This window comes from Fringilla coelebs, assembly GCF_963513975.1.
Source record: "Fringilla coelebs genome assembly, chromosome: Z".
NCBI classification, from domain to species: domain Eukaryota; kingdom Metazoa; phylum Chordata; class Aves; order Passeriformes; family Fringillidae; genus Fringilla; species Fringilla coelebs.
In genome coordinates, this window is record NC_140031.1 from 37,848,206 (window position 1) to 37,992,384 (window position 144,179).

The 144,179-nt window shown below is 39.4% G+C and overlaps 4 protein-coding genes across 8 annotated transcripts; 1 reads left to right on the forward strand and 3 right to left on the reverse strand.

Annotated features, from left to right (window-relative positions):
• Positions 1-980: 980 nt before the first annotated feature.
• Positions 981-28,329, forward strand: NAA35 (N-alpha-acetyltransferase 35, NatC auxiliary subunit). The gene is made up of 23 exons (XM_084225710.1): positions 981-1,082; positions 2,336-2,479; positions 5,218-5,251; positions 6,704-6,818; positions 7,939-8,013; positions 9,162-9,329; positions 10,176-10,242; positions 10,956-10,999; positions 11,591-11,641; positions 12,372-12,455; positions 13,258-13,372; positions 13,860-14,038; positions 15,077-15,136; positions 16,342-16,448; positions 16,676-16,742; positions 17,977-18,075; positions 19,320-19,498; positions 21,151-21,287; positions 22,253-22,320; positions 22,560-22,700; positions 24,283-24,405; positions 25,478-25,558; positions 26,027-28,329. Exons 2-23 carry the CDS (start codon positions 2,356-2,358, stop codon positions 26,084-26,086), a joined length of 2,178 nt encoding a protein of 725 aa, XP_084081836.1. The 5' UTR covers positions 981-1,082; positions 2,336-2,355; the 3' UTR covers positions 26,087-28,329.
• Positions 28,330-28,446: 117 nt separating this feature from the next.
• Positions 28,447-63,230, reverse strand: GOLM1 (golgi membrane protein 1). 4 transcript variants are annotated; one of them, XM_084225713.1, is made up of 10 exons: positions 63,139-63,230; positions 56,676-56,849; positions 54,023-54,202; positions 44,694-44,748; positions 43,602-43,704; positions 38,016-38,142; positions 34,215-34,344; positions 32,878-32,985; positions 30,590-30,703; positions 28,447-30,255 (listed from the first exon to the last, which is right to left on the reverse strand). In XM_084225713.1, exons 2-10 carry the CDS (start codon positions 56,802-56,804, stop codon positions 30,191-30,193), a joined length of 1,011 nt encoding a protein of 336 aa, XP_084081839.1. In that variant the 5' UTR covers positions 56,805-56,849; positions 63,139-63,230; the 3' UTR covers positions 28,447-30,190. The 4 variants fall into 4 exon arrangements, with proteins under 4 accessions (XP_084081839.1, XP_084081837.1, XP_084081838.1 ...); XM_084225711.1 differs by having other exon boundaries at positions 32,698-32,985; XM_084225712.1 differs by lacking the exon at positions 63,139-63,230 and adding an exon at positions 56,956-57,003 and having other exon boundaries at positions 32,698-32,985.
• Positions 63,231-82,422: 19,192 nt separating this feature from the next.
• On the reverse strand, positions 82,423-88,378 carry ISCA1 (iron-sulfur cluster assembly 1). Its single transcript, XM_084224934.1, has 4 exons — positions 88,216-88,378; positions 86,053-86,106; positions 84,323-84,428; positions 82,423-83,839 (listed from the first exon to the last, which is right to left on the reverse strand). The coding sequence occupies exons 1-4, from the start codon at positions 88,294-88,296 to the stop codon at positions 83,691-83,693; spliced, it is 390 nt and encodes a 129-aa protein (XP_084081060.1). The 5' UTR covers positions 88,297-88,378; the 3' UTR covers positions 82,423-83,690.
• Positions 88,379-91,916: 3,538 nt separating this feature from the next.
• On the reverse strand, positions 91,917-127,039 carry TUT7 (terminal uridylyl transferase 7). 2 transcript variants are annotated; one of them, XR_014616949.1, is made up of 30 exons: positions 126,955-127,039; positions 124,564-125,090; positions 119,972-120,147; positions 119,312-119,428; positions 118,404-118,581; positions 117,986-118,074; positions 117,039-117,090; positions 115,311-115,380; positions 114,344-114,470; positions 113,513-113,632; positions 111,989-112,120; positions 111,079-111,259; positions 109,583-110,730; positions 109,307-109,457; positions 108,532-108,618; positions 106,038-106,138; positions 105,464-105,521; positions 104,653-104,756; positions 103,485-103,574; positions 103,282-103,395; positions 103,096-103,173; positions 101,697-101,874; positions 101,115-101,162; positions 100,905-100,996; positions 100,311-100,426; positions 97,267-97,586; positions 97,028-97,095; positions 94,706-94,782; positions 94,549-94,612; positions 92,826-92,896 (listed from the first exon to the last, which is right to left on the reverse strand). XR_014616949.1 is itself a non-coding variant. In XM_084225811.1 (29 exons), exons 2-29 carry the CDS (start codon positions 125,057-125,059, stop codon positions 92,829-92,831), a joined length of 4,632 nt encoding a protein of 1,543 aa, XP_084081937.1. In that variant the 5' UTR covers positions 125,060-125,090; positions 126,955-127,039; the 3' UTR covers positions 91,917-92,828. The 2 variants fall into 2 exon arrangements, 1 of the variants encoding a protein (XP_084081937.1); XM_084225811.1 differs by lacking the exon at positions 97,028-97,095 and having other exon boundaries at positions 91,917-92,896.
• Positions 127,040-144,179: the final 17,140 nt, after the last annotated feature.

Below are 144,179 nucleotides of genomic sequence, written 5' to 3' on the forward strand. Positions count from 1 at the left end.
ACGTCCATCTCACGTCACCTGGCTTCCCTCTCAGCAGAGATAATCAGCACATCTCCGTAGACCCTGTACAGAACACAGAGTTACGTACTCTCTAGCACATGACGTTCATTTAAACGGAGTGCGAAGGGAAGGGGACAAAAATAACCTGTTTCAAGGCTGCTTTCAGTTCAGCCGCCGCCCGCTCTGCCCACGGCGCCAGCGCCGCACCTGCACCGCGCCCCGGGCGGGCAGCGGCAGCCCCGGCGGGCGCGCTCGGCTGCGAGCACAGGGGCCGCGCCGGGAGCCCGCTGGCAGCGATTCAGAGTCACAGAATGGGTCAGGCTACAAGACAGGAGGTCATTTGGTCCAGCCTGTCTGCTCAAGCAGAATCACCCAAGAGCACGTGGAACAGGCTTGTGTCTATACAGTTCTTGAGTATCTCCCTTGAGGGAGACTCCACAACCTCTCCGGGCAATCTATTTCAGTGCCCGGTCACCTGCACTGAACTTTCTTCTTCGAGGAAGTTCTTCAGGTGGAACTTCCAGCGCATCAGTTTGCGCCCATTGCCTTTTGTCCTATTGCTGGGCGTCACTGAAAAAAACCTGGCTCCGTCCCGTCGACACACGCCTTTTAGATATTTACACAGGCTTCACAACAGACCCAGAGACAGGCTCTGTTCCTACTGTGCGGCAGCGCCGCCCGCGGCTCCCGCACCGTCCGCCAGCCCCTGCTCAGCGCTGTGCCCACCCACACACGGGAGCCTCATGGCGCCCGAGCCTGCACCGCGCCGGGCTGAGCGGCCGCAGCCCCGCCCGCCCCTCCCCGCATTCCTCGCGGGCGCAGCGGGTGCCGAGCGCCTCTGCCCTGGCCGCTCTAGCCCCTCCTCGCCGCTCACGGTGAGCGGCGGCCGCGCAGGGGCGGCTGCGGCGGCGGACGGGGTGGGGCGGGGCGGGGCGGGGCGGCGGAGCGTCCTGCGTGCGGCTGCGCCGGGGCGCTCAGGCCGGGGCCGCGGGCTGGTGGCGGCAGCAGCGGCAGTGGGTCTGCGCGTGTGCGGCGGCGGCCCAGCCAGGAGCGGCGGGCGGGCGGCGGCGTGGGACTTAGCGGTGAGGCCCGGGCAGGGTGCGGGGCGAGGGGCGTAGGCAGAGCCCGCAGGGTCACCGAGGGAGGGACGGAGGAAGGGGAAGCCCTCGGCGGTACTGCTGCCCCGCAGCGGGGCGGGCGGCGCGCTGGCCCCTCCTCTGCGGCGGGGCGGAGGAGCCGTGCGGGCAGGCGGCGGTGCCCGGCGTCCCCGGGAGGCTGCGCGGGGCCCGTTGAGCAGCGCCGGAGCTGGGGTGACCTGTGGGAAGAGGAGAGCCCGAAGGGCCTGATTGTCCCTGAATGCAAGGGGGAATTTAATTTATTTCGACTGATTTCCCACGTACTTCCTCACCATAGCCCCCTGAGCCTGGCAGTCCCTGCGGTCGCTTGAGGACTGGTGACAACCTGACGGCCCCCGATGGGAAATGAGCCTGGCTCGGCCGAGGGGACCCCAGGGCTGCTGTTCAAAACCCTTTTGATCGTCCCCTTTGTTTTTGTTAATTCCCGGTGCCCTGGAGGTCCTCTGCCGCTGGGGCCTTTGTTTGAAGCTTCCGTGGCGGCGGTGGTTAAGCTGCTCAGAGCTTGCGAGCTGGCAGCTGTCTCTTGCGGGAGCTCCGTCGGCAGAGGGGAGTTCAGCCTTGCTGATACCTCACGGGCAGGCTGACCGTGAAAGCGTGCAAGTCCTCAGGGGTGCCCGCGTGTCGGGAGGTTGCAAAAGAGCAGAACCTGTTCGAAGTAGCTGGTCGGTGGAGTTTAAAATTTATAATCCAGTCTGACTTGCTTAAGTTAAGTGCTGCAATCTTGATACTGCTTTCTGTTGAAGAAATCGTAGTAAGTAAGTCTTTTTTCAGTTTTACAGTACCATCTTTTTAATTCCTGTTGCAGAGCAGTAGGAGGATGTATAAGGATGTATAGTCTAACACTATAAAAGAACAAATAGAAAATTGTGATATCTGCATCTGTTGTTGTTACGCTTCTGATTTTATTTTTAATTTGACAATAGGCACTTTAACATGGGTCTGTACAGCTCATGTTCCGGTGTCCCTAGTTTTTGAGGTTTCACAGCATACGAGCTACTTATAAAGAAACAATGCATAAGAAAAGCTTTTTCTTAAAGAGTTTTTATTGATAAGGGTTTTTCTGTTGGTCTTGTCTAACAGTAGATGTGTAAATAAAATGTTAGTGCATTTTCCATTCTCACCTGATTATTGAAAAGAAAAAAATTTATTCCCACAAAGCACCTTCTCTAATTTGTGCAAATATATGGTGTCTCTGACAGGAATTTAAAGGTGCAGCATCATGGTTATGAAAGCTACACTAGAAGATGATGATTCAGGATGGGAACTCGGTATGCCTGACAAGATGGAAAAGAGTAATACCAGCTGGATAGATATAACCCAGGATTTTGAAGAAGCTTGTAGAGGTGAGTTGTAGTCCTTTCATTCTGAGAAATCTTGGAATCCTTTGGATGCCTGAGCATAGTTCTTTGAGCTCTTTTGAGCAATAGTTTGACCCAGGTTCAGGCTTCAGATGAACGAGCTACATTGATTCTGTGTTAACCTTGAGGTTGGAATTATCATGAACCACCTCACTTTGTTTCCTCTTCCAGATTACATAGATACCTCTTTAATGAAAGTTTTTTCATCTTATGCATTTTCACATTTGCTTTTTTTCCTTTGCTAAGATTTCTTAGTGTCTCTTCTACCTAATGGAAATGTCAGTCCTGCATGCAGAGTCAACACTCTTTCTTGCATATTTTTGGATCTTCAGGGTCCAGTAATTTATTTAATTGATCAGTGCATCATTTTTCATCTTTGAAACAAGTCTGAGTTTTTGAAGTGATGCAGTGCATCTCAGTAATAGGAAATCAGTTGCTTCCATTTAAACAGTACCTTTATTACTTTTAGGTGCTACTGCTAGTTTACAGTTTTTTCAACTGATTTTATGATGACACTAGGGAAAAATAAATATAAAACCTGCATCTTACCACTCAGAATATTACATAATGATAAACAGAATTTCTGTATATTATTTGTCTATATTAGTCTAAATTACTTATAAATAATTATTTCTCTATATTACTTATATCTGAAATAGATTACTTATATCTGTACCCATCAAATATATCTAAAAACTCCTTTAAAAGTTATGAGGGAAAGCAAGTCTTTCAGTAGTCTCCCCTGGAAAAGACTAAGACACCTGAATAAAGGAGCAGAGGAGCAGCTGTATTCCAGGCTATTCAGATGCTACTATTTCACAGAATAATCATCACAGAATGATTTGTGCTGGAAGGGACCTTAAAGACCCTCTCATTCCAACTCCCCTGCCATGGACAGGGACACCTTTCACCAGACTGTGTTGTTCAAAGCCTCATCCAGCCTGACCTTGAACAGTGACAGGGATGGGGGATCCACAGCTTTTCTGGGCAGCCTGTTCCAGTGACTCACCATCCTCACAGTTAAGAATTTCTCCCAGTATCTAATCTAAATCCCTCTTTCAGTTTAACAACATTTTCTCTTGTCCTGTCAGTACATGCTCTTGTAAAAAGTCAATCTCCAGCTGTTTTCTAGCCTTCCTTTATGAACTGGAAGGATGCTAGATGGTCTCCATCGACCTTTTTCTTCTCCAGGCTGAACAGCCCCAACTCTTTCAGCCTGTCTTCACAGGAAAGGTGCTTTAGCCTTCCATTCATTTTTGTTAGCCTCTTCTGAACTTGCGCCAACAGATCCATGTCCTTCCTGTGCTGGAACCCCAGACCTGGATGCAGTGTTCCAGGCGGGATCTTATTAGAGGAGAGGGGCAGAATCCCCTCCTTGACCTGCAGCCCAGTATATCAGTTTTTTGTGCTATGAGTGCACTGTGTGCTTAGTAATTCTAAAACTTCTTTAGTTCCTAGAATAACAGAGGGATGAGGGCACGCTATTAACCACTGGGTTTTTTTTAAGTCTCTCAGTCTTGAAAGTGCTTTGTAAGTAAAAGCAGTAGCATCACGGGTTGACCTGGGCCAGATGCTAGGCACGCACCAAAGGCACTCACTCCCCTCTGCAGCCGGGCAGAGGAGAGAAAATTTAACGAAGATTCATGGGTTGAGATGAGGGCTGGGAGGGGTCACTCACTGAATACCATCGGGGCAAAACAGGCTCAACTTAGAGATATGAAGGGAATTTATTACTGACAAAATCAGAGCAGGATAATGAGAAAGTAAAAAACTCCTTAGAAACAGCTTCCTGCCAACCCCTCCTTTCTTCCAGCTCTGCCTCCTACCCCAGCAGTGCAGGGAGACAGGGAATGGGGATTATGGCCAGCTCATCACCCCAGGCTTCTCCTGCTGCTCAGGGAAGGGAGGTGTTTCCCTAGGGTCCCTCCCACAGGAGACTGTTCTTCATTAACTTCTCCAGCATGGATCCATCTCATGAGCAGCAGCTCTCAGTGAACTGCTGCAATGTGAGTCCATCCCACAGAAAATGGCCTTCCCAAAACTGCTGCGGTGTGGGTCACTCTTTTACAGGATGCAGTCCTCCAAGGAGAGGGCCCCTCCTTCTGCCGGTCTCCCATAGGTTCACAACCCTTCCTCAGGTATCCACCTACTACAGTGTGTGTCTCCTCCATGGGCTACAGGTGGTTCTCTGCATTCCCATGGACCTCCATGGACTGCAGGGGCACAGCTTTCTTACCATGGTCTGTGCCATGGTCTGCAGAGGAATCTCAGGTCTGGCACCTGGCGCACCTCCTCCCTCTTCTTCACTGACCCTGGTGTCTGCAGTGCTCTTCTTCTCCCATGTTCTCACTCAGCTCTTCTCCATCTGCAGTTGAAACTGTGCAATTTGGGTTTTTTTGTTTTTCTTCTTAAATCTGTTGCCACAAGGTGTTATTGTTTCTAATTGGCCCAGCGGCACATAGGTCTCTGGAAGCACCAGGGATTGGCTCTGCTGGACATGGAAGAAGCTTCTAGCAGCTTCTCACAAAAGCCATCCCTGTACTCATCCCTCCACAAGCTATGAAACCCAAACCATGCAAACCCAGTGCAAGTAGAAATGCCTGATCTGCTTCCTGCAGCTTATTGTCTTGGCATAAGGCAGTGTGGTGCGTGACAAGACTACCCTGGAAAAGTTGTGCTAGTAGGATGATTGTAATTGTTTGTTTTGTCCTGTTCCTTTATAGAACTGAAGTTAGGAGAACTGCTTCATGACAAGCTGTAAGTATGTGTGTGGGATAGTTCTGGATTTTAGATAAGATTACTGTAAACATGTTGATGTTACCTAATAGCTAAGCTTTTTTAGACTTTTACATTAAATAAATCATTTGAAGTACATAGAATATCATACATTCTTAGTAGTGTCTATATGCTGCTCCTGTATGAATGCTGAACATATCTGATGCTCTAAGTATAACATTACATTTTTCAATGTGATTGAAATTGTATTTCAGAAGTTCATAGCACATCTTATGATCTGTGGTGATTACATTACTGCACTATCTTAGGGGACTTGTTTTTATGAAAAAAAGGCCAGAAAGACTTTAAACCTGGTTGCCCCAAATGTCACTATCAAGTATTTGATAAACAATCTGTATGCCTTAATGCAACATAAATAACATGCTAAAGCAGAAATTGAGAATTCTACACATTGAAAGTATGTTTCGAAGAAAAGCATGTGGTAAAGATTTGCTGAATTTATTAAAGAATGATAAACTTAAATAATTTAAATTTTTAAAATATTTAATTCTTCTTCTTAGTGAAGGTGTTTACTTGAGTAAAGAGAAAAATTATATTTTAAACTAATAGCTCAGAAAACAGAAGCGTGCTACTAAATGAAAACTAGCTTAAAAGTGTGTGCAAGGATGTCACCAGCTGGTTACTAAGTGGAATCAAAGCAAATTTTCATGTGTAGTTTTATACATAAGAGCATTTCAGAGCAAATACAGAATTTAAATTCTCAGAATTTAATTGCGCCACATGCAATAAACTTTTTGTATTATAAAGCCTGTCACAGGAGTTCTGACAAACATTGTGATAAAGTGAAGCATTGTCTCTCTTCATATGTAGGCAAGTCTTTTGGTGTGGCTCTTCTGCAAGTTTTTTTTCTTCTGCCCTGACCACAAGCGATATGTTGTCACATGCTGAGGGTTTGGTTTTTTTTTTACATCAGTTTTGTTAACATGCTCATTTTAAACAAAACTGGTATATTTAATATATATTAGTCTATGTTATGTATATTGTCATTAGTGTATGGGGGACATATCTTACTTGATTTTATGGATGTGGTGTACTAAGGAACAGCTTGTTCAATTAATGTCAGTTTATGATTTTACATGATGTTTAAGAAGATGCTGTGAAGTTTATAGAAACAAGTGTGCAAAGATATAGTAGTGGGATATTTCACTCTGGAGTGTTCTTCATCCTTAGAGAAAGGCTAATAGTTTTCTTTTACTTTTAGCCATCTCTTTTCCTAAGAATTTGTTGAGAGAGTCTCAACTTCCTGAAAACCATGACCTCTAAAGATCAGTACTAATGCTCACATGCCTTATTTTCTGTGGTCAGAATATAGTGTACTTGGTTTCTCATCCTATGTTCTTTTTCATTCGTTTGCAAAGACTATTTTATATAAAATAATTGCATTCAGCACATATATTTTATTTGTGTTCCTAGTTTTGGTCTTTTTGAAGCCATGTCTGCCATTGAAATGATGGATCCCAAGATGGATGCTGGTATGATTGGAAACCAAGTAAACAGAAAGGTTCTTAACTTTGAGCAAGCTATTAAGGTTTGTGTGAATTTTCTGAGTTTCCCTACGGTGTCTGTCGAAATACACATTTTTTGTCAAACTACAGCTAAACACAATACAGCATAAATAGTGTTTTCAATCTTCTCTTGAAATCTATGTGTTTCTTTTTTCATTCAGAAAATTAAGTAAAAATTAGCTTGTAATGTTTACCTTTCTTGTTACCTGCATTATTACAATTATGATTACAAGATTATTACTCTTCCAGTGAAAAGTAATATGAAATTATTGGTTATTGATACCTCAAGTAAATATATCTCCAACAGTGTTTTGCAAGTAACTCTGTGCTTCCCCAAAATGTGTCTTTTGTATGAAGATGTATTGGTTAGCTTCTGTTTAACCTGAATGGAAACCAGCTTCCTTAAAAAAGCTGGAAATTAACACTTTATCATTCTTTGAGTTTATCAGCATTGAACAGAAACCGGATTAATTTACCAACATTGACAGTAATGATTAACTTTTGATTTATGATCAAGGTAAATTGGAGGACAGAGGTTGAAAGACTTGCTGTTATTTCAGAAAAAAGTAATGCACTCAGAGGGAAAAGTATTTTTTTTATGGTGAACATTTGGAGTGGAGTCAGAGAACTCCATTAAACGCTAGCTAAGTCATGTAGAATGTGTCCAGAATTGCATACATTCGGCAAATCGAGTGATCATATTTGCAGCCTTTGTGGTGTTGACCTTTAAGGCAGTAAAATACTACAAGTATTTCCAGTTTAAAAAGCAGTCTTCAAAGAGTTCGTCCTGCATATTACTCCTTGTTCAATCTTTATTAGGATGATACAGCTTTGTGATTTTAGTGTTAGCAGTTAACTGGTTTTAAACTTTTCTTAGATAGTATTAAATAAGAATTCTTACTTTAGTCTTCTCTTTAGGTAGTTTCATGTTTGGTCAGTATTCACTGATGGGAATGGAAAGTATTTAAGAATTTGAGACGTGTTGTAAAGCTGGTTGGTAAAGCCAGTGGCATACAATTACTCTGTTATCTTAAATAAATTTTAATTTCTTTTTTGGCTTTGGTACAAATAAGTTGTATTTTGCCTGTATGCTTTCATAGTATTTAGGGTTTTGGTTGTTTGTTTTTTTGTTTGTTTTCTAAGGATGGCACCATTAAAATAAAGGATCTCACTTCACCTGAGCTGGTAGGAATAATGGACACATGTTTTTGTTGTTTGGTAAGCATTTTTCTCTTCTTTAGGTTAGATGGTTTTGCTTTCAAAATATAGTCCTTTAATCCATCTAAAAAAAAAAAAAAAAGGCAGCAGAACTCAAAAAATTTACCAACCAGAAAATACATACTTATATTTTAATTTCCTTCTGGTTATTTGCATTATCTGTAATGAAAGGCTTACTTTTGATTTTTAATTTTTTTTACTATAAGAAATGTGGACGATAGCTGGTAGCACCTTAAAAACTTTAAAAGGTCTTATAGTTTCTGGTTTTATAAATGCATGTTATCTGATAGCCTGCTCTCTATTGATGTTTGACTGTGTTGGAAGCTAAGTGTGCAGTAGCTGGTAGCACTCTGTTGCTCCTTTCTGTACAACCAGAATTGACTGAGCTTACAGAAGCATTTTGAACAAAGAAAATAAATCTATTTAGTAAAAATAAGTTGAATATCCGTTACTTATTAATTGCAATTTTTTTTCTGTGTATATGCTTTAATTTCCTCAGTGAATGATACTCATTATTTTCAGTTATTCTTTCAAATTACATCAAAAATACTGTTTTTAAAATAATTTCCAATCAGTTTAGTCAGAATGATTTGTAAAGATCGTAGTATATCTGATTCAGTGTAACATAATTTGTTTTCTACTCCTGTTCTCCAAAAGGGGACCATATTAAAAATATAGTTCTACTTAATTTTTTCGTATTTCATACAGAAATTTAGGTTACAGAATTTTTCCCTGTTGCTTAAAGAAACATGGAAGTAGAGAGAGGGGATTGTGACAAGAAGTTTTTATGTTGTAAAAGAGAGAGAACACGAAGAACATTAGTGACTTGTCTCGTAGTCATTTGCATTTTCCATTCCCTATTTATGTAGAGAAGGTTTATAAATGTGAAGTTCTCTTAACATAATTCCATGTCTAAATCACAGGGGTTAGACCTGAACTTCATAGAAGATATTTATCCAATGCCAGAATTCTAGGCTTGAAACACCTTCACTTGCTCTTATTTGGTACTTGGAAGTTTGCCTTGATAAGGCAACTTTAAGGTTTAGTTTCTTAGAGTCTTTGAAGCGCAGTAAAATGGAAAAAGAATGGATCTATAAAGATGAGGACTTGGCTGTCATGAGTTAAATATTTCATTTCCTTTTCCCTAGATAACATGGTTAGAAGGACATTCCTTGGCACAGACAGTGTTCACTTGCCTTTATATTCATAATCCAGACTTCATAGAAGATCCTGCTATGAAGGCTTTTGCTCTTGGAATCCTAAAAATCTGTGATATTGCCAGAGAAAAGGTTAACAAAGCAGCTGTTTTTGAGGAGGTATGTGTTTTCCATCTCCTGTGGGGTTAAATATGCAACATTATACCATAATGCAAGTCAAACAATGTATTAGTGACATTTGTTAGTGTTTGATTCGAGGATACTATAGGAATAGCAGTTCATCCTAAAAGTATCAGACTGGATACCTTTAAAGTGCAGTTTTCCCCAATGAAGGTGTTTCATGCTCTTTTCTGTATTTTCCTTGAGTACTGGAGCCACATAACTATTTTAATCAAGAAGTAGTGCAAGTGGTTAACCATTTGAAATGTGTTTCAGTTGTGAAACTGTTTAATTTTTTTTTATTTTTCTATGTTACATAGTAATGATTCTGTTTTGTCTAAAATGTCCATCTGGCAATGGGATCACAGTCCTGTTTCTGTGCTCAGAGCAATCTGTTTCCTCTGAGCTTGGACAAGTCACTCTCGCTGACTATATCTAAAATGGATCAAATACTACTTTGCAGCTATAGTTCTTGTAACATATTGCTAGGATGTCACTTGATGAAAATACGAAGGGCATATTGGTATTAAGGATTTATGCAGAACATAATTACCTGAAGCTAGATTTGGGTGAGAAAGTCATTCAGTGTATTCATTCTGAATGCATTCAGCTGTGTAGAGTAAGTCTGGACTTCTCTACTTGATGGAATTAAACAAAAGCAAACCCCGTGCACACCCCCAGTCACTCCTCCAGAAGAGAAAAAAGAGCAAAAAGACCCAAAACCTAATAAGAAAACAACTCCCAGAAAAACCTAAACCAAAAGGAAAACCTCAGACCCCAACCTGAAAATGTAAGTACAGCTTTTATATTTCACTACATATTGCTTCTTTGATTTTTCTTTTTTAGGAAGATTTTCAGTCAATGACTTACGGATTTAAAATGGCCAACAGTGTGACAGATCTTAGAGTTACAGGTACGGTTTGGACTTTCTTTGTATCTGTCCAGCAGCCTGTTACTCTTTTGAGCATGTGATTGCTTTCAGACACATCTGGTTAATTGCTAGGGGTCTCAGCTGGTAAGTTTTTTATTTGTATTGTGGAAATTGCTGACTTGGTAAAAAAAGAGATCAAAGTATTTTTCCTTGGAAAAAAGGTTCAGTTATCTTGTTAAGTCCCTGAGAAACAGAAGTAGTGCTTTTAGATGTGCTAGTGAAGTGGCTAGGCCTGAGCTCAACATGGTAAAGATACAGACCAATGGAAAGTGCATTGCTTGAATTCTGCTTTTTTGCCTCATAATTTGTTGTCCTCTAAATAGGCTGCTTTAGAAAGAAAGCAATCTAGCATTTTCACAGCTATGAATATATATGTTATTAAGTACATACATAAGTATTTACATTAATCTTTTGATGCACTATTTTTTAATGTGTATTTGAGCTTTCCACTGATTTATTTTTGAAAAGCTTGTGCACACTTTAGGTTTGCATCAGTTGGTCTATATTCTGATTTTGATTGTTCTAAGACATTCCCACCATTCCTCACAAGATTATTTTTTGTCTAGTCTTTGGCTAATGGATATGTAAAGCACTTTTAAGTTTGATTTCCCCCATAAAACTTCTTTTCCCCTTAGCGGTGTAGTGTGCCTAGAAATGCTTCTCAGCTTTTAATTGTGTTGTGATTTTTTTTCCAGGTATGCTGAAAGATGTAGAAGATGACATGCAAAGACGAGTGAAGGTATTGTATTCATATTTGTCTTGTCAATTATATTTCAGGTGTTCTTACATAGGTTTGGGGTAGGGAGTTGGATTATGTGGAATGAAGGAGGCTTGTGTCATTATGGTGGGGTTTTTGAAGGACTGCCGTAATGGTTTCTGTAACATGCTTTTAGTTTGCCTTCTAGCTAAATCTTCAGACTTTATTAGTGAACTCCTTAGTAGTTGCTTCAGTAGTAGTTGAAGCTGGAATTATGATGCAGAAGATAACACTGGGCTGAGACACAGAAAGTAGGTATTTAACTTTCAGGTTTTAGGCAGATATACTATGTAATGTTAAAGAAGTTACTTAATTTTCCTTTACCACAGCTTACAGTGTCAACAGTTCATGCATTTTTCTTGCTTATTTGCAGAATTTACTGAGATAATAGTTCCTATTACTATGTGACAGTCATTCAAGTTATCTGGATTATATTTAAAGAAATTTTGAATTTGAAAACTGATTTTTTGGGTTATTTAACAGGTGGATGTTTTAGAGAAGGCAAAGGGATTTTATTTAGTAGCTTCCCTTTGCAATTTTTAGTAAATTATTTTACATTTGTTTACCTTACAGAGCACCCGAAGTCGACAAGGAGAAGAGAGAGATCCAGAAGTTGAACTTGAAGTAATGAATTGTTTGCTTTTTTCCTGGATTTCATGGATGTAAATGGGAGATTTAAATATGGCATAACCACCACCATGCATATAAGAAGCAGCCAGGAAGTGTGATCACCCAGGAGCATGGGGAAGAGCTGGCAAACAGCAGGGCATGCCAAGGCTTTTGGTGTGGCAGTTTGTGCAGGGAGGGCAGGAGTCCTGTGGGAGCTCTGCACACCACAGTACAAGAAAGTCATTAAGGTATTAGAGAGTGTCCAAAGAAGGGCCATGAAGATGATGAACGGCCTTGAGGGAAAGCTGAATGAGGAGCAGCTGAGATCCCTTGCTCTGTTCAGCCTGGAGATGAAGAGACTGAGGAGAGACCTCTTGCAGTTAACAACTTCTTTGTGAGGAGAGGAGGAGGGGCAGGCACTGATCTCTTCTTTGGGGGTGACCAGTGACAGGACTTAAGGGGAAGGCCTGAGGTTGTGTCAGGTGAGGTTTAGGTTGGATATTAGAAACAGAGGAAACAGAGTTTTCACCCAGAACGTGGTTGGGCACTGCAGCAGGCTCCCCAGGGAGGTGGTCACTGCACAAAAACTCTTGAGTCCAGTAAAATTTGGACCACACTTAAGCACTTGGGGTGGGCCAGGAGTTGGGCTGGATGATCCTTCTGGGTCCCTTCCAACACAGGATATTCTGTGATTCTATAATGTAATACCTACTGCTTAGTAATTAGCAGTATTACTTTATTACAGCATCAGCAATGTTTAGCTGTCTTCAGCAGAGTCAAGTTTACCCGCGTCTTACTCACCGTCCTAATAGCTTTTACGAAAAAAGAGGTATGTTCATTTGGTGTTTCTGTGTTTGCATTGTGAAATGCTCATTTTTCATTCTTCAAGATCAGGTAATTACTATGTAGATTCAGGGGATTTGAATTGATGTGGATGGAGGTAAAGCTTTGACTAAAGCCTTACAGTGGCAAATACTCGGTTTTTGTTCAAAGTTGGAAACACAGGGAAGGCTAGTAGCTGGCATTATTATGGTCTTGCAGAAAGAGAGAATATTTATTAGAAAACATTTAAAATATTTATGAATTTCTAATTACTCTTTTCACACATGAGCAAAACTTCTTGTTTGAGTTCAGTTCCCTCCTGTGGAGTTACCTGATGCTGGGCAGTATTTTGTCAATATCAGAAGAACTGTATGCTTTTCTTTCCTTGTGATATGGAATTTATATCTAGATATCGGTGGTCTGAGAAGAGGAATTTAATAGCATTCCCTACAATTTACCTGTTTTTTGAATATAAGATTTCCTCATTGCTGAGGGGAAGGAACTTCATGTTTTAAGGCAAAGCGCTAGAACAATGTGCCCCCCCAAGCAGACTCTCATGCACAGTGTACAAGACTTTCAGTTGTAACTATTGTAAAGTCTTACACAGCAAAATATACAGCATTGAATTTATGTACAGATACATAAAATACGCTACCACACAAAAATGTTGGTTTGTTTTGGTTTTTTTCATAACTGGTTATGTAAGAATATCAGAATTTTAATGCCTTCCTTCTTTTTTTATACTAACATTAATTAGATAGTCAAGATGTATTGGTTTGTAATGATTATAATTGTTTCCTGCCTTTCAGACGAGTGCAGTTGCAGAAGCTCAGAAACTAATGACTCAGGCAGCTGACTTGCTGTCTGCCATACACAATTCACTGCATCATGGTATGCAGGCACAGAATGATACCACTAAAGGAGGTATGTATCAAATTACACGATTTTTTTCCTTTGCTGGATATGATCCCTTCATAAACATAAATACCTTTGTGTATTAAAACAAAAAAAAAAGTTGAAATCACTGTTTATTTTGAACTAAAACACTTGTTATGCAAGTTGTGACAGATTTGCATTGTTTGATTTTAATTTTATTTTACCAGGTGATGGTTCTCCTGAGAGCAACACTGTCATTTCAAAGCCAGAGATAATGTGAACTTTTGATTAAGTGCATTGCACTTGGAATCAGTGTACATGCCATTTTAAAATAGGCAACAGTACTTCATTGTTTGTACACGAGGACTCAGGTTTTTTAAAGAGTAATCATTGTTCTGGTTGGAGTCTCAGGAAGTTAACTGTCACTTAAAGAATTCATTTTTGCTAATTGAATAATTTGTATTATTGAAGGGGGTTCTGAAAACACAACTTATATGCAGCTTTTTTCTATCTCTCTCCCCTCCTCCTTCTTTAGATCATCCTATTATGATGGGGTTTGAGCCACTTGTTAATCAGAGATTGCTGCCACCAACTTTCCCTCGATATGCAAAAATTATTAAAAGGGAAGAAATGGTCAATTATTTTTCCAAACTAATAGACCGAATAAAAACTGTATGTGAAGTAGTCAACTTAAGTAACTTGCACTGTATACTGGTAAGCGTGAATATTTCTTATTTATTGCCGGAAATAAGATCTGAACATGTGACTTGCAAAAAAATCATTCCATATATGCATGCTCTTGCTCACTGGAGAGAAAACTGGACACTACGTTTGTATTTGGTGTTTTTAACTGTTGGGCCCAATTTCAAAATTTACTATCCTTCCTGATAGTTACTACTCTTCCTCTTTTGATAAAGATTTTTTTTCTCTCAAACATCTCACTTTTCTTGTAATTCATTAAATAGTTGTGTCTTACTGGCCAAGGCCAAGCAAGTTTCTTTGCTTGAACAGCTGTTTCTACAGCAACAGAACATAATTCTTTGCTATATGTCTGATTTTTTTTCAAACTCATTAAGCATTCTGCACATGTGCATATAACACAAGAGGGCGCTAAATAAGTGTTCCCTAAATAGGCATGAAGATGAGCACCTGCTTAGTTACTGCCTACATTTATTAGAAGACACTTAAATGCTTGAAATATTTTTTGGTATCCATGCATTCACTGATAAAAGAGATACAGTTTCAACAAACCTCACATCTTCCTATTTCCCTTTAATTAATGAAAGGAGTGTTTGCATGAAGCACCTGGTACCATTAAACCTTGCCTGGGTTTCAATCAATTTTTTAAAATCAATTCTCAGTTTTGTTCAATACCTAGTATAGTTACATCATGATCTTAACAATCTCACAGTACTTTTTTTTTCCTCTGTACTCTCATCTCTCCAGTTGTAGCATTTGAAAATTCAGAAAACTTTTTGTTAGGTAATGCAGAAAATCTTCTGCAATTACAAATCTGTTACAAATAATATATTTTGTTTTGTTCAAACTATTCATGTTCTGTTCTCAAGTTGTGTAAGCTATGCTGTTTGTGTATGCTTTTAAACAAAATATGGGCGTATCTACACAGCTGTATATGTTTGTTTAGGAAAGGTGCATGTGTGTGTGTAAAAATGATTGGGTGTATATTTATACAGATATGAATTGGCATATTAACCTGATTTTTCTTTTTTTCTTTTCCTACATATATGTTAGGACTTTTTCTGTGAGTTTAGTGAGCAGTCACCATGTGTTCTTTCAAGATCCCTGTTACAGGCAAGTCCTAATTATGTCTATTAATGAAATACTTCTGTATTCTTTATAAATTCCTGTTCTTTATGTATTTCAATAATTTGTATATAAGTTAATAATAGTTAAGTGGTAAAAAATGTTCTGGTGATATTTAAGTATTATGGAAGAAATGCTTTGCTATGAGGACAATGAGGCATTGAAAGAGGCTGCCCAGAGAAATTGTGGATGCTCCACCAAGCATTCAAGGCCAGGAAGGTGTCCCTGCCTATGGCTGGGAGTTTGGAACTAGATGATCTTTAGTGTCCATTCTACTGCAAACCATTCTGTGATTCTATATATGGAGGCTTATGTTTTGATCTATTTTTTTAAACTAATTTTTAAACACTGTTGCTTTGATCATTTTAGTACATCCTAATTAAAACAGAAGGCATTTAATTTTTTTTTCTCCACCAAAAAGCTGTGCCTGTACACACATTTTTATGCTGCTCTCCATGTGCTTTGCCATTTTGGGGCTGGTATTTGTATTCATCTCCCTTTTTGGACAGAACTTAATGTACAGACTGCTTCTATTGCTACAATAGTAAAACTGATGGTTGGTGCAGAATAATAGGGTGCCCCTAGATGCCAGAACTTCTTTACATTTGATCACTATTAAACCAATGTGTAGAGCCAATGGACTATAACTGTGGGCAAGTAAAATGTGTTCCTGATGTGTGTGTTCTCACCTTCCACTACATGTGTGATCCCTGTCGGTGCCTGACAGCAGAGTTTTCTCTTCTACTGCTGAAGAACTGTGTAAGAAAGGGACACAGCACTCATGGAGGGACGTTAAATGAGTATCAGACATGACTGATGTACGTAGTAGCATCCAGAGGGATTGAAAAACATCAACAGTAGTCTGGAGATACATCCTTATCTGTGTCCAGAGAAGGCACATATTTTTTGCTAATCTTCAGAAATGTCTGATTTATCATCCAAGAAATTAAACTATTTTGCATGCAATCTATTATGCAAGTAATAGAGCTGAGGTGTCCTGGGAATACCACAGCAGTGTCAGGTCTCAGTATTTCTGAGTCTTTAACCTTGGACCTAGTTCAACCATTTTAATTCTTAAAGTAATCTTACAATTTTATTATATAAAAAAGGTACTGCCGGAGCTTTCTATTAGTAATTCTAGAGCATTACTTTTAAGTTAAAACATGTTTCTAAAAACACATCTTTACTTTTAGACAACTTTCCTAGTAGATAACAAGAAAGTGTTTGGCACTCATCTCATGCAAGACATGGTAAAAGATGCCTTAAGATCTTTTGTCAGTCCTCCAGTACTTTCTCCAAAGTAAGTGGATCTTGAGTGTACTTGTATGTGTTTACATGTCTGATGAAAAGATATTTCTGCTTACAAGAGCAATGAAAATTGTACAAAAAACATACATTTTGCACATAGTGCTTCCATATGAAGGAATTAGTTGCTGTTGCTGCACTCGTGTTTCTTTTTTGTTTTGTGCTACATAGACTGGTGGCATTTATAAGAAATATGTATGTACATGGATATTTCCTTTTTAGGTGTTGTCTTTATAATAACCACCAGGCAAAAGACTATATTGATTCCTTTGTCACACATTGTGTTCGGGTAAGTGTTCTTTCCAATTATAACATGTATGTGTGTGAGAGAACTTGGCAGATTTGCATACATTTGAAAATGAGACAAGTTATTTTACCCACCTGACCTGAAGGCAAAATTGAAGAAGTTGGCCATCTTAAATTGGTAATGCCTTATAGAAATCTGGTGTAATTATTGTTGGTTTTCTTCTGCTTCCAGATTTTTATTTAGCATTTCACTTTACAAGAAATCTGCACCTATTTACAGAGTAGTTTCATGTCACAAATGCATATCACGAATAAAAACAAAATTATTTTAATATTCTGCTCAGTTTCAGTTTAAGATTTTGTGGCATGATGAAGATCTTAAGAAAATTAGAATTATTTAGGTTGGAAAATACCTCCAAGCTCATTGAGTCCAAACCAGCACTGCCAAGTCCATCACTAGACCACACCCTTAAGTGCCACCACTACACATCCTTTAAGTATCTCCAGAGATGGTGACTCAACCACTTTCCTGAGAAGCTGGTTCCAATCTTGACAAACTTCATTGTGAAGAAATTTTTCTTAATATTCAGCGCAAACCCCCCCGGCACAACTTGAGGCCATTTCCTCTTGCCCTGTCACTTGACAGAAGAAATGAGCCCCATCTGGCTGCACCCTCCTTTCAAGTGGTTGTAGAGAGTGATAAGGCCTCCCCTGAGCCTCCTTTTCTGCAGGGTAAAATAAAACACCCTCTGACTTCCTCAACCACTCCTCACAGGGCTTGTGACACAGACCCTTCACCAGCTCCATTGCTCTGCTGTGGACATGCTCCCTCAGTGTCTCTCTTGTTGTGTGGGGCCCAGAAATAAACGAGTTTTGAGGCAAGGCCTCACCCACCAGTACTGAGTACAGAGGGACAACCACTGCCTTGGTCCTGCTGGACGCAGTGTTTCTGATACAGACCAGGATGCCACCAGCCACCTTAACCACCTGGGCACATGGATTTAGGTGTAAGAAATACCTATTTAGCCCCAGGCATTTTGCTCTGGTGACCTTCCTAAAGGATGCTGACACATCAACTTGTGTGCAGAGAATTTGGCTCTTGCATCACTCCATAGAGTTTGCTTTCTTGCTAACTTGCACTTTGTAGGGAGTAGTAAGGAACCCGCCTCCTAATATAGATGTATAAACCAGGTGCCTAAATAAATAGTCATCATAGTACTTCTCCTGTAGTTTCAAAGTTGTATTGGTAATTTAAAATTACACTTTGCTTCTTTCAGCCATTCTGTAGTCTGATTCAAATCCATGGACACAACAGAGCTCGTCAGAGAGATAAACTAGGTCACATCCTTGAGGAATTTGCCACACTACAAGATGAGGTAATGTCCAAGGCAGCAGGCCAGCAAAGTTTCTTTCCAGGTATATTAATGCCAGAGTGAAGCAAGGTACTAAATTCTAAATGAATGATGAAAAATCCTTAAAACAAGGACTCCTAAAATTTAGCACTTTTAACAAGAAATTGTTAGGATTCATCCAAAAACTTTGTGCTAGATGAACAAAAACATACTGCAGTTTTTAAGATTAGCTTTGTCCAATAAGTAGACTTCAGAATGACCTGTTGTGATGTAATTTAATGGTAACTGGACAGCTTTTCGTCACTATCCTGCTGCAGACTGCATTATCAGTCTGCAAGATGCAACCAGGGGGAGATAGACAAGGTGTGCTTACAAGACGCCTTTGAAAATTCAGCCTTATACCTACATAAGATGTAAACTGCAAAATTTGATAATTATTAAAAAGAAAATTAAAAAATCTCTTAAAAATATGTGCTCTGACTGATTTTTGGACATTTCAAGATGGGGATAGATGAGAAGAAAAAATATATTCTCTTGCTGGAAGTAAGTTTCCTTAGCAGTGAGAGCCATATTATAATAAAGTATTTCCCAAGATGTATATGGCAAGGAGAACAATTGAGGAACTTGGAGTTGGAGAGAGATTTTGTGCGCTCCAGCTTTCTTCAAGATGGATAGAGTTTGTTGCGGTATTGTAGCTGAGACAGTGTTTTTTTTCATTTTGTAGCAGGTTATATGGATGGTTTAGGCTTACTCATGATATTCCAACTGAGAGAGACTGTCTTCCATACAACTTACTACTTAAGACAAAATTTGTCTTGGCAATATTTTAGTTACTCTGGTGGAACATAGTGTGATTCTTGCATATAAAGCTTACACATTTATTTTTTCAATGCAGCTAGATTTTTTTTTTCTTTCTTTTAAAAAGAAGTAATTATTGCCAGTATAGAACAATGAACACCAGCAATGTAATGGGTTCTGAGTTTGTGCTCATGTGACTGCCAATGATCTATATACAAATATATTTTAAAATTACAAATTTTACCTATCTGATGTTCTTGCTATATTACTGTGTCGAAAATTTTTGTTCTGTGCAGCAGAATTTACTGAGGTCAGTATTTTTCCAGTTTTCTCACAGTTGTAGACTTATTTCTGTCTTTCAATCCAGAGCATAAATTTACCTACCCAATTTGTTAAGATTTTATTTCTGGCTCCAGGTGCTGTTTCAGTCAAATATTTTTCCTCCTTTGTTTATTTGTTTTTTTCAACAGGCAGAGAAAGTAGATGCAGCGCTTCATAGCATGTTACTGAAGCAGGAACCACAAAGGCAACATTTGGCTTGCTTGGGCACCTGGGTCCTATATCACAACCTTCGTATTATGATACAGTATCTTCTCAGTGGCTTTGAGTTAGAACTTTACAGTATGCATGAATATTACTACATCTACTGGTAAGAAGATGCTTTATTGACAACTCTTTGAGGAGGGATGCTCCCAGAGAGCTATAATTAGATATATTTGAAGGAGGGACTTCAAATATGATTTATAGTCTCAAGCTTATCAACACTGTGTTTGGTTCACCTATTTATAATATTACAAGTGGAGAAAAAAAATCTGTTGGTCTCTAGCTTTTTAAACTTACTAAATAGTGTACCTTTTTTCCCTGAAATAGTAATTCTCACTCTGTTTAGCGTTTTGGCAGAGGGTCTTTTATTGACAATGAATGAAATGTGTGCTGATTTTGGTAGACAAGAAGCATGCAGGAGAAAAGCAATTTCCTTTATTCTTTTCTGCCTTTGTAGTATCAGGATCACTAGTCTTATTGACCTCTAGTATTCTGGAAAAGTTCTGCAAAGTTTAAAGTCATAACTTTAATCTGAAAGTTGACTAGCTAAAATTAAGTTCTTATCTGGGGTATATTTGAAGAGACATCCTCCACCTTTAGTGAAAATGATCACATTATGTAGAAACAGAATACTTTCATTTTTACACTTCCATTCACATTAATTACTTTTCATAGTTAATGGCTTGTGCCAAAAGAGAATTTTAAATTTTTTTTGAACTACCTAGAGACTCCTATGTAAGCTATAAGCCTTTTTACTGAAAGATAAAAACAGTGCAAATGACACAAACTTCAATGTATTCCCTTTCTACGTTGTTTCAGCAGTGGAATAAGTATTAAGTGAAAAAAGTAATATTTCAGAAGTTACCAGAAGATGACAATCTTTTTCAATTAGTAACTCAATAAGTAATACCAACTTTTGTAAGAGACAGTATTTTTTCTACCTGCCCATATTTCCCTCTACCAATTTATAAAACCACTCTTAGTTGGAATTGTCATGTCAACTGCTTTCTTACTTGAGGAGGAAAAAGGAGAAGTGGTTTCTGAGAGGTAATGTGCAAATGAAACTCGAATTTCTCCATAATTTTTCTTCTGATTACAACATTTTTATAACTATTACTACATTTTTATTGTGCTCCAAATTGGTAATTTTTTTTTCTCTTCTTTTTCCCCTATTCCTTTTGATTTGAAGTCAAGTAAGATACTTACTGGACTTGCTTCCACTTTCTAAAAAATGTTCTAAAGTTGTCTCTTTAACTCTGAAAGAACTGCATATGGATGTTGTGTGTCTGTGGGCTTGGCCCCTTTATGTAATAATTCACAGCTTTATAATGCTTGAAAAAGTCAGTAGTTATATTGTTTCTCAGAATAACAAGTCATAACAAAAGTAGAAAAGGTATTAACATAGTATCTTCAAAAAAAACCCACTTGATTTGGTGGGGAAATTTCTAGAAAAATTTGGCCTTACAGGAGTTTTGAAATAAGAGGCTTAGACTTCACACAGTAAATGTGTAAGAAGCTTGCATACCTTGAGTGAGCTGTTTGTGGTTGAATCTGAACCAGAACACAAATGTAGAGAAACATGTTGATTCCAGCCATGCAAAACAAAAACAAAGAGTTTTCATGGCCCATAGGAATTGTCCTTTGCTAGGATATGTCCTTTACCTCTTGGAGCAAGTGCCTTGGTACTTGGCGGGACGCACGCAGCACGAGTGCGCGGTGCGCTGCAGCCCGTAACAGCTCTGTACGGCTTCTGTGCAGGTACCTCTCCGAGTTCCTCTATGCCTGGCTGATGTCAACGCTGAGCCGCGCCGACAGCTCTCAAATGGCAGAGGAGAGGATAATGGAGGAACAACAGAAAGGCCGTAGTAGTAAGAAAACGAAGAAAAAGAAGAAAGGTACCTAGGTGTAGAGTGTTAACACGTCTGTTTTTCACCTTTCAAGCAACCATGTAGAATTAAAATTCAAAATTTAAACAGCCAACACTGATATGGGTAGGAAAAATATCCTTATTATGAAGGCTGAATGTCAAACTTTTTAAGAATTTCCTATTTATTTAGTTAGTTTTTTTACTTTCAAATAGATCTTTCAGAAAAACACAAACTCATTTATATTCACCATATATAGTTTCATCTGTTGTGTTATGTCTTGGACCTTCTCAGAGTTTATAATTCCTACAGAATTATGCTTTTAGTGACTGTAACTAGATTCAAACACTAGACTTTCGGCCTACTTCTGTAATTTCTATTTGGCTTTAGAGGTTCTTAAAGCATGTCTCTTAATTATACAATGGTGAGTTTCCCTTTCTTTTCCTTGCCACCTTGGATATGAACAGCTCAGGATCATATCAACTGAATTCCCTTGTCTCTAGAAGTTCAGAAAATTACTAATGTAATTGAGATGCCAAGTGTTGGGCAGTTTGGCACTAATTAAACAACGGAAACTAAAGGGAAATGTAAAAGAATGCTGTCAGGATTATTAGGATAAAAAGTGCTTTAACGTCTTAGCCCTAGAAGTCAAAAAGATCTCTGAACTAGGTCTCTTGCATACAGACTGTAAGTTTGAGGCTGTTGTTCAGTGTTTTAGAATGTCATGGGAATACCACTGACCAGTTTATTCCATTGAGAGTACAATTGTGTTCATCTCACTAATTGGTGTACTAATAGGTGTGTCCTGAAGTTTTTTATGTAACCAAGAGTCAGGTGAGCAGAAATATATGTCTAGGCTTTATATACTTAAGTTACTTTAAAATATAATTAACAGTTATATGACTCTGGAAATTTGGAAGATCTCCTCTGATCTGAAATAAGTACGTGTACTTAACACTGAAGTAAGAAAATGTATTTTTATGTAAAATTTGCAGTTCGCCCTCTGAGCAGAGAGATCACTATGAGTCAAGCATACCAAAATATGTGTGCTGGGATGTACAAGGTAACTCATTTGTGTTCTATTTGTTTACATTTTTCTGTAATAGGGATCCTGCATCCATTGCATGCCTTCTTTTTTTGTAGTGCTGCTGGAAATTAAGTTCAGATTTATAATTTTCTATGGTAAATTCTCTACAGTTTTTCTGTCCTTCCAGTTATACCTACATCATAATTTTGATCTTCCTCACAGCAAAATATGACATAAAGCTAATACTTTTCCCTATATTTATCCTTTTCTTTTAGACAATGATTGCCTTTGACATGGATGGCAAAGTAAGAAAACCTAAGTTTGAACTGGATAGTGAACAAGTTCGATATGAGCACAGATTTGCTCCATTCAACAGTGTTATAACACCACCTCCAGTGCACTACCTACAATTTAAAGTGAGTAATCTTCAAACGTGATGCTGCCCATGCTTTAGGAGAAGTCATTTACTCACCTGCTTAAATATCACTGTCATGGTAAAAAGAACCTGAAAGTTCACATTGAAGCTATGTCACAATGGCAAGGACTTCTAGCTTTAGTTTTGTGCAAGATATGTTGCATTGAAGTCTTTATAAACTTAGATGATTAGCAATTGGTCTGATATGGCAATTTAAGATGGTTCTGTTGAGTTGCATGAAAATAAAATCTCTTGGAAGTCTATTAACAGATTTCTTGGCTGTGGTCAATTATAGCAGCATGCTTTTATTAGTGCAGCAAGCAAATGGAAAAATAAAAAAATTAGTTTTGAGTAGTATTTAGAAGGGACCAGTGAAGGCTTGTCTTGTCTAGCCTCCTTCTTGAAGTAGCATTATAAATCTCATTACCTGTGTCTTTGTCTAGCCAAATCTTAAAAAAGTCAAGGCTGGAGATTTTCCAACCTCTTTGGTTAAATGTGATCCAGTTACTTTTTTCTAGTCCTTTAAGTCACAGGATAACTGAGGGCTGCACTATTTTTTTTTCTTAATGCCCAGTCTGAATTACCAAGCCACAATTACTGTGGCCTCTCACTGTTTGCCATTATAAACAAGGAATCTTTATCTTTTTGCAACTGCCTTTCAAGTAGTTGTAGGCTGCTATTAAAATTACCCATTAGCATCCTTCCTATGAAACTGAAAAAGTCTAGGTCCACTGACCTCTGCTTGTGGCTTACATGCTCTAGGCCCCAACCATCTCCACGTCTTAAAATCTTTCTTGAACTGAGTGGATCCAGCCCTGGATGCAGTATTTCAGATAACAGAACACAAATACTGAGTGAAGGATGATAACCTTCCTTGATATGCTGACCATACTTCTGCTTGTATAATCCTATATGAGGCTTGTCTGATTTGTAGTAAGACCACCTTGTGGCTCATATTGAACTAGGTGTTTGCAGTACTCCTGGCTGCTCACCCAGCTGGTTATTAGTCTCACTTGTGGGGTTAGTCTGTACTAAAACAATGCTATTTTCTATTCCAGTTAATCTCCCCAGTTTAATGTTATGAACTGTTGTAATGGAAATTAAGAAATTATCATGGTCTTGTCATTAAAGGTTTTTTTTTTAATCTGTAATCAAGAACAAAAAAAAATTGAAGAATCAAAATCATATAAAACAAAGTTTTGTACAGTTTCAGCATCTGACATGCTATAGCTTTGCATAAACAATATACTTTATCTACTTTTTTCCTGTAATATCATAGCCTGTTGCGTGCCACTGTTAAAGCAAATGAATGGCAACTTGTTCAAGAAAGAGGCTGTTTTATAAAGATTATGAGAATTTCATCATGTTTTGTGGCATTGTAATAGTTGAGAATTGTGTTCTGGCTCGGGTTTTGCCATTTTAAGTAAATATTTTCAACCTCAGTTTTGATTTTTTAAGTAGTATTTAGTTGACATAACTCTTCTCTTGAATACAGTAATGTGATGAAAAAAAATCTCCTGGCAATTTTAACTTTCAATTTTATATGTTTTAACATGTATTTATGTATTTCTGTAACACACTAGGAAATGTCTGATTTAAATAAGTATAGCCCACCTCCTCAGTCATCAGATCTCTACATGGCAGCTAGCAAGCACTACCAGCAAGCTAAAATGATTCTTGAGAATATTCCGAATCCAGACAATGAGGTAAGACTGAAATACTAGGAAAATGAGTACTTGCTCAAAATAGAGTAAGTGGGTTTTTCAGCTGGATCTCCTTGAGATGCAAAATGCACTTCATCAAAATGGTGAGCAAAGTTGAGTGCTTTGATTAAGGGGTAGACAGCGGTCTGTTTCAGTACATGAGCTAGCATAAAGTTGTGCTCGCTGTTAAAAAATAGCTCTCTGCTGAGGACCTGAGATGCTGGATAGCAGCTTATTTCCTTGCATGTTGCCTTCTAGCCCCTTTCTAAAAGCACAGCACTTTTAGCCAGTGATAACATGCTTATCGTGCTTAGTTGGAATCTAGTAATTCAGGTGGACTCCTGAGAGGTGGGGAAAATAGGTTTGAATATCATTAGGATGAAAAGAGTATTGTGTTTGGCACTTGTTCCCTGGAGCAGTTTTCTCAGCACTGAGCTGTAAACGTGGGTAGGAATTTCTCCCTCTTTGTCCACAGCCTAAAATCTTAAGTGTCTGTGACTGTATTTTGGAGCAAGGAGGATGCTTTTTCTGTCACATCTAAGAAGATTAAGAATAGTTACAGGATTAGGTCCTTCTTAGAATTTAGGACTCACTTTCTCCTCTCTGGATCATGGTGGTACTCACACATGAACTATGTATTTGAGGCCAAGATAGTTAAGAGGTTGTTTTGAGCACAGCCAGAGCACTTCCCTGAAAAAAGCCACCAGTTTCATACATGAGTTTCTATCAATGTTGAGGATTTGATGCCTAGAGTTTATCTATACCATTATCTGTGAGTGGCATAGAACTCGCTGTAGTTCCCATGTTTTTGTTCAAGAATTGTTAAATCTGTGGTTTCTGTGGGCTGTTGAATTTTTTAAAAAGTGACTATTAAAATAAATGCACCCTTAATTAAATTAATTCAGCTATTGTATTTAAAAACAAATCCAAAACACTCTGTTAAACTGATTCTGTAAGAGAACCTCCTGTATTGATAATGGAATATCAACATAACAGTATTACCAACATATCAACATTACAGTATTATCTTGTGAGGTCAAATGCTTTGACTTGAAGACTTCTGTTTTATGTTTAGGTCAATCGAATTCTAAAAGTTGCAAAACCCAATATTGTGGTCATGAAGCTGCTGGCGGGAGGCCACAAGAAAGACTCAAAGGTAAGGAAATGCCCGCTCAATTTAACATTAAATGTATTAATACATACATTAAGGTTGGATTCAGTGACCTGGAGATTTCCCAACATGAACAGATCTCTTAAGAGCCAAATGAGAACATTCAAGCTATAGTTACTCTAAGAACAGAGAAAGTAACTTATTTTTCCCCTGGAAATAGTTTGTTGTAGTTAACTAAATATGGAAAATTCTAACCTAAAAATGTTTTCCAAGAAAAAACTGGGAAAAGCATGTTGGACAACATAGACTATAAGGGTATTCTTCAATAGTAGGAACAAGCAAGTTTAACAGCAGCTTGTGTGAACAGTCATGAGAATGCTGGCTGTCACATCGATTTTTTTTCAATCTGCTGCTGTTTAATTTTTTTTTTCTGTCTGCAGGTTGTTCTCATAATAAGTATTAAATGCAGTAGTACTGCTGTCTAATGTCTAATCTTAAATCTTTTCTTTATAGGTTCCTCCAGAATTTGACTTCTCTCCTCACAAATACTTCCCAGTCGTGAAGCTTGTTTGAAGTACGACATTTTTTTTGAATACCTGAAGAATATCTGTGTAGCAGATACCAGCTCTAGGAGAGGGAATAACTAGTGCTGCACTCAGACTACAAGGGACGTCCAGGATAAAACTGCTGTCCCGCGAAATATCTGTAGTCTGCTGCCTTTATGTGATTTGAATGACAACTGCTGTTTTAAAGTGGTTTGTATAAAGTTTATTGGATTTTATGTGTGAAGCTGATTTTAATCAACTGTATTATTAAAAAAGTGTATCTTAGTTGATATTATTATAGATTTTGATCATAAATAATTTTTATTACTGTGTTCTGACAAAGTGGTGCATTGGGAAGTGAATAAAAATCATGCAATAGAGCTTCATGTCTGATGTGCACAGCTAAGCTACTGCAATTCTGCATTTGTGAAGTCACTTGGAGAAATTTTGAGTTTCTGTATTTTTGTTTAATTGTATCAGAATTGCTCACTTTGCAAGTAAAGAAATGTTGGGATTTTTTTCTCACCACATCCTCCAAGCTAAAAAGATCTCTATAGAGATCAAGATCAGATGAAAATTAGTCATTGAGCCACTGAGTGAGTGATTCCTAGTTGGAATTTGTTCCTTTGTCTTTGTTCTCCAAGTGCTGGAGAATCTGCACAGCAGACACTCCAGTAGTCACTAGCAATAGCACCAGACACTGAAGACTCTATTTTACTAACTCTGCAACTTTGTTACAATCCTAGTATTTGCTCGTGCAAACAAGGGATTGCTACATTTGCATGATCTTTATTCTCCATTTTTCACTAATGGGGCTGCTGCATCCTATTGTCTTCTGTAGTAATTTTCAGGTAGATTTCCAAAACAGGAGAAGCCCCAAACCTATCCCTGCCTTCCTGGAATAGTTATGCCCTCCAAGCTTTCAGATGTGAAATAATAGAGGGTAAGCTGTTGTGTTGTAGCAAAAGAGCAACCAAGGAAAAATGTTTTTCCTTTGCTACAAGCAAGGAAAAAATGCGGACCTTGCCCTGGCCAAGTCATACCTAGGCTATACAAACAAATCCCTTGTTGGACATGACAATTCTTCATTTTGGTGTACAGTGACTTCCACTGTAGGGATGAGCTTGTAACTCCATACTTCCCATATAGGACAGTTTTTGGTGTTAATCCTATCACCTGATTTTACTGTGGATTAATATCACTTCAGCTTCATCCCCTGAGCAGCAGCACTGCCAAGCTAGAGCTTGAAAAGAATGAGTAACCTCTGAAGTGGAACACCCACTTGTCTTCCAGCAATTTGCAGCTTCCTGAAATAAGCAGAAATACTGTCCTGAAGACATGTTTTCTCCAAATTCTCTGCTAAAGAGATGGCATATCATATTATATGTTTGCATATCATCATGATTAATATACTTGAATGCTTCCATATAGCTGCCAAAGGAATAAAAAGCCTGGAATATGCAGAGGTAAAATGGCACAGAACATTCATCTGGCTTCTTGTAAATAGCAAAGATTTTGTGACTATCTTCAAGATCCTGAACTACATGACAGTAGCTCAAGGACAGCCTTTGTTATTTCTCCAAAGCAAGCAGAAAGGAATAGAAAAAGCAAATTACATGTGATTTGTGGAACCAATAAAATAGCAATAATAATATTTCCCCTTTTCATTACAATTAGAACTGGATGAGTTGTACAAAATTGCATCAGTATACCAGAGAAGTTTATTTTTAAATGTTTACCTAAATGAGTCAAGTTCAGTTGTAAAGAAAACCAAACCAAAGTGCTAATATAACACCAAGGTGATTAGAGAAAAGTAGTAAGGCCTCACACAACTAAAAACATTAGTGAGAGACAACACTATGTACACCACAGTTCCAAATTAATCTCTTGTTCAACTAAAGGTCTTTTAAGTCTAAAATTCTGTACTGTAGACATACAGGCCTCTTGCCTACTAGAAATCTACCACCCGAGTTAGATTGAAGCACTTGAAGTCATTGTGAATAAAACTGTAGTCCTTCAGTTTGAACACTGCTCTTATGCATGTTTTCAGACCCTTTGCCATCAGCATTTTACGAGTGTGCTTTGTACAGAGGTGGTTGTATTTATGGAGGACAACATCCAGTTGGCTAGGAGAAGCCCAGGAGTGTACAGAAGCACAGCCAAAACAATTAGTTTTAAAATAATCCTCTGGCAATATATTAATTACCCTTAAGTGTTTGATTCTTTGGAATTTTTAACTTGATACTGGTAAAGCTATTCATTCAACTTGATTATAGTGTTTCACTGTCTATTTTTTACTGTTAGAATATATGCTTTTTAACAATCAATATTAAATTCCTGATGAACTTAAAATCTCAGCTGCATAATTGTTTACAGATTAAGTCCTAGGAAAATGTTCAGAAGATGAGTAAATATTTTTTATCTAAATTATGGGTAAACACTTTGATGTTCAAACATGTCATTATTTGCAAAAATCCCAGTAACTCGAGTTTCCTAGTACTTGTCAGAACAGATGCTCATTCCTCTTCTCTCCTGTTTACAGGCATGTTTTCCTTGCTGTGTTGACTGTAGTAGCAAAGACCAGTTAGGTCTTACTTAAATGGTGAAAAACTGTTAGTGAACTTTTCTATGTTTAGGCTTAACAGGCATCTTCTGACTTAAACTCTGACCTTCACTTGATGACAACTAATACTCTCTTCATACTCAAAAGAGCCAGCCTCATCTTAAGGTACAGGAGCTATAAGCTAGTACACTGAAGAATGACACACCACAAAAGTTACAAAGTGAAGTGCTTTAACGGAAAGCAAAGAAAAATTTGTGTTTTCTTAAATGGAATGAGGGTTGGCAACTTAGTCACAGCTGTCTGGCAGCTGTGCTGTCTCACAGAGGTTGGTTCATACTCAAACCATGCTCCAAACACAGGAGTCGGTCTTGGGAGCAGGCACAAATATAAACATTTCTTCAAACCAGCTGGCTATACATGGTGGTTAGACTGCAGTTAAGGGTGTAAAATAGGATTTAGTTTACATTTTAGTTTACATTTAACAAGTTACAGAAAAGACTGCAGAACATTAACAAGATGATACATTGTGATTAACATACAACTTCAAAACTACTAAAGCTTCACCTGTGGAAGACACTGCCTTGTCTTCTGAATGCATAGTCTGGTTACCTCCATCAGAAGTCCAGCAGAGAAGACTAGTCACATTGAACAGCTGAGATTGCTGTTTTACAAGGCAAGCATTTGCATTCCTCTGTTTTCACAATAGACAGTGGCTGGGTGGAATAAAGGGTAGTTGTAGTAAACATTTCAGAGGGCTTCTGTCATGAAAAGGTTATGAGTCTGAATTTTTACACTAAACTTGTGCCCAGTAGCGGTAACCAAACCAAACTCTAGTACTGGCCTTGTGAAATCCAACAAAGCTTTCAGAAAAATCTTCCCGGCTAATCTCTTAGCAAGAAGCTTCTATTGTCAGAATCCTTTTGGGTTTTTTTTTTAAATTTTAAAGCTAAGAACACATCCTGACAGTGTACTCTAAGATGTTAATTTAGAGGCCCAGGTACATATATCATTCTGCATAGTATCTGAGGACTACAGTTGTGCTTTCTTAGTCTGTGTTGCAGCAAAAAAGTGCCAGAACAGACACAAGGGTAGATTGCAGCATGGACTGGTTTTCGTCCTTCCTGTGTTTTGTTACAGTAACACAGCCCCTTCTTAAATTCTTAAAACTAAGCTGGGGATTTCTATACTGTGCATTGCTCAACTGAGATCCATCCTTGGCAGAGGACTGCTCATTATCTACCACCAATCCGCACATACGCTTACCGCAGTATGAATATACAAGGTAGCCAACTTCAAAGTTACTAACTTTATTGCTACCTGATTGCAATTTTATAATTGATAGGAAGGAGAAAGTCATTGCAGAGGCCAAACTGCCTTGAAACAAGTGTCCAGAGATTTGCGCCTCTTCCTCACTGCAACAGTACTAAAACTTCACAAGAAAATACTACTTCATTTGGGCCCTTAGTCAAGCCTTAAGAAGATAATCAAAACCGTCTAAGATCACTTTGCTTGGATCATTGCTGCATTTGGAGGAAGAGGTGACTCAGTTGTATCATGAACTTCCTTTGTTCACAACTTCTGTTGTCCTTCACCATTGTCAGGTAAGTAGTTCTTCATATCTTCATGGTTTTGAACTAATGGGGAAGAAAAAAAGAAAAGGTACAGAAATCTCTTTTAGGAGGCAGAAGTTCTTCATATAGAAATTTCTATCTAGAAAACAAGAAGAAATTTTGTAAGGACTGTTAAATACTACGCAGTACAGTAAAGTTATAGATACCACACCCCCCATTAACGAGTAGGTTCAGTGGTGCTAAACAGAATAGGTGACACTGTAAACATGAGGGAAAGTTCAAAAAACAAACAGAAATTAGCTAGGTACAGCTTGCTGCAGGATACCAATGCAAAATATGATCTTAACATTTTAAGCATGCAATATTTATGTCAAAACCGGGTTTTTTTCTTTTTTACCATTTTCAATCCCAGCAAGTGCTGCTTGCTTGTCAGTTTCTGATTCAGCTTCATTCACCTCTAAATTGTAATTGACATCCTTGTCCTGGTTCACTTCTTCATGTTTCTGTTTGTCTGGAAGATTAAAATTAAGTCATTTTATGCTATACCATCTGCGCACTAGAAGACTGACTGTAAACATCTTCCACAGAATTACATTGCTGCTGAATCAATTGCTGTTCTGAGTAGGTTTTAATATTATTTTTTCTTTGAGGTGTTAATTTTCAGAGCAACTTTGGCTGTAAATCCTGTCAAAAGAAGTAGATAAAAGACAATCTTTTGGGATTTGGAAAGCATAGCAAAATTAGATTGCACTCCGATGAACATAAAGAAAGATTATTTTATATAAAGAAAAGACACAATTTCAGAATACATTAAATTACATCCTAAGGAAGGGCAAACTCTAAAGTAATTGCTGAAAACCCCTTCTTGTTTTAGCTTGTCCAGCAAGCTGAATGCTATAACTAGAGCGTGAAGTGTTATATGATGTGCCAAGTTGTCACAAAAGTACTTTTCTCCCAGAAGATCTTCTTCACCCAGTCATGAACTCCTCTCAAGCAACATTTACTGACTATCAGATTTCTTTAGATAGAGGACTCAGACATAAATGGAAACATTTCTAATTGCCAAACTACTATCCTTATTTTTCAAATAATCAACTAGGAAAAAAGGTAACAGCAGAGAGGTGTAAGCAAACATCACCTAGGATGGATCACAGCCTGTCTTCTTAATATTCTTAAGACAAACCTTCAAGTTAGTAAGTGGCTAAGAAAGAGGTTTGAAAATTTTAAGCCTTACGTCATTCATGTTCAGACCACCACATCCAATAAATTTTTATAGTTATGGACCTAAAGGTCTAAAAATTTCAGAAGCAGCTCTTCTTGAAAGAGAATGCCCATAGACTACTGAAGAAGTCTTTCTACCTTAAGCTCCTTTGGTTACAAGGAACCTGTGCAGTAAGGTTGAACAATAAAGCCTGAAGAACATCCTCCTAGCCTTTTTTAGCTCACAGAAATGCAGACCTTTGAAACTGACTTTTCATGGGCCGCATGGCAGAGATTTTTCCTTGCACTTATTGTTGGATGATTTTTTAAAATCTAATCTTTTTGCTATTTACTTCCATGAAAATGAAAACAGTTTAGGTTACTTGTAATTACATCTCTCTGGGGTATAGCCTACTCTGGCCAGCATTTTTTGGACCAGTTGGAAAAATACTGCTTTAGCAATGCAGATGATTATTTATCTCTGCCAAGTTAGCAACAATATTAACACTGAAACTTAAAATTCTAAGGATGTGTTTACTAGATAAGCATAAACAGCATTTTTTGTGGGCATCAATTCCTGCTCTGAGTGCCATAACACTGCCTTTTGATTACTTTGGGCTACTGAAACCAAGTCCCTCAAGACAGAGGAATGTCTAGATAGTGGCCAGGTTTAGCCACAGCATCAATACTCTGCTGCTTGGTGCTGTTGAGATGTGTAGCTCAGGGTCACTTCATAGATGCCAGAAACTAGCACTTTTACAATATCTGATCCATGTTTTTGAAGACTCAGAACAGTCAACTGTAGATACCTGAAGTCTGAGTTACCAATTTTACTCATGGTAGCTTATTTTGAAATAGGAATAGCTAGCATTTACACACTGACATTGTAAAAAGACTAACTGCAAAACATTCATGCATAAGTGCTCTACTCATCAGTACTTTGGATGATTACCATTTTATTCTTTTCAGATGCATCATACTGTTTTAAAGCCCCAATACCAAAAGTTTTGGGTGAATTTCCCTAAACACTTTGTAGAACCACTGGAGAGACAGTAGGGCTGTTATAGTGATGCAGAGGAACTCAGCCTGGCAGCTTTGTTTTGCACAATCAGAAGCCTCAATCTTTAACTCATGGATTGTAGGTGACTGCTCAGGACTGACACCTTCCACATCACATGGACCTTTGTGAAAACTTGTACTAAGTCTGGCCAGCTTCCACCAGTGTCAAAGAAATCATGCCCTACTCCACACTTTCTTTGTTTTTCATTTTGTTACTGTTTTAACAATACATGACATGCTACAAACCAGCCTTTCCTGTGAGCAAGTCATCCTGCTTATCATCGTAATTTAGGAATTGTTCCCTCTCAACTTCCTCACTGGCAGCCTGCTCTGCTGCTGGCTCTAACATATCTTGCCCAGCTACATGGTTCTCATCCTCAGGTGGATTTGGCTCCTTCTCTGACACAGGCAGCATCTCCTTGTGACCTGCAGCAGCCTTGACCGACACTTGAGGTTCTTCCAACTGACTGGAAAGCTGCTCCTCTTCTGCCTTAGGCTCCTGTTTTCTCATGCCAGTTAGACTGTCTGTTCTTTCTGAAAACAACAAAAATTATTCTGAGTTTAAAAAAAAATGCCTTCCAGCGTGGCACAAGTTAAAAACCTTTAATAAAGGATGCTTTATATTTCTCACTAAATTACTGGTTTTCCTCTGAAAGAATATCGTCCAATCACACCAGTACCAGAGATAAGAGGAGGACAATTTGTGTTTTTCCTACTGGAAACAGCTAAATAAGGAAATTTTATTTACTGTCAACAGATTCATGCTTCTATATTCTTAAAATTTTGGTATATGTGGCTAATAAATTTGGCAAGTGAAACAGAACAGTTTAAATAGAAATTGTGGTGTCCTATATAAGCATTAGGTTTCTCTGTGTTACATCTTATTACCAACAATAAAACTTATTTAGTGTTCAAAAGTAGCTCAGGACAAAGCATAACATAAGCAGATTTGCAAGTCTCCAAGCCTGTTCTTGTTTAAATGCAGGAGTGCTGTAATTTTTAGTTGACAGTAACATATATCTTTTCTCACGTATCTGCATTTTTAATTAAAAAAAAACATTAAATTTCTCAATTAAGCTATATGTAGACACTGTCTTCAGCTGCTAGCTCTCTAAAATGAGAGTTGCATGCTCACAAGATTGTACTTTAAGATAGCATGTAAGAGTAATTAAATTGAAGAACTGAATTTCTATCACACACACTACTATGCAAAACAGACACACAAGGATACGTCCATTCAAATTAATAGTTTCTGAAGTTTAGTGCCAAAAGGAACCATTCAGCTAACCAACCTAAACCCATGTGTATCATTTCTCTTACTTGCACTGTGCTCAGTGACAACACATGGGAGTTTGTTGTAAGCCTAACTTTCAGCTATTCCACAAGGAGGAGTGGTACCAGGCTGAATACACCTGAACATGAAACTTACTAAGAAAGCAATTTTTAAGTATGCTTGAAAAATTATTTAAAATTTGAAAATTATTCCTTCCAAAGTTGGGTATTTTCTCCATATTAAATGAGGAAGATGACTCCAGAATTATAAATATTTCTACTTTCTGTTATGTGCAACATACCATACTACAACAAAACTGGACCAACAAATCTGAGCAAGTTTTCCTTCAGCTGGAAATCTGACTGATGTTCAGACTGTTGATGTCACTTTTTTCATCCTTATCTGCTGTACAAAAACTTTCCTGAATGTTCATTTGAAAAACAACTGTTCTCAACAACAGTTGTCAGTGAGACAATGATTTCCATCTCACCTTTAACCTGCATCAGGTCTGTCTTTCTTACTGTAGGTACTGCTTTAGGAACATCTTCATTGGTTTTCTGGTGTTCCAAGTCAGCCTGCTTGAACCCTGCTTCCTTCAAGGCTGGCAGTTGAGTATCAACCTGTAAAGTGAATGCAGCAGATAAGCACTGGTCTATATAATTGCACCTGGATTTGGAAAGGGAAGTAGAATTTAGGTAAGAATTTTGCATGGAGAAAAAAATTCCGACACACATGGAAATATTTGGACTGAAATTTTTATTGGTAATAGATGTACTGTACAATTCTGAATATGCCGTAGTGTTTCTATGTAACAGCACAGCACATCAGGAGAATTTTAACATACCTTATTTAACTGCAGCTAATAATGGAATTACTGTCCTTGGTTATTCTCAGAGTGTTACAGAACAGTAACACCACACATTTATCCACTGTTGTTCTGCTACTGTGTCAGGGTCAGCAAAGCACATAAACAGATTCCATTTACTATTAACAGTCTATAGGGCAAGAAAACTGAATTTGGTCATCATTAGACTTCAGCTGAGTAAGGTTTGTACATAACTGGTCTGAAACTATATGAAATGCAGGATTAACAAAAGTGTAAATTAACCAACTAGAAAATAATACCTGTTTAATATGATGGAGCTTGCTTAAGAATATACTACATTCTGGTGCTAGACTGCTATAAGCATCTGACTCAGATATGAAGCCTAAGATGCACACCATCTTGAAGATCTGCCATCTGGGCAATTAAAATTTTATGTATGACTTTTACTTCCTTGGCTCCCTCACATGGCCCTTATGACAGAATTAGCATGCTTGCCTACCTGAGGCCCCCTTCCATCTCCTCCCCATCTCTGGATCTAGTGGCTGGCAGTCCTGCACTTGGTGCTGTCCCTGTCAGTGAATCCCCTTATCTATAGCATAGGGAACAGGGTGCCATGTCACCACTTCTCCATAAATTATTCCCAGACCACAGTGTTTGGGGGTGTAGGTTTGTATTATACCTCTTGAGAGACACAGAACTCAACTTATGATTCACCATTAATTCCAGGTGAAAATGAAAAATGGTCAGTGAACTGAGGGATGTACCCAGGGGCTTTCACACAGGTGAAATTAAGAACATTCATACTCTAGGAGAGGAATCTGGAACTGCCTGTAGAGAATGGAAATTCTCCAGCTACAGCATGTTTCCGGAGATCAGTGGAGGTAGAAGAGGTCTGAAAAGATGGGATGGCCATGCTTCCCCTAACGTAGCCCTATGGTTCATATGGTACCCCTTGTAGCACTCACGCTGTTCTCTTCATGGTCACTGCTCAAGCAGTCAAGATCCTGCGTGCCCTGATACAGGGAGTTAATCTTTCCCCACTGTCTTCTTAGAAACACTACATAAGGGTGTAAAGCCCAGAGGTGAAACAGCACAGCTGAGCTGTTTTTGGATCAATTTATGAGAACAAGCAGACAAGAAAGACTTGACAGGAAAAAGACAGAAAAGAAAACAAAAAGATAAACTCAGACATGGGATTACCTGCCTGGCAGCCCTGCATCAGGGACTTCAATGGGACAAAGAAGCTACAGTTGATGACTCCAAATAAATGCTTCCATGGTCATTGGAAACCAGAACGTACTCCCAGTCATCATCAACTCACTGCATTACCATCACTGCTCTCCAGAACCACCCCAAAGGAGGTAGTTGTATCGAGCTGGGAGTATGCTTCTTCCAGGTAACAAAAGACAGGACAATGGAAAATGGCCCCAAGTTGCACCAGAAGAGGTTTAGATTGGATCTCAGGAGAATTTTCTTCACTAAAAGTGAGGTCAGGCATTGAAAAAGGTTGTCCAAGCAGAGGAACACTATTCCTGCAAGTTTTCCAATGGTGTGCCACAAAAATTTTGCACTTTGAGACATAGCTGCGTGGTGAACACAGCGTTGCTGGGTTAATGGTTGGACTTAGAAGAGGATCTTACAGGTCTGTTCTGACCTTAATGATGTTATGATTCTATAACTGGCAGAGAACTATGTCAATTCAATTCACACAAACATTTAACATTGAACATGTCTCGTGAAAAAAACCCAGAGTGTTACAAACCCATTTGTTCTACGGGGGTTTTTTGCTGCATTTTTGGTTTTGTTCCATTAAAAAAGCCAAAAGCAGAGAAAGAACAAGCATATGCACATTCAGAGATACAAACCTCTTTGTGTCTGGTACCATACAAATGAATGGGCAATCTCATGGTATAGGGAGTCTCACAGCTGACAGAATTGTTTTCTGTTACCAATTGTCATGGGTACTGTCAAGACTGTAGCTTCCCATTTATCTAACGAGGCACACTATGTTGTCAAATGTTCATTCAGTCACTTGGAGAAATGCCCACAGAAAGAAGTTGCTAAGTCACCAAGAAGACAGAGTTGCAGCATGACTACTTGGCTGTTTTGAAAAGCATTTAATTTCCATCAAAGCCAGACAGAACAAGATCTTTTTGTGTCAACACCATGAAGCCCAGTATCAGCAAATAACCTAACATTAACTCTGACCAATGCTTGATAAGCAAATGTTACGGCAGAATATTTGGTTATTGCAGTAAAGAAGAATCCCATCTTCCTTCAATCAGTAAAACAAAAATGCTGTATTTAAACATTATTCTGTTCTATAAATAATTCAGCTCCTTAAGATCACTTTCTATAGCAGAAGTCATCAGAAACTGAACATAAAGACCATTTTTCACTTTTTGTTGGGCATGAATTCTTCTGCAAAAATAGTGAGCCTGGACTTAACAGCAAGAGGTCATCTCTTCATTACACATACAAAATCCCTTTACTTACAATAAATTTCTAGCTAAGCAAATCTTAATGTCAAATAGATTCAAAGGGTATATGCTAATTTTTTTAAAAATTTAAGTAGTTGGATAAAAAGATAGTAATTGAACATGTTGTATTTTCTTCAGCCAAGAAGTATACATCATTCCTCAAATTACAGAGCTCTAAATAAAGCTGTTTAGTTATTAACCAACCAACACTCCATTTTATTTCTGTTTTAAGACAGACTTTTCTTATTACATAAGCAAATACATCTTAAAAATAGGAATTACTCCAGCTTAAAACACTGGACAAAAGCATACAAAGATTTGTCAGGGTCACCTTGCACTAGCTATAACTAAGTATACTTTTATAAAAGCAAAAAGGTTGAAATTCTTGCACAAGCAAACAACTGAGAAAGTTACAGGTTGGGTAAAGAAACACTGCACACATACTAGGGAACACAAACAGACAAATTATTTAGGCAGTAGCTATATTATCCATTAGCTCATTTGAGACCATCCCAGTAATACATATAAAGAGGATAAGAGAATCTGCCCTGCCTCAGAGATAATCTGCTTTGAGTAAAAATTGCCTCCAACTATGCACTTTTGTGCAGGAGACTGAAATTGTCCTGCAGAGGGGCTTTAGTAAAACTTCTCAAGTTTTACTTGACTTTACCTTCTCAGATAATTTATCTTCCAAACTGGAAACTTCAGTTGTGTAAATATTCATTAATGGAACCCACACCACTTCTGGCATCACCTCTCAAATTCTGCCCATCTTAGAGACACAGTGATTTGGAATCTCCTGCAGGACATCTCCTTGTTCTGTCTTTGAAATCACCCCATTTCCCACAGATCAGAAACATTCAACAAATGCTGAAGTGGTGAAAAATTTAATGAGATGGGATAATCCTAAAAGGAGACAGCAGAAAGTGAAGAAACACTTAACAATTACATAAAAAGTAATTTCAAGAAATTATCCAAACCATACCTGGCTATTTTCTCTGAAGTCTTTGTTTTCTTTGATTTGTGGTACATCACTACTCTTTTTTCTAAACTCATCTATCCTTTCTTCACATTGTTCTTTTAATTCTTTCATCTGGTTGATGCACTGTGAGCTGAAAAAAACCATGAACAAGATGATTAAGTCTCATCTAGATGCTTCTATAGTGTAATTTTCTAAAATTATCTAATTTTTCTTCTTCATATTTTTTTCTTAATGTTTTATTATTGCCTTAATTCTACTACCTAGTTTTACATTTGAGAAGTAAATTGAGGAAAAAATGAAGCATTGGTCTAAGTCCTAAGGACAAATTCATAGTGCAGGCAAGTTCTATTGGAAGAAATTAATTTAAACTACCTTTGTCTGACCAGCTCAACAAGCTACATGATTTTTCCATTGCGTCTTTGCTAACCAGTCAAGTGTAGGTAAGTTAAAATCAGTTTTGATCCTTGAAGCACTTCTAGTACGATGACAGAAATTTGTATTTCGATTTTAGCCAGAAAGACAAAACAGAAAAGTACCAGTTGAAATAGAAAACAGATGTAATCTACTGTTAGCAAACTGAACACACCTCCTCAATATTTCAGCAAAATGCAGTGCTGCAAGATGTAACAAAACATGTATTACAGAAATGGAGCTCACTAGTAGCTACTCTAAGTTCCAGAAGGAATATATTCTAAAGATGCAAGCACTGTATATCTTTTACAAACTTCTAATAGTTACACAGCACCATTAGGATCTCAACCTTTGTGACATCAGCCTTCTATCTGCATCCATGCAGCCTGCCTTTCCCTCACAGCTCCCTAACTCCTAGGTAAGGTCTGCTGTTTGCAGCAGTGTTTTTCCTAAAGCTGCCAGGGCAGTGTTGTCCCCTTCTGTGGATGTGCTGAGGATCCTGTGCAAAGCCCAGGATTTTGTCAACATGTTTCTCAAGACAAGTGGCTGCAGTCAGGGCAAGATCATCCTTTCTCTCCCACTCTCTTCATTAGCCGTTTTATAGCTTTCAGTTTATATCAGAGGAAGAACAAGACCTAGTGTATAACAAACCAAGACAAGCATTACCCCATAAAACACACACAGAAGTCTTAGAAACTAGTCATAATATGTCCCCAAGTATGAACAGGGACAGCAGTTTGTTTGAGTGGATCCCAATAACAAATGTGTCACACCAGGGGAAAATATGGTGAAAAATCACAGTCAATGTCAGTATCCACTGCCCCGGAGAGCCTGCCCAAGGAAGACCAGGCTTTTGGCTGGGGACCACATTTTCTTTTCCTTGCTGGTCTAGCAACAAAGAAGTTTGATGTGATTTTTAAACTTTTTCTCCTTTCTTTCTCTCCTTTGTTTTTCCACTCAAAGGTAACTTCCAGTTTTTACATATACAATCAGCTACAGACATTGCAAATACATCTTTCTGCATTCAAAATCTTTTCCAGCAACCTTTGTACAACAGCATGGTCAACATACTGCAAAATTTCTCATCCCCATCACCAAGACTAAGAAGAGGGGTGACTTTCTCCTTATTCTGGCTCTGACCAGTGTTATTCTGAGTGTCAATACCCTCTGCGCGACAGCAGCCATTACAGACGGGCATCTTGCAGTTTCTCAAGCTGAAAATTAACGACTATGGAATCCAAAGGAGTTTCCAGGCTACATGCACTCTACAACAGCAAGTGACTCATTTTTATTGCACTTTCACCCTTCTCCAGTCCTGCCTTTTGAAAGCAAAAAATCCCTTTTGTAGTTCACACCTAGAAAGGAAGCACAGTAGCAGACAGATACGCTAACTGACTTATTACCTTTATTATGTTTTCTTGTAGACCAGACATTATTCTAAAGTCTGATTTGACAGTGCTAATACATGGAAGCGTCACCAAATAAGCTGGGCTTTAAACTAGTGAACACCAAAGACAGTAAAACAGCATAGTCTTGAGTTAAACTCACATTCACTATTTTCTAAGAAATAAAAGGACATATTAATTGTGTAACCGTTTGCAAGTTTGAAAAAGATGCAGTACACTGACAACCTGAAGTCAGAGACAGAGCATTTAAGAAAGCTTGCACTTTGATCCCACAATGCACATGAAAATAAAGTTCATTTAACATCTGTGACAAACCCTCACCATTTTAAGCTTATTATCTGCAACAGAATTCTCTTTTTTTAAAGGAGATTTGAATACTCTACTCATGCTTACAACAACTTCTAGAGTACAGGGACGGCCTTAGTTTCTCCACCTCATCCCACCACTATGGCATTTCAAATGTGCAAAACTAATGTTCTTAAATTGAGTCTCTTTGGCATGATTTCTCCTTCACTACATAGTTGATTCTATGACACAGAGCTCACCTGTGCACTTACAAAGGAGCCCAAATAATACCCTCCCCAGCTGCTCCCAGACCAACCCTACAGCATGTTTTGCACTAGCAGACACTCGCTCTCAGGAGAGTGTTGTGTGCATTCATGCTTTATTTGTTCTGCATATCTGGCCATGTACAAATGTGGTCTGCATGTACAGGAACATATGTGCAGCCTCTCCCCACCTGGACTGGTGGACTTTGTTCTCCAGAAGCATCTACCATCTCCTCCTTTCAACCCTACCAAATGAGATTACTCCTCCACTCACACTCTTGCACTTGTCAGATCTGCAAGTACTATACACTAAATATCAGACTTTTTACATACAGTGAGATTTCTAAAGATGCAGTTATATAACAAACAAAGCTCTTAGGAACAAAACTGCATTTGAATATTGGAATGTATTCAGTAACAATTTCAAAAAGTGAGTCCAGAGGCTTCTGTTTCACTCTGGCTGCTGCAGGAGAGAAGGGTTGGTGTGCCAGTGAGCGTTTGCTGAAGAAGGTCTAACCATGACCAGACAGCACTGGGCACAGTGTGTACACCAAGGGTACATTGTGAAGTTGACTGCTGAGGAATGCACGCTCCTTTTGCGCACAACACCAGTAAGGCCAGATAGCTCCTGCTAACTTTTGCATGGAAAACACTAAGCCTATTCCAAAAATTGATAAGATAAAACTTCAAGACTCCGGTACAAGAAGAAACAATGATTTTTTTTTTTTTATTCTAAGTTCACAGATTTTGTTCCTATGTATTCCATATGCACAACTGCTTTTATCACTGTCTTCTACAGAATAGTAACTGAATGTTTAAAAAGAGTGATTTACAAAATGCCGTTTGAAAAAGACATTGACTTCTGTCATCTTTTTATAATATTTTCACTATTTTTATACAAATAATATGGTCTCTCTATTTTTGCACTGGGCATAATGTATTTGCTACCTAAGGTGCAAAACCTTCATCCATGCAAATCCAGGTAAAATGAAGAAGCACATAATCAGGTCTAATGCCACTTCCTGGCAAGGCAGATGAACAGAGAGGCAACACAGTAGTTTATTCTAATTGGGAGGGGAGGAAGGAAGACAGATTAAAAATAACATTCGGAGTCTTTCCAATAACTCTTATTTTTCTAAGCCCACAATCACATTGGGAAAAGACTGTTTGTAAGCATTTAAAGTGACAGTATTAAGTGAGCACATAGCAAAGAGGAACATATGTAGCCAAGCACCACCAAATATCCATTTCTGCAATTACCTAAACACAATGTAAAGTTAGTTGTGTAAATTAGTTTAGCAGAGAAATATTAACATTCCAACATCCTCCCTAAAGGTACACAACAAGCAATGTTTTAAAAATACATGTTCCTCCTAGAACTGTGTGAATACTGCACAGTACTGAAGCTACAAATTATTTTATGAAAATTTGAGTCCAAAGTTTGTTTTCCTCGCTCGAACTCTAAGGAAAAAAGTCTAGAAATAGAAAAAGAACATATAAGTATTTTGCAGTAAGGCTAGTCAAGATAGCATTGCTCCTTGGCTGAGATAACTGCCTTTACAGACTCTCATGAAGGATCTGCAGGGAATGGTGCACCTGCCTCAAGACCAAGCAGAAGCAGATCAACTAGCTGAGTCTCTGTTCAACTACCACATGGTTGATTTATCACACCTGTCTCTACACTTACCCTCATAAAAGCAAACCCATCTTGACCACTGTATCATGCTTAGCTCTTCACCTTGAGCCAGCCCGCACCTTGGAGCTATGCTGTCTAAACACAACCTTCCTCTGTTAAACAAAGAGGGATTCTTTATGGTACACAACCACAAGCAGGAGTACTGCGCCAGTGATTTCCTCAACACAGCCATGCTTGTAAACACTTCACCAGACAAACTACATTTACCATGTATCACTTCCCTGCACATGTATATCAATTCAGTGCTTAACAGGTGTACCTCTCATGTGGAGCATGACTGTCCAGCAGCTAGATATATCTGTGCTATATACAGATCTATTAGTTCCTGCTGATCTCAGAAGAAGACACTGGAAAACAGCTTCAGTGACTAGTGCAAAACTATCAACAGAGGTCCATGGGTCTCAGGCCTGCCATTTAATTAAACAGCCAACACACGGTGCTTAACAACCAGGGTACACAACAAACACAGAGGGGGAACAGGACCCTTAACACACATAAGCAACACAGCTTATTGAAAGGCAGGTACAAACGAAAATTTCCAACTTCCTTCTACTTTTCTGTTAGAAGTCTTAAATTCTCCACTAATGTAATTAATCTAGGTTATCTTTATTACATGAGTAATAATCAAAAAAAAGGTGACAACCAACTGGTAATCAGTAAGTATCACAGAAGCACTAACACTAATCTTTAATTCTAAGATGGAAGGAAAAATAAAAATAAGAAAATATTTACTTCAAGTGTAGTTTGCAGAATTCAAGTTCCTTGAGTGTCATGTTCCACTTTCAGTTATAATTTCTACAAAATCTGGTTAAACAATGGCTGTTGAAAAAATACCTATCACTACAACAATTACATTCTTGATGGAACATCATTATGAGAACACACAAACAGCAAATTCTATTGCTTTTTTATATCTATGCACAAGGGGGAAGGTACAGATTGTGAAGGCAGGTAGAAGAAACAAGAATATTACTGAGCAGAAAGAATTGAGGAGCAATTCCTAGAAAATACCAGAAATGTGTGTTTACTGTAAGGATACTGATAAGTACTTTCATTCAGTTATTGAAGCTTTAAAAATTCAGTGGGAAATCTCAAGAAAAAGCCATGACTAGGTATGTCATGTAAAGCAGAATACATGAGTCTGATGGTACCAAGAAATTCCCAAGAATACCTCTGTCAGCTCAATAAGGTACAGCTTCTCATCAGGTATTCCCCTATCTTAATTCAAACTTTTTTACATTTTAACCTCTTCATGTTTCAATTTTCCCACACAATTCTTAAGTGATAAAATTGCTACCTTTATCCTCTTGCAATAGAAGGAACATGAAGAAGTGTCTGGGCACAGAGATGAAAAACAATGGCAAGTTAATGCTGTTCTCCAAGATCAACTGGGAGCAATTTTAGATGAGTCAGATGTTACCATCTCTTTAAAAACCTGTATTTACTAACAGAGCTATAGCTAACACAGGAATACTCTGGGTTATAACCAAGTCATCTATAAGTCATCTTTCCTAAAGAACATACTTACAGGTCATATGAGAACTTCCTCTGAAGTTTAGTCTGGTTCTTCTGAAACCAGTAAACATCCATCTGTAGTTTTCCATATTCCGTCTGTAACTCTTTCAAGTGTTCTGGTCAAAGCAAGATTAAAATACACATTAAAATACACATATACATACAGATTCTAAACCAGAAACATCAAGAAATAAATTTGTAATAACAATGTTAAATTAATTCATCTGTCATGCAAACTGCATTTCATACACAAATGCATTGATAATTGTCGAATTTATTCAACAAGGGTGCATGGGATCTGGTAAGAATAATCTTCCAGCATAATATATTGGCAAAACAATATAATACATATTTTTACCTACTTTTCCTCTTAAGGAACACATAGAACTGATTTGTAAACCCTGCTAAGTTGCAGTCTGGAAAATATTTATGTCTGTGAAATCTTAATCAGAGCACAATATGAAACAGCATTCACATTTATCAGTCATATACAGACAAGCTTGCAATGCTTCCCTGAATAATATGCAATTTATACCCACGTTCCTTAGTAACAGAGGTATCTATGATTTAGAGTTTTCTTCCTGACAGACACCTCTCTGAGATGGCATCAGAGGACAATACCACGACATACTTACTTCTTTATAGGATTCATTCCCAAGTACCTCCAGCATAGATTGCTAGCAACAATTCTGAAGCACTACCGTGAACAGAAATTAATTTACTGACTTTTTTTTATTTAATATAGGATTTGTGAATTCCTCTGGTGCTAAAATGCATGATCCCACACCTCAGGGTAGAATGTAAGAATATGTTGCCAGGTAAAATGAAGAAAAAATGTAATAACTTGGTTCTACTCATATTATATCATAAGAATCAGGAGTACTACATCAAGCACTACATGGACAAATCCTCCTACTATTGAGGAAGATTAGACTGACACTTACTGGAGCTATGCAGATGAAGTATCTAAGTCATGGCAGCTCTTGTACTACCCCCATGACTTGAAGAAAGGCACCATTCTCAAAAAAACACAAAAATGCAAATCTTAAAAACAGGGGGCCTAAAATTCAATATGACAGAGAGTCACAGTGGTACTGCAACCTACCTCGTAGACTCTGAATCAATCGATCATTTACTGTGATGTTACTCATCAGAACTGCCTGAAAGAAGCAGAAAAAAGCCCAGTGTTTTAATTGCAAAGGAACCTGTATTGCCATTATAGACAACAACTACCAAAGCACTTGTAACAAGATCTACTTTTTGTGTGTCACAGTTGTGACAGTGTCACAGTTGAATAAAATCTTTCAGCTGCTTTAGAGATCTCCTACTGCAAAAACCAATCATTTTGCAGTATAGGGGATTTTCCAGTATAGGGGAGTGGGGGAAGATATAACTGCACAAATGAAAAAAGGAAGAATTTAAAGGAATTTATAGATACTAAAATTGCTTGTCACTTCATTCTAATTTCATCTCATGATTGGAGTCACAGTCAGACTTACTGTATTTATCTCTTGAGGCAAGAATACAACATCACAGCTCACTATCAATTACCCTCTCACTCAGGAGTCAATACACCTGCATTCAGGCATGGAAAGATAAGCTATGAAAGCAGTAATCATTCAGCATAAAGCAACTCTATTAAAGCAGTGTGAAGCCCTTGCATAGTATCCCTTTTCTACCTATCTTCTCGATTGCTTTCATGTTGGAGTGGCCTTCGTCCATTTCTTCACTTTGTTCTCCCTCTCATTCTGAAGAGGCAGTCAACATAGGAACACATTTCATCTATTCTTTTGTCAATCTCCATCTACCATTTCATACACACACATTCCCCAAAACACATGAAAACCGAATCAAGTCATGGCTAAGTGAAATTATTCCTGAGCCAGATGTCAGGATAACTCAGTCATATTCAACATTTAGGCAAGCCTGATGCAGAAGAGTTCTTAAGAATACAAAAAAAGAGATCCACTGACTCTTCAGAAACCACCCAGTCCAGTCTTAGGAAGATACTTCTCAAGCTTCATTGTGAGTTCCCCTAGCATCCTTGTCCTGGGAAACTTCAGGGTTCTTCAACGGTCCCAGAAAATCAACTCCCCTGTTTCCTGAAGTTTCTGCTCTAGTATTGATGTGTGTGTGTATGTCCACATCCAAAAAAAAGTTACAGCATCCACTCTGTCTGCCCAAGTCACCCTGAAACATTGACAGCATTGTTGATGCCTTTCTTCCAAGGCTACAGTAATAAGAGCCAGCTGATTGCGTGAGTGCAGCATTCAATAAATCTGAGTGGAATAGCACCCAGCAGAGTAGTAGATTTGTCTTTGAATGATCCTTTAAAGAGTCACACTTCAAAGAGGTGGTCATTCAGCTGTTGCTAAGTATTTCTACACCTTTCTACATGTACTGTTTTGTGAACACCAACTTGAAACCTCAAGAAAAAAACATCATACTCAAGCAAAAAGAAACTCAAAAAACAGTAAAGACTTATATGTATGATCATTGAACATCTCTCCCCCTCCTTTCTCATAGGATAGGTAAATAAGAAATTCATTTGTTTTCATTGGTTTATTGGGAAAAGGAAATTAATGTTTCACTGGAAATTCCAAGTTTTGCTATTGCATGACAATGTAGTCAGGTTGTTCCAGGATATCACCTTCAGGATAATACAGCATTGGCCACTACAAGAAACTGTCAGTGAACTAGAAAATTCAGGATGATTGAGCAATTTATAATTTTATGTTTTTACAGTTTTTTGTAGGGCTTTGTTGGCTTTATTGTGGGGGGAAGAGGGGAAAGAGTGTGAGCAAATGGGGTGTGGGAGTGTCCTTAAAATCAAACACCTAAATGGCAGGATCATTTATGTGACAGCAAAACATACAAGCGTTACATGTTTTGAACATTAGGACAATAATAACTGTGATTAGCTGATGTAAGAAAAATTACTTTCCACATTAAAAAAAGTCTCTGAATCACAACAGGGAAAAAAATAAGTCTGCCTTGGTCTTGCCTATAGATTGCATATAAAACTTTCTTTTGGCAATGCCACACCTATCTCCTTGAATGTGTGGGCAACAGTCCAGGCAAAAACCTGTTAAATCCTAGTTAGCTGTTTAACTTGAGCAGGAAATACTGTTTAATAATTTACAGCACAGTACTGCAACTACCACCTTCCCATGAGATTAAGTCAATAACATCAGGCCTTCCATTCTTCCTCCTATCATTCAAGTGTTAACTAATTTTCATCTTGTGGCTGTAAATTAAGCAAACATTACTTTTGGTGTTTTATGTTGGTCAAGAATAAAAACTGCTGGGAAATACTCAGCAGACACATGCCAATACTCAGTTCTAGAAAGAAACTCACATTTTAAACTTCATTTAGCCCACAAAACAATGGCTGTAATCCCCAGGAGCGAAAAAATCCAGCTTTTGGAAAATCCCCCTATCACCCTATCGCAATCTGATATTCTGTGATATAGAAAATCTGTAATATAGATTATTCTATTTGTAAACATGTTTGCACAGAAGTCTTTATGACTATGAAAGAGGAAAAAAACAAGTCTTTTGATTGGAGACAATGCTGTGGACAGCAGTGCTTCAGACATCAAAACTCAAAAGTCACACTTCCACCAGTAGTGTGGGAAAAAAATTGCTCCAGCTGTAAAACAAATTTTTTAATGATAGTAGCTGAGGACTTGTTTATTATTCACTACAGATGTCTACATAAGTATTATTCCACTTAAGAGACACAAAGCTAAAGTTACTGTTTAAAAATAATAAAGCATAATGCAGAAATACGGATGAGGAAGTTTTGAGATAAATTATTTGAAGTATTTGTTTTAAACATACTTTGGACTATGCAAATGCATTTGTTCTGAATAATGCCAAACAGTATTCTCCATACACATACTCCTTGGAGAAATTACTACAGTAACTCATCCAGCATTTGCTACTATCAAGAACCAAGCTAACCCAAGTACACTGAACTGACATATTCTAACATTGACTGTATGTGGTGGATGTAAAAGCATAATGAGCATGTATAAAAGCATAATTGCAACAGAAAAAAGCAAATCATTTGATAAGCATAAACACTAAAATTTAAGAAAAAAGGGGATTTGCATACACAAATATAGCACAAAGGAGACAAAGAAAAGCTACAGGATCCGCAATTCAACCGGTAAGGACAAAACCAACTGCAAATAAAGCAAGATGGGAAGGTAAGATTTACAAAAGTAGAAACAGACATTTATAATTAATCAGGGAAAAGCAGGGTACTTATTTCATGATTAACTCAAACTGATTTAAGTCCTTCCAGCAAAGAGAAAGAGCGGCTCTGTCTCACATGCTCCCACAACTCCCCACACTACTCTGGCATTAGCATGAGAACAATGCTGGCAATACACTGATATTTTAGTTACTGCTCAGCAGTGGTTACACTAAGGCAAGGATTTGCCATTTCCCATGCCCTGCCAGCCAGCAGATGCACAAGAAACCAGGAGGAAGCTTTGTCAGGCATTCCAAACTGGCCAAGGGACATTCCTTACCATAGAACATTGGGACAAAGTGGGGGAGCTGGCCAGAAGGCATCAATAGCTGCTGGGGGACAAGTTGGGCAGCACCATACAGCAGTTGCTGAGCAATTGTTTTGTGTCTGTCTTGTTTCTGTTGGGTTTTATTCTTCTCAGTTATAAAACTGCTCTTATCTCAACACAGAGTTTTCTTCAAAAATCCAGAGTGAGATGTGGAGAGTGAAGAAGTGTCTGCATGATATTTAGTTGTCAGCTGGAGTTAAAACATGAGAACTTGCCACAAAAAGACTTTTTGATTCCAGGCCAAGAGACTAACAGCTAAACTAAGTATTATTGTGTGGGGAAAAAGTTCATAAATAAGGTTTTTAAGGAAATATTACTCTTTAAGGTTGATCATTGTGTTGCAACACTCACTTATACTTCAGTTAAGGCACAACAATTAAGTAAGCCTTACAAGAAATTTTAAGCTCAAAATGGAAGAGATATTGTTCATTGAAATCTATTTCCCAATAAACAGAATTCCATTCAGAAATTGCACTTTTCCTCAATAAACTTAAAAAAACCCACCCAATCAACAAAAGAACCCCAAACAAACACCACACAACCAAACAAAAGAACAACCCAAACACCCAAGAAAACCCAAACCCCAAAAAAACCTCCTCTGTTTCTACAGAGTGGTTCTGCCAAAAATCTGACACTCAACCTTGTATCACAGCCTGTGCCAAAAGCAATCTAGGTTCTGTTTTGTCACAGAGGACACAAGGACATGCACACCATGACATGGTGCAGTTCTGCCTTCAAAACCACCAAAATTGCAAAGTTAGTTTCTTAAGGTTTAAGCATAAGAGGGTGGTATTTGACACCCATGAACACAAAATTACTATTACAGGTACTGGGCAACAGCAAGTAGATTGGAGAAAAAAAGCCCCATGAAACTACAGGACTTTCACTTCACTTTATTCACTTTCCCTCATTTTTCATTTAACTAAAACCCAAACAGTAGGCAATGTAAGCAAAGCAAAATCGTATGATATGAGAATATTAATATGAAACTTCCACAGGTATACCTAATGCATCTTCTGACTTTCTGTCCATTCATTTAGCTGTGAAGAGGTAGCAACATTCCAATAGTTAACTCCAAACTACATATGCTCTAAATTCCTCCTCTCTAGTTCAGCTAGCCTCAGACCATCCTTTTTTTTTTTCTTCCCACCATGTGAAGATATATTTTGAACAGAGGTAATCTTCTAGACTTCTGCTGTACCAGTTATGAGGAAGCATACTGATTTCCCTTGGTAATTTGGTAATCTTGTGCTATGGCAAATATGGGACAGGACGTAGTGCTTCCCTACCTCAAAGCTTTTCCAAAGCTAGGGGATGCAATACTGTTTGGGTTGAAAAAAAAAAAAAATCAAAAACCAAAATATATATAGCCTTCAGTGAAAAGGAAAAGGTACCTTTCTACTCTCTCCTACAGACCACTGTAATTCCTTCTGAGTGGAGTCGACTCCCTTCATACCAATAGGTGCTTTGTGTCAGAAGACTGTGCTGGGAATTGAAATTTTCCCAGAGGGAGAGGACCAGGGACCAGCTGTGGCCAGTGTTAAAAGATACTGAGCAACAGGACAGTGACATGTGTCACATAGAACATACAAATCTTGGCCCTTCTCAGTAAAACAAGATATGCATTGGAGAAGATTTATATAAATCCAAAGAAACTACCAACTGCAAAATCATACTCGTGCATTTCAGAGATATTAAACATATTATTCTCCTGTTATGCTCTTCAAAAAGACTTCTGTGGCTCTGTATATCCCAGAAACTACAAGTCCTGAATAACAACCACATAGAATATACAGATTAGAAACAGCCTTTTTGCACTCCTTAACTGCTGTTATCGAGTGTTCATGTAAGACTACTTGATCTCATTATTTTACTTCTGTATGGACTTCCAGAAGCCATTTACTAAATCTACACTAATCCTTAAAAATTCAAGGAGGTTTTTTAAAAATAGACTGGTGACAGTAGTGTTTCATACACACTCAGACCTAAGAAAATAATTACAACAGTAATTTTCCAGAGCTACACTGCCCCAGTGAACGGTTATAAACAGGCTCAGACTACTGACCTTCTATGCCCTCATCCTTCAAGTAGCACAGAGACAGTTCTACTACAAAAGAAGGGAGATTTAACTCAAAGTGATTACTGCACTGCTAGTGACAATGACTTTAGCTGGGCAAAACACCTTACTGGTGTTTTGGCTTGATAGGAAAGTAAATCAGTATTGTAATTATTCTGTATTTTATCAGCAGAGTAATAAGACACAGTGAGCAGAGATGAACTGCAATTACAATGGGTCTCAAATGCTACTTGTGACTTGCCCTTGGTTAGAAGTCCAGATTGTGTAAGTATGCTTCATATGTGAGTTTCTTCTACAGCCAAAAGAACCGTAATTTCTTCCTCAAAAAGCGGGAGGTTTGAGAGGAACCAATAATTACTACAGAACTACTGAAAGCATTTTAATTTTTCTTTAAGAACAGCAAGAACTAAGCAAAATCTTATTTATGACTTTGAAGATCTCTAGTTAGTTATAGAGTTTGTAATCTGCTTGTAAAATGGGTCAAGAGTCTCAGGATTTGGATTTGCATTCATTCTTCCTAAACAGGTAAATACTAGCCACTAATCCCCACAGAGTAAAAGTTCAGTTCAAGGAGCAAGCCTCCCACAATCAGAAAGGATGAATTCATTATTTGCCTCCTAGGAATCCCAGATTCCACTGCAATCCATGGAGCCAAAAAACAAGGATATGCATTTATATCCTGTATATACCTTCATATCTTATATACACAAGATATGAACATACAAAACACATTTACACATGGACAGATACACACAAACAAACAAGCACTTAGAAGCTGTCTTTTCTTATATTTCATATCCCTCTGTAGAATAACCTCTGATCCTAGACAGCTTCTTCCAATAAAGGTCATTAGTGAGGAGAATTAACCTTTCCCTTCTTCCCTGCCACTACATCAGAGGCATTCCTGAACTACAGCAGATGAATCCATAACAACTTGGCTGATGTCTTCTTTTGACAAATGCACAGCTTTCCAAAAAATCAGCTCTCCCTACTCTTAAACTAGAGGGGGAACACAAGCAGCATCTCTGCAAGATATTTGTGTGTCACAAGAAAAGCAAATTTTGAATTTGATGCAAAAAGGTGCACAGGCGCATACCTGCTCACCCTACCACTTCAGGCTCCTGAGTGAGACACATGCTTTTCTCCAGTCACAGAATGCAAAAGTCAGGAAATTAATCCAATGCACTACTTCCCTAGGGTATCACTTCCTGAGGTTTCAAAGCAAGCTTTATAGACTATTCCATTACTGAACAACTGTATTTTAGGGTGATAGAGGGAAAAGCACTTAGGAGGCAGGAATTTCTACTACATGGGCCCCAAAATCCACCTTTCCCAGCATCCCACCTCTAATACTGAAATGCCAAATGAATTCCAAGGCAGCCATAAAGCGCAGTATTTTCGAAGTAGCAGCTTCCTGTCTGAGGAACACTTTGAGACAGAACAAACATCTTGGAAGAGGGTTAGGTGTTTGTCCAAGTTCATCCAGCTGATCGTTACCTACACAGACCCATTGTAACAGGGTATTATGGATGCCACACACTTGCAGCTTCACCACCTATTGCATGAAGAGCGCTACCATCTGCTCAGTCTGAACTACAACTTGATGATGGCCTTTGAAGCACATCGGTGAATGCAGGACAACCTTGACTTCCCTCTCTCAGCCAGAAACATTTTCTGTACCATCTGGAATCCTGAAGATGACTGTGATGATTCTCCTCTGCTGACCCTTGTCCAGCCTGTAAACCACACTCTAGATTCCTGTAGAGAAACTACTGCACAGCTTTGGTGATCTTTGCTCTCCCCTCTATGCCTTTCACAGCGCTTCAAAACTCCACCAGCGACACTCCTCCCCCCGCCCCACCCCAGTACAACAATTAACCCAGTGTATTTCTAAGCTGCTTTGTAAATTCTGCCTTGTCATTCACCCTTGCAATACCACTGTCTGACCACACAGCTGCATAATATCTCTACAAGCCACTTCAACTCCAGGTGTGAATATGTTCACTTGCCTCCCTCACCTACATCATCAACTCTTTCAGGAGAAAGGCTTTCTTTTCCAGAAGCCACATTGACTCTCTTCCCCAGACACCACATTCTACCCCATGTCCAACAGCAGTTCTAGTTCTGTAAAATACCTACCACTACTTCTCCTGGCATGGATGCCACATTTTATGAACAGTTCCTGTATGTCCGCTGGGCTCAAAATACCACAAGGAAAGTGGATTGTGTGCTGCCACCTACCACTCATCTAATGCCAGAAATCTGAAGCAAAAAGATGGCACATCATGCTTGGCAGAAGCAACATTTCATTCGCTAAGCTTCCTGGAGGAGGTCCTGTCACCATCTCTCAATATCTGCCCCTTTTGCTAGCCTGTGCTGAAAACTCTCTGGCCTGCCCTTTCAGTGTCTTTTAGTAGGTCTGGTAATATCTGCTTATGGAAAGGAAGCATAATACTCCATTACATTTGTCCTTTTCTTACCTTTGAATTTTATTTTTTCCACTCATGCATGTGTTTTCAGTCCCTGTACGACTGAAGCAGAAAGCAAGAAAACACTGCAGCATTCAGTAGCATTCAATAACTGGAGGCAGAAGTGACAAGATTTGATTACTCACTTGAATCCTGTCTGAATATTCTGAGATACCTTTTTAAAAAATGCGCACATTGAAAAAATAAACAGACAAACTATACTTCACCTTTTTTTAAGTATATGCCAAGACTGAACACATAGAAAAGAGAGAAATTATCAAGGATACCTGCTTGCATCAAAAGAGATAAAAAGAATTGGTTTATTATTTCCTTGGAGACTTGGGGTAAAGATTATTTCAAAATAAACTAATGATATAAGACATTGATGTGCACATTCTACCTTAAATTTTTAATCAATTTTTGTTCCTCCAAGTTCTTAAAATATTAATCTGACGATATTACTCTCAGGCAACACATTCTGAGGAGCAAACCATTCCCTTACAGAGAACCTGCTACCTGAAGAGTACCTATTGCAATCACAAGATGTGACTGTTCAGCCTGCTGAACGTAATAGTCCTGGAAAGCTGATCTATAAACTTCAGTCAAGAGACTGTGGGAGAAGCAATTGAATACTCTCAACTAAATACTTCTGCTAATAGGGAGAAAAGTGATATTACTGACTAACAACTGCAACCAAAGTGGTATCATTAACATGAGGAAAATACACAGCAAACCAGTTTGCAAAATCCTACACAGCAGGAATCATAAACACTGTTATTTAAGTAGCTTTGTTCACATTCTTCACAAAGGAATACCATCCCTCTGCTGAACTGTCAGGAGCACTGCCATGAAAGTCTCACCTTCTCATATCTTCCCAGTACCAGGCAGAAAGCCAAGATGCCACAAAATTTATAATGCATTTAGAAAAAAACGTCAACCATTTATTCTTACAAATATATTTGGGAATATATTGGGTGCATCTTCCTCTTTTTCTTAATTTTTAAAACATTAGTATAGAGGAAAGAAAGTCAAGGGACAATCCAAGCATGGTAATGATTTACAGAGAGGATAAGAGTTTTGTTCAGAACTGCTCTTACTTGCAGCTTCTAGTATTTCAAAATTATACAGCAAATGCTAAAATGTCCATTCAAGGTCCATTTTCTCAATATCATACAATATAAAATGTTTTGCCACACCAACATTGACTGTAAGCTGCAACACATGAGCACTACTTCGCATTGCAGAGTGTGCCTTGGTAAACCACAGTCTCACAGAAAACTGCGGCTAGGAAAAGCCCTACCTTCTCTTCCTGATGTACTCTGTTGGCATTTTCCATCTGAAAGCTGTGCAAGGACTGGATTTTGTCTATCTGCTGTCGCTGCTTCTCTAGCTCCCCTTGGAATTCATTCTTTTTTTGCTCCACAGCACCCCTCTCCGCTGCTGCCCTGCGGACTTTGCCTTCCAGATCCATGACCCGACCCTGAGGAAGAGCAGATTAGTCAAAGCAAGCAGAAATGCTTCCCCCTTGCCAGAATCTTGTCCAATATATTCAAGGAATAGCAAATTTTACAGCAGTAACAATGTAGGTATGAAAGTCCTGTGTCAGCCAGGGATACTTGTCATACACAGACACACACCTCCCTAGTTTGCATATTTTGTAAAGACTGTAAAATTTCTGTTGAAGATGAGAAAAATTAAAAGCTCAGTACTTGAGCTTAAAAAAACCCCCATAAACATAAAAAATATTAGAGATTACAATCTTTCTGATGTACAAGGTCAAACAATTTTTAAAATTTAGCCCATACAATTCTGACAGCTCTACACTTCTCAGTGTTGTCCCCAAACTTACTCAGTGTGAAAACTCAGCTCTCAAACTAATCTGATTTCCTGGAAAAGCTAGAAAAGAGTAGAGGGAGGACAACACTGTCCAGCTTTTACATGAACAATTCACATATAGCTATTACACAAAGACATATATGAGAAAAATTCATTCATTCATTCATAAACAGAAAATCATCATTCTTCTTGACTGCTCAAAGAACAGCTACAGTCAGAAGAAAATTTAAAACCATCACATCTTGGTTGTCTGCTCATACAAAGACAGAGACATAAGCTGAGGAATCAAACCTGATGTTTTCACATTCTTTCTTCCTCCCTCCCTGCCCTTCTTTTTTGTAAGTACCAATTTAGTTTTGCAGGACGTTGTTTCTAAACATTTTGGATTAAAATTGTTCTTCAGCAGCAACTAGGAATACAAAAACATGCAGGGGGCTGAGGATATCAACAGAATGAAAAAAGACCTGCTGATTCCAGGTGCACTAAAAATTAGATACGATAAAAACTTTGCACGTTCCAAGACTCCAGGAAAATGTACCAAATCTTCTTACACCACAGTAGGTAGCATGTCATGTCCCACCTACCATGCCTCTCTGCCACAGAAAGAAAGAAAAGGGAGAGAAGCCAGAGGGAAAAAAAGGAAAATTACTTGCAGTTTAGCTGGAATAGCAAGGAAAAACACTCCTTCCATTTGTCATAACAGCTGCAAAGTCTTGCCAACAAACAAATGGGTCTACAGAGTGCTTTAGAAGCTCCATCCATGTTCAGCTATGCCTTTACTCCATTCAGAGTGTGTGACCATGCCAAAGTGAAGTAATTTTCAGGCTAACTTTAGGAGAAATGTATAAGATGGCATAGTACATCAGTAATATCAGAGGACATTGAGTCTCTAGGTTACTGAGACCAAGATAAATCTGGACAATGGCATATTTTTCTCACTATCAGCTGCTTCATGGCTGTGCAGCAACACTTCAGTAGTACTGACACAGTTACTACCCACTAGTAGCCACCATCCTGAGGCCACTGACTGAAGGGAAAAGCAAGGGATGACCAAGAACTAAGAAGTCATATGACATACCCTTAACCGCATGGCCAGACACAAGTTCCCTGTTTGAATGGTGTCTGCTCTGAGGTGAAACAGGAGTTCAACTCCTTCAACTCCTTTAGTCCACTCAGTACTAAAATTTGGCTCAGTTACAAAGAGCATGCAAATTCAATGGATAAACTAGGAAGGAACTCTGATGAGCCACATTTAATCAACATGTTCTTACTTTTTAGGTCAGCTTGTTAAAAACAATAACAAAAAAAAGAAAAAAAAAGAAAAAAAAGGAAGGGAAAAAGAACTGCCATGCAGATATTGTCACAAATCAGAAACTTGACACACATATTCTATATCAGAACAAATGGTCCAGAAAGGATTAAAACCTAAGCTCAACAGCCACAAAAAAATATAGTTATCATCAGACAAGGTAATTATTACATGTGACTTGTAATCCTTCTTCAAAAAGATCACGAACACAAATACAGATTTTTTTTCTGAACAACCCAGATTTCCTTATACAGTATGCATAAAATGTTATAGGCCATGTACAAAGACAAATCTAGGAATATCAGTGTGCTAGTTTCGACTGGGATAGAGTTAATTTTCTTCACAGTGACTGGTATGGGGCTCTGTTTTGGATTTGTCATGAACACAGAGTTGATAATATAAAGATGTTTTTGTTATTCTGAGCAGGGCTTGTAAAAGCCAAGGCCTTTTCTGCTTTGCATACTGCCATGATGGCAAGGAAGTTGGGGGTGCTTGGGAGGTTGGGAGGGGACAAAAGATGATGGCATTTGTCACATCTTTAATGTGAAACATCACAAGACAGCTGAATGTTTTGTGAGAGCAGAAGTAACAAGTATCACACATGCAGGTGTGTACAAGTTTTGGGCTCCTCTCATGTAGGCATTCATCCCATTCCCCCACGACTGATAAGCAACTGTAAATTTTGTGGAAGTTCCTACTACAAGCTGAAGTTCCTAACTTGCCACATGAAGGAGAGTCATTATTCTTGTGAACTATGTTTACTACTTGCAGAAGTACACAGTGACATGCAGAGCAAAAGGAACATTACCTGCAGATCCATGCTGCGAGAACTTGCAACCCAGTAATTGAAACCCAAAACAATAATGCACGCCACAAGCGCAGCCACGAGGAGTGGTGGAGACTTCATCCCACGACAGCTGTTTCCTAGTCCAACCATTTCAAGAAAAGAACAAATCCGAAGAATCACAGCAAGTATGGAAAGCTGCAAATTAAAAAGGGCACATTATACTGCATCCCCAACTATTTTATAATAACATATAATAAAACTTGCTTTGCATAATGCAGTAGCTGTCAGCTGACAGGCTTACACCCAGCAAGGATGGTAAATGTATTAGTGTTGACCCGTCTAGATATTTCCATCTGAAAGACAAAGAAAGGTCATTACACACCATTAGCTTGTACATAAAGCTTCACATGCTCTTGAGGGGGATGTCTTGAATACTCCTAACAATACAAGGAAAATCTGCAATAAACAGAATCAGCCATTCTTTTATCATACACCTACCCAGAAATCTATGCAGACAACAGTGGGCTAGAGAATAGATTGCTTTTTACCCAATTTACTCAGAAAATTAATTTAGTCTTGCTATTCGAGGAGTAATTCGCACTTCGCTTTCTCATATTGGACAGTTTCAACTTATTCCACCTGACACTACTATTCTAACTTCTTGTTCCCAAGCTTGTAAATAAATTCATAAATAAGACTGAACCAAATTATTTAAAGGAGAATCTAAAAATAACAATCAATATAAATATGAGCAGACACTCCACTGATTTCAAGGCTACATTGCATTAAGTGTTCTCCATTTTGATCCTCGGCTGCTTTCTCTGCTTCTACAGAAAATAAAAAATGAATTAGCAGTACCAGGGATACTAGTGGGTGTTATTGAGATTTGTTGTTATTTCTGTGAAACAGACCATCTTAAAAGATAGGCAGGGGCAAAGGGTAGCTGCAATTCTCTTTGAAATAAGCTACATTGATTTTATGGTGCAGTGAAATCTGGTCTTAATAAGCCTAATGGCACCTAGCTTAATGAATCCTCAAACTCCAGGGAATCTTGGCTGCCTTTGTAGAAGACTGCTCCCTTGTAAACTGAGATTAACTTTTTTTCTTTCTGCACTCCTGCAGATAAAAGACAGCAAAAATAAGCACTGAAGACCAGGCAGACAGCAAATATATATGTATCTCAAGACACTAGTTAAATCTAAAATGGGTACATTTACTAGTAATACATTGTACATGTTTTCAAGGTACAAGTTTTTAAGCAAAGCAACCTCTTCCCTACTGTTGCAACACACAGGTGGCAATGTTTTAAAAAATAATAAACAGTAGCAACTCTCAAAGGATTTACATGTGAACATACACTGTAAACACAGGGGGAGAATGTGATGCCAACACTTCACAAGCACCAGAAACGCAAATTCTACTGTACATCCAGCACTTAAGTCCTTCAACAGCTCACCTATACCTCAGTGTCCACATGCATTCTCTGCAAAATTCCCTCTCTGCAGTCAAGATATAATCTATCTTCTAATTTCTCAGCAAACACTGCACAATACCGCTAGATTCACAAAGGTTTCAAATCCATGTGTTCATTTGAAAAGTTTCCTAATTTGTATTTGACAGTGGAACATACAGAGGATATAAGAGCAAAATGTAGCTTCCTGAAAATGTTGCCTCTTCATAAACACACACACACACTACAAAACAATCCAAAGAAGTCTAACACCTGAGACTTGAGTTTCTTGCCTAAAGGAAACCTCAGCTAAGGTGCAAAGGGACACATGCAGCACAGCCCCAGCAGACACCCACAGGGCCATATACAGATGAAGTAAGGTGAACACTAAGAAGCAAAGGCAAGGAAAGGAACTATGTTGTGAGGTTTTTTTCCCTTGTAATGCAAAAAATTAACATGCAGTAGATTAAAACACACACATAGACGTGCACTAATTTCCAGTAGAAAGCTATGAACTGCAGAAACACATACATCTTGCACAGACTATTATCCTACTGTGTCATCCTAAAAGAAGCACCTGAGAAGTACAGAGCCACCATTTCTTACACATGATCCCTGAAAATCAAGAACCCCCGATCCCCACAGTAGCAAAAATGAGAGCACAAAGGGCATGATGGAGTTAGCACTGCCATCTCAGCAAAGAACAAGAGAACCTATTTACTTTTGCGTACCAGAATACAATATTGTATTTCAAACAAGGTGTGTCAGAACCTATTATGAAGTCATCTGTATCTTGCTGTAATAGTATGCACACTTGACACTGCAAGAGCAGTGCAAGATGCAGTGATTCATTCTAAGTGTGACTCGAATAAAATAACTGGTATTTTCCTCACAGCTGTCAGAAATAGAGAAAACACTTCACATTATCAACAGTAACAGCTTGCACTGTAATTTATCTACTAGATAAATATATGGAACTAGCTGTTTAGCTCAAAAATTTTCAGAGGTAAAGCCACTATATTGTTCAAAGAAAGAATGATTAGTTCATCATGCAGGTTAAAGCACAGGCACAAACCATGCTAAAAAATGCCAATACACCTAGACAGCAGACAAATCTGGCAGCATCAGCAGCTTTTCTGCTGTTTTCACCTGTTAAAAACAAACAGGCAAATAAGTGCTGATTTCACTAAAGCATGTTCGACTTCAGTACATTGCTCTTTCTAGAAAGGAGCAGTGTTGTTTACCCTTAAATAATTTATATTAATTAAGAATATATTTTTATACTGAACAGAAGGAAAAGCAAAAGGAAGACAAAAGGTATGAAAGACACAGAAGTCTCTTCTGTTTGTGCATGCAGACCCAAAACTTTACCTCAGCTGCAATATTGGTATTCCCTCCCTCGTTAGCTTAAAAAATAAAAACTTTTTAACTTTCTGCCATGGATGTACATACTCACATATTTTGGAGGAGAGATAAGCAGATCAGCTCAATAAGCACATTTACATGAAAATCTGTTTGCACATGCTGTTTTCCAGGAAACATCTGGTCTGGCATAGTTATTTGAGTTGGATTTAAAATAAGTTTCTGATTTTATGGGTAAGAAAGTAATTTTACTGAAAATGAAATTCAACAATGTCCATGGCAGATGTAAAAATAAGCATATTCATAAAATTCCTGACTTCTGAACAGAAGATTTCATCCTTCTGTTTTTCCAACCTAGTGGTGCTTCATTGAGAAGGAAATGTTTTAGACTGAGATATTCAAGCAAATTAACACACAGCATACTTTTACTTCCCACAGTAAGCAATTCTTTCTTTTTACTGTACTCAGCTGAAGTAGGGATATCTGGTATCCAGCAATCTTTCACTACAGATAGCAACAACGTTGCCAACCAAGCCTCAAGACCAACAGACTAGTTGTAAAGACAAAAAAATGGTGCGTTTCAGACTCCCAGAAGGAAAGCTAAGTCTCTCTGCTCATAGGGTTCAGTTCTGTGTACTTCCTTAAGACCTGCTGAGCAGAAAAAAAACAGAAAAGGTGAAAAATTCAATAGACACATAGCAGACAGTGTAAGAAAAATGTTCCCTTATCCCTCTCCAGCATACCTGCCTACCAACCACCTCCTCCATCACTCAGCCACTGCATGCTACAAAGCCAGCATAAGCCAGAGCAGCATCTAAAGACAGACCACAGCTGAAGCAGCCACTGGAAACTGAAGGCACAGTTTCTTGGAGATCTGAGTACTTGCACCTCTGAGTAAGGACAAAGCCTTACTAAAACCCCTACAAAAACCAGAGACAAGAGACAAAAAAAAAAAAAGAAAAATTTAAAAGTCCCAACAAGGACCCAAGGACCTAAGGGCTAACACACAGCCTAGAGGTCACATAATCCCATCTCAACCAACCTGGGCCAGAATGGTGAAACCTCCTCCACCAAAGGAGCCCCTCAGACAGTGGTGCTTTCCCCACCTATTGCAGATTCTTTTCCAGCCTCACAGTGAGCTTCTGGAAGAAATCACTGGGGTTTCTTTCAGATATTATAATGAAATTCCTACGTCTGACTGCTTGAATTAAAGCATAGTGTATTAACCAAACAAGTCAAAACTTCTTCCATTGACATGTTAGTTAGGTATACGCAGATACAGTTAAATCAGACTAAAAGGTATTAGAACTTGAGTTTTATTTAAAAAAATAGTTAAATGAAATTGGAAAAATAAATAATTTTTAAAGTAGTGAATCAGAGAGCACACATTTGTGTGCCTAGTCTTCCAAAAATAAAGGTGACCATTTTTTGGGTGGAAGGAAATGTAGTGCAGAAAAAAATGAGTCAAAATCCTTCAGTTTTCATTTTATAAATGGTTAATACACAGTAGTGATTATCTCTGAAAGATAAATCCAGTTGGTTCTTACTCACAGCAGGATCTTACTTACAAGTACCACTATTCACAGCTCCATAGTGAGAACCAGCTATAGCCAGCAGCAACCTTTATGCTTTCAAAGTTGCACAGACTGTACACAGGGCTCCAGGTACATTGTCACAAAACAGAGCATACAGATTTCTTATCATCCTCTGCAGCAACACTGTCTGAGGGTGGTTCTTCCTTTCAAATTTACAAGTCAAAAAAGGGCAAACAAACATTTTTCCATTGGAGATTTAAAGTTTGTGCACTGAACTCAAGCCTGCTGACCACAAACTTCCTATATGTCTTTCACAAGGATTTACAAACTGCAGGGAAAAAAGAAAAGAAAAAACACTCTGAAACATTCAGCAACAGTCACTACTCAAACTTCTATACTTTGGATGAATGTCACAGAGCCACTATTTACCAAAATTATCAAGCTACATTCTTTACAAGAAGGGAAGGGCATTTTCACCACAACACATTCAGTAACTCCATTCTCATCCTGTTCAGGAATAACCATTTATATAGCAGTCAATTCAGGTGTCAGGTCTTCCTTTTCTAATGCATTTTAAAATAGAAGTAACAGATCAGAAAACTATGAAAACCCTAAAAATGCACTACCTCTCCAAGAACAGGGTGGGTCACTGTCACCACTTGTTCACTAATAGCATTTCAGCTCAAGAAGTCTCTTGTCTTTCAAATTACTACTTTACAAGAAGCTAATAACCAAACACCCTCATGCCCTTTATCTGATTAAAGAGAATTCCCAAACAGGTATGTGGCAAAACAGAAGCTAGAGGTTTAAAGCAGGTATCTATCCCAACGACAGAAGTTGGCTAACTAAAAATAACTTGATAAAATGTTCTAGAACACCTGGACATGTTGTCCAGGTATACTTTTAGATAACAGTATCACCACTGAAAATAATGCATATGAAAACAAAATTAAACAAGCAAACTTATACACCTGAACTATCTCAAGAATTAGTCAGAGCACTCACTTATTTTTACACATATATTTTGTTGCTGGCATTTTTCCCATACAACATGAACCAGCTTCTTAAGATCACAATTAATAGGACATCCAGTTATCTTAAATGAAGATTATGAAATAGAGTTACAGTAAGTTTAGATATGTGATGAAAAACTCAGTAAATTGCTACCATTTCCCCAACGCTACAAAACTACATATAGTTTGACTGCAAAACATGCAGACTCCCCACTAGGAGCGAAAAAAAATTTCCACTATATAAAAAGTTCTTTAAAAGCAAAGCGCTGTTAAGATGTAAGATGAAAGGCCATTCAAAAAAAGTCAGTTCGAGACCAAGATTTTCTAAAACTCTGATCAACTCCTCCTATCTTCATGCTGACACGGGGATCCAATGAAGTAAACCAAATCAAACTTCCTGCGTGTAGGTGATAAACATAGCACCCACTATGTGCCCAACATCGGAACCAAAATTTCTAAGAGGTAGGGGTAACACTTTTCCAAGCAGAGGTGGAAAGGCCTCTGGAGGCACGAACTTTTGAAAAGCCATCAGTCCCCCGAGCAGCGGTAAGGCCTCCGCAGCTCTGCCCGGGGGGAAGGAAAGCGGGGATCAGGCTGCCGCAGGGCTAGCTCGGAAGGAAGAGCAGGATGGTCAACAATCTCAGGGCACCAGCCCGCCTGCGACAAACCAAGGGAGGCCACCTAGTCCGACCCTTCCCGGGAAAGGTAGCTGGGAGGAGGTATCTCACACCTGCACTGATTTCTAATATTATTATTTCTACCTCCGCTGCGAAAACTCAAAGATGTTTCCGGCTCAAGACCCTTAAGAGGGAAGGCTGGCTGAAAAAGCAAGGAAACGCTACCAGTGTCCGCCAAGCACGCCAGTTAAGCCCTGGCACGCCGGCCCGGTACCTCTGCGAGCACTGCCGGCGGCGAGCGGCAAGCGCCCGCGGGACGGAGCCCGCGCGGGGCCGCCCCTCACCGCCCTCACGGCCGGCTGCCGCCCCTCACCGCCCTCACGGCCGGCTGCCGCCCCTCACCGCCCTCACGGCCGGCTGCCGGCTGCCGCCCGCCGCTCACGCCCCGCGCCGGGGCCGCCGCTCGTCCCCCGCCGCTGCTGGCCGAGCCGAGCCCGGCGGCCTCACCTCACCGTGCCGCCGGCTGCGGCCCCGCCGAGCAGAAGGGCGAGAACCAGCGCGTCGCCTCTCGTTGTCCCCGTAGCCCGCGGCAAAGAAGAGCGGCGGCAGGAGGCGGGCAGGGCGGGGCGCAGGGGAGATCCCGCCTCTCGCCACCCAGCCCCTCGCCGTCCCGCTGGCGTCTCGGGCCGAGAAACGCCCTGGGCTGAGCGGAGTCCCGTGTGCCACCTTGACCCTCCGGCCGAGCCGCGCCGGCAGAGTTATTCCTTCACCAGCTCTTCTAATGAGTTGCAGATTTCCTGTCTTGACCACAGGCGCTTCAGTTTCTGGAAATCGGCACGTAGGCGAGGCTGAGTGTCCGAAATCAGAGACGGAGCGACAGAAAACTCAGGAAGGCAGTTTCAATACCTGTTTTTGACAGCCAAATGGATGATGCTGGTATTTTCATTTTAAAAGAAGAAAAGTTATTCAACCTGTTTATTCCATGGTTGTCATTAACTCAGCTGGAGTTTCCACCGTCTAGATGGAATCATAGAATTGTTTAGGAGCCTTAAAGACGATCTAGTTCTAGCCCGTGGGCCTAGAACATCTTCCATTAGGCCGGGGTGCGCGAAGCCATGTTCCAAAACAGGCTTGAACACTGACACTCAGCTTCTTTGGCAACCTGTTCCAGTGCCTCGCCACTCTCACAGTAAATAATTTCTTTCAGAATTTTATGATTTGTAGGGATCTCCTTTCCAAATTTCCCCTCTTTCAGTTGGAAGCCATTCCTCTTTGTCACATCAATGCAGTTTCTAATGAAGAGACCCTCTCCAGCTTCCCTGTAGGCCTCTATCAGATACTGGAAGGCTGCTATGACATCCCCCCAATCTTTTTTTTTTTTTTTTTTTGTAGGCTGAACAGCCCCTACTTTTTCAACCCAATCTGCCGGTTGTTTCTGCATTTTAGCTTTTGCAAGTGGAAATTTAAAAAACAGAATCAAAGCAGTATAGAAAATCTAGTGAAGCAGCAATTGTAGGCGTTAAAAAAAGCAAAATAATTTCTTTACATATATATATATATATGTAAATTTCTACACAAACTTAACAAAAGCAACCTTCTATATGTCAAAACGTAATGCTAAATATGAGGTTTTCTTCCCATCTTTATGGACTGTTTAAAAGTTGATCAGTGAAACACCAGCACTTCAACCTTTTCATGGGAGAGAACATATATTTGTTATTATATATTTATTTTTTAAAACAACTCATACAATAGCTTCATCTAGACCAGAACCAGAAAATTTTCCTACAAGTACACAATGGATCTCATCCCACTAATTAGGTAATTAATTGATTTCCAAGTGGGATCAGCAATATTAATAAAAAAAGTATCATTATCTTAAAAAAATAAATAGCCGTGCATTTTGACAAAGAACTAACAAAAACACAAAGGCACGTATGTTACCCTGCAGAAAAATTAAGGATCTTAGCACAATCTCTTGGAACCAGTACTTGAAGCAATGTACTACTGTGCCTGAAAACTCTAGAAGGAAAACAATTTACAGAAGTCTTCTGGAGGTGTATCTCCTGAGTAATTTATATCTGAAAGAGAAGGGGCAACTCTCAAAAGTTTGTGGAAAAAATAGATTACCTTGAACTATATTTTATTTAATAACATGTAGCCTTTTTTTTTTTTTTTGCCAAATGGTAAGCTAAACTAATCAAATTCTTATTACTCTTTCACTGAAAGGCATATCTAACTAGAAAATCCAATACTTCTTATTTTCCCTCAAAACTACTGACATCTTTCTGGTAGAATATAATTGTCAAAACACTTCACAGAACCACAGAATTGTGAGAGCTCTGGATATCATCCAATTCAACCCAAACTCTGCACAAGACAGGATAACCTAGAGGAGGTCACAAAAGAACTCATTCAAGTGGGTTTCGTGTGTCTCCAGAGAGGGAGAATCCATGACATCCCTCGGCAGCCTGTTCCAGTGCTCTGCCACACTCAATGTAAAAGAAATTGTTCCTCATGTTTAGGTGGAACTTCTTGTGTTTTAGTTTATGGCCATTACTTCTCCTCCTGTCTCTGGGCACCACTGAAAAGAGTCTGGCAGGCACCATCCTCTTGACATCTGTCTTTAAGATGTGGTGACTAGTCCCAATGACCTTATTGTCTACATGCCTGGGCGTGACCTCCAGAATGAGCTGTTCCGTTCCCTTTTCAGGCATGGAGGTGGGGCTGGCAGGACATATCTTCCCGGGTCCTCCTTCTTGTCCTTTTTGGAGTTGGCAGTAATGTTGACTGTGCTCCAGTCATTGGGCACCTCTGCTGTTCTCCATGCTTCTGCACAGATAATGGAGGTTGGCTTATCAACATCTGCCAGCTCCCTGGGCTCCCATGGGTGCATCCCATCAGAGCATGGGTTTATGGGTGTTAAGTCTCTCTAGCTGATCTCTAACCCCACACTCTGTGACCAGGGTGAAGTCTTCCTTTCTCCGGCCTTCCTCTCTTGCCTCTGAGGTCTGGGACTCCTCGGGGCTGGCCTCACCAGTAAAGACTGAGACATAAAAGGCATTCAGCAATTCTGCCTTCTCTGTGTCTTCCATCACCAGCACACCCATCTGATTCAGCAGTGGCCCCACATTTTCCCAATCTTCATTTTGCTGCTGATAATACTTGTGTCATCCATTTTAGCCTGTCCCTTAAATTTTATCCTTAAGCTCTCAAATAGTTTATATGTCTCTGAGTCAAGCTCAATACATTCCAGTTTCTCTCTCACACAAAGAACAACTCCACCACCTCATCTCACTGACCTCTCCTTTCTAAAAAGTACACAGGCATCCAAGCAACATTCCAGTCACATGAGCTATCCCACCATATCTCTGTAAATGCAATTATATAATGGCTCTGCATTGGTACATGCCTATCACCTCAGGCCCCCAGCCAGGTAATAATTAGCATTGACTCAATGATTCTCAGAAGGCTGGTCAATCACTTTATTTTACTACACTTATTAAGAAACCCATCACCCTTACAGACAGTCACAATACAATAGGTGGACCCTATTGATACTTCAATCTAAACAACATCACCATTGGCCAATTAAGAAACCACACTTTGGTAAACAAATCTCCATAACACATTCCACATGTTCACAACAACAGGTGCAGCAAGGGAAGATAAGAATTGTTTATAATTCTTTTCTCTGATCTTCTCACAGCCTTTCCCAGGACAATGCCTGGGAAAGTTGTGCATTGCTCTCTGTGGTCAGAGAACTGCTGCCACACATCCCCTGTGATTTCTAGTTCTTGCTTATTCCCCATGCTCTCTGCATTTGTGTACAGGCACATCAGGGAGATAATCTAGCACCTAGCTTCCCTAAAACATTCCCCATAACAATGCACATCCTTGATGTGGATAGCCCTATGATTCTCATTTGACAGGAGGCCGAAATCCAGACCAGCTGTAGGAATTACAGTTAGGCAGGCTGATCTTGCTAGGACAGAATCAACATCTACTGTAAGAGCAATAAAACACCACCTTAGAAAAGAACATGTTGACTTGGAGAGCTGGATCTTTAACAGATAACCTGTCAGCGTCACTGATTGGCTTCTTTTTCTTCTCTATATCTTTGGTATTCTAACTTGTCCTATTCTGGGAGATAGGCTTTTCATTCATAAGATGCCTCTGAATGTCACTTTAGGAGGTTTATTGATTGATGTTAATCTTCCATATTGGTTGATGCCATTTTCTTGGGAAAAGTATTACCTGCAAGCAATGGCTGTATTCACTCTCGGTGGTTCACTTTGAATGCCTATGGAGTCAGAATTAAGTGATCCTTTTCTCTTCAAAAATTATAAATAAAAGAGTAAGACCCTTATCTTCAAGCTCTTTTGGCTTCCATATGTGTAAGCCAGTAAGAGGAATGGAGCGCATTATTTTCTCTAGTTGTTATATTGATGGACAGCTTCTGTGATATCAGTTGCGTATGCAAAGAAAAATGCCAGATTTGCAAGCATTTGCTACAACCTTGTGTGTATGTGTACAGTCTCATGCGCAGGTTACAGGCTAAACCTGTTTTTCCTAGAACATGGGCTGATATTTATAAAACTTAGGACTATTTGACTGGAATTCATAAGGTGAAGGATATAGCCTGACCTCTGCTGCACAATTACAGAGCAAATCAGTCTTCTCTGTTCTTCAGTGAGTCAGAACAATAATGCTTTTTTTACCTAATGAGACCACTGAGAGGCTTAAATTATTAGGGATAGCACATAGCTAGTCCAATACATAAAATGGGGTTTAAAAGGGGTTGAAAAAATTCTCTCTGGGTCTTGAATGTCTATCCAGTAAACAGTGGTATTTTCTAGAAAAACTCTCAGTGATACAAAACTGTAATTCTGCAGCAAAGGGCAGTGTTAACTGACATGGTAACTGAACGCAGTTTTGGCTAACTTGCCTCACTTAGCTTATAGGAAGATAAAACATATAAGGATCATTTTTTCACTTCTTAGTACTAAAATTTGCATTATATAAGAGGATATGGTGATGTAATGATAGACTGTATGTCAAATTACCTGAGAGCCACAGTATTCTAGCTTCAGTGCACTTTGGTACAGGGTTCTGCTGTTGTTACGAACAAATGTTTCAGATCACTTAAAAAATCATTGGCAAGGGTATCATCAAAAGCCAGATTTAATATTAAGTGACATCATGACAAAGTTCATTGGCAAGATTCACTCTACTTACAGGACAGTTAAGGCACATCAAGGAAAAACAAGCAACAACAAAACCATACAAAATCCAAAATCAAAAGACAAATGGAGAACTGTCTAAGGGTGTGTATGTGGGCGGGGGGGTGGGTATGTGGGTGTGTGTGGGGGTGGGCATGTGGGTGTGTTTAGATCTGTGTGACAAAGGACAGTGAGGGCAAGGATAAAAAGGTACACAGCCAAAAACTTAACAGCATTCAAACTTAACAGTAATTTAACTTAACTTATACCTTAAACTTAATAATTTAACAAAGGAACAACACTTCCATTATACCTAACTTAAATAATACCTTAAATCTAATTTATAATGTAAACTTAAGAATTTAACAGAGGAATAGGTCTTAGCAGCATTTAACCTAATTTGTAACTTCAAAGTTATACTTAGCAACTTAGCAAAAGAACAACACTTAGCAGCATAAAATATGTATCATATATATGATAGCATATATATGATGCTAGATGATGCACATGTGCACATGCATGCAACACAGACAGAAAGAGTCAAGCAAGGTACCTGTGAAAAATTCCCCTTGGAGATCAGTGAAAAACTCACTTCACATGCTTCTGCATTTCCTGACAGGTGAAGGAGCAGGCCTCAAGGAGTGGCGGCATCAGACCCCACTGTTGCTGTTCGGCGATCCTCCAAGTATAGCAAACTTGAGAATATGCTGTCTCAGAAAGACTGCTGGTCACAGCCCACTGAGGTCCAGGAGAGCTCAAAGGGTTTCATTTGGACCGCTGTTTATAGAGTCTCGAGACAGTAGGCTTTGGTCATAATGTTTCATCCTGGCCACAGTTTGGATTGGCTCTATCTTTTAATGTGTGAGAACAGGAATGTTGTGCCATTGAGGCAAGAAAAATACTTTCCAAGGTTATTCATAAGGAAAGAAGGAGCTTCTTAGACAACAGTTCCTGGAGCAGACCATGTTTCTGATAAGCTCGGGAAGAGCTGAACCCAGATGCTGTTTCCAAGGCTGAGGCCTAACAAATATTTCTTAGACTGCAGTGCAGCCTGGAATGGGCAAGAGGAAGAATGCACCACTACTGATGTCTATAAAGCATAGGCTGATTTACACCTCTTTACCTGAATTCTGCACTACCTTGTACATGTGCCATAGATGCAGGTACAGGGCAAAAAGGAAAACAGTTATAAAGGTTATGTGGGAATTGCTAGAAGTACTTTGGAAATGCAGGTGGGAAATTGCAAAGTATCCAGCAAGGCAGTCTACCTATAAATTCAGTAGTAGTAAGAAAAAATGAGCATATTCTGTTGAATATACAGAGGCTCAAAGCATAAGTTTCATACAGTGGTATTTGTTTATGTGAAGGTAATGCTGTTTTCTGGGACTGGTGCCTGAGAGGCGCAAGTATCTGTGTGTGAAACAGATCTGTCACCTTACAGATCACAACAGGAAGGTAGTACAGAGTAACAGCCTTACCAGTGATTTAGCACCCAGATAAAGCAAAGTGTTTCCACTAGGGCTGCTAGCTAATTGTTCGCTCTTGGGCTGAGACTGCTGCCAGCATTAACTCCTGGTTACCCGTGTCAAATCTCCTTTTGTCAGCAGTTCAAAGATGGTATGTACAGGATGCCACTGAAATTGAACAAATGGTGTTTCTATACTTCCAATGTAGCAGCAGGAATAAGAATACATCACCTCTGAAATACATCACATCAACAGCATTTGTGCCTTTTGCACCCAAAAATATGGGTACCACAGCAAATCCTGAAGTTTCAGATTAAACACAGCCTTTGTGACAGTCTTTTGCTTCTGCAAACCTACAAGTATTACTGTACAACGGGCACATTAAAAATAAACTTTGTGGTACGGTTGCCTGAAGGGACAGAAATAATTAGCAAATAAAAATACAGTGTGTGGAGATAGCCACAAGATGGTAGCAAACACGTGGTGTAGATGTCTGTCAGATGTTTTAAATTATACTGAGAAATCAAAGAGAAAACACTAATGTACATGTTTAAACATTTGAGCTCAACAAGCTGATCTATAAAAATACAAGTGAAATTTTGAGCAACCATTCAAAATTTTCTACATGAAGCCCTACCATTTAGTTGTATACTTCATGGTTACTTTGCTACTGTTAACAGAACACATCCTTAGTGTTCCTTCTGACAAACCAGTGAGACAAAAGATGATTGGAATGTTCAGCAGAATGATTGACAGTAGTCTTCAGACAACTGGTTGTTGAATTGCCAAATTTTGTCCTCAGTAAAGTCAAGAAGATTCCAGTGCTTACTAAACTACCTAACAGCTTCTACATAAAGATCATAGAAGTGAATAGTGTACAGTGAAAATAACCTTTTCAGGATCTTCAAACACGACTCTATGCTAATACCATCTGTTCAGCACAGCAGCAGTGAGACCCTAGGCTCTAGACTGTTCTAGACAAATATAAAAAATTTACCCTTTCTCGTAGAAAAATTAACACTGATCTCCTAATCAAAAATGGTAGTTCATTACATTTCTCCTGACCCTGATTCACACAGCTACAGGGACTGCATGATACATCTGTGGTCATAATCTCCCTAGACATAAAGACAACATAACATTTAGGAAACAAGTCTTTCCAAAGCTGAGTGTATTTATAAGGTGAGACTGTATGAGGCCTTTTGCAACCCTCCTTTGCCTTTTGTTTCTGGGTCAAGTGCCAAAGCTTACATCTGCAGGGGTTATCACCACCAGATGTGAACAAACAAACATACAAGCAAACCAAAGCAAAAAAAAACAAACCAACAAACAAAAACCAAAACAAACAAGAAAACCCCACTCCAGTCTATGCTGTCACCACCACAAAATTACTACTATTTTGTTTGTAGAACTCTCCGATTCAAGAATTGAGATATTGACAGGAAAGAGGATGATAGCTTTTGGAGAACTTGCAATATCACTGTCACCTCTGCACAAAGGATGGTTATGTTACTTTGCTTTCCAGCTGTCTCAGGCCTCTAAAAAACTTTGTATCAGAACCATGGGATATGGTTTTGGGTCCTTTGCATTTAAAACATGTGAAAACAACAGTTTGGGGTTCTATATATATGGATAAATTGTTGCAAAATTACTATTGCCAAGTTCTTTTTTGGTCCTTATGCTCTTTTAGATGTCTTTTTTGTACCTCCCTTGATACTCCAGAGGTAGCCAGCAGAGCTGTTGGGTAAGTATGCATCCACCATGACAAGATCTCATCAAAGCCTCTACATTAAATAATGTTCTGTCTGGATTGCTTTGTTGTTTTCTGACAGCTGGAAAGATGTAACTTTATTATAGATAATCCAGTGCTCCTGCTTCTACCACCTTCCTTGTCATGACAGAAATTAACAGGTATCTGCACCTGTCCTCTTCACCAGTGGCTGCTGTTTTCCTTGAGAAGAGGTACTGTTTAGTACTATGTTCCATCATGTTTCTAGAAGATTAAATTATTTCATGGGGACTAATTATACAGACAGTAGAAGTAGTGGAAAGTGTCATGCTAGCAGTGCTAATCCCATTATTGAATTTGTATAGGAAACAGACAGCAAAAGACTATTTGGGGCAGCAGTGATAAATTTATCACCCATGGCACAGTGATGCAATCCTGCTGCTGTATATTGGAAGAGAAATCTGTGCAACTTTTGAAACACAACTATGTGTACACGATCTGTAAACTTTTGCCTGTTTATGACATGCCAAGGATAATTCCTGAAGTAAATTCACAGTCCTCTGGACAGCCATGGACTGCCTTAGGTCCAGCAATAAACAAGCACCTTTCATGAGCTAGCAGCTCTGCAGCACAGAAAAGCACAACTAGCCCAAAATAGACTAGAGCTGCATCAGATCTGCATGTCACCCACTGTGCTACCCTGAATAGCTCTTTGTGGATACCACTTTTAGAAGTGCAGTCAGACTTGGCTCTGAGACAACATCCATAGGCCTTTATAGACTTGAAGGGTCTAAAAATAATGTGTTTGGAATAATATACTTCAGCTAAGACTGTGACAACCCACTGGAGCATAGCTCAGTACAGACCATTTCTTTTGATGCCTGAGGAACAGTTGGAACAGTTAGCAGGAACTAATTGCCTTGATTGTTTCTCTTCCCTAATTGTGAATTTGATTTTTAAGACCCTGGTGTCAGCTGCATGTACAAGCAATTACAGACTTGAGAACCATTTCCCAGGCTGTTGCTGCCAACAGAATTTTGCCTATTCCAGTATACCCTGGGACAAAGGGAGAGGACAAACAGGTTCTCACTTTTTCCCCACTCCCCTCACAATGGCTGCTCAGCAGTACTCCAAGCCTTCAGCCTTACTGCTGAGCAGGATCTGTGTGCTTTTCATGCTGCTAATATTACACTGACATCACAGAAACAAGGATATTTTCACAATCTTCTCTTATAACAAAACCACCTTGTCAGGAAAAAAAAATATCCCAAACTTTAGAGAAAATAGGGATTTCCTAGACAGACTTGTAACATTTCTCTGTGCCTGCTGTCTGAGAGATTGCCATTTGACATGGGAAGGAAAATCCAGACTCTCTTGAGGTGTCTTGATTCAAATTTAGTCAGTCCCCTCTAGAGAAACCCCATGAAGCAATTTGAAGCGCTTGCCTAGCAGTTGTGCTTTGTCACATCTCAGTGTATCTGCTGTGGTTTATGCCACATCTCCAAGTCTTGACTTTTTCTTCATTCTTTTTTCAACAGGCTGCACCCTCTCAATCTGTTCTCTGCAGTACCTTGGGAAACCACAGTCAAGGTCTTGCCACCTACATTGCATAGAATTTACAACTGTGAATTCTGACAGTCATTTACATATAGTTCTGCTCTTGCTACTTTGGCAATGCACAGGGACTTCAGAATCAAAATACAAAAGAAGGAAAATTTGTGTTTCCTTTGGAACTGTGCATGATTTATTTACAAGGCACAAATAAAGAGACTAAAGCTAATAGCTCTTGAATGTTATTTCCAGCTGTGTTACTTCATCTATGTGACTTTAGGACAGCAGTATCTACATTTGAGCTTCCATGCATGTATTTGTTCCTTACAATGGCTCTAATCCTTTTAAACTGGTAATTGTCCAGTGTGTGTATGTACACTAAATATATGACACAACAGAAACATCAAGCTACATCATGGAAGAAACCCCAAATTTACAAGCTTAAAAGAACAGGACAGGAATGTTGACTCACACAGTGGGAAAATAAAAGCAACAACAACAACAATAACAACAACAACAACAAAATATTACCTTGTAAAAATTTTTGAAACTTTGTCTTACTCTGCCCTTTTCATGATCACAGCTTGAGTCACCAAGTGTCTGTTTTCAAGAGCTTGGGAACAGCCAGTGAACCACCCACTCAGATTTCTAATCCATGCATGAATGTATGGGAACACTGTCAGGCACTGCCACTGCCAAGCCTTACCTTAGAACCAGGCACACAAACTAACAAAAAGTAGAAATTTGTTATATGTTAGGATAAATTGTTGAATACTGTAACTTGATAGACATTGTAGCAAATTTGTACAAGTCAAATAATTGTTCCACTGCATAAAAATCACAGAATCGCAGAATCTTTTAAGCTGTAAAAGGCCTCTGAGGTCATCACAACTAACTTTTGACTGATCAGCTCCTTGTCAACTAGACCGTGGCACTAAATGCCATGAACAGTCATTTCTTGTACATGTCCAGGGATGGTAACTCCACCACCTCCCTCAGCAGCCCATTCCAATGCTTAACAATCTCATTTATAAAGGAATTCTTCTGATGTTCAGCCTGAACCTCTCCTGGTGCAGCCTGAGGCTATTTCCTCATGTCCTGCTACTTGCTGCTTGGAAGAAGAGGCCAATCCCCATTTGGCTATACCCTCCTTACAGATGGTTGTAAAAAGTCATAAAGTCATGCCTGTGCCTTCTTTTTTCCAGGCTAAACAACCACAGTTCCCCCACCTGCTCCTCATCAGACTTGTGCTCTAGACCCTTCACTGGCTCCATTGCTCTGCTCTGTGCAAAGTGAAACTCCAGCTGCATCACACCATTTCTATCTACACCTTACTCTTAAAACATAATGATGAAGAAAGACATCAGTGAGGATTATAAACTCCTAGTGGGAATGGACCACTTCTTTCCAATGTAAGAAATGCCCTTGGTTCTTTGTGTTTTATAAATAATTCACAAAAGAGCTGGTCTCTTCACTCCATGGTAATTGCGCAGTGAAGCTGTGCTTCAGGTGGGAGAAAAAACAACCCGCTGAAACCCAGCCATTTCTAGCAACTCAAGCTGTTACAGTACTGATCACAAAGCAAATAAAGCTGGTGTGACTGCATTGTTGGATTAGAGATAGTGGCAGCCATAAAAGGACAGAAACCACCTCTCCCCCACATACCCCTTTTTTTAACAGATTCTATTTGTTTCTTGAGACTCACACCCTTGTGAGTCCCTTGAAATTTTAGAGAGTGAAAGAAGCTGACTGGAGCTAGTTGTGGGAGGAGAGGGAACAGAGGGGAGAGGTTTAATATACCATCTTTAATCATCTTACTGCATAGCAGAATTCAGACTCACGTTAGACAGAAAGGTTTCTCTGCAGTGAACAGGCAGAGTGCATTCAGCCAGCTCCAGCACCCTCTGTGGAATAAAGCATTAAATGTTGAGCATCACAACCATCACTGAAAGTTGAAGTCTCACGTCTGTTACAAAGGTAGCTAAGGTGAGGAGTCATAGTTCTTATTGTTCCTCAATAAGTGTAGTAGATAGTGAAAATTTGAAAAAATAGACTATATTTCTCCTACAAAATTTTAATTCCTCAATTTCAGCAAAGATGCTATTATAATTTGTATTAAATTCCTTACTATAAGAACTACTACATGAATGAAAACATTCATACAAAACACAGTTAGAGTGCATTCCTAATTCTCATTTGTTTTGCCTCCAGGAGCTTCTCCAAAGGCTCTTATTTTGTTTAGCTTGTCTGTGAATTTTAAACATAATTAATAAAAACAATTTAAGCTGATCTCCTGGAAGTTACACAATCTCTGTTTTATACTAGGAAGTCTTTCCTACAAATTACAGACTGTAATCAAGTATGAGAGTGCTACCACTGAAACACAAGCACTGGTTTTCTTTTGTTTTATAAGCACTTGCTCAAAGATCTACACAAGATTTAATTTGTGTTACATATTTCAGTCCAGCAGTATGAACCCATCTAAAGAGATGTAAGATTAATATTTTGAGTGTGGCTTTATGTACAGAAGGAAACAGAGGTTTTTTGCTTTATAATTCACTAGATCTCTTTGCAAGTGAAGTACTCTCCAGTGTTACACCAATATCAGGGAGAGACATGAGTCCTCAGGAGCTAAGGAACAGCCTTTCCTTTGGGCAGCAATAAAACAGCCTCTGTGTGGAGATAGAATTAAAGTTAAGCGAAGTAGAACCAGCTGAGGTTTTCACTCTGCTTTGTACCACACCACTTATGCATCTGAGAAGAATGCTTTATAGCTTTGTAGTCATTCTCTGGAGAAGTTCCTACACAGCTCTCACTCAGTGGGATTTCTGAGAGAACAGCTAGTGATGGCAGCTAAGGCAGCTCCTGAGCTGAGCAGCAGGACCATGCTTGCTGAAATAACTGTTTTCATCACTGTGCTGAACAGTCTGCATATATGTCTCCTAGGAAAAATTTGTTTGCATGGTGTAGAGAGATAAAGAGCACAGGAAGCTCTTTACCAGAAAGCTCCCAGCAATGAATCAGCCTCCCAGTAGCCTGAAGTTGTTCCTGGGTACCTAGCAAGAGGAGACTCTCTGCTGAAGCAACACTACTGTACAAATTGATTAGCTGTGGCAACCAGGAAATCCAAAGGTGTTGCTAACACTTGGAGACATGTTGTGGATCAGGCAGAGAGACCTCCTTTGTAATTGGGACTGAGAGAATTCTGTCATCAACAGAAGAATCTGATGAGTTAAAGGAGAATTAAAGAGAAAGGAGGGGTACAACTGGGATATGTACTCCTGAAAAAAAGAAAAGGACTGTTTCCTGGGCATTGAACACAAGGACTTCTTCATGACCATTAAGAGTAGACTGAGAGAAAAAGTGATCAAAAAAAGACTAAGATGTTGTCTGTGAAGAGGGTAGAAGACAGTGGATAAATTCACAGAGGGAGCTGAATAAAAAAATGTAAGAAGAGAGAGAAATGAAAAGATGAGAGAAGTGGAAGGGCAGACTTGAGTTCCTTAGTCTGAGCAGGGCACAACCTGTTTAGTTAAGTGGGATGGTTGCTGTAGAACATGCCTACTCTCAGGACCACATCTGAGACAGCAGTGAACTGAGCTAGTCTCTCTAGACTAGGAATTACATTGAACAGAAAAATACATACGACATTTTATTTATACTATGTTCCTGCAGAGACAAAAAAATATAAGCATAATGTTTTTCTGAAGGCTTATGTTTCCCTCCAGCTGCTCCACACTGAGGAACACTAAAGCACTTGGGAGAGTATATTATTCTGCTGTGTTTGTGTAGCATGAAAAGGTCACGCTTCCCACTCAATTTCCAGCTACTACTACAGTCTGAAGAATAGTTAAAAATAATGGTAACTTTATAAATTGCCTACACCACTTCAGCTTTATTTGCTTTCTCTGCTGAACTGCAGTATTTTCCATTTAAATTTATGATGCAGAAAAGGATATGAAGGATAAACAGAAAAAATTATTGAATCTCCTGCAATCTCCTCAGACTGTGGAAGATCACATAGGTATTTCTTACATTGGCAAAAAAAATTATTATTTTAACACATACATATAGAACAACATTTTCCCTAGAATAAGCGGGAATACATTGTAACAAGGCAGAACACTGACCCCTGTATGTCAAAATTTAAGCCAGTGCTCAGGGCCCAACACTTTCAGTGAGATATCTACACTTGATAAATGCCTACATTGTTTGTTATTGTTATTTCTTAGAAGGAAAAAAACAAAGGAAAAAAAACAGCAGAAAAAAGAAAAAGCAGTCCTACTTCTGCTCTCACTGGGGTGAATGGAGTGATTTTTACTGATTATAAAGTCATGACATAAAATAATTAATACATGATCACTGCTTGGCACTCATCTTGCCAGTCTCAGTCACAAAGCCAATGGCTAGATGTCAGGACTTGACAACTGCATGCTCTTGTACGAGTGTGTTGCTGGCAGGTCCAAGAAGACAGATTTGAACTGATGCTGCCTATGTTGCATCTGCTATTTGAAGCAAAAAACAGATCTTATTTCAGCTTGTTTCAGTCTATCCCCATGTTAAAGCCTTCTTTGTCATCTGTGTATTGATTTTGTTGCTGTTGGCCTCTGAGGAACATCTAGGCAGAGTCGGTGTGAGAACCAAATGAACACAGCTGCATGAACAATTGTAAGCTCTTTGGGAGATGTAAGGAAGTGGATGCTATTGCAGTCTTCAAGTGATGACTCACCTACCCAAATGTATTGCAACAGTGGAAAATATACAGCCTCCACCAAATCATTCCTTGAACATTTGATGCTATATCTGAGAAGCCAAGAGCTAAAACAATTAGTTTAGTTTTTCCCAAGCTATGCAGGAAAGCCACTCAGAGCGATGGTGTTTTGCTTAGACATGCATGCACACAGGCATACAGACACAGAGAGAAGGTAATAGATGAAAAATTCATCTGCAACCCTGAAGTACTTTGTAGTAATGAAGGGGGAGAGGAGGGAAGATATATGGAAAGTATTGCTTTGGCTCAAATTCTCCCTTTGTTTTTCAAGTAGAATTAAAGATGCACTGGTATGGTAACCTCTTTGCACAAAATGGTCACAGTATATGCAATAATTAGCTATAGCAGATTCATAAAAAACAGCCTGTTAATACATTTTAGACTAGGTGTATTGTGTCATGATTTTAAGAGGAGAAAATTGTGTAGGTTAATCCAAATTGCACCAAAAACCAAGACAGGTTTCCCACTGAATTCAACATCAGGAGCAACTAACAAGCTTTTTTTGTAGAAATCACCTAGCACTATGCACATGGATCTGAAAGTGCTCCCAAATGCCTGTAGGGCTTGTTTATGTTTTTAATATTTGTCATGATTTTATGGAAAAAGTCTTGGTTTGCGTAAATAAATGTGATGGATTGCCTACTTCTGCTTTGACAAGTATCTTTGTTCACATCTCAGATATCCATGCTTCTATTATTACAAATTGTTTTAGAGTCTAATGTCTGAATTCCTATATCCAATAGTTGGATCTTGGAATTCAGACTTTTCCGTCTTTTAATTTTCATTCTGTGGTTCCTGAATAATTTGATTTGTAGTACTCTGAAACATCCATAAATAATTACCAGTACAGACTGCTCACCATCAGAATTGTGTAACGTAGACATGGATGAAGCCTTGAATGCTGACTGGAGCCTTTTCTCTTTCCTAAAGTGTTTTATTTTGTACAGCATTTCTTTCCTTTCTCCCCCTGAAATATTTGTCTTGGGTCAAAGAAACTGGCAATAACACATAAGGAAGTATAAGTTTTTGCAATGGCTCACAACCTCTCTGTGTCCTCCAGCAACAGGTAGTTTCCACTTTGATTTAGAGAACTGATTGATGTCTTCATATATGGAACTGTGTGAGATTCTTTTCCCTGCTCTTATTGATCTTATTGATTCAGCATTTTGCTCTTCAGCATATATTTGTGAACAGTTGCTAATAATAGGCTCATTAGAAGGCAAACTGTATTTGTTACACGCTGTAGCATTCCAATTGTTAGATTTTACTGCTAATAGCATAGCATAGAAGAGATATGTGTGCTTGCTCCAGAACACATGGGTACCTTGCTGCTGATTTTTGCCTTAGTATTTGTGAGGGACGACAATTCTTGAAAAACATATTGGAAAATCTTCACATTGGTGGTGCAGGACTGTAAAAATATGTTACTTGGATGACTCTGAATTTTTCTCTTGTTGCTTAAATTTTTTGAAGACTAAAAGTTTTATAAAAGTTGCACTTCAGTAGCAATTGATCATCATACAACACAAACAAATCATCTTTGGAAAAAAAAACTGTAAAAACTAAATGGAGTATAAAAAATAATCACAGGCTGAGTATGAAAATAAATCACAGAAGAGACAGAGAACCATGTTCCCAAACAGTCCACAATAATAAGTACATTTCCTTTGAACTCATATGTAATATGCATATCTTAAAATATTTGTAATAGACTGCAGATGTCAACTACTCTGTGAAAAAAAAAAAATATCTGCATTATGCCTTGGTTAATAAAATTGCCCAAAAGTAGTTTAAAAATGTAGTTTGCCTGGAACACTGTGTTACGGTACGTGTATAAAACAGATCACTAAGAAGAAGAAAGAAAGTGTGCTTTAGGAAGATGTAACAGTGTGTATATCTCTGCTGAGTTTATGTCCAGAAGCCAAAGCCAGCCAAATGCCAACCTATCTCTTAGAAGGAAGTTGTGAAAATGAGGATGAATGGTGCAAAAACCCAATGCTTCAAAACCTAAAGCTGGTCAGAAAGCTCATCTGCTTTTCTTTCCATCTTGGAAATGGTTTGGCAATTTGGATTTCTGTGATCATTTTCCAGGTGTCAGGAACAGATATAAAGTACAGAACAGAATGCAAGAAAGACAAACAGCAGAGCTGAGCAAGCTGATGCTTGCCACCTGAATAGGCAGAAGCACTCTGGTATTTGGGAAATCAAGTAGGAAACTTGGAACACAGACATGAGGAAAGAGGCGTTTGCCTTTTGAAACATGTGGCCTGGAAACTTGCTGCCACCCAGTGTCAGTAGGTATTTGTTCCCATGAACTAGCCCTTGGAATTCCACCCTGTCCCTAGACAGACAGGCTCTGGGACCCCGGGGTTCTCATGTGAGGAGCTTGGGGTGCACAGCTGCTGGCTAAGGCATGGACAGAATGAGGCATAGCCCACTGAAAGGGAGCATAAAAGGTGAGAGTAAAGACCCTGCTAAAATTGAGTGGTTAACCTTCCTTTGCTGTACCTCTCTTTAAGAAAAATGCCAGACATTGCATAGAAATTTTGCTATTCAAATGCTGTTCAAGCCCAAATGCATGCGGAATTGCACTAACTACATATATTTTCCTCACCATGTTGAAGCAGGATATCTCTTAGGTGTTAAAAGTGGCAGTAACATGCACAGAGCCCAAACTGCTCCCTATCTGGCAGATTACTTCACAGACAAAAAGCTCTATGGGTCATGAGAAAAAGTAATTTCAAAGTATGCTTTTATTTTGAAATTTAAGCACTCTTTTAAGGCTATTTTGGGTTGAAGACTGAGGTACACACTCTGACACATCAGACAAGTATGGAATTCTTCTGCAAGAAGAAACTGCAAAATTTTAGCATCATAAAAAATTTGAGTCATAAACAGCCAGGCAGCCAGTGTTAAGCACAATACTGGTATAGGAGGAGATTTCTTCCACCAGTGAAGGTACTGATCTAAAGAAACAGGGCTAATAATAATTACAATTATTTAAAAAAATCCTAAACAACAACAACAAAAAAAATCCTCAACAAAACCAATAGAAGCAACACACAGCATATAGTAATTAAGTTAAAAAAAGGAAGAAGTTTCTTTTGCATGAAAAAGTCAGTCCCTGAATCTTTTTTATTTTGTAGTTCCTATTAATTTTGTTCCATCACCTCATGTCCAGTTGACTTGCATATTGAGCTACTCAATTTTTCCTAAACAAATTCTTCCTGAGCCATCCAAAAAGAGCTATAAAACTTGATTGAACAGGGATACCAACCTGGTCAAGCAAGCAAATGATTTTTCACAAGTTCTGTAACAACTCCCAGAAGAAAAGACTTTCCAGGCCCCTGACTGTAGGAAGGATTTCCTCTCTCTTCTAGAATCATGACCTCTCACATTTTTCCAGAATTCATTACTTCATCTTCTATTGTTCAGAATCTTCACCTAACAGCAAAAGGAACCTTTGGAGGTGCAAAGACTGTATCTAAGAGAAAACCCCAAATGCGTCACGGACATAGCATGCTATAGAATATGAGTGCCATGATACAGCACTGAAGTGGAACAGTGAAGAATATCCTTTGACTCTCATCCTGGAAACACTGAGCCAGTTTTAAAAACCTTTTATGCCAGCAGTTACTTTAATCAAAATCATTATCGTGCATTGAAACATACCATAATGATTTTTGGTATGTGAAAGCCTTCAAGATATATTCATCTTCTCTGCTAGAAATTTTACCCTGAGAATAGCATGTAATGAATTTTAATAGAAGGCTATGCATTAACAGCACACTCTCCCTGATGCATAAATATCTTATGTACATAGTTAAATAATTTTTTTGCAATATTTCTATGCCATTTCAATGCTGTCAATCACTGGAAATGTTTAATATTTTGGGGAAATACTAAAGTCAGGTAACAATAGCATTGTATCTACTTTGTAACCCCAGCACACAAACCTGCTCCTTCGTCCAGTGCTTTTTTATTACTTTAAAAAATCATTCAAGAAAGGAGTATTTCATGGTTAGCAACAGGCTGTATTTATTATAATTGAGGACTCTACATACATTGTTGCACAAAATTATAATGGACCAATCAACAAAACCATATAGTTTGTACGCAACTGTAAATAGCACTTTAGCAGAAGTTTAACACATTGTGCATTAGTTGTTATAGTAAGGTGACAACTTCAGATGATTACTTCATGGGACTACAAAAGTGCAAACTTTCATTCAAGGCATACACAAACACACAAAAAGGATTACAATACATGCCACAGGTCTAAATAAACCTCAAGCCAATGCTCTCCACCCCCAAACAAGTTAAATGAGTAAGTACCAGCACTCTTAGCAACCACCAGTCTTACCACATTCAAAGTCTTATCTCTAGCAAGAAGCAGAGAAATGCAATCTGAAGAAAGGCCCTTAGCTTGGAGTTTTAGATGTAATTCAACTGTGTCACATGAACTCCATGTTTTTGTTAGGCAAGAGTGAAAAAGTTACTACAGAAGCACTTCACCAGTGTATTACCACTAATTCCTGAATCACTATATAAAGTAACTGTGTGCAACAGTCGACTGTTGAAGGAAATAGTGTCTTTACATCAAAAGGTGACACAACCAAAATTCAAGTATTTACTATTAGACTGTAAGTAATTCTGACCTTCGTTCCTGTGCACTACATAAAGCAGATGAAGTGTAACTTTTTATTTTTTTCATTTTTATTCTTCCCTTTGTCCTGGGAAAAGGAGCAGAGGGAAGAACCAAAATGTAGGTCCAATCCTACATCTACAGCAGTTGGTGACAGGTATGTGGAGTATAACTGTCCACATCAAGATAACCTCTGGATTTTCAACATGCAGGCTTAATGCTCTCCGATCATTCCCATCTCAATACCTACAAGACTCCTGCTGTCCCCCTACTTTTTATTTGCACCATTTTCACCAACTGTTGAAATCTGTTGCTCAAGCAGACATGTTACATTCTATTATGCACAATTGAGCACCTGAGCTGCACAATGTCATCTCTGGACAATGAGGAGATGAAAGGGTGGAACAGTTCCTCTTTCATACCAGGTTTTGGGAGGGTCTTGAGAGACATTTACACTTCTGTAACAGCACCAGTGAAGAACTGCTACAGACTGTATAAGCTTGAAAGACACTTGTTTACAAAACCAAAATTCTGATTAAGTAAATTTCAAAAAAAAAAATGGCCTCTTACAGTATTTTAATTACTGCCTAGACTAATTTAAAATTACTATGAAATACTAAGGGTTTTTTCTAATTAAAAATTATTTTTCTCCTGTTATCAAGTTAAATCCGAGACAGGAGTTAAACACAGGGGACCACAAACTTTGGGGAAAAAAATTCTACTACTTAAGAGTTATGAAAAAGAGTTCAAACTCTAACAAAATTAGTAGCATGCATGATTACAGAAAAAAAAGTAATGAGAAATCTGAGATTTGTCTCTCAATAAATTTTCATAGATTTTGGTGCAAACACAGCACATTCTGTGAACATGGGGAATAAGAACATGGAAGCTGTTTTACCACCTTTGCAAATTAATTGAGGCAAGATAAAAAACTAAAATGTGAAAAACAAGGCCTGTGTATCACTTTTTAGCCCTCCAGCACCCAGATACTTCATGTTTTGAAAATGACCAAGTACAGCAGGGACTATGCCTTCAACAAAGAAAGGAAAATAATTAAAATTAGGCTAGCCCTCTTCCAAGCATTTCTACAACAGGCACTACCATAGCCTATCACTATATTAATACATGAACATTTTTATTTCCCTGAATTTAAGGGAAAATAAACCACCAGCAAATGCATTTGTAAAAAGATGAAAGCATTGGAAAAAGTACAAAGTAAGCAAGTGCTTGTATATATAAATCTCAATAAATACTCACACAGAAATGGTTACGATTTTTTGTTAATTGGTTTGTTTGTTTTCCCCAAATCAAAACAGAACACAATGTATTGTTTCAAATGGGTTTTGAATGGGGAAGTATGAGTAGGATTGACAAAGAAAATGACAGAGGAAAAGAACAGTGAAATTTTATTTCATTGGCAAGTGGAAGTACAGAGATGTTACTGTAGCACTTACTGTTCTTACCTTTTAGATCCCAATTTATCAGAAATTACAGTGTAACTACATCAGGGTGGAATTTAACACACAGCTTATATTTTCAAATATGTAACTTTATTTTTCTTAATAGTATCCCCACTTTACGCAGCCTACAAACCTGAAGAAAATGCATCTGCTTCTGAAAGTCATAATAGTAAGTGTTTTGGGCTGCTCAAAGTCAAAGAAGTAATCCTGAGATTTCAGATGTTAAAGCTTTCTCCACAGCCACATGTTCCTTTGATGTTTGGATTATTGAAGACAAATTCACTGGACAGTTTGTCTTCTACATAGTCCATTTCAGTTCCTAGAAGTGTCAGCTGTGCCTTCTTTTCAATAAACACTCTAACCCCTTGAAAAGAACAGAAAACCAGAAATTACATACAGCAAAACCATCATTCACTTTGAAATTCTCTTTTGACCGGTAATGAAAAAAGAGGAAGCTGAGTGTAAAGACTACCAGTACAACTTGGTTTCCCCGGCCTAATGTGGGGCACTTCAGTCACAGTTTTCTTTCTACCAATAGAAGTCTGGCAGAAGTCTGGAACTGTTACTTATGTATGCACATGAATGTCTTTTTTTTTTTTTCTTTTTTTTTTTTTGTCAGGGGACAAAAAAAACGATGCTGAGGGAAATAAGCTGTAGAACTTGGCAACAAATCTCAGCTTGAGTACACAATTCCCATGCATAGCAGACGGCAACCCATTTCATACCCTTCTTAAAGTCTGTAAATCCAACAGGATACAAAACTTTGACAACATAGATTTTTCCTCTCAAAATGATGAGGTTTGATACCCCCCCAACAGAAGCTTGCGCTACTGCACCAGAAACTCACCATCTTGAACTACTTCTTCATCAGAGTCTCCTTTTGATTTTGTGTATTCTAATGTGTAAGAAAGTCCATTGCAACCCCTTGTACGAACGCCTACTTTCACACCTACCTAAAGGAAAAAGAAATAACAAAAAACATCACCACATGCACGACTTCCTTTTCAAAACCTATTCAGAACACCAAGTTAAAAAGTATGGAGAACAATGAAGCGCTGACATTTATTTTCCTCCACTGCCTAAATGCAAAAGTGCATTACTGTCACAGATAATAGGTAACTTTTTCTTTTTTCTTTTATAAATTTGACCGCCAAGATAAAAAATCCATCTGATCCTTGCTGGAGTGGATCATGCCCTACATATGTTAAATTTTTGAAGTAATAAACCATGGGCACTCCTATAGGAACCAGGTCTCAAAAAGACAGTCAAATTTCAAATTCAGATATTTTGTGACTTCAAATTACAGTTTACTCAGATGCTAATTCAGGTAGCATGACAGTAACATAATTATGAAGCTGCGAGGCCAAAATAAGGGCAGTTACTAGATTATCACAGAACTCTGGTAATGACACCATCAGAAAACTTACTTTAAACCAAAGTTCTGGAAAACATGCTTTTTCATTACCTTTATTGCCAAGAAGCAAACCCCTCCCTAAATCAAGTGTATGCGTACTGCTTTAACTGGCCTTAAAAGCCAACTTAGTCAATGTTTGTAACATTCACAGCATTCCACAAGTCTGACAAGAAGAGCATCCATGTAAGGAGAAAATTGAGAAGTTTTAACAACGTAGAAAACTATTTGTGTGTAAGAATCTTTAAGAAGTATCTATATTACCTTCTATGCACCAGTGCTTCACAACTGAAGAGCCAAATTTTATTATCTATGTCCATATGTTGTGATAAACATGTATCAAAATGTAACACTTCCCATCAAATGGACCCTCAAGACAAACTGCATCTGATCCTTTCAGACAAAATATATTTCTCTACAGGAACTTCTACAAATAATGGGTTGGAAAATGCAAACACCATTTAAAGCCAGGAAACGACTGACCATATAAAGTGTAGGCCCAGGGCCTTAGGATGGTTTAAAGTCTTAGAACAAATAAGTCTAGTTAGTTGCAGATATTCTTTTTGGAACAATACTTACTGTAAAAATAAAAGCTAATGCTTGTTTTTACAATGATTATAAAAGAAGCCTCTGTGTCTTTCCCTCAAGAACAAAAGATGACAAACTCATCATTTGGTGAAACACCGGTTACTTAAAAAAAACACATTGTCTGGCAAGTTTCCTAAGAATTAGATATTCTCCAATGCATATGAATATAACTTTATTACTGCATACTTTACAATGAGAGTTCCTACAAGAACTTAAATAGTAACAGCTGAAGTACTCTCTCCCTATCAGAAATCATTACTATGCCATACTAAAGGGTTTCATTAAAATGTAGCTCAAAAATATCTGAAGCTTCAAGTTTTTCCAACTTTATTAATCTCAACAGTAACTGTACAGTGAATTGTCATTACAGTCAGTTGTTTCCTGCACTTCATTTTATAACGAAACAAAGCTGGATATACAAATAAGCTTATGCGTTTTCTACCAAAAAAGTATGTCAACATCTCTAACAAACACCTTAGTGTTCAGTTCAAACTTCGAAGTTAGCCAGAAATGCTTTGCAATCATGAGCTGTGCTAATACCTCAGCATACTCTACAGACTGACCCTATCTACACTTACATGGTCAGGTTTATCTTTCAGAAGCTCTTTTATCTTCTGGACAGCAGAAGGGGTCTGAAAGACAAAAGAGCACATAAAAATTTGACTTTTTTTGTTTATTTGTATATCTGCAATGAATGCTTGCATGTATTAAAACTGATGCCTGTAACATACACACTGCTGTAAAACAGATGTCTCATCAACCTAATTGACACAGAGCACACCACCTCTTTGCTCCTCACCCGCACTGCCAGCAAACAGATACCTCAAAAATTCAATCTTTAATGCTTAACAGTGGGAGTTCTGGCTGTTAGAATATCAGAATGGCTTGGGTTGGAAGAGAACCTTAAAGATAATCTAGTTCCAACACCCCTGCCATAGCAGAGACAGTAGGCCAGGTTGGTCAAGGCCTTGGACATAGGCCAGGTAGGTTCAAGCCCAAACTGGGCTTGAACACATGCAGAACTTCCCTGGGCAACCCATTCCAATGTCACACCTGCCTCACAGTAACTAATTTCTTCCTAATACCTCATTTAAATCTCCCCCTTATCTTATCGCTACAATTCCTGATGAAAAGTCCCTCTCCAGCTTCCCTGTAGGCCTCCTGCAGATACTGGAAGGTTGCCGTGAGGTCTCCAGACAACCTTCTCTTCTTCAAGCTGGACAGACCCAACATTCTCAACCAGTCTTTATTAAGGAGGTGGCTTCAGTCCTCTTACCAACTTTGTGGCCTCCTGTGGACTTGCTCCATGTCCTCCCTGTGCTGGACCCCAGAGCTGGATGCAGGTTCCAGGTGGGCTCTGACCAGAGCAGAGCAGAGGGGCAGAATCCCCTCTCTGGACCTGCTGCCCACGCTGCTCTGGATGCAGCCCAGGACACGTTTGGCTTTCTGGGCTGGCAGTGCCCATGGCTGGGTCATGTCCAGCCTCTCACCCACCAGCACCCCCAAGTCCTTCTCACAGGGCTGCTCTCAACCCATTCCTCACCTAATCTGTTGGTGTGCCTGGGATTGCCCCAACCCAGGTGTAGGACCTTGCTGAACTTTATGAAGTTTGTATCAGTCCACTTCTCAAGCCTGTCAAGATCCATATTGTTTCTTTGCAACTTTTCCCTCCAAAATCTCTACCATAATTCAATGAAGTAGCTCTTTCTTGTAAAAATTTTGTAATGTAATACCCATTACAGACAAAAAATCAGTTAGATAGAGAGGACTTATAGCCTACTTCTCTCTTCCCATTAACCTTAAGGGAACCTGTGGCATAACAGCAGATAAAATTCGCCATTCATGCAGATCTAGTTGATGCAGATATGCAAGAACAAAATGCAAATGTCAAAATTTCCATTACATTCCCACAACTTTTTAAGACACTGATCAAAGCATTAGTTATGTTAGATTCCTACCATGAGCCGAATTAAACACACAAAGCAAATTTCAAGTAGATTTGCAGTAGAAAATCCTTTCTAATTACCACTACCACTCTTGTTGTTAGAGACCCACTACTAAGCAGGAATTACCTGCTTTGACAAACGACTGAGCTCTCTGCACTCGATCTGCCCCTGCTCCTGCGGCAACTGACTGTACTTTTCTCTGCAGTGGTCTCAGAATCAGAGGTTGGAAGAGACCTCTGAGATCTCCGAGTCCAACCTACGACCAAACACCATGTTTTCAAGTTTGGCCTCTCCAGCACGGCCGCTAGTACAGAATGCTAACGCAATTTATTACCAACAACAGGATGTAAAGCCTTCTTGGAAAGAACCTACGCATCAGCCTCGGTAGGTAACGCATTACCCTTCTTCAAAGAAATTTAATCAAATACTTGTTTTTGGGGTGTCTATGCGACAGGGCCCCCGCTCGCAGGGGCCGCACCGGCGCTGCCCCGGAACTCCGCGGTTCCGCCGACGGAGCGGCGGAGCGCGGGGCCTCCTCTCAGCGGGACTGGCGCGGAGTAGCAGCCGCCGCCTCTCAACTCGGCAGGGGGAAGAAGAGCCCCCTGCAGCCCGCCCGCCGCAGCCGCCCCGCTGGGGTTACCGGCGCTGCCCGGCCGAGCGGGCACAGCTCGGTGGGACGGCCCGTCCCCGTCCTTGCGCCCGCCCCGCTGTCGCCAGGGGCCGCCTCACTGCCCGTGGCGCAGCTCCCGCACCCGCGGGGTGCCGCGGTCCCCGCGTCCCGCCCGCGGCACTGACCAGCGTGAGGGCGGCGCGGGTCGCCTGGATCCTGCGCTTGCTGACGGCGCGCACCGTGGCGCGCACCACGGACGAAGCCATGGCCCGGCGCCCTCGGCCACGGACAGCGCCGCCGAGGGCACGCTGTGACGCCACCGCGCACGGGCCGCGGGCGGGGACGGGCGGCGGCGGCTCCACCCCCGGAGCGGCCCCCGCTCCTGCTCCGGCTCCGGCTGCGGCTGGGCGGGGCACCGCAGGCAGCGGGGCTGCGCGCCGAGATAAGCGGCAAAGACGGCCAGGACGGCCTGCCCTTCAGCTGCCCTGGCGGAGGCCGCGGCAAAACAGCCGCCCAGGTGTCACGTGGAAAGGGGAGGTTTTTCCTGAAATCCTTTAATGATTGATTAGTCTGTCAGCGCCGTTGAAGGTTCAAGTTAACAGGTTATGGAATAACAATCTTTATTACTTTAGAGTGCTTGGGGTTGTAATGGAGCTTAAAGATCATCTAGTCCCAACCCTTTTGCCGTGGGCAGGGACTCCTCCCACTAGACTCAGTTGGTCAAGGCCTTATCCAGACTTCCCTAGGCAACGCATGACCAGTTCTTCACCTGCCTCACAGTGATAAATTTCTTCTAATACATCATTTAAATCTCCCCCTTGTCTTATCACTACAGCTCCTGACAAAGAGCCTCCAGCCTCCCTGTAGGCCCCCTGCAGCTATGGGAAAGTTGCCATAAAGTCTCCAATTAACTTTCTCTTTAATCTGAATGCCCCAACCTCCTGAGCCTGTCTTCACAAGGGAGGTGGCTGCAGTCCTTTTATCAGCTTACTGCAGAGGAGGCCACACACTTGAACAGTTCCATATGCTTCTGAAGTTGGGGCCCCAGAGCTGGATGCAGTGTTGCAACTGGTGTCTCACAAGAGGGAGCAGGAAGGACAGAATTCCCCTCCCTGGTCCTGCTGTTTTGGATGCAGTCTAGAATTCTGACATGTTATGGTTCAAGGATTGCTGGTGACATTACCTGACCGCAAAAACGTATTCAGAGCAATATATTAATTCAAAGCAATGTACTAAAAAACTCTAATCCCTAACAAAAGTCAGCTTAAGACAATAATTTACCATTCACAGAACAGTTCTTACCTCATAGTTGTCCCCACAGGGACAAAGACAGGTTGAGCCTGTCAACTGATTCCAGGAGTTACAATGGAGTTTTCCTAACTTCTCACCCTTCTGAATTCACTTTTGTACTATTCTCTTATGTTTAGGCGGAGCTTGAGTGGCTGTAGTCATAGAGTTTACCCACTCCCAAAGTACAACCACCCCTCACAAGGTATCTCAGAATGTATAATGCATCAGCCTAAGGAGAGTGATTCCACCACAGTTGCGGATTTATCAACCAGGACATCTTCCTTTATTTCCCTTGGTTTTCAGCTGCTGTGAAGCTTATCAGCCAGAAAGGACCACTAAGTACAAGCCTCTGCAAGAGCATGGCTAGAGTGTACTCTACTCCCCCCTCCTTCAGCATGTATAGTGAGTGGGAAGTCAGGTATGCTGGCCACATTCCATCCAGGGAGTAGCAATCCCGTTTTCCTCTACAATTTCCATACCATTATCTTTTTACCCCCAGACATTTTACCGCACCAGAGAGCAATGAGTGCATAATTTCCCACCTACAAAATACAGGCACAGAATGTATTTATTGATTGTCATACCAACAAACATTTTAAAATAGTGCATATGGCTATTGAATAGGAAGCTTTGTCTCAGAAGGCAAAACCCATGTGTAGAGCAGTTCAGTTTGGACAAATCTATGAGTGAAGTGCAGAAGACCTGGAACCAGTGACTGCTATGATCCATCACAGACAACACATTGTGTCTGCTGTCCTGCTGAGCAGGATCCTGCCCTTTCCTCTGGGTTCATGCCAGTCTGGGGCCAAGTGAGAGGATGGCCTTGCAGTGGTCAGGGCCCAGCTGCCCTTCTTGATTCCTGCCTGGTGCAGAGGCTTTCTGGGAGGAGAGCATGAAAGCTGCTGGATGAACTGAGCTGCCATTCCCCAACTCTTGGTGGCTGCAGTGATTTGATTTTGAAGAAACCCCAATAGCCTTGGTACAGGGAGACTCATGCCATTACTTTAAATTGAATGATGGCTATGCCAGAATGTAAACAATTACTCATTTTTCATTTCCACATTCTGCATTCATCCATTTCATTTCCACATTCCTTAAATATGCTAGATAATACTTCAAATCCCTGTTAATGAAGTCCAAGCACAAGAAACACATTTCGATGTCATCACCTCACTTACTTCCCTGATTCCGGGCTTAGTAGATCTGAAGAGCTTGGTAGTATGTAAGATGTGTTACGTGTTTTTTGCATACATAATTATGCTCTTTACTGAGGCACAGTACTACTGCTTCAAATATAAAGATAGCAGGCATATAAAAAAGTTGTATTTTCTTTAGCTACAAAGAGTGTGTCTTTTCACACGTAATTCATGTACCTTGAGCATGCATCTCAGCTAAACTACTCCTACTTAGGGGCAGGGGGAGGTTAATGCACTAGTGGGCTGGAAAGCCGAAGTCTGTACACTTGAAGGGGGGAAGCTCGCGTACAAATGCAGCTAATACCTCCTTCATCATTTGCACTCAACCATGCAGGTACAACTTTCCTCAGGATGCTTCCAATCATCAATCCTTAGTCCCTTGCCTGCTGAATCAATCTCCACATGTAAGACTGAGCCTGGGCTAGAAAAATAGTCTTCTCTCAGAAAAGATAAATGCAAAAATCACTTTCAAATTTTAACTATTTCAAGTGAGTAAAAAGAAATATTGATAAGTTATCAGTGTGGAAGAAAAAGTCAACAACTTTCCATTCTAGAAAACTCCCATTCTAAGCAGCTATTTCAAGCCCTGGAAGCTGTAAGTAAAATTTTAACAGGTGGGGAAACAGTTTTAAATATAACTAGGAAACAAACCTTACCAGAACAATTACCCTAGGGAAAACAGATGTGTGTGATCTAGTAGTTAAACAGCTAAACGACATTGACTTATCTGTTTAAGACAGTTAACTGTGTAGCAAACCTGAAAAACTTTCATATTTCTAAATTTCTCAGCACTGATAACCTACTATTCACAGCATAAAACATATTCTAACTTTGGAAACTTAGACATAAAAAGCATGTGAAATTCCTGTGAAATATGATGACAGCATTTTTTTCCAATAAAAAAAGGCAGCATAAATAAACAACTGCCTGTTCCTCCATATCATTAAGAAGGACAGAGTATGCACCTAGTTTAGAAGAGGTTTATACACTTCAATCTCACCAGCAAAACTGGAAGTAGCTCTGAACAGAAAACTAAATAAAGCAAAAAAGTAATATGTTTGAATATATGTTTAGGAAAGAACACAGAAGAAATTATTTGTGGAAGCAACACATCTGGAAGTTCATAGATAGCTGGCTTCAGATGGGTGAAAACCAAAACAAGACTTAGGATGCTAATTCCCTAAGACCCCTTTGAAATTCTAGCTTTCAACTTCCATAAAAATAGACAGGGGAAAAAAATGAACATGATGTTCTAAATCTATATAATTATAGTAAATTAGCATTAATTCTACATTTATGTCAGATATATTGAAAACTACAACCTCAGGAAAAAAAAAACTTAAGTCTGATTTTCACATTTTTTTTTTAAATTTATTTCAGATTCATAAATTAACAGTGGTTTCAATTTTAACACATAACTAATTCTCTTCTGAACAAGATAAGATGGTACATTACCACCTCTGGAAGGACTTCAAGTAAAACTCAAGTTTGTACTACTAATGAATGTAAATTCTTGACTGGTACAAGGATCCTCTTCATATTCTATGAAAACGGACATGTATTTTTCCCCAGTTGCCAAATATAATACCTCTATTTCTTAAAGCATTTTTGTCTGTATCCCCAAGGCCTTTAAAAAGATTCTTAGCAGCAACAAAACAGGACTGACCTGTTACCTTGTTTTTCTTTCTTTCTTGAACACGAGCACAGCAGCAAATAAACTCCCATAAAATCACAGAACAGAAAACAACCCCACAAAATCTCAGTGGCACTGTTTGTCCAGAGATTGTTTAACATATGATGACTAGTGTCTATGTTTTTAGATCTCTGGAAAAATAAAAAAGAATATAGCAGTCTACAAACATCTCAAACACTTACACAAGGATTCAGTAAACAATCAACATTAATAAATATTATTTGCTCCTTCAAAAAATTCATTTTTGAAGAAAATATAATTTATTTGGCTAGCACATAGTTTTAGTGCAGTTTAAAATGCTCAGGTGGAACAACAAAACCCTAGAAACAGTTCATTTTTAGACCTGCCCTTTTCTAAATGCATTACCTGGTAAACAAATACAAAACATCATGGCTTTCTATTAAAATGCTCGAACAATCTATTATAAAGAGCAGGGGTCTGTATCAAAATCCACAGTTGCTTCTACTAGCAATCTAAAAGAAAACATCCATATTTTCATTGAACTTAAGCTGAAGGTTGTCTATGCTGCTGTCCTGTGAATTTAGAGGCTTTAGCCAAAGACATTTCTTTTAAAGTGATTGATGGGCCTGTGTTGCAATTTATCAGTGCTTAATATCCCTCATGATTCTTGCTGGGTCCTCTTCTGCGAAGCTTTTCCCTGAGTCATGTATTTATTGGAAAGGCTGCCTAAATTGGGAGGAAAAAAGCAGAATGATTTAAAGGTATTATTTATTGGTTTTTAAAAACCAAAACCAAACAAAAACAAACCCACAAAAAATCCAGAAAGACATAAATCAACTGAAGAAAAAGACAGGAGAAAATTATTGTCAAGTCAAACTACAATGAAAGGACACACAGATCAACTTAAGATCATTACCTGCTAAAGGACAGTAGGAAATAATTAGATACAAAATTGAGAACATTTTCTTGAACTAAACACCTAATGACAAACCACTTTGGGTTACAAAATCCCCAAACTCAGATTTGAAAAAGCCTTCCAGCAAAGACAAAAAAATCCAATGTCTTCCCAACAAAACCGATAATTTATTTTGAGATACTTAACAGCAGACAAGTCATCACAAACTTCAGAAAACTAATTAGGTCCCCCTCCAACTGCAAAGAGATTAGCGTATTATATACCCATGGTGCTGAAAGGCTGCAGAATTGTACTAAAAATTGTATTTAAAACAAAAGCAGCCCTTCTTAAAATCTTACTTGTACTTGCTACTAAGTGTGTGAAATTGTTGTAAGGAAGCTACATTGTTAATCATGCATTTAAAGCAAAACATTTCTGATTCAGAAAAAATACACAAAGGCCTTTATAATACAATCTTACTGCTACTTCTAAATGTAAGTTTAACTTGTTTGCATTTTGGCAGCTCATACCAAGGATGTGGCTTGATAATCTCTAAGTTAGCTTATCATGTATAATTCTAGACAATTACTGCAAGAAACCTTCACAGGAAAGCATTCCATGTTTTGTCCCGGAAGAATCAGAGAACCAACCCCATGTAAGCTGAAACAGGAGAGATTGATACAACTCCACCATACCCTGCTGCAAAATAAATCCACCAGAGTCAGTGTTATAAAAGAACAGAATTGTTATGCCCAAGTTTTGCTTCCAATACAAAACTCAAAATTTGTACACTTCTCCAGACTAAAAAATTAGGTGGCTTCAGCCTGTTCAAGCTGCCACTGTGTTCAGCAAACTAGCTAGAGTTTCTATAAGGACTGATGAAGAATCATACAATTATAGAACGACTTGGGTTAAAGGTCATTGAGTCCAACCCTCCTGCTGTGGGCAGGGACAGCTTCAACAATATCAAGTTGCTCAGAGCCCGATCCAATCTGACCTTGGATGTTTTCAGGGGTGAAGCGTCCACCATCTCTCTGGGCAATCTGTGTTTCACCATCCTGGTTGTAAAAATCTTCTTTCTTTGGTCTAATGTAAATTGACCCTCTTGTATTAACCATTACCCCTTACTATCGCAACAATCCCTGCTAAATACTTTGTTCCCACCTTTCTTAAAGGTCCCCTTTTACAACAGAAAGGCCACAATATGGCCTTCCCTGAAGCCTTCTTTTCTCTAGGCTGAACAACCCCAACCCTCTCAGCCTCTCCCTAGGAGAAGTGCTCTATCCCTCTGATCATCTTGGTGAGTCTCTTCTGGACTCACTCTCACAGTTCCATGTCCTTCCTGTGCTGGGAACCCCAGAGCTGGATGGAGGGCTCCAGGTGGGGTCTCACCAGAGCAGAACAGGGGGGCAGAATCCCCTCCCATACCCTCCTGGCCAGGCTTTTACACATAGTTTCTGAATTGAACTCAAGATACACAAACCTGACTGGGGACTCAAAAATACTTTTCCTTTTTGTTTCTTTTTTTCTTCAGGCATAAGCACTCCCTATAAAAAACAGATACATATCAATAAACCAACAATGGACTTTAAAACATATCAAAAGTAAAAGATGAAACCAAACTGGGACTTGGTGTTTACCTGATTTAATCTACCAGCATGTTTGACAGCAGTGGGTAAAGAAGGGGACCCACACAACACTTCTGGCTTTGAGCCATCTGAAAAAAAATCATAAAAAGGAGCTGCTAATAGGGAACAAGTTTCCATTTCAGTTATCATAAAACAGAAAAACACCAAAACATTTTCTATCTAGAATCAGAAAATGCAGAATGTAGGATATAGTTATTGTTATGAGTAAAAAAAAAAGGGTTACCCATTTTTTAAAGGTTGCAGATTTACAAGTTGAGCCAGTTGCTGGCAGAGGACAGTTCTTTGTTAGTATCATGTTGTAATCACCTGTTAATAGTCGGTCATTAACTCCCTATTGTTGAGAATTCCCTTTTTTATCAGTACCACCCTGCCTGCGGCCAGGTGGATGGCCCCCGAAGACAGTGAAAGGAGGGGACATCGGAGTTGGCATGCAAATGACGGAGCCAGCATGCCACGGGAAAGCCCCCCCACCAAAACTAGCAAAAAGACCCCTAAAACAACGAGCCAACACAGAATTAAGAGATCAAAGTGATGCCTGGACGTGAGGAACAGAACCCAGAGCCTGCTGAAATGCTGTGACCCTTTTTGCCCTTCACCCTAGCCAAGGGGGACGTCGGCTGGAAGGAGGACCCTGAAGGTCAAACCGAAAAATGGAATAAGGGGTATCCCAGGTGTTCTCGTGAGGATGGAACCTCCAGCTCTGCCTGTGGACTAGCAGACAAAGCTGTAATTTTCCTTTTCCTCCGAGCCCCTCCTGGGAGCAGCAGCGGTGTGAGTGAGGACCTGTCAGTTCTCCACACCTTAGCGGATCACCTTTAATAAAGGCATTAAAGAGGAGAAAGAACTCCTGCCCTGTTTTTTTCAATTTATTTCAATTTTATTTTCCTCAATTTTATCACATGGAAAACTTGCATAATGTAGGGACATACATTGAAGCTAGCAACCTATAATAAATTAATCTTTGTATCCTCCTCCAGAATCAGCAGGAGATAGGGAACTTAGAATGAATGAAGAAAAGGTGGTAAGTGAAGTGTCTGTAGTCTCACAAAATCCAGCAATGCAAAGAGTGAAGTCTGAACTCTTTGATCCATTTGTTCGTAGTACTTTATTCAACTAGAGAGAACACTTGAGGCACTAAGCTAGCAATAAAAGACAAAGCCCAACCTACAGCAATTCTTTTAAATTGAAATTCCCAAATTCCCAAAATACAGATAATAGATAAAAGCACCTCTTGCAGAACATACTATTTTAGTATATATACTGTACAGCCTAAGCATAGCTTTCATGTGATGAATGCTAAATATGATTGACTATGAAACAGTCAGATATATTACCCTCCACCTTAACAAACTCAGTATCACAGCAAACAGAATGGCTGGAAGAGAAGTTTAGTGAGACAAGGTCAAAGATGAACAAACCCAAAAGTTAAATTTAGACCTGACATACACCTTCAAAAGGTCAGAAGCTGAATGAAGCATGGCTTCAATTTTTAATCAGCTTTTCAGTCCCTCCAGTACTTCTAGTAGTCTATCAAAGTAAGACTACTAGACTACTAAATATTTCTAAATATATTCACAATTTTGAATATACTTGCACCATTCTCCTCCCTCTTCCAGTATTTTAACACAGTCTTATGCTCTCTTCCACTAAATGCATCTGACTATGAAGAATTTCCTGATCTAAGGCAGATGGATATTTTTGCAAGTAGAGAAAAGCTGGTTTGAAAAATATGTTTATATAAAAGACTCCAATCTGTTCCTTTAAGAGGTCAAGTAATGACTAATTTGTAAAACAAATTTTTTCCAGCCTGAACTTAAATGCACCCAGGTTTACCTACAGGGAAACAGTGATACTTTGTTCCTTTGGAAGCTAATTACAAATAACACCTACTGTCTTAAGTCTGTTTTATCTTAGAAAGATATTCCTTCACAACACAAATGATGTGTGTTGTACTCCATCTTGTTTGAAAGATGACTTAGATGATTATATACTTTTGCTATTTCATTCAGGTCTGTCAGTCAGGATCTATAAGAGGAACTTCTACATCCCTTCAACATCCCTTCAACTGCTGAGTTGTCAAAAACATTATTTTATTTTATTCACAAAACTCAATCTGAGCAAATCTCTACACTTTTCATATTGACTTCAGGGTCGTATTGAATCATTCTGGTTTAGGTAATGTGAAGAGCTGTAACACTAGCTTTTGTTGCAATTATGATGAACTGGAAGAGAAGCTTTGGTAATTTGAAATATTGGCAGGCTCATATATTGTGATGACAATGAAAGCAATTTCAACATATTTGACACTCATACCCTTTTTATTCCAAATATCTTATCTGCTAAGAGAATCCATGCCAAATCTCCCAGGATACAGCACAGTTCTGAAAGGAAGGTGAGGATGAAGGGAAAATGATTAAATGTAACTACATTAAATAAACCTCCCACATTTACATGATGCAAAAACCTTATCTGTTAGTCAATCATGTTAAAAATACAAAAAAAAAAAACCCTGTAAGTGCTATTTAAACTACTCAGCTTAATAAGCTTCATACCTGCAACTCCTTTGTATTGTGGGCATTCCTTTTTAATATGACCTTCTCTTCCACAGATAAAACAACGTTTTTCTCTTACATCTCTGTCTTCCAGGCGCTTCCATTTCTCTGCTGATTGCCTGGGAGTCTTCTCTCTCCCAGTTTCCACTATTACCCTTGCTAGTTTCCTCTTCTGAGGTGTACATAGGTGTGACTTGCCCTCCTTGATTAAATTCTCCTTTTCTGTCAGTTTATTCTGCATTTCTTTGTCCTCTTTGCTTTTCTTCTCCTTCATTTCTCCATACCTTTGTGTGCCTTCATAATCATGACGCCGTCTTAGTCTGTAGGAGCAGAGAAGTGATGCAGAATTCAGAGGCCTTACATTCACACAGAGTCAATAAAAAAACCAAACAGAAAACACATGTGCTGTCCTTAGACAAAATAATTCTTCAGCAGGATAAATAAAGTGAATTGCCATACTTTTCCTTTGACTCTTCTACCAAACAGTGCTCCACTTCATCACTCATGATGTTACATGTATTTAATAATTTAAATTATTAAATTTAAATAATTTACAATTAAAATTGTAAATTGAATTATTAAATGTACATTATTTACAATTAGATGATAATACAGTCCTAAATCCTAATAATGATAACTCAAAAAATATAAGAACAACTAAAAATCTGGCTGCTCAAGTTGCATACAATGGAAGAGAAGAAACAGCAATCAAAATGCTAAAGAAGTACAAAAAAAATAGGGCTACAGTTCTATTTTTTTTTCTGTTTGTACGACTAAACCAGAACTCAGTTCTTTTCTTCTGAAACTGCATAATTACTCTAAAAGTCTCTTCTGTTGAGAGAAGCTTCTAACATTCTATGCGACTTAAAGGTCTAGCAGTGAAGATACACTACCACTCTCAGACTTGTTTCATCCAACAACTTCATACATGACTAGAGAAGGAGACAGGAGTGAAATCTCCAAATCTGAAGATGATACCAGGCTTCTTTAGCAAGTTGGATGTATTGCTAATGGCTAGAAAATACTTCACAAAACTGAATGAAAGGCAAAAGAATGGCATGAGCCCAAGGTGAGCTTTTTTTTAAAAAAAAAAAGTCACAAAAGAAGGCCTGGGGAACTATAGGCTGGTCAGTCTCACCTCTGCCTGGTAAGATCATGGAGCAGATTCTCCTGAAAACTATGCTAAGGCATGTGGAAAACAGAGAGGCAACTGGCAACAGCCAAAACATGCCTTCGCTAAGAGCAAATCACGCCTCACAAATCTGGCAGCTTTCTACAAATAAGGGTTATTGAAATGGTGGGTAAAGAAAGTGACTGACATCATGTACCTGGACTTCTGCAAAGCATCTGACACTGTCTTACAAAATCCTTGTCTATAAAATGGAAAGACATGGATTTGATAGGTGGACCACTCAGTGGATATGGAATTTGCTGGATAGTTTCACTTCAAGCATTGTGGTCAATGTCTTGATGTCTGTGTCAACACCAGCGATGAGTGGTGTTCTTCAGGGGTCTGTATTGGGACCAATATTATTTAACATCTTTGTTAGGGACATAGGCAAATGGATTTAAGTGCACACTCAACAAGTTATTGGATGATTAAGATTAGCTTTAAACAGATACAGGAAAGCACTGTTTTACATATCAGTTAGAACACTTATGGAACTGGTTGCCATAGAAGACTACTAAGGAAACCTAGAGAATCAGGTTCAGAAAAAAGCCCAAAACTAAAAGAAAAAAATCATAAACAAGTCCAGTCCGCAAATGAGCATTAGCAAAGCAGGGCAAGTATGAGCTCTAACGTCTCTTACACAGCAACTGCAGATGCTGAAGGAATGCATGAGAAGAGACTACAAAAAACTAGTTTTCCCTTCACAGACAGCACTCCCTTTTGCAATAAATGGCTGAACAGAGGATTCAAATGTATCAGTGGTTTTACCCCACTGATTTTCATTCTTAGATGCACAATCCCATTTACTTTTCCTCTAATGTTGTATAAAATGTAGCTGAGTATATGCAACAAACTGGTTTTCCCTTCAGAATGCAAGATTAAAAATCCATAGATCTAAGACAGCAGTTTGGATGTTGAGGACACTTTCACATCACCTTCAGCATTCTTTAATTTCAAACTATCATCAGCTACTGTGCTTGCAATTGCTAAAGTGGAGTAAATTTCCAAATTAACAGCACCAACAATGTAAGTTCACAAATCTCTAAAATGTAGTGGAACAGCCACTTCATCCAACATGATGTTAGTAGCTTTTTTTTAAACTTAGTTACAGGAAAGTGCAAATGATTTCTAATAACAGCTTTTAACATAAATAGATTCTAAAAATGGTTAGATTTTTCCATCCACCTTGCCAGTGAGCATAAAGGTTTTTAAGATTTCACTGTTTTTTAGACATGAAGTCTTTAAAGAGCTTTATCTTAACTGAAATCAAAATTAAAGGGTGAGTTTTAAGTTTAGGCATTTCCCAAGAGGAAGAGTGGCAAAAGTCACATAGCCATTCATCTGATGCCAGAAGAGTCGCTGAATATTGGACTTGGCTAGTCAGGGACAGGAAGCATTCTCTTGGATGTAAAACAGGACATTGTTCTCATACATGTGTGCTTATGAAAAGTAATGCTGTGACATTCTTGCGTTGATTTTGAAGGAATTGCAGGGTTCTGTGAACTTGACAAAACCATGCCTTGCTAGGAGCAGCAGCAAAATTCTGGTAACAGAAGATATTAAATAAATAAAAATATAAATGTATACATGAGTACTTTTCACAGTACACAGTTATTCAGCTCTGCTGAATATTTAGATTCTCTTTGACTACTCCTTTCCGGTATAAGGAAGTGGAGAGTCAGTATTGATACTTTAACAATTCTGCAGCAACTCTATCCACCACTGCCAAAGGGGTACTGACACATTTTAAATTAAATTCAGGTTAAGGAAAAAATCTGCAGCATGTACAGGTTTTGTTCAGCATTACTATCCTAATCTTTCCTAAACAAACCTAAGGAAATAAGTTACACACAGATGCCAATACTATACTCACTTTCGTCTCATGGGACAATCCTTCATGAAATGGCCAATTTTACCACAAGTTCTGCAGCATCTATCATTTGGTGCCAATTCTCCTTCTGTTAGAACCTCAGGATCAAAAAAGTATTCCTGTAGAAGAAATAATATATTTTAAATGAAAATCCAAACACCTGGAAACCAAGACAGATAAAAAAGTGTTAAAACAGCAGTAAGAGTTACAGAAAGGAATACTCTTGGGGTCTGTAGCTGAACCCCGAAAGACCTAATGAATTAACTGGCCACTGATCTCTTCTTTGACAGGCAGCCTACTCACCACCAGGTCTGCACACTGTTATAAAACTGCAGTTTTAAGAAATGCTAAGGTGGTTTTGATTTGGATTAAAATACATAAAACTGTACAATGAAACTCTGACTTGACTAGTACCCTGCATACCAAAATATTTTACATGCAAGTAACTTCAAAACAGTATTCAGTGGTAAATCTCACGATTTTTAGAGTAGTATGGAAATTTAAGAGAAAGAGTTTACAGTGAGTGTAGCCATAGTCCTGCAAAGGCTAAGTTATATGCCAAAGAGCTCACACATACTCCTCTTAGAAATAACTCACCATTTTTGATGGGTATTCTTTGGGAAATATTTTTATAGGGGTACCAAATACCCTTCTGCCATTGATAAAAGCCTTCATTATAAAATTTGTCACTGTGGAAGGAAAAAAAACCCAAACCAAAATCATCATTTAAATATCAAACTAGAATGTCAAGTAATATTCAGGACAAGATCTTCACTTTGTAATTGAAATTGTTAAGAGAAGACTTACTTTTTCTTGATAATCCAGCTCCAAGATTGTGGTTCAAATCAAAGGGATCTGTAGAAAATAACATGACAGGCATTCCTCAAAGTGCAAACAAAAGAGTAGAAATTCTTTCCATGAAAATGAAATGGGCAGAAAACAGGTTACAGATTATTTCTAAAATATGCCACTGCATTTTCTCTATCAGAGATCACAGTGATAATAAACAGAGATAATAAAGAGTAATCATACAGAGTTCAATCATTGAAGTAAATATGGTCTCAGCTAAACCTAGTATTTTTGAGAACACCTCAACAGCATTATACGTAATTTCTTTGCCAACGGATTTTGTTAAATCTATTTTTCTGTCATTTACTTCATAATGGAAAGTGTGAAGTTTGCTTTGCAACTTCTTTTCAGCAGCCAAAAAAGCCCTTAAGAATAATGTTTAGCACTATTGAAACTCAATGGCAATTTGGAGACTCTTTCAAAACATGGGCATTAAACAATTTATAATTTAGTAACAGAAAAATAAATAAGCCTTGTGAAAAAAGCAAAATTTTCATGTTAAACAAGTCCTGTATATTCCTGTATTTTATATGGTTTTACCTTCAATTACAATATATTTGGAGGTCCACTGCTTCTTGAAAGTTGTAAGCAGATTTTTTCTCCTGATGCAGATGACGTGCTCTTTAAAATCAAATTCTTCAGTGTAGAATCGGAGAAGTCCCAGCCAGAGTTGCCCAGCAGATTCAGTGTTTTTCCCATAGTCTGGCCAAACAACTGACTAAAATGACAAAAATATTGTTACATTCAGTACTTACATTAAGCATTTTCATTATTTTCATTATATATTTTCATCATTTATCTTATACAGAAAAACAATGGAGTTACACTAGAACACTTCCTTTCATAATTTATATTGATAATCCAATATGGATTTTAACAGTATATTTTTTAGTCCATTAACAACCAAAGTGGACAATTAATAGAACTTCTGGTACTAGGTTTTACCTCTTAAAAAAATAATTTATCAATTCACTTTTAGAGTCTATATAAAACAAAATTATTCAAGGGAATTAACCAGATATGACCAGATATACAGGTGGTAGTAGTTATCTTCATCCAGAGAGACTAAGAACAATTAATCATCATTAACAGCTGAAAATAATTTTGTGATCTATTTTGTCAGATTTTGGAGTTTATTTTTCCACAGATTAATTACAATGAACCATATTCTAAAAGCTTTACAACATAGGAATGGGATTTTCAAAACAGGAGCTACTCCACTACCATTCCTGCATTTGTTCTGGATAGAATTAATTTTGTTCTCAATAGCTGATATAGTCTGTGTTGTGTATTTAGCATAAGAATAGTATTGATAACATTGATAACCCACAGATATTTTAGTTGCAGCTCAGTAGTACCTACCCTAAGTCAAGGACTTTCCAGTTTCCCATGCTCTGCCAGCCAGCAGGTGCACGAAGAGCCAAGAGGGAGCGCTACCAGGACAGCTGACCCAAACTGGCCACAGGGATATTCCATGCCATGTACATGGACTCAGGGGGAGTGGCCAGGAGGTACTTACTGCTGCTGAGGGATGGGCTGGGCATCAGTCAGCAGCTGCTGAGCGGTTGTATTGGGCATCTCTTGTTTCTCCTGCGTTTTAGTTGACTCTCTTTTAATCACTACCATTATTACTACTACTATTATTATTACCATCATTGTAACAATTAAAAGTATGAGGATTATTATTTTATTTTGTTTCAATTAATAAAGTGTTTTTATTCCAACCCACAAATTTTACTTTTTTTTTTTTTTTTTTAAATTAGCTTTCCCACCAGGGAGGGGGCTGGGGGAATGAGAGAGTGGCAGTGTGGTGCTTAATTGCCAGCTGGGGTTAAACCACAATATTCAACCTCTATATTTGGGAACACTGTCTTTAAAAGGAATTTCTATTCATTTGCCAAGCTACAGATAATATTTCCAATTAGCCTGATTTACTCACCAACTCCTCTAGCTTATCAAAGAAATATACATTCCAGCCATCAACCAAAATTTCAGGCTTTTTTGGTTCTTTGTAGATCTGAAAGAGTAGTATTAAAACTCATTAGAAGAGTCTTTCACATTCAGCACTGACATTCTTCTGATCAATACCATGTACAGTTACTCATTTCTTTCCGATATACCATACCTCTTGAAGAACAGGGATGACTGGTGGATTTCTCTGCTGAAGGAAATAAAGCACCATAAGAGTATATGCATAAGATGACAGGCTACCTCGAGATGCATCTCCAATGTCACAAATCTAGAAAAAGAAACATGATTTTTATCTTTCATGGTGATCATCCCTTGCTGAAGGAACTACTGCTTCTAGAATGCCTGAAACATACTTACCTTTGTAAAGACTTTCATCGTGTAACACAGATATTTTACTCTAGGATCGATAGCTGCGTATGATGACAGAAGTCTGGTGTTATGCAAGGCCTACAAAAATGAGAAATTCATGTAGAAAATAAAGAAGCTCTGAAGTCATGAAGAAAATAAGCTGAAAACATGAAAAAGAAAACTCTAAGTTGTGTCCTCAAGAAATACATATGTGAAGCCCTGTGTAGTAGGAATATATATTGAGAAAGGAAGCACTCAACAATGAGGTTATCACCTGCTCTTTTAAAAGCCAATCAGGTTCCTTAATCTGTATGGAAGTGGTACCCAGCAGCATTCACAAAACAATACTTCAAAACAAGAAGCATTAATCTCCTACCACAGTTTCAAAATATTTGGTAAAAGGTAACTACTTGAACCCAGAGATTTCAGTCTGGATCTGTAAGAGCCACCAATGGATACATAAGAAAGCATAACTTCAAGAATAACTTCAAGCATAACTTTCACACTTAGTGGTTGAGGTATCTTCCTCAAGACCCCTTGAGCTCATAAAAAAAACTTCAGAAAGCTTAAAAATTGTCTGTACAACTTAAATTTCCTTTGCTGTCTCAAGGAACAAGGTTTTGAATATTAGAGACATTAAAATAAACTAAAACTGTTTTTAAAAAGTTTAGCCAAGAACACATGGATTTTTCTGGGCTTTGTTGTTTTTGGGTGTTTTTTGGTTGTTTTTTTTTTTTGTTGTTGTTGTTGTTGTGGTTTTTTTTGTTTGTTTGTTTTTTTTACTTTCTAATATGTTACAGTTCAGGCAAGCTGGTTTCAAGCTGGTCTCAAGGCTAGGCAAGAGCCATGATGCTAAGAGGAGTCTAAAAAAACTGAAGTTACTTTATTTTGACTCTCATTTGAGGAAGACTTACAATACTTAAACCACTGTTTCTCACCATTACTGAAAAACTAATAGATTTTCTTAGGAAGGACAACTCGGAAGTCACAACTGTGCAGCTGACTCACTCATAGTCAAACAAACAAAACCAAAAAGGTTTCTTTGAAACATAAAACTGCAACAGGTAATTAGAAACAGTTACTTTTTGAACCTCATCTAAACAATCACTTCAGTCTCAAGAAACAGATTCTCAGTTTTTTGTTACACAACATAAAATAAAAAAGGAGATAACCTTACCAGAGTATTATATAAACTGATGTCTACTTCAAGACCACTTCTGACATGGAAAAATTTGACAATTGGGACTTTAGCAGTTGTTATAGGCAAGACATTTCTTAAACCTAGGATGAAATGTTTTATTACTGAATGGCTACAATACAGTCTTACACAGTATCACTTAACTTCCAACTGTAGCCAAAAGGCTACAAAAGAAAAGCTTAGTTGACACCAAATTTGTATTTCAGTTACATTTTAACACTGATTTTAGAAATTTGTCAAACATGATCAAACTGATAAACATAGTTTATATAAATGTATGTTTAGCCCCCTCAAAAAATAAATAGCAGTCTAAATAAGAGTATAGAATTTCTTTGTAGAGAAATAAGCTTAAGACATAAATGATAGCTCATTACAACTCATTGGAGATACACCAAAACGAGCACTATAAAATTCATGATTTCTTGTAAAAAAAACCCAGGATTCTCATTGCAGACTTGTATCAGAGTATCTTTTACTATCAACTTCATATACAAGTACATAATTATTGAACTGAAGCCTCAAGTCTTAAATCATTGTTTTTATGCATGTAAGTTATAAACATACTATCTGTCCAGATCAGATGTGGTCCAATAACATTATAACCTTGAATACCTATATATACAAACAAAAATAAATCCAGTCACAATATTCAACCCAATCTTACTATCATAAGCTCTTTTATGTTAATTGTATCTTAATAATTTTCACCTACAATGCCCCAGAACACTGTCACTACAGCAAATGAAGTAACAAAACCAGAAACACTTATTTTAATTTTCCAGAAAATTACCTGACTGTTTCTTGAGAACTTTTGCTAAATCTTCAATGATTCTGATGCAATCAAGTCCCTAAGACATTAAGAAAAAAAGCTGAAAGATGTATCCGGGGCAAGTATTTTATGCAAACCTTTATTATGTGCCCTTAAGCTTAAAGCCTTATAATCAAATGTTTCGTGTTATAAAGAATTATGTGAATACAGGAAATTTATCAAAATGGCATATGCAAAATCAACAGCTGGTAATGTAATAATGGAAACTTTTTAAAAGCTGATATTAGGCGTGAAAGGAGACAGATGTTCTTTTCCACTATTTCCCATTCCCAGTTGTTTACACAATCAAGAATGTTACTTATCTGCACAAATAGAGCTAGAAATGCAGAATTTGGGAGAAAACTGGCTACTTCATTCTTATACTCATCCCTAGGGCAACAATAAACACCCCCAAAATAATCTGCCTCAGTGGTACCTTAGTATTTCCTTCTAATATTAAAAGCTTTTCTAAAATAATTAATTTGTTATGCTAGATACACAATATAAGTAAATTCTGCATTTATTTAACCATAAAACCAAAATCTTCTCAACCTACCTCAGCAGTTTCCAGACCATCTATTGTCATACAGATATCAAGATCACTTTGTTTGAAGCCAAAGCCATTTTTTGAGGAGCCAAACAAATCCAGCTTCGTTCCTATAAGGCATGGGTTGTATTACAGCTATTTATCAACAAAAATTACCAAATTATATATAACACAGAATTTCAAATTGTATGTATCTGCAAACCATTGCATGTCTTCTAATACAGGCAGGAAAACATGACTGTATTTCTGTAGTGCATGAAACTTTCTGATCAACTGCTTACGAGAAAAAAATCTCTACTATTATTGATTCAAATAAGCAGACTGACAAATCCAGAAACGAGTTAGGTTTTCCAGCAATTACACAGAATCACAGAACAATGAGGTTGGAAGAAACCTCTAAGATCATCGAGTCCAACCTATGCCCCAACATCTCAACTAGACTACAGCACCAAGTTCCACGTCCAGTCTTTTTTTAAACACATCCAGAGATGTTGATTCTACCACCTCCCTACCACCACTGGAAGAGCATTCCAGTGCTTTATTATTCTTTTGGTGAAAAATTTCTTCCTAATATCAACCTCTACCTTCCCTCACGTAGCTTGGGGCTGTGTCCTCTGGTTCTGTCAGTTGCTGCCTGGTGGAAGAGACCAACCCCCACCTGTCTACAACCTCCTTTCAGGAAATCGTAGAGAGCAAAAAGGTCACCTCTCTAAGGCTCCTCTTCTCCAGGCTAAACAGCCCCAGCTCCTTCAAACATTCCTCATAGGGCTTGTGTTCCAAGACCCTCACCAGCCTCACTGCCCTCCTCTGGACGCACTCAAGCATGTCAACATCCCTCCTAAACTGAGAGGCCAGAACTGGACACAGCACTCAAGGTGTGGCCTCACCAGTGCCAAGTACAGGGGAAAAATGACCTCCTTGCTCCTGCTGGCCATACAATTCCTAATGCAGACAGGATGGCATTGGCCTTCTTGGCCACCAGGGCACATTGCTGGCTCATATTCAACCAGGTGTTGACCAGAACCCCCAGGTCCCTTTCTACCTCAGCACTGTCCAGCCACACTGTTCCCAGATAGTAATGTTGTAGGGGATTTTTGTGGCCAAAATGTAGAACTTGGCACTTGGAGTTATTAAACTTCATGCTATTGGACTCTGCCCATCCATCCAACCCATCTAAGTCTCTCTGCAGAGCCCTCCTTCCTTCCAATCAACACAAGCTCCCAGCTTTACTAATGAAGGACTCAATGCCCTCATCCATGTCACCAATAAAAATATTGAACAGAACTGGCCCCAGCACAGACCCCTGGGGGACACCACTGGTGACTGGCCACCAGCTGGATGCAGCACCATTCACCATCACTCTCTGGGCCCAGCCATCCAGCCAGTTCCTAACCCAGCAAGAAGTGCTCCTGTCCAAGCCGTGGGTTGCCAGCTTTCCCAGGAACGTGCTGTGGGAGACAGTGTCAAAGGCCTTGCTGAAATCTAAATAGACAACATCCACAGCCTTTCCTGTGTCCACCAGATGGGTCACCTGGTCACAGAAGGTGACCAGGTTGGTCAGACATGACCTACCCTTCGTAAACCCGTGCTGACTGGGTTTGATACCCTGGCCATTCTTGTAGATGCTGTGCGATAGCATGCAGTATGAACTACTCCATTATCTTACCTGCTACTGAGGTCAGGCTAACTGGCCTGTAATTACCAGGATCCTCCTTCCTACCTTTTTTGTGAATGGGTGTCACACTGGCCATTTTCCAATCATCTGAAAGCTCGCCAGTGAGCCACGACTCATGATGGAGAGCAGCTTTGCAAGCTCATCTGCAAGCTCCTTCATCACCTTAGGATGGATCCCATCCGGTCCCATGGATTTATAGATTTGATTTAATTAACATATCAGCATGTAGGTTCAAGCTGACATCTGACTGAAAAATGCTTTGTACAGAGATTCTCGGGCTAAGGAATATCCCTGGCTCCAGCCAAAAAAAATTTTCTAATTTTAAAAGACCATGAACTGAAGTCCAGCTATTACAGGTAAGAACTCCAGAAACAAAAAAGGAAAAAGAAAATCAAATGCCTCGGTTCTGTAAATAGGCCAGATCATGTGCCTATATTTTAAGATATTCTAAGCCCAGCAAGTTTCAGTAGGAAGTACTAAAAAACCCTTGTTATTTGTAAAGCAGTTACAAAAATAAGTCTGATTAATAAAGTTAAAATAACAAATGTGAAACTATTCCGCTTCTGCTTTGATTGTGTCTTCCTTAACTTGCCATTGTTCCTTCCTACTAATGTGTGCTATATATGAATAAATAAAAAATTCCAAATTTAAAAAAGCCTAAAAGACTTAGAACAAAAATTAATGTAATGAAGTATTCCGATGCTGAGCAACAATATGGGTTAAATATTCAAAACTAAAGTGTTTATGATACTGAAATTATGTTTTCTTGGAAAACACTCAAGTATGAACAATCAAAATATAAATATGAAGTTAGAATGGCCTAATTACCTGGGAAATCCTGTCTAATGAAGATTTCCAAGCTTTGTCTTATATGTTCCCGAGCGTGATCTTCTACTATATTTGGAGCAAAATCATCTTTAAAAAAAGAAGAAAAAAAGACAACAATTTAGGCAACTACTCTTTAGGAAGAGCAAAGATTCAAGTAAAAACAGAGAGGGGTTTACAGTGGGGCAGGGGAAGGGAAAGAGAAAGAGAAAATTCACATGTGAAGGAAAGAAAGCAAGGATGAAGTAGAAGAGAAATACCTGCTCAAAGAAAAACATTAATTAGACAAATAATGCATTTTGTCTGGTCAGAAATGGCGAGAGAGAAAGGAGGAAAGTTGGGTCACTCTGAAAAGAACAAAAGTGGAGAAATGTTACAAAACAACATTTTTTCACTATTTTTTCTAGAATACTGAAGTCTTTTTTTTAATAAAAACTAAAAGTTAAAGAAGAGTTAACTAATTCAAATCAGACAAATGCAAAAGCATCAGTCAAAAAACTCCACCCAATATCAGATTCTCAGAAAATGTATTTTCCTGTATGAGTAAACAACCAGCCATTTGGAAGAAAAATCTAAACACTTTCTAGCTCTCTAGATAAAAACTACTCAGCAGTTCTATAAGAGCCATTACCATTAAGCCAAATCGTAGAATTGTATCTAAGAGTTGGAGGCAATGTAGGAAATAAACTGTCACCTTACAACATCATTAGTCTGTGGGTATTATGGTATTTTTCAGATTCTTTTTCTATGGCACAATATTCAAAGGAAAAAAACTTACGGTAACACTGGACACAAACTTGATCTAGAATAACTGAAAACTTGGGTGGCAGTGGTGGCAGTGGGTCCAGCTCAATTTTCTTGAAGTCTTCTGGACAATCATTCTTTAAATGACCTTCCCGTTTGCACAAGCTACATACTACTGTAGGAGACTGCATGAACAAAAAGCAAGATTAGTTTTAAAAACTATAGTACTTTAATAAACTGGAGCAACACTTTAATCTAACTTCTAACACAACACAAGCAATATGTTTGTGCTTTGATACAGGTTGCTTACCTTGCCCTTTGTAAATGCTTGTTTACTGAATTCATAAAAAAGTTCAGATTCTAAGCACTGTTCTACTGCTGTGGTCTCTTCAGAATGGCTTCCCTTCTCTGTAAGATATTCTTGACTCAAATTGTACCTCAGAGGTCCACCTACACTTTCTTTGAATTGTTTCTTTTCATATTTATGGGGGATGGAAAAATCATCATCTTCCTCTGACAGTGCATCATCATCTCCAGATCCAGTGCATGTGTTATCTAGTTCACCTTCAGCTCTGATGGCAGCATTGCATTCTCTCTGATTTAGAAGAGTTGGTGCTTCCTCTTCTTCCTCTTCATCATCTGAGTTAATCATTTGGGATATCTGACTCTGTGCTGAACATAGGAATTTTTGTGGGGATTCATCCAATTCATCAGTACCTTCAGTGCTACTATACTCATCAATGTCGATTTTATCATCTGCTATACCACTGCACTCCAAGCCAAATTCATCACTCTCTGTAAGTGCAGTGTGTTGAAAACCTTCTAAGTCTGAAATCCTACATGCCTCTACTTCATGCTCATTCACCATAACAGGGAGTTCTCCACTGTCACTGTCTTCATCAATTGTCTGCTCAGCAGCCAAAACAGTATGCCATTGTCTTTGTTGTTGCTCATGTTCTTCTTCTTCCTCCTCTTCTTCATCTTCATTTTCACTCTCCGTCTCTTCACAACTAGGTTTAAAATCCTCATTATCTCCAGAAATAACTTCCTCAATTATGCAGTCTGAGTCTTCATGGGTAATTCCCAGATGACTTATATCATCAGCCAATTCTTCTTCTGTGAAACTTTCTGAGCCATCACACAATTTTGAAGGACCAATTTTATGTTCCTTGAGAATATGTGTATCCTCAGTTATGCTATCATCTACTATGGCTCTGTTTGTTCTACCATCCAAGTTTTGCAAGTCAGAATCTTCATGCTTTATACCATCTTTTCCATGGTCCAGCACTTGGGATTTCTCCTCATTTGCATTTGAAGAGGGCATTTTGCTCCATTTTGCACTTTTTTTGTGAGGCAAGGCAAAATACTTGTAAGTTGCTCTAAGACAGTGAAGAACATACACATACACTAGTTGGCTGTTCAGAGTTCTTGCCACATTCCTTTTGACTGAATATGGGTCTAGTAGAAAGAAGAAGTGAGCCAGCAGTGAAAGAGTTAATTTCTTTAAAAAAGAATACACTTACATCCTTACAGAGTCTAAATTGCTAGGAACTCTTAAATATTGAGTAGGGACAAGATCTACAAATTCTGCTGAAACCAATTTTTTAGTTCACCTAATTATTTCTGACAATGTTTACAATAATACCCAATAGAAATATCAAATTGATTTTTTAGAAAATATTCTACTATAACCAGTCCAATATTAAAAATTTCTAAGTTGTAACACTCAATATTAACAGCCAAGTCAGCACCTTATAAAAATTAAAGTTACAGTTCTTTGAAGTTTGTTGAGAGATATTTATATACCTTCCACAGCAATGCGCTTTTTAGGCCAGTCCTTTAATTCACGAGACACTGGTTCCTTGAGTCGTATGCTAATAACCAAATCAGCCATATTGAACTCCAAAGCATAGAAACGAAGCAGTTCAAGCCAGAGCTGACCAACAGGTGCTGAACACTGCTGACCTTCATCAAATACTAAGGGAACCTGTCAATTACAGAAGAAAACCGTAAATAATGTTTAGTACACAGGCGTTTAACTGTTTTACTGCTACATTTCCTTTATGTCATCTGTAATCTACTGTGGCAGAATTTATCATTGGTACTCGACTCCTGCAATTGCAATAAAAAGTGCAATTAAAAAGTTGGAAGACTTTAGTATAAAGCTTCAAAGTGAAAGAATGAAGCAATGGTAAAGAGTAGCATTAGTGACAATTGCTTCTTTAAGTGTTAATGCTGTAATTTATAAATTTCAAAGAAAAACACATATCTCATGTCACAGGACAGAATGGATTATACAGCCAATTTTTTAGCAAAGTCTAGGCTGAATTGTTTACTCTCACAACATGCAATCCCATCATGATACTGTTTCTTACAAAGTTGTTATAATAGGAATAATTTGTAAGAACAGTTCAAAGCAAAGACAAAATATTTTTCATATGTTTAATCTAATTCCAAGATAAAACTGCTCCAACTATGTAAACTATACTATCCCACACAGATTAAAATTCAGGGTCTTATCAAAGAGCTTGAAATTACATCTATTTTCCTGCCAGCTCCTTAGCACCAAGAGCTGAGCACAACAACAGTTGTGTAATCTCTTAGTTCAGCTCATGGTTTTGAAACACAAGCACAAAACTGAAATAGAAGATTGTTCTTTTTTTGAGAACAGCAATGTCTGCTAGACTACTAGAGAAACAAATTAAAAAGTTCAGACCTTGCCCCTTCTAGGCGAGGTTTCTTGTGGCAAATCAGAATCATCAGTAGGGTTATGCTCCCAAACCACAGCATCATTCTTGACTTCTCTCAGATGAAAATTACTTAATTTGTTTAATGAGAATCCTCCAATCTAGAGGAAACAAAAAAAGAAACATAGAGCTAAACATCACGTGAACTTTAAATTTTAGTCCCCACACTGCAGTAGACCGAAGTTTAAAAACAGCTGTTCCACATCTAGAATATGCCCCAACCTTTTTCTCTCTTGTCTCGATAGGTCTCTACAAAAAACTCCCAAGTGCTCCTGGAAGGGTGCCCTGGTGTCCACACTAAGGAAATAGACAGTGAGGTGGACTGAAAACTGAATGAATGGCAAATCCCAGAGGGTTGTAATCAGTGGTACAGGGTCTAAACATGGGCTTGTCATTAGGGGGCATCCCCCAAGCGGGGGACACTGGGCCCAGTGTTGTTTAATTTGTTCAGCAGTGATTTGGACAAAGAGACAGAGGCCTCCTCAGCAGGTCATGATGACACAAAGCTGGGAGCAGTAGCCAATATCCCAGAGTGCAGCCTTGACAGGATGGAGAGATGGGCAGAAAAGAACTGTCTGAAATTCAACAAAGGCAAAAGCAGGGTCCTGCACTGGGGAGGAATAACCCCAGGCACCAGCACAGGCTGGGGGTGGATCTGCTGGAAAGCAGCTCTGTAGGGAAGGACCTGGGGTTCCTGGCGGACAACAAGCTGTCCATGAGCCAGCAGTGTGCGCTGGTGGCCAAGAAAGTTGTCCTAGAGTGCATTAGGAAGAGCAGTGCCAGCAGGGTGTGGGGAGTGATCCTGTCTTTCTACCCAGCTCTGGTGAGGCACATCTGGAGTGCTGTGTCCAGTTCTGGGCTCCTCAGGACAAGAGAGACATGGAGCTCCTGAAGTGTGTAAAGCAAAGGGCTACAAAGATAATTAAACAACTGGAGCACCTCACTTGTGAGGAAAGGCTGAGGAAGCTGGGCTTGTTCAGCCTTGAGAAGAAGCAACTGAGAGAGGATGTCATCAATGTTTGAGTATCTGAAGGAAGGGTGTCAAGAGGATGGATCTAGGTGGTTCTGAGCAATAGGACAAGAAGCAATGGGCAGAAACTGATGCAAGATGTGCCACCTGAGTATGAGGAAGAACTTGGGATGTAGCTATGTGGATTGAGTTCTCAACAGTCTGGAGGAAAGGCTGAAGAAAATGAGGAAGTAAATTGTTGCAAAATGCATTATTCAATGCCCACCTCCCCTTATTCACAGAAGGGGCAACAGAGCACTTAATTCAGTGACTACGATTGTGAAATGCCACCTTACAGCTAGGCATACTAAAGTTAAGTGTAGTCATTGAATGATAATGAATTCACACATGAATTCACATTCCTAATTCCTGCAGAAATGGCTGGTTTATGGCTTGCTCAGAGTAGCATAAAACTGACAGATTATATACCACCACAAGCAACTGGTCCTCTCATTTAAACTACTCATTGTATTAATACACATACCCATGATCCTAAATAGACTGGCAGAAAGGGCTCTTTCCTCTGTTGTAGAAAGAAAATAACCATTAAAGCGAACACATAAGGTGACAAGCCTCCCTCGTCTGGACGATCAACACAGCATAACTGTAAAAATAAATTGTGCAGCCATTAAAGCTTCAAGTGATACTATGAAAAATATTGTTTTAAATTACTTTTCAGAAGTCACTTTGAATACTACAGAAACTCAGATATCTTAGAGCTCTTACCAGATGCAATTTTTTCTCAAGGCCTGCATATTTAATGCAGTTACTACCACACTACCATAACATTTTCAGTGTAAAAGCCATGACACAGACTGGCAAAACAGACAGCATAGACCATATTTGCAAAAAATGATAGCTCTTTTTGCATAGCTACAGTACAAGTCAGAAGTTTTTCAATTTTTAATTAATATTTTAATTGCAGACACATAAATTTTACAAGTTAATTTCCAAGATTGTTTTCATCTACAATAGGGATAAACAGTTTTTCATGATGGATTAAGTTTATGAGAAATTAGCAATTCCATCTCATATACATTCCTCTGACTAGTTTAGCAACAGAGCAGGATACTTACACCATGCATTCCATGGAATGAAGCTTAAAATTCCACTTTTAAAATTTAGTGGAACACTATCACACACAAATGATAATAATATAAATTATAAAATGTACAATTTATAAAAACTTATGTCCTTATTTAAACTCTTTTTCCAAGGGCTGTTTCAACAACCATTTTCTAAACCATAACTACAGGCATAATATCAAAATTAATTCAATATTTATTCACAGATAAGGAATACAAATAATTCTCACCTTTGCCCAGTACCTGAAGGCAACCACTAAAGGTACGATAGTAGGTTCCAGCTTTCCAAGTGCAGCCAAATGGTTTGTTGTCAGACAAGCATTCTCATTCCCTGCACTCACTTTACAAATAAGGCCACTAAAATCCGAAAAGAAATGAAAGATCTTGAAGGTTTTGTAACATGGGTCAGATAACACCTCACAGAACAGTGTAGCAGAAGGCTGTAAGGAAAGACTTGACAGCCTCTCAAAGACAGTGTCTCTGCATGAAAAGCAGCATGCAATACTTATTTGATTTATAGTTAGGTTGAGAATATATGCATTATAATTTTCTGTACAAGTGTTTTAAGATACAATTCAAATTTAAGTGTTTTTTCTAATATTAATTTACCGAATTGAAAAAGTTATAGTATTAAATTTCCTTCATGAAACAAAAATGTCTTCCCACCATCAAACAGTTTCTATGCTGATTTCACACAACATAAAATATTTTTAAACACTGAAAAATCAAGGTAGCACCAAATAACTGGTAATATCTTTATCAGTAGCTGTTTATAGAATGTTTCATGAATCTTAATTGACATTCATCAAATGGGCAAAATAAAATATTTTTCACTTTTCTCAAAATACAAGCGAAGCTAAGCAAACTGTTCTTATCCTTACAGAAATCTAGAATTTAATATGGTATGTACACTACCTGTAAGAAAAGAAACTTTCTGCTTAAGCAATAATCCCAAATGGAAGGGTAAGGGTACATGCTGGAAGCCATAATGGTTGAAGGGGTTGGGAAATACACAGCTGAGGACAGAACAACCCTTACCCTCTTATTCTAGGCTAGGAATGACTTGCCCATGAGTGTTAGTTTGTGTTTCAAGATCCATGGAACTGTAATAATTTAGTACAGAAACGTCATTTATCAGGTGGTAATATAATTTACATTGCTATATACTATTAGAACACACAAAGTGACAACCGAGACCTTTGCTTTTCTCTGCACACCACCACTGGTACTCTAGCATGGAAATCTGCATCAACTTCCGTAAAAGATTCTAAGTGGGAAAAAGAAAAGAAGTCACATTAAGCATGATGTTGATATAAAAATACGTTGAACTGGATGCAACTAGAGGAGTACAGCTAGAATTTCAGCTTCTAATATAATGACTAATATTGAGAAAAATAAAGTATATGTGATTTATGTGTTTCACATGTGATAGGAAGAATATGGTCTATACAATAAGGACTGTAAGGAAAACACTGAGAAAAACCAGAACTTTTCAAAATTCATATATGCACAGTAGGTAAAATTACGGAGGTATATTTTTTTAAGAGCTGCCTTCAGTATTTGAGGCATGCAGAGAGACCTACAACACCTATGGAACAATATTAGTGTGAAAAATAAAAATACCAGACTGTTACATCACTACTATACAGAAAGAAACCTTTTCCCCTGGTTATCTGACAATCTTTTATGTAAATATAGAACAGGCTTGCTGACATGATGTCCTTTTGCTATGCTTTTTCTCTTCTTTTTCTTCTTATTCTTTGTATCATTCATCTGTCAGCCACCCTAGTCCCTTCTCTTAAGGGTGCTGATTTGATCCAAACTAGACTTATTTTTTGATACCTTTTGAAAACTACAGTTTCACTGAGCCAGGAGGGAAGGAAACTGTTAAATAATTTTAGATACTTTACTCAAAAATTCTGAAAAGACAAGATTTTTGTGATGTTACTTAGCCAACACCTAATATCACTGAAAATTATCTTGCTTTTGCCACTGAGGTACTTCAAACATCTAATACTCTATCCCTGGATCTTCTCACTCACAGAGAAGACTCTGCCCAACACATTAATGCAAATATTACTTGCTCTTGTGATACAATGGCAATCCTAACTTCTTACGAGATCTGAGTCTTCTTCCTCTAATCTAACTTAAAAATAACCCCATTCTCAAAAACCATAATGATCCAGACAATAAAATGCACATGGTGCCACTGAGAAAATCTAGGTCAGAAAACATACATGTTTTGAACCACATGATGTGGTTCCCGAACTGTGGGCATAAAGCAAGGCAAGAAAACAGTGAAGCTATATTTTGCAATCTGCATGAAAAAGAACCGAGTTTTCATGTGCCCTACCCAGTATTTTCACTTTTTTTTCTTGTCTGCATATGCTTGAATTGGTTTGAGTAAGTGCAGCTTTTTAAAGGATCTTAAACTTTACTTCCTTGTATTAATGCACAGAGCTACATTATCTGAAAAAAACCCCATGTGCCTGTATCCAGTCATCATGGCCATCACCTACACTGACAGACATGTGCAGGTAATTACAGGAAAAGAGATCAAAATGTGGAAGTACATTACTGGGTTTCTGTTACATGTTAGAGAACTCAGGCTGCTTTCTGTACTATGTATGGCTAATAGAGCAGAGTCAACCTCATGTGTAATGACATCTTCACTCGTGATATAGAAGAAAGCCTCCCACCAGGAATTTCTCAAATCATCAAAAATAAGAGGACTTCAGCCCTTGTAACACTGAATGCCAAACCAAAAGTAGTTTTCCTAATGTATTCTTTTCTGCAATATTATTCAGTCTCATATCATTCTAAAAAAAGAATAGCATGTGATATACCTGTTCAGCAGAGGGGAAATTCAACAATACTAAGCAGTAATATTTTAATGAAATTGAGAAGGCAGCAATTTTTTCTTACCACTGTTCTGGAGACTTTCTTGCACAAGTAAGAGAACATCTGGTTGAGTCATCTGTCAATAAAAGGAATAAAGCTGTTTTTGTATCAACCACCTTTCAAGAAAGTGATTTTCTACAACTCAAAACCACCTCTACGTGTACTTCACTATTATTAAGTTGCATCAAAAGGAACAGGAGCTCTGCTTGCTTTGAAGGAAACTCTATCAAAAGACTTGGTTATGGTAAGAAAACCCCTACCAACAGAATTATCATTTCAGTGTGCTTAAATATGACTGCATTCTGACACAGTGGACTTACATCATATTGAAGACTGGAATTATGGCTTTTAAAAATTCTATGCACTTTATGAACTTAGATCATTCTTGGTCTCCTAAAGGAAATGTTAAATTCTAACAATGTGACTGCCAAATCAACTACAGAAGAAGTAAGTTTAAGTATGGAATCATGTCCTTAATTTCTTTTCAATGTTCAAGCACAAAGATGCATAAAAACAATTAACATGACAAATAAGGACCTTAAATTACTCTACATATAACCATGAGGTTTCATGGCTCAAATATAACCTAGTAGTCAAAACGTGCACTTGTGAATATAACAATACACTACCAGGATCAGTACTGAAACAAGATCACAGAAAAGTCATTTATTCCAGCTGTTAGAGAATATAAATAATCATCTGTCTCAGGGACTTCTAGAGTACACGTTTTAAGTGTTTTCAGCAGAAGTTTCAACAAAACAAAGATGTATTACACTGCCTGATGACTACAGTTCCATGAAAAATGTTGTTTTAAGACCAGACCACCTCTGTTTTACCTAATGGGCTTTTGTAAGAAGTGTTACTACCACATTATAGAATATATTTACAATATAATCTACATGAAGATGCAAAAAACCAAAAAACCACATTCAAAACCACTAACACATACTTAATAAAACGTCCTTACTTACATTGGCAGGAAACAGGATATCTATGTTTAAGTCTGAAGTTTTGAAGCCAAATCTGCTATAGGAGGAGCCATACAATCTTAATGAACACTCTGCAACAAAAAGAATTATGCTTCATTTACACTATGCCTAATTCTAAGTCTGTAGCTCCTTACAGCATTGCTAATAGATCTTAAACCTACACCTGGTTTTGGTAAGCACAGAAACAGGTTTATATTGCTACATCAAGTTCAACAAGCTAGTAACTACACCTGCTGTTTTAGAATTTAGAGAGCCAAGATTTTAAATTCAGTTTTCATTTCATAAGCTCCTGGGGATTTTTTTTGATTGAATTCTTTTTTTTTTTTTTGTCTGTTCAGTTTTTGTTGTTATTTTGTCTTTAGTAAGTTGGCACAGCTAGCACTTAAATTGCAAATAATACCTGGCAATTTTTGACGCAGCAAGTTTTCCATCATTGCTTTAATGTTAAGCCTTTCTTCTAGATCTTCATTATTTAAGCCAAACTCCTGCACAACATTTTCAATAGCAACACCAATAGCTTGTATCTGGGAAGGCGTTGGAGGAGGAAGGGCAGTCAGCAGCTGTTCTTCTTGCTTTTCCTTTCAAGACAAGACGAATATTTTAAAGAGTTTCTTGAGTTGCTTTATATGCTAAAATCAATGCAAACAACTAATCCCATATAATACCACCACCACCACGAATTTTCCAGGTAATGTAGATAATTTGAAGCAATAAAAAAATCCGATACTCCAGGAGGCTTCAGTAACATTCAGAGATATATCCACATGTATTTGACATGTAAAAAAAAAAAAAATCACCAATTCTTTCATCACCTATGAAGTGTAAAAAGGCAGGAGTTAATGAGGAAGTAACAGAAAATCTGCGTAAGACATATATTTGTCCAGTTCAAGCGGAGGAAGTAGAAGATGTTTAAGAAAAAGGTAAAATTGATGCTATGCTGGAAGTTATTTTGATGCTTATGCTCAAAACAAACCTATTTCCTTTACATATAAACAAATCTGTAATACTCCACAGGTGTTTAATTTCTGCAGTATTTCTGACATGAAATATTCATTGTGACATAGAGGTTATAACTTCTAATACTGCCATACCAACTGTATTTGCTTATTCCTACTGCTCATTTCAAAGTCCAGGTTGCAAGCTTACTGTTTTCATTAGTATTACTATGCAAAGTTTTTAAAAATATTGAAACATGGTAAAAACTAAATGTGGAATGGTTTTCAAAGCAGTGAAGTTTTATAATTTTTAGTGGGGAAAGGAAGATTTCATTAAACTACAGTTTATACTTTTTTCTTGTGCTACACTCACCTTTAAGCTTTTCTTGTGTCTTTTTTCTTTAATATGCTTATGAGCAAAAGCCACTGACTCAATGAGAACATCACACAACTTGCAGGTATATTTTGCTGATGGGTAGCTTCGAGGTTGCTAAAATAAAGATAGTTAAAAAAAAAACCCTTAAAATATAGAAAAGTATTATTTTCACTTCATTCAGTACTCTTGCTAAGTTCAATGGACTAACTCTGAAACCTACACCCACTCACTTTAGCTTCCTTCACCTCTTATTTGCCATCAAAAAGTTTGCACATCAAAATAATGTCAGAGGAATGAAAAGGTGTCAGTCACACCCAACACCTTATCTTTTACAGGAGAAAATACCCAATGCCCATAGAAGAATATATTAATTGAAGAAACAACTACTCCAGCATTTTAATTAAGATCTGATGTCATTCCAAGAACTAAAGGAGAAGCAATTTTTTGAGCTTGAACTGTTATCAACGTTGTAGCAAAAAAACCCAAAGGATAAACCCTCTTCTTTTTACCATTCATTAACAGCAATAAAGTTACTTAAATTCTGTAACTAAAATTTCTAGCTACAATCACAGATATTGCTCAAAGTGTACCATCCAGAATATATTTATATGCACAAAAATAGGAGAGGTCTAGCTGTACAAGTAAAGAGTGTGGCACCTTCTTCAGTCTATAAATGTAGTCTCGCTTCAATCGTTCTTCAGCTTGCTGCAGTCCCAAAAGTTCTTTTGCTGACAGCACAGATTCATCTATGACTGGACCTTCCACTTCATCATGATCACATTCATCTTTTCTAGTTCTTCTCAGTCTTCTTGGTTTTCTAAGCTTCTTCATGTCTTATAAAGAATTATGAGAGCAAACACGTCAAATAGCTGCAGAGTGCCACGCAGCATTTAAAAATTCTTTTCCTTAATTAACATTCTACTTACATGAGTTAAAGAAAGCACAATTCACCTACCTGGTTTGGTTTCACAATTTGTCCTGTGCAAGTCAGATAATAATGTGTATATTAGTATCACAACCTATAGTACCTTTGCCCAAACTATAAATAAATCAACTAATTGTTCCACTGAAGAAAATTACCTTATTTAGATAACTTTGTTAAAACTGGCCAAAAAAAATAGAACTAAATGCAATAAATATACCTGTATTTCATTACACTGAAAATATAGAGTACGTCCAAAGACTTTGGGATGCCTGGCTAGCTTTGGCAGACAAATAAGCTACACTACAAGTATTACAGAATGAAAAAGTGTAGTCCAATCTGAATGATTTGTAAGACCTAGCAGCACTCTGATATGGCACTGCTGGATTATTACCAGCGATAATGTAATTTGCCTTTCAGCTAAACCAGTATATGGATCACTACTACCGTCACAATATTAAATAAACAAAAGTAAGCACCACTGCTGGCTACAGAGACTAAAGAATGGACTTGCTAAGTATGCACACATTGCTTTAATAAAGCTGTAAACTGTAATAATATTACTAGTAATAGTAATAATAATAATAATAACGCTTTAAAAGCTTGTGTTGTGTTTACAGCAAAAGCTCTGGAGCAAATTAATATAAATACCCCTTCGACTTTTAAGTGAATTTTATCAACATTTTGAAGCAGAAACTGCTATTGGCCCAAAGCCAATACATGTAAAAATCATCTCAGGAATAAATATACACATCAGATTTTCACACCTTGCCTTTCACTTGTACAGCTATACAGGATGCCCCAATGCCTGGAATTTCTGAAGTTCCCTTCTTCTAAGAAAGTACATGCAACTTCCTCAGACTCCCAAACTTTTATCATATCATAGGCTTTAATTTGTAGTAATTAAAAAGGAAAAAAAATCCAACCAGATAAACTCCTCTTCCACATATATTTAAAAAATTTCTTTCCCATGACCACAATTTTTGTGTCTAATAATTGGCAAGAGGGTAGCAACAGAGTTCTGTATTTGTGACCAGTTATTTGATTCATTCCACTACGCAGCATGCCAGCATGCGTGTATTAGAGGTGTAAACAGTATCAGGGCAAAGATGGTAATATAATTGCCTTGTTTCAGTAGCAGCACAAGTTTAAGCTACAATGAAGAGAATTTAGGCCTAATAGGCTATAGAAGCAGTACTCCAAAGGAATCTCCAGGGAGCAGAAATGGAAGTCTGAGTTTCTGAACCTTCTCCAGATCCTTCATTTTTGCATCAACGCTTCTGCTCAAATTCCTAAGATGTGCCACATCTCTTTCACTACATTTTTAAACTAATCAGCGTGGATAGAACCTGGAGGTATATAAATGTTTTCACAGAAAAGCCTGTGACAACTACCTACTTATCAACTGTTTCAGTAGCCAACAAGAAACTTAAAAAAAATTACAAACTAAATAAATACTTCTAATATTTCATAGGTAGAACAGTGACAATCTAATTATAGGTTAATGATTAAATAAAGTACTAAAGAACAGTGTCTCAGAGATTTGGTAAACTTCCTTATGAGCTACAATAAAAACGACATGATGGCTCTCGGGGGTGGCAAGGGCCAGCAACCCCGAGATGTGTGCGACGTCTCTGCCTTGGCCGGCGATATCGAAAGACGAGTCGTAGATCTTTGCTTTCGGTCTCAGAAGTGTTTATTCTTTCTTATCAAGAAAAAATTTTCCTCCCGCACAGCCAGGATCCGTCCAGCAGGACAGTGCGAGGCGCTCTGCCTGCCCCTGGGGAGGTGTTATCTCTTTACACCCAAAACTATGTACTACACGTTTTACAATTATTTTCCAATACCTATCACCTATACTAGACAGTGAGCTTCTACTCTAAACCAATCTAAAAGTGCCAACATCACCACTGAAGATGGAGGCAGAGTAAAAGAAGGAGAAAGGCTTGCCACACCCAAATCCCTCCATCTTGCCCCCATAACCCTTATACTAAAAAACCCAAAATCTACTTTTTCATTCAGTGAGAATATTGTTATCACACTAATTAAACTGCAGAGGCTTGAAGGTCTTCATATAAGGCTGGTAATTTGTTCCACGGCTCATAATCAAACCCACAGGTGTTCTGGGCTGTGCGCCAGGGTCTCTGAGCCCCCTGGCAAGGGGCGGTTTCAGCAACTCTGGACTCCCAAAGGGATGTCCTGAGTTCTGACAGATGGCAATGAAAAGGACAACTGCACAAAATATTTCAAGTAAATGCCAGAAGAAACATTTTTAGTAATTTTGCTACTCGACCCAGAACTTCTGAAGGGACCTCAAGGGGTGAGCTATGCCATGCCTGTGCTTCAAAGCAGGATGAAATTAACTCTGTCAAATCTGAGCAATGCTCAGCTGCTCTTAAAGGCCTTCAAGTACCTTTTCCATGAGCTGCTCAGACAACTTCTTCACAATCTCCCTAGCTTTACCTTTAAAAACTTGACCTTTATTCCTCATCTGAATCTTTCTTGCTCAATTTTAGACCCACTGCTTTGTGTCCCATCTATTGGAAAGAAACAATACAGTTTACTACATCAGCTTTTTACAGCTTCCTACACAGAAGAACGTTACTATGCCTCCCTACCCTCTTCATTTTGCAGAAATTTTGGGCATCGTTTACAGTTTGAATAGCTTCTGTTTCCTACATATCTCGACAACCTTCTTGCTTTTCTTTGCACAGCCTCCATTTTATTCATACAAGTGGGGTGCCAAAACTGGACAGACTACTACTCAGAAAAAGGGTTACTTCAGACTGTGAGTCTTTTTTCATGCCACACAACCCCATGATAATGACTACTCATTATCATCTTCTGATTCACTATAATTTCAGATCCTTCCCCCCCCCCAAAAAAAATTGTATTTCATCCTATATGTAGGTCATTTCTCCATCTGTGCAAAGTTATTTTAATTGACATTCCTGCTTTTCTGCATTCCATTCCTACCAGCTCCACAGCACATTCAATTTTCAGAGCACACAATAAATAGGTCTGCTGTCTTCATTCATCATTAGAGTAGTATAACAAACATTGAATGGAATAGAATCCTCACTCACTAGATGTTGACTCCCTACTTTCTTTAACTGACAAAATCTTTGGTAGTTTCTGAGTATAGTTACCTAATTAGCTCTGCAAGTCTCTTAATTTAATTCAGACACAATTTAATTTTCCACTAGCTTACTAACAGAACTGTCACATAAGAGTATCCAAAATAGTACAGTACTAGTACAAGCAATACCTACCAACTACCCTTCCCATGTCCACAGGGGAATGATGCCTATTTTAAATAAATTCCAAAAATCTATTTCAGTGAGTTCCTGAAGTTTTACAGAAAAAAGTTCATTACATCCAGTAAAAGAAGAAACTAAAGAAAACGTTAACTGAAGAAAAAACTTGTGAAAACACTCTGCTCTCTTCTCATGTGAGTTTGAGCTGTGTGCAGCTTACTTCTAACAAGGAGAGACACCGGGCACCTGTTCGTAGTTTTTCTGTTTAGTGACACTAGTATCATGGGAAAGGACATTTAATTGCTGGACTTCCTAGTGTCAACCAGCAATAGCTCTTCTTCTCAGCAGATCACTACTGTCTTTGGCTCCCACTCTTAAATAAAATGTGTTTCTTGTCAACTAGCATTCCATGCTAGCAGCATCACACACAAGTTATATTCTCTATATTCTTTTAAGCTTCCTTTTTCTACTTGCATTCAATGAAAATACTATTGTATCAATCACTTCACCCTCCCTTAGGCTGTTGTTCCTCACATTTCAATGCTTTGGGTTTGTACTCTGATTATTAGTACCAACTGCCCACAGGGAAGTTAAATATGTACGAAGAACTAGGCTCGTGTTATTGCTGTACTGGGTTCTCACAATACTGACATGGCGTTGCTTTCAATCTTCATTAAGACACATTGTTAAAGACCTCATTGGTAGCTCCAAAAATCTTACCCTGTTATCAGCTTAACTGAAAGATCTCTTACCATCCTTGACAGATTCCACCAAATTGTACAGGGAAAACAACAAACAGGATACGACACAGATGCTGCAATCTACTTACTCCTATCACTCACAGGCTAAACGACAAAGACAATACAATCTATAAAGCAAGTTCTGTATAATTTGCTGTAACCATTTGTCTGAAGTGCTACAAGTACAGAGCAGTCAATAGTTTGCAAAACATGAGAGAACAAAACCACTTTTTTTGCTTTAATAGTGAATCTTGAAATTTTACTTTTCAGTAACACATGTAGTAAGCTACTTTACTGGATAGCTATGCAAAAACAAAGAAACGTGATTACCAGAACTTCCTTTCTGCATGTCTGGCACATCTTTGCTCATTAAATCTTCCTGAAGTTGTCGTCTTATATTTCTGTTTCCAGCAGGTTCCACCTCATGAAAAGAATCCTTTCTTGTCCTGCCATGGCCAGGAATCCAGGCAGCAGAACGGTGCTCTCTCCAGGTGTCAGAAGTACCATGGTGATCATCAGATACCCACTTCTTTATTTGCTCTCTTTGAATATCATTTAACTTTGACCCTTGACTGTAAGCTGTGTTTTTAAGTGAATTTGGGCTGCTCATAACACTTCGTGGCCCTCGCCTGGGACTGCTTCCATAATGACCTGGACTTCCCTTTTTCTTTTGCAGGCTGGTATCTCTTTTATTGCTACAGCCACTTCCATATTCATCCATGACTTGGTATTCTATCTGTAAGGGACTTTCTTTTAATTCTTCCGGATGCAAAATTTCCTGATCCTTATTTTGTTTGGCAAAGCAAGGTTTTGCAGCATCTCCCATGGTTATTGCTGTTCAATTTAGCGATTCCCACCTAGAAATCAAAAAGTTAAGAGCTGTTTTTTAAAATCAACCAAGGAACGAACACTGGGTATTAACTGCTACGGAAATCTCAACAATCAAAGCCCTGGCTTAAACCATGGCAAGAAAAGGCAGTCCAAAACACAGCTAGGTCTCTTCTCTTAGTATGTCTTAACACCTATGGATGGTTTATAAAATGCAGAGATGGCCTATGGTTTTCCCAGGCCCTAAGGTCTTTAGGACAGATAGAAAATTTTAAGAGTCTACATCAGTCTCAGCTCAGTAGGAAAGCTTTGGAAGAATGGCTGAAGGAGGCAAAAAAGGAGGCAAGGATGACCCCAAGGACATTCTACATATCAGAATATTCCTCTTTGCCCACGGTAGATACTGTTCACCTTGTTAAGAATGAAAATCTTGATCATCAGAGGACAGAGAGATGCAGAAGCTAAGCTGCAATCTAGCTATCAGGCTATATGATATAGTGACTTAGAAACAATGTGCTCCCTGCACATTTTAGCCAGACCACCACTCAGTATTAAGCACTCCTATTTCATATTATTTTAGCATTGTCTAAAACATCCAAACCACTGAATTGCTTGCACATCCATTCCCTATTCTTTGGTTACCTCCATTTTCCTAATGCAAAACACTTCCACAGAGCTCTAATTCCATTGTTGTCAAAAAGCCACGTGGACTGTGAAAGGGTAACTACAGGAAGAGACTGTGTAAAACATATTAAGTGGAAGTGGTCTCCTCAACACTGAATATTTTGTGATTTAAATACAGACATATACAACCAAACAAAAAAGATTTTCTCTTTCAAAATACATGTAGATGCTTAACGATGCAGATAAAACTGTAAAGATATGTAAAGAGCATTTTCAAGCACCTAGACATCACAAAATGCCCATCTGTTGCCATTAATATGGGAGAAGGGTGACTTTTCACTTTTTTGGGTTTTTTTAAGTTCTGCAGGCCACAAAGGCACTCTTAAGAATCTCAGTGCCTGCATTTTATAGGCCTGAGGCTTTTAGTGTTTATGCCCCTCTTAAAATGAAGAGTTTTTTGGTCCCACACAAGCAACAAAACAAATAGGATTCCTGCCCTAAAGAACAGTATTTTACCCAGTTATGTACATCTCTGGAAATGCAGCTGTTCCAGCTAAGAGCTGAAAGAAAAGTTTCAAACACACGAAGTGCACTTGCTTCCCATTTCAGGCAAGAAACGCTGTCAAACCCGAATTTCAGAGTGACCTAAACCCAGCCTGTTTTAAGAGTCATCCCCAGAAGCAACGCCCACACCCTGCCGCCGGGCTGGATGGCGACACCTCCCTGCACGGGAAGGAAACAGAAAAGTCAAAGTTTACGTTCGCCTCCGGCTCCCGACCACGACTGGAGTTGCGAGCCTGGTGCGGGCAGGGGGCTGCCCTGGGGCCAAGCGGCACCGCAGACGGGCAGGGCACGGCTGCCGGCGGGGCCTGCAGCATCAGGCAGCGCCGCGCGAGTTGCCAGCGGGACCCGGGCGCAGGTGTTGAGACACCGGCGCAGGCAACACTCAAGGTGGGCCAGGGCTCCCTTGCCGCCACGCTGCAGCTCCCGGCTCGCTCCTCCTCGGCCTCCCACAGGCTAAGGAAGGTCCCCAGCCCCCTCCTGTCGACCCCCGACTCCGGTGGAGGAACTGTGGCACAGCATAACCCAAACCTGCCGCCTCAGCCGGACACGGCCCGCGAGCAGAGGGGTCGCGGCAGGGCGAGGCACGAGGGGACCGAGAGATGTAGGGAGGGAGAGAGGGAGGCAAAGGGGGGGGCGCCGGTGGACACCGCCCGCCGCCGGGAAAGGCCTCGCCCTGCCGCCGGCCGCCAAGAGAAGGGCACTCACCGCCCGCTACCGCCGGCCCGCCCGCCGCCCAGAGCTCGCCATTGTGGCGCGACGGAAGCGGCGCTGCTCCCTCGGCGCGCCCGATCCGCGCGCGTCTTCCGGCAGCGCGGGCCCGCCCTCCGCGCCCGGCGGGGCGGCACAGGGCCGGGCGCGGAGGTGGGGCCGGTCTGGTGAGCTTGGAAGGTGTACCTGGCCGAGCGCCGACGCCTTGCGTCCGGTCTTTCCTTAACCTCCCGTCATGCTGACTCCACCACCTCCCTGAGTAGGCCGTTGCCACGTCTAATTACCCTTTCTCTGAAGAAATTACTCCTGATGTACAAGCTGAGCCTCCCCTACGTCAGCTTGAGGCTCTGCCCTCTTGTTCTGTCACCTGGTGCCTATGGAAAGAGGCCGACCCCCACCGGCTGCGCCCTCCTTTCAGGCAGTTGTAGACTACAAAGAGGTCTCCCCTGAGCCTGCTCCAGGCTAAGGTCCCACAGCTCCCTCAGCCGCTCCTCACAGGACCTGTGCTCCAGACCCTGCTGCCTCAGGCCTGACCAGCTCCATTGCCCTTCTCTGGACAGGCTCCTGTGCCTCAATGCCCTTGCAGTGAGGAGCTCAAATATGAACACAAGATTTGAGGGGCAACCTCACCAGGTTGTACAGGGGGCAGAGTACAGGGGGACAATCGCTGCCCTGGTCCTGCTGGCCACACTGTTGCTGGTACAGGCCGGTAAGCCATTGATCTTCTTGGTGATTGAAGAGGTGGATAATATACATTGCAGTTCTCTCCCAGAAAACAACTACCTAATTTACTGGCTTGTTGAGAAGGGTCTCTTTCTACTAGAGTTGGTTTTCATATTTGTGAAAAAGAGGGACTCTTAGTAAGCCTTATGAGGTGGTCCTCATGAGAATTCACCTTCCCATTCCAGTTCAAATTTCCTTAGCAAAATGTGTACAAGCATATAGGTTTTGAAGATAGGTAAACAGCAGAGACTTTCCAGAATAATTTATGGTACCTTTCCAAGACAGGAACTTGCGGCCTAGTGCTTTGCATTAACAGTCAAAATATACTTTTGACTTCCCTTCTATTGCCCTTTCCTGGTAAGATGCTTTTTGGAAAGGGCCTGGCATGGAAGGATAGCATATCTTACCAAAACAATTGCTGGGATACCAAACATGAAAACATTTCTGAACCCTGCCTTGCCTCCTTTTATAAAATTTTTGAGTGGCTGTAGGCTCAGCATGTTTCATGTCATAGGGGCTGTGGTGTGTCAAACAATCTTTGGTCTGATGAAAGCTTCTCCTTAATGCAGCCATGCAAGACTGTCTAAAATTTCTGTCATTTTTATGATACTAAATGGTTTTTATAAAAGTCAGTGATTTGCATTTAAATTTTAACTAGATGGATTATTGTATACTCAAATACTAACATTTTCTATGGTCAGACAAAAATAAGAGGAAGTGGGCTAAAAGTGCCATATGTCCTAAACACACATGCCTCTTCCTTGGAAAGCCTAAATTTTGATCCACTGAGATTTTTTACTAAATAGGTAGCACGAAGATGCAATTAGTCAGTTTTTGTGAGAAAAAGTAAACTTAGCATGTGTAATACAAATATACTGAAATGAGAAAGATAACTAGCAGCTCTTTCAAAATTTATCAGTAATAAAATAAGAGAGAGAAATTGAGAAATAGTAAATGAGTACAACTCACTAGATCAAGTAAGATCAGCCAGACACATATAAATGATGAGACTGAGCTTAAAGAATGAACACAGAATTGAGTGTCACAATTTTTTTTTTTTAAGAAATGTAGTCTTTGTAATTTTTTGAGTACTGATCTTGAATCTGCTGCAGACATTTTGTTCGACAGTTTGAGAAAGCAAGTATTTTATATATCCTTTAAATAGGTTTTGTTTTATTTTGCTGTTGTAGAGAAGATACTGTTTTCCTTTATGAAATCTTGTTGACCAGGTAATAAAGGATTGCATTTTTATGTGGCTTTGTGAGGCAAACCCGGCCAGTTTGAGATTATACTTTAACCATACTTGTGCTAATGTGGATGGGATTGCCCAGGCGCAGAGTTGGTAGGAAGCAGAGGTACACTCCTCTTTTGACTGTGACTCAGACAGCACTTGGAACCTCGCCCCATACCTGCTTTGTCACCTCAGCATTTTACTGTTGGGACACTCTCCATCTTGAAAAGCTACTAAGCAACTAGAAGCACTGACAATGTTGCTCTTTGTCTTCATCAGTGATAGATTGTGTCACTTGCAGATAAATCAGAAAACCTGTCTGCTAGATATTTTATGGTGAGATTTTCTGGAAGACAGTGGATGTGGCCGTTTACACCCAGAAAGAATTTGGCCAAATATGGCCAAATATTTCCTTGTGCATCTCCAGACTACTTGCTGGGGTAGTATGAGGAGCAGAAAAGGCCTTGATGCTAAGTGTTACTCAGCAGTAACTAAAAGATCTCTGTACTACCAAAACTTTTTCCAGCATACTTCCAAAACATTGTCCCCATACCATTTACCATGAAGAATCTAAATCTAGCTCTACCCCAGCCCAAACTAGAACATTCTCCACTAGTAATTCCATATTATTTTTGTCATGTTGAGATCCCACCTTATCAAATACCTGATTCCCCTTAAAATGTTTGTGAAAGGTCCATAATTATCTGCAAAATACTCACTGTGTTTATTTTTTGTTTGACTTTGTGCTCCCCCTGTTATGGTGGTCACTCAGGATGGGAGAAGTAGTGTGTGGCATGGAGTCACTTGGCACCAAAGGCAGCTCTGGTCAGGTCACTGCTGCACTCACACTGTGTGTGGAAAATCACACTATGGAAAGCCAGTGTCCACAAAGGAGAGAGAGGAGTCCTGCAGCTTTATTTTATAAAGGGAAAGGGTCCACTGAGGCATACCCCCATCAGATTTATCTCTAGAGGTTTTAGAGGATGAGGCCTCCAGCTGCATGTTGCCCTCTTCCTATCCCCATTGGCTGAGGAACTATGAGGACACAGGTTTCCTGAACCGCTTACCACATATTCCCCCCGCCTTGAACCTGTGATTTTCCTCCAAAATTCAGAATTTCAAGTTTTCTGGGTTCTGCAGTACACTTGGTCCAGACCCATTTGTCTATTACCCTAGAATTCAAAAGTCAGTCTGGGTTATGTAACAAACCTGCTGCTTGAGGTTGGTAGAGACATTGAGACCTATTTCAAAGACATTAACAACCATATCCTCAGCCATCAAATTGTTTGTAAATATATTAGCAGACATGTTTTCCTGTCAACTGCTTCTTATGATGTTCATCTTTTATTGTATTCATTCCTTCATCATCTTTCAAGTAGTTTCTGCTATAGGGCTTTCTGTAACACCCAGCTCAAATTACGTTTTACAACAATATAAAAGTACGTCCATTACATTCTCCAGCCATGGTCCCTTCGGACTAGGCTGTAAATTTTAACAAGACAATGAATTCCTGCTCTTGCACTTGCCCATCTTACTGCTTTTACTAAGTCCAACCAGGTGCCTGAGCAAAAACCATCCCATGAATAGTTTGATCTTTTCTTCTTCTGCAGTGCACAGAGACCTTGATTCAGCAGGGCCAGGTCAAGTGGCAGATGCTCTAATGTTAACTAGCCAAGTGGCTTCTGCTAAATGTATTTCACAATGCTTGAATGAATGTCCTGGTTACTGGAGAAGAATTCCAGTTCAGCACTATGTGGGTGTTACCAAACTGAGTATTCTACTGTCCTCTACACCATTTCTGACAAACTGTTAGTGATGGGTCGTTTGCAGTAGATGTCCAGTAGATGCCCAGCTGACACCTCAGGTTACAAGATGGGTATTAAATGAGATAAGGGGGAAGAGCCAAACCCTGTAAGAAGGGTAGTGTTTCTTTTTCTTCACATATGACTCTGCAGTGCTAACTCCTTCTGGGGAAATACCAGCACAGTCCCACTGATCCTAAAGGGGTCATCTCTACCAATGGCCCATAATGGACTCAGTGGCACTAGCAGAATAGGCAGCTGCAATGACTCAAAGTATTACATCATTCCATTGTGAAACTGCCTGCCCTGGGGGAGGTACTGCGCATTCCCACCGGAACCTGACTATGTATAATTTTGGTGTCTGGGGACTTGGGACCACTGGGGTTCCTGGATAGATCCCAAGGAGGACCACCACTTTTGACTGTAACCATAACTTCAACGGGGCTGCAATCACCATTTGATAGGACTGCAATCACCACCTTGGCCAACAGGATTCCAGGTTATAGTCTGACTTTATGGGTCTAAGTCAGTTTTAATGTATATTATTGCGTTACTGTAATCTTTCTATTAAATTGTAACTCTGACCTGAAATCTCTCTTAAGGTAATTGGGTGGTTTTAATTTCTCCCACTGGTTTGCTTTCATATCAGCCTAATGTCCCAGCACGTATTACTCTCAGTGTAGTTTTTAACAGCCATTCAGCTTTCCTGGAGGCTGGTGCATAAATGGGAATGTGATCACCTGGTTGATGTTGTGCTCCTTGACTAGGCTGCAAGTTTGCTTCGGGAATGAGTCCTGTTGTCTGATTGAATTATTTCAGTTACCACCAAAGTTGCTCTTTAAGCCTGAAACAATAATCCCAGCAGTGGCATGGATCACAGGGTATGTTTCTAACAATTCAATAGTCACTTTCATTGCTGTAAGCAGATGGTGCTTTCCATGGTAAGTTCATGGTAGTCTGATAGTCTTCCCTGTATTGATATTTCAGCCATCATCTTCAATATCAAAAAGGTTTTATCTCCTGCCCTGTTTAGTTATGGCACACTCTTTGCATTCATGGATTGCCTCTGCAATAGCATCAGTGATCAAATCCATTCCTTGATCATGGGCCCATTTATATGTTTCTTCTCTTTCTACATTTTGACATATCATATCAGATATATGTGATAGTTCACCCTTATATTCCCAGTCCATCTGAGTTCCTTCTGTTTTAGTACCTTGGTCCACCTGCTCATTGTTTTGATGTTCTTCAGTGGCAGACTCTTTGCTACGTAAATCCTTGTGATATACATTTACAACAAGGTTCACCGCATGAGCAGCAATAACTCACTGCAGTTCAACAGCCCAGATGGGCTTAATTCTGCTCTGCCACCTGCTCTGCTTTCATTGCTATAGCCACCCATGGAGCATTTGCCACAATCCATGAGTTAGTACAGAGATAAAGTACTGGTCATTTTTCTCTTTCAGCAGTGTCTAAAGCCAGCTTTCTCTTCTGCAGACTGACTCAGTTTACCTTGTCCATCAGTGTCGTCTTAGCACGACTTCTAGCGTTTTTATAGCGCAAGGGATTTTATATCTCCAGGGCCTCATACCTCCTTGAAGTTATTTCACAACGCAGCTCCTCTATGCGCTGCCTGTCCCTGGTCCTTGCAGCAGTCATCTGACTCCTCTTCCTCACAGCCGACATACCCATCTCTCTTCACAGCTAGCTAGCAAACTGCAGCTCACCTCACAGCTAGCTAGCAAACTCACAGCTCTCCTCACAGCTAGCCAACCCGCTCTTTTGTAGCACTTGCCCTTATTGGAGACAGGTATGGCTCGTTAAGAGCTGGGCCTGTTTCTAATCTTTAGTAATTGGCTCTGCAACAACTCCTCAGGTGTGAGACTACCTGCTGCACTATTTTCTTACATTCCATCTCTCCACACATCAGCAGTTTCTGCAACTTAATATATAGCACAGCAGCTTTCCACCTTTAATATTTTCCCATAACATGACAGAATCTGTCTGTAAACAAGGCATATTGGTTCATTTTCTGGCAATTTCTTATACAAGGGGTTCTCTTAAGCATGAGTCACCTCCTCTAGTGACACTGCAAAATTTTGGTCCTCTGTGCACTCCATGATCACTTCCAGGATTCCTGGCTAGTTAAGGTTTCCCATGTGAACTCATTGGATTATCAGTGTGACCCACTTAGTCATCACATCAGTTGCATGATGTGTAGAGTTTCTTTTGAACATTCAGAAGAGCATGGGCAATCAAAATTGCACCAGAATGTACTGTGCTTCATTAGTAACTGGAGGCTCAAATTGCTTTACAGGCTGCTAGTATTTCTTTTTCAGCTGGAGTGCAATGGCCTTCACATCCTCTGTATCCCTAGCTTCAAAGCCCTAGGGGTCAACTGTGAGTCTCTCTGAGAGCTTTCTGCCAGAGCCTCCATGTACGACCATTAATCATGGCTGAGGTGTAAAGCCCATTTTTAACATCTTGTTCTCTTCAGACTGGCCCAAGTGCTAATGCATGAACTGTCTCCTACTGGATTTGTTCAAAGGCTTACTGCTGCTCAGGACACCATTCAAAGTTGTTTTTCTTATGGGTCATGTGATAGACAGTTGTAATCAGACTGTAACCCAGAATATGCATTCTCCAGAAACCTCCAACACCCAAGAGCTTCTGTTTCTTTTTTGTTAGTTGGTGAAAACATAGCTGTTATATTATTGATCATATCCATTGAGACATGATATTGCCTATGTTGCCATTTTATTCCTGCAAACTGGATTTTCTGTGCAATACTTTGTACCTTGTTTCATAGCAAAACCTGCTTTCAAGAGAATTAGCATTAATGTTCTCCCCTTCTCATACTTTTCCTTGTCTGTGTTGCCTCACACAATAATGTCACTAATATATTGCAAGTCTTCAGGAGCCTCACTTTGTTTGAGTCCAGGCTGAATCTATCTTTATCAACTGGTAGGCCTGTGTTTCCATCCTTGGAGCAGTCAATTGCAAATGTATTGGATAGCCCTCCATGTGAGAAAAAACCTGTGGCCTGCAGTCTGCTGTCAAAAGGATCAAGAAAAATGGATTAGTAATATCAGTGGTTGCAAACCATTTGGCTGCCTTTGGCCCCTGTTCCCACTGGAATTCTTGTATGTTTGATAGGGCACCACACAGTGGCAGTGTGGCATCATGGTAGTCCACTGTTAGCCTCTACTTTCTGTAACATTTTTGCTCTGACCTAGAGGGTGTTTATTAAAAGGTGAATGAGTCTTATTGATGATTCCTTGACTCTCCAGTCACTGGATTGAGTTATGTATGGGAACCACAGAGTCTCTATTGGTTCTGTACTGTAGCTGATGCATTGTCCTAACACCTGCTGTTCTCTAACCTACAGCAACCCCACAATAGAAGGATCGTCTGAATGACCAGGCAAACTAGACAGCTGTTTAATCCTCTCTGTACTCAAGGCAGCTATACCAAAAGCTCACTGGCACCTTTTTGGGTCCTTGAAATATTCTCTCCTGAGTTATTCTATGGCAAGGACACATGGATCTCTGGGCTTGTCACAATTGCTGCTTGTAAGATAGGTTACCTCAGCCTCCAACATGGACAGTTCTCAGGATACTTGCATCACTCCAGAAGCAGAAATGGATTCTGCCTCTTTGTAACTGGTGGTTTTGATGTATACTGTGCACCAGTGTCTAGCTGATGTTACAGGCCATTGAATGCATACAGTCCAGTAAAACCAGTTGTCCTCTGCCTGGCTGAAGGCAAGACCCCTCTATTCCTGGTTGGGGTCTTTATTGCTTGATTTTTGACTACAAAATGGAAGTCCCTTAATCAGGGTCAAAGGTACAACCCTTCTACTTGGCTCAACAGACACAGGTACAGTAATTGTTCTGGGTGAATGCTTTTTGGCTGTTGCTTTTCCTTCCAGTACCCCTAGTCTCCAAGTAGGTTTAGTGTCTCACTTCCACATGTCCTCTCTCTTTATCACGCAGGAAGAACTACAGGATTGCGCACTTTGTGTGGTGGTGTGAGTACACTGGTACCTTCTCCCTTGAACAAGAAAAGAATCTCAGAATCCATAGAATCCTTGTATTTGGAAAATACCTTTCAGATCATCAAGTCTAATTGTTAACCCAGTACCACTGTGCTCACACTAAATCATGGCACATCTACATGTATTTTAGATACTTCTGGGGATGATCACTCCACCACTTCCCTGGGCAGCCCATTCCAATGTTTGACCACCCTTTCAGTAAAGCAATTTTTCCTGCTATCCAATCTAAACCTCTCCTGGTGCAACTTGAGTCCATTTCCTCTTGTCCTATCCCGTTGTTACCTGGGAAAGGAGACCAACTTTTATCTGGCTACACCCTCCTCTCAGGCAGCTGTAGAGAATCATAAGGTCTACTCTGACCCTCCTTTTCTCCAAGCTAAAAACCCCCAGCACCCTCAGCTGCTCAGGTCCTCATAGGACTTGTGCTATGGACCCTTAACCAGCTCCTATGCCCTTCTCTGGACAAGTTGCAGCACCTCAGTATCTTTCTTGCAGTGAGAGGCCCAAAAGTGAACACAGTACCAAAGGTGCAGCATCACCAGTGTCGGTACAGAGGGACGATTGCTGCCTTGGTCTTGCTGGCCACACTATTTCTGATGCAAGCCATGGTGCCATTGGCCTTCTTGGCCACCTGGGCACGGGCTGGCTCATGTTTAGCCAGTTGTTCACCAGGAGCCCCAGATTTTTTTCCACCAGGTAGCTTTCTGCCCCAAGCCTGTAGCAGTGAATACGGTCGTTGTGACCCCAGGGCAGGACCTGGTACTTTGTGTTACTGAACCTCATACAGTTTACATCAGCCCATGATGCAGCCTGTCCAGATACTTCTGTAGAGCCTTCCAGCCCTTCAGCAGTTCAGCTGCCCCACCCAGCTTGGTGTCATCTGGGAACTGACTGAGGGTGCACCTAATCTCCTCATCCAAATAATTGACTAAGATATTAAATAGGACTGACCCTGACACTGAGCCTTGAGGAGCCCAACAATGACAGGGTGCCAGCTGGATATGACTCTACTCACAAACACCCTGTGGGCCCAGACAGTTTTTTTTGATGCAGTGAACAGCGCACCTAAGAAATCAGCCAGAATGCTTTGGGAAATGGTGTTAAAGTCTTTAGTAAAGTCCAGAGATAGCCACAGCTCTTCCCTCATCCTAAGTGCATCTCCTGTTTGTTGGAACTCAGGACATCCCTTTGGGAGTCTGGAGGTGCTGGGACCCCTGCCAGGGGGCTCAGAGACCCTGGCACACAGCCCAGAATACCTGTGGGTTTGATTATAAACCGTGGAGCAAATTGCCAGCTTTAAATTAAGATCTAAAAGCCACAGCAGTTTAAACAGTTTAATAATAAAGTTATCACAGGGTGTAAATGTAGGTTTTGGGATTTTTAGTATAGGGGTTTTTGGGGACAAAATGGAGGGACTTGGGCATGTCTAGCCTTTCTTCTTCTTCTTCTCTACCTCCATCCTCAGTGGTGATGTTGGCACTTTTAGATTGGTTTAGAGTAGAAGCTCACTGTCTAACATAGGTGATGGGTATTGGAAAATAATTGTAAACATGTTACACGTAGTTTTTAATATAAAAAGATAAGACTGCCCTGGGGGCAGGCAGAGTGCCTCGGACTGTCCTGCTGAGTAGACCTTGGCTGGGCAGGAGGAAAATTTTATAGATAAGATATAATAAACACTTCTGAGACCGAAAACTGAGGAGCTTCGACTCATCCTTTGAATGTGCGGGCTGAAGCAGAGACTTTTAACACATCTCGGGGTCACAAAGCCCGGCGAACTTCTGAGACCTGTTCATAGAAGGAGATCAGGTTGGTCAAGCTATACCTCAATATGGAGGGAGAGCAGAACAAAATCCTGCATGTCCTAGAAGTTAAAACCACTGCTGTCTGCAAAGCCCACACATTTCAAATTGATATCCGCTCAATAGATGGCAGCAGATTCAAAAACATTGCTGAAAAATTATAGCTCAAACCACACATGAATACGTAAAGACATGCTTTTGCAGTGAAATAAAAGGGCAATAATAAAACATGATTAAAAACTTAGCTGGTCTGGATAAGGACAGTGCATGGTCAGGGTGAAAGAGGAGCTCAGGCTTCAGACTGGTCCAGTAGGTAGAGTCTTTTGCCACAATTTCTGTGCAATCTCTGCTTTGCCTGCCCTCTCAGGCTGAGATTTCTGCCATTCCTCTGGATCACTAGATTACAGCTAGCATGTGACACATTCAAGAGCTCCATGTTAGTAGAATCTAAGAGAATATATTCAATTCATTAAAGGGTTTCTTATTCTAATGGTGTTTCACCTGAATAATTTCTTTACTCTGAAATATGAAGACTGTATGAGAGGCAGGTGAAACATATTTAGCTAACTATCATGATCTTTAAAAGCTCTAGAAGACCTCTATATCTGATCTTTTCTTCAGAAGTAAGTTACTTCCCTCAGACAGAACACATGCCTACATCTGTTTTAAAATTAAGAATTTGAGAAATAAAAGTCCTGATGAAAAATCTCATAAATTGAAAGGGTAATACCTTCTGTTCATGTAGGTAGAGTTAGAAGACATCTCTGTCCAGAAGCATGGATCTGTAAACTTCAGTGTAGTTCCAAAGGTTTGTCAATACTACTGTTGCAGAATTGCAGAAGGGCTGAGTTTGGAGGGGACATCTTAAGATTCATTCCCTGGTCTATAAATCTCTGTCAAGCAGAGCAACCTGGAGCAAATTACAGAGGAACACATCCAGTTGGATTTTGAATATCTCAAAGGATTGAGATGCTATGGCCTCTCTGGGCAATCTGTCCTGTCAGTCTTTAACTGTCTTCACAATAAAAAATACTTTCAGATGGAAATTAGTATTTTAATTTTTGCTCATGTCCTTGTCCTCTTAGTGGGCATCAGAGAGAAGAGCCTGGCTCTGTCATCTCTGCACTCTCACAATGTGTGCTTATGTACACTGGTCAATACCCTTGAGTCTTACACAGATGATGAGGCCAGCTCTCTCACCCTCTTCCTGTATGAAAGATGCTGCAGTCCCTTCATCATCTTAGTGTCCCTCTGTAGGACTGGCTTCAATCTGCTCATGCTTCTTTTTGTTTTGAGGAACCCAGAAATGGGCTGAACCTTGATATATCTCACCAAGCCTGAGTAGAAGGAAAGGATCACATCCCTCAGCTTGCATGCAATGTCCTTTCCAGAAGCTGCTGACATGTTTTTCTTCAAATTGTTGGTTGTAGTCAATTTGGTGTGCATAAGACCACCGGTCCCTTTTCTGCAGAGCTGGTTTTCAGCCAGTTCAGAACCCAGCATGTACCTGCCCCTGATGTTGTTTCTCCCCAGGGTTAAGACCTTTCACTTTGTTTGTTGAACTTCATGAGGTTCCTGTGACCCAGTTTCTCCAGGCTCTCCAAGACCTTCTGGCATATAAGCCTCTCCTCACAGTTTTGTACTGTCTGCAGTCTTGGTGAGGGCACACTGTATACCAGTGTCCCAGTCATTCGTGACAATACCAAACAGTAGTGGCTCCAGTATGAAACCATAGGGTCTGCCGTTAGGAAATAACCTCCAACTGGACTGCACCACTGATTACAACCTTCAAGCTAGAACAGGAGAGACAGCTACACAGACAGCTACACATTTCCTCCTGATGGAAGTTACATGTCAAACCTGTAGTGTGTGGAAAGGCAGAATGGTTCATGTGCTGGTACAGCCTGCAATTTTTCACCATATAAGTTAAAGGATAGTGGCAAGGGGACTTTGTAATCTGTAAGACTGTGTCTATAACAAAGCTTCTGCTGGCATAAGCAGACGATGTGATTTTTCCATGCCATTGTGAAGTGTAAACCAGGCTCAAGATGTGAAGGGATAATGAAGGCTGTTTGTGATGCTGTCTGATGGCAGACATTCCAGGTTATGTGCTCACTCTGTGAAACAGATGTCTCTACTCTCAGAGCAACCAGGGGATTTTGACAAGATTGCTGATGTTACGGAAAATATTAAGTAATAATCCTTTCCATCAACCTAAATCCCAGTTCCTCAGTTAGCTAAAAACAGTGTAAGTCTTTTATTAAGTGGGTAGTTTTATGACCCCCACATGTTTTTTAGTTCCCAGGTTAATGGACTTTTTAAATATTATAATAAATTATAGGTACAGAACATCACAAATTGCTCATTGTGCAAATTTCTTGTTGTATAGATAGTATTGACTTCTCTAATTTACTGTGTATAGGAAGCACTACTTTGTAAAAAGAATTAAATGCTTTCAATAAATACAGTCTACGTACATGTACTTACATATATGTGTTTATATATGAATATGTAAACATGAGGAGGCAGATACTCAGTTCTTTAGAACAGATGTGTTTCTATTGACTTTAAAAATAGTAAACAGCCATGATTCAGCAAACAGCATGGGCTAAAGTCTCTTTTACACCAAGATTTTCTCAAGTCGCTTGCCTGTAACAACTGGGCAGTAAAACTTAAAGTTGTGCATTCTGTGTAATCAGAAATATTGATCTTCCTTCAATTCAGTGTTTCTGGGATTCAGTGATGGTCCTTAGTTTCTCTAAAATCAGGCTGCCTACGTGTTATCTTTAGACCCATGTGTTATCTTTTTGTATTTAAACTGAAAATGTTTGCTTAACTTTTAAGGTAAACTAGTTATAGTTGTGCTTTTGTAATATGAGTTGTTAAAAGTGAAAAGCTACAGGCAGATGAGAGAGAATATGACTTTGTAATATTGTTTTTTCTGGAGGAAAGTTTCCCATGTTTTACCTCCAAAAGTCACTTTTGAAGCACTGACAATAACAGTTACACAATAACAGTTACACAGTAGGACAAGACTCAGAAAATTACTCAGTTCTGGACAGTATCTTTAGTATGTGGCGTAGCTGCACATTGCAGGTGTATATAAACAGAGCTGTGTTGGAAGTGGTGCCCGTGGGATCACAGAAGGACCTGTGCTTTGTCCTGTTGCACTCAGCCTCTGTGGGACAGCACAGTCCCTGTGCCCCTACAGGTGTAGCTTCTGTCTCTGGCCACTCTGGATAAACAGGGAAAGATGGGATTTTTGCTGCAGACCTCTTGGAGGATGGATGCCCTCCTTGTGCCCTGGTGGGATGTGGAGGGTTTTCAGTAGTGTCCAGTGTGAACAAGCACTGCTTTCTGCTGAGGCTGTTGGATGCCTGAAAATCTAATGTAAATATGCAAAATCCCCAAACTCTTCCCCAGAAATATTTCAGATTGGGCAAGAGTACATAGCTAAGATAATTGAAGAAAGCCTGTTTTGGAGGTCACAGGTCCACAGAATTACAGAATAAGCTGAATTGGAAGGTTCCCACAAGAATCATCAAGTCCAGCTCCTGCCCCTGCACTGCACCATCCCCAAGAGTCACACCATGTGCCTGATAATATTTTCTGAATGCTTCTTGAACTCTGTCAGGCTGGTGCTCTGACCACTTCCCTGGGGAGCCTGTTCCAGTGCCCAGCCATCCTCTAGGTGAAGAACCTTTTTCTAACATCCAACCTAAACCTCTTCAGGTACAGTTTCGGGCCACTCTTTCAGGTCCTGTCATTGATCAACACAGAGGAGAGATCAGTGCCTGCCCCTTCTCTTTCCTTCCTGAGGAAATTGTAACTGCAAAGAGTCTGTCCTCAGACTCCTCTTCTCCAGGCTGAACAGATCGAGTGGCCTTGGCTTCCTCTCAAGGCATTTCACCATGTTTGTTGCCGTCTTTTGGACACTCTCTAAAAGTTTACTATCTTATATTGTGGTGCCTTGAACTTCCCCCAGCCCTGGAGGTGAGGCTGCCCCAGCTCAGAGCAGAGCAGGACAATCCCCTCCCTTGCCCGGCTGGCCATGCTGTGCCTGGTGTCCCCCAGGACAGGGCTGGCCCTCCTGGTTGCCAGGGCACTGCTGACCCATGTTCCACTTGCCAGGACCCCCAGGTCCCTTTCCATGGCACTGCTTACAGCATCTCATTCCCAGTCTGTCCATACATCCAGGGTCACCCCATCCCAGATGCAGAATCCAGCACTTTCCCCTGTTGAACTTCATATGGTTGTGATTGCCCAGACCCCTGATTTGTGGAGGTCTCTCTGCAGGGCCTCTCCCTGCCCTGGAGGGAGTCAACAGCTCCTCCCAGTTTTGTATCGTCTGTGAACTTGCTCAGTATCCCTTCCAGTTCTGTGTCCAGGTCATTTATGAAGGTGTTGAAGAGCAGAGGGCTGAGGATGGGGCCCTGGGGAGCCCCTCCAGTGACAGGTCCCCAGTCTGATGTCCCCCCATTCACTGGAACCTTTGTGCCTGACCCATGACCCAGCTGCTCACCCACCCCATGATGTGTTTATCCAGCTGTGAGCTGCGCATTAGGTCCAGAGGGATCCTGTGAGAGACAGGATCAAAAACTTTACTGGCTTTCCTTGGCCAGCTGGGTGGGTTACCTGGTCATGAAAGGAAACCAGGTTATAAACAGGACTTCTTTCTCATGAAGCTGTGCTGGCTGTGACTGATAACTGCATTGTCTTTCAGGTGTTTCTCACTAGCCCCAGAATAAACTTCTCCATAACTTTATCAGGCACTGGAGTGAGACTGACAGACCTGTCATTTCCTGGGTCCTCCTTGCCCTTCTTGAAAATCAGGGCAGTGTTCTCCAGCTTCCAGTCATTTGAGACCTCTCTGGTTTCCCAAGACCACTCAAAAATCATCCAGAGAGATTTTGTAATTGCATCAGCCAGCTCTTTGAGGACTCTTGGATGAATTTCAACAGTCCCCATAGATTTGTAGGGATACAAATCTTTGTAGGACATTCTGCAAAATTTCAGGGTTGACTCGGAGTTATGGTCCTCCATCTCAGGGCACTGAGACCTCTCTTGGTCTGTGTCTTGGTTTAAAAGACAGGTGTCTGCCAAGGAAGGCAGGAACCTTCTTGGAATGGAAAGATGATCCCCTCTCCCCAAGTTATTATTATAATTTCAAAATTATGGAGCTTCCAGGTAAAAATATGGGAAAAGGAATAGCAATTCTTTACTATAAAATATATATGTATGTAAGAAGACAGAGCAAGCAACAACAACAGCAAAGCAATAACATAAATTCCCATGTCTACAATGTGGGTATCCTAGCAAAGGCAGCCACTGGCATTCCAGTCAGCCAGCAGCAGGGACCCTGTCTCTGGACAGAGAGAGGAAGGGGAGGGCCCAGTTTTCCACTGAAACACTCATGCAGATGGTGAGCATCTCCTGGCAATGGCAGGGCCCAGTCAACCAGCAGCTCCTGCAAGCAGTGGTCTCACGGACAGGCAGCAAGGAGAATTCCCCAGCAGCACTGAGCCCCTGAGCAGGAGCAGTCAAGCACCCAGAACCACAACCATCTCCTCTCCAAGCTGGGCAAATACTGCCTACCCCAGAAGAGAACTGCCAAACCCCCATTCCCTCCCTCCCTAGAACCATTTGAGCAGCGTGTCAAGGCTACTTGTTTTGTCTCTTAAAAACTATTCATTCACCATTTCTCTGACAACAAATGGGAAGAAATTCCCTGAGAAACCTAACCCAGAACAGTGCATCTGTGTTGAAGACAGGAGGCAAAGAATGCATTACATACTCTTGCGTTGTCCATGTCCCTCTTTGTGAGGCGACCATCCTCATTCTGTAATGGGCTGATGCTATTTTATACTGCCTCTTGCCACTAATATATTTGAAAGAAACTCTTTTTACTGTTCCCCATAATTTTGGCAGCTTCAACTCCATCTGATTTTTGGCTGCATGAATTTTCTCCCTGCAGTGGCAAGCAGCATCTCTCTGTTCTTCCTATGTCACCTGACCTTGCTTCCGCTGGGCATACACCTTCCTTTTTTGCCTTGTTTCCAAGAGAACATTCTTGCAAGCTGGTTTTCTCCCTCTCCAGCTTGACTGGCAACAGTTGGGAATGGCTCTTGAAAGCGGCAATGTTTAAGAAGTGACCAGTACTGATGGATGTCAACACTTCAAAAACATTTTCCCCTGGGACCTGATTACTAATTTCCTGAGCAGCTTGAAGTCTGCTCTCCTCATGTCCAGAGCTGAGGGTTTGCTGGCACTCTTCGTTCTGTCAACAGAGATTTTAAACTCGATCACTTTGAGGTGTTTGTGGCCGAGGTGTCTGCCAATCTTCACTTCACTTATGAGATCCACTCTCTTGACAAGCACTAGGTCAAGGAATAAATAGAACCACTGAATAAGGTAACATTTTTGAACTAGTTTCCCCTGCCAAGCATATGTATTCTTAAGAGGGCAGTGGACATAAGGAAATGCAGGTTTAGTTCCAGTCAGCCTTAACTACATAATTCTGGCATTTAAGGAATTGTTAGCATTGTTATGGTGTAGTTTTCCAAGCAGTGGAGGCACATTATCTTTATGTGGGAAAGGTCTGCCTTTCCTCTAAAAGGAAGCAGGACAACAATAATGCATAAATGACTAATTCTGCTTTTTTGTTTTTATTCCTTTCAAAATATGCATTGTCCAGTGTTACAGACTGTCCAGTGTTAGAAATATATTGTATTATCTTTTCACATGTATCAAGTTATTTGTATTTAGGCAAGTTTAAAAAGCCCCTTGGGTATATGAGGAATGTAGGAAGATGTAAATATTTCTGAGATGGGGAAGCTAGGAAAGTGGACAGTCTTAAGCCAAAAGCTTTAAGATTGTCTTTCTAATGTTGGGTCACTAGGTATGTGGATAGAGGATTATTTGGAATGAAACAATGAGGTTTTGTCTGAACATATTGATGTATATTGCTGTTAATAGTTCTCAAGAAAATGTGTAGGAAGTTTGGTTGCCAAAATCGGAGATGCAAGTTGTTCCACACTACACTGATGGATGTTTGATATATGTACTAATACATTTGCCCTTAGTCTGGAGAAAATCAGTTCTTCCTTTAATGGTTCCTTTGTTGCAAGTAACAGTGAGCCAACATTACAAATAAACTCCGAGTAATTTAAGGCTTCTGTGTGGCACAGGCAAAATTGAATTTTACTTCCCTGTGGGTGAAAGCAAGATAACTCTTTGTGGGCAGACAAATGTGGTTTTGTAGTAGTGTTAGACCTGATGGTAGGGATGATAGTGCACGTAGGTGAAGAAATTTGGGAGGGGTCGGTGGGAATTAGGAGAAGGGGGTTCAGAGGAGTCTCTGCCAGTTCTGGGGAGCTGTTCAGAGGCAAGGAGGGATGAGGGGCATATCATATAATTTTTTAGGAATATGGGAAAAGCTGCCCACTTATATCTGGGAGGGGTGGGAGACCTTTGAGGCCCTGAGGTGGCAAGTACTTAGGCAGTAAAAAGGATGTGAAGTCATCACATGCTAACAATTAGTTAGCAAGGTTGAACATGGGTATAGCCAGTGCAGGCAGCTGGATGATGGAGAAAACAAGGGTACAGCA

Coding starts and splice junctions, on each gene's coding strand:
- ISCA1 (XM_084224934.1), bottom strand. CDS start 88,296: ATGGCTTCGTCCGTGGTGCGCGCCACGGTGCGCGCCGTCAGCAAGCGC. Junction 86,107..88,215: donor CCCGCGCCGCCCTCACGCTG/GTCAGTGCCGCG, acceptor TTTGTCTTTCAG/ACCCCTTCTGCTGTCCAGAA. Junction 83,840..84,322: donor TGAAGAAGTAGTTCAAGATG/GTGAGTTTCTGG, acceptor GTTCTTTTCAAG/GGGTTAGAGTGTTTATTGAA.
- GOLM1 (XM_084225711.1), bottom strand. CDS start 56,804: ATGGTTGGACTAGGAAACAGCTGTCGTGGGATGAAGTCTCCACCACTC. Junction 54,203..56,675: donor CTCGCAGCATGGATCTGCAG/GTAATGTTCCTT, acceptor GCTCTTCCTCAG/GGTCGGGTCATGGATCTGGA. Junction 30,704..32,697: donor CTTGCTCACAGGAAAGGCTG/GTTTGTAGCATG, acceptor TTAATCTTCCAG/ACAAACAGAAACATGAAGAA.
- NAA35 (XM_084225710.1), top strand. CDS start 2,356: ATGGTTATGAAAGCTACACTAGAAGATGATGATTCAGGATGGGAACTC. Junction 11,000..11,590: donor ACATGCAAAGACGAGTGAAG/GTATTGTATTCA, acceptor TTTACCTTACAG/AGCACCCGAAGTCGACAAGG. Junction 18,076..19,319: donor TTGCCACACTACAAGATGAG/GTAATGTCCAAG, acceptor TTTTTTCAACAG/GCAGAGAAAGTAGATGCAGC.
- TUT7 (XM_084225811.1), bottom strand. CDS start 125,059: ATGGGAGATGCTGCAAAACCTTGCTTTGCCAAACAAAATAAGGATCAG. Junction 105,522..106,037: donor ATGGTCTGGAAACTGCTGAG/GTAGGTTGAGAA, acceptor TTAATGTCTTAG/GGACTTGATTGCATCAGAAT. Junction 103,575..104,652: donor TCAGTTTATATAATACTCTG/GTAAGGTTATCT, acceptor TCATTTTTGTAG/GCCTTGCATAACACCAGACT.